This window comes from Melopsittacus undulatus, chromosome 1, assembly GCF_012275295.1.
Source record: "Melopsittacus undulatus isolate bMelUnd1 chromosome 1, bMelUnd1.mat.Z, whole genome shotgun sequence".
NCBI lineage: Eukaryota > Metazoa > Chordata > Aves > Psittaciformes > Psittaculidae > Melopsittacus > Melopsittacus undulatus.
The window spans coordinates 39,758,821-39,902,999 of NC_047527.1; the positions used below are offsets into that span (position 1 = coordinate 39,758,821).

At 40.8% G+C, this 144,179-nt stretch overlaps 5 protein-coding genes and 1 non-coding gene across 12 annotated transcripts in view; 4 read left to right on the forward strand and 2 right to left on the reverse strand.

The window, feature by feature from the left end:
- Positions 1-9,221: 9,221 nt before the first annotated feature.
- MOS (MOS proto-oncogene, serine/threonine kinase) lies at positions 9,222-10,268 on the forward strand. The gene has a single exon (XM_013129967.2). The coding sequence runs from the start codon at positions 9,222-9,224 to the stop codon at positions 10,266-10,268; it is 1,047 nt and encodes a 348-aa protein (XP_012985421.2).
- A 17,818-nt stretch (positions 10,269-28,086) lies between these two features.
- RPS20 (ribosomal protein S20) lies at positions 28,087-30,814 on the forward strand. Its single transcript, XM_005152536.3, has 4 exons — positions 28,087-28,246; positions 29,206-29,305; positions 30,134-30,207; positions 30,591-30,814. The coding sequence occupies exons 1-4, from the start codon at positions 28,244-28,246 to the stop codon at positions 30,771-30,773; spliced, it is 360 nt and encodes a 119-aa protein (XP_005152593.1). The 5' UTR covers positions 28,087-28,243; the 3' UTR covers positions 30,774-30,814.
- On the forward strand, positions 29,993-30,057 carry LOC115947118 (small nucleolar RNA U54). The gene has a single exon (XR_004081078.2). It is a non-coding gene; the product is annotated as a small nucleolar RNA U54 (small nucleolar RNA).
- Positions 30,815-32,741: 1,927 nt separating the features above from the next.
- LOC101881494 (kinesin-like protein KIF20A) lies at positions 32,742-54,273 on the forward strand. Its single transcript, XM_005152739.3, has 18 exons — positions 32,742-32,873; positions 34,063-34,137; positions 35,785-35,904; positions 36,829-36,967; positions 37,059-37,243; positions 40,647-40,743; positions 41,210-41,407; positions 41,487-41,598; positions 43,182-43,253; positions 44,517-44,663; positions 45,119-45,284; positions 46,302-46,472; positions 47,177-47,316; positions 49,003-49,168; positions 50,629-50,746; positions 50,828-50,895; positions 52,541-52,660; positions 53,857-54,273. The coding sequence occupies exons 1-18, from the start codon at positions 32,742-32,744 to the stop codon at positions 54,130-54,132; spliced, it is 2,502 nt and encodes an 833-aa protein (XP_005152796.3). The 3' UTR covers positions 54,133-54,273.
- Positions 54,274-56,151: 1,878 nt separating this feature from the next.
- LYN (LYN proto-oncogene, Src family tyrosine kinase) lies at positions 56,152-104,258 on the reverse strand. 6 transcript variants are annotated; one of them, XM_031052251.2, is made up of 14 exons: positions 101,809-101,886; positions 95,173-95,302; positions 81,035-81,171; positions 79,765-79,813; positions 79,567-79,672; positions 79,011-79,109; positions 78,814-78,917; positions 77,203-77,352; positions 75,777-75,929; positions 69,770-69,952; positions 68,750-68,826; positions 62,155-62,308; positions 60,256-60,387; positions 56,152-57,790 (listed from the first exon to the last, which is right to left on the reverse strand). In XM_031052251.2, the coding sequence occupies exons 3-14, from the start codon at positions 81,164-81,166 to the stop codon at positions 57,588-57,590; spliced, it is 1,542 nt and encodes a 513-aa protein (XP_030908111.1). In that variant the 5' UTR covers positions 81,167-81,171; positions 95,173-95,302; positions 101,809-101,886; the 3' UTR covers positions 56,152-57,587. The 6 variants fall into 6 exon arrangements, with proteins under 6 accessions (XP_030908111.1, XP_030908110.1, XP_012985385.1 ...); XM_031052250.2 differs by lacking the exon at positions 101,809-101,886 and adding an exon at positions 101,577-101,622; XM_013129931.3 differs by lacking the exons at positions 95,173-95,302; positions 101,809-101,886 and adding an exon at positions 104,240-104,258.
- Positions 104,259-133,670: 29,412 nt separating this feature from the next.
- The window catches only part of TGS1 (trimethylguanosine synthase 1), a 24,365-nt gene continuing 13,856 nt past the window's right edge, over positions 133,671-144,179 (reverse strand). For both annotated transcript variants that reach the window (XM_031052289.2, XM_034066187.1), the window contains exons 11-13: positions 142,991-143,207; positions 141,785-141,863; positions 133,671-133,956 (exon numbers count right to left, since the gene is read on the reverse strand). In XM_031052289.2, the coding sequence (XP_030908149.2) occupies positions 133,840-133,956; positions 141,785-141,863; positions 142,991-143,207 (413 nt within the window). In that variant the 3' untranslated portion in view covers positions 133,671-133,839. The remainder of the gene's footprint in view (positions 133,957-141,784; positions 141,864-142,990; positions 143,208-144,179) is intronic.

Consider the following 144,179-nt stretch of genomic DNA (forward strand, 5'->3'; position numbering starts at 1 on the left):
CCTTTGAATTTAGACAATAACTGGGGAAAGTATATTGGGGAATGATGACACACCCAAACCTGACTTGGATTGCTGAAATTATATTTTTAGCTAGTGGAAAAATGGTTTGGACTTTATGTTTTAATGAGAAAAGTTTTGAGTCAAAAATAGAGAAAGAAAAAAAAACACAGAAAACCCTGCATTCCAGACTGAATTTGTATATGTTTCTTGCATTTAAAATTTGCTATCCTGTGATATGGGAAATTGAGTTGCTTATCATGTATATGTACTTTAAAATGTATTCACAAACTACTGTTGTATTTGTATAAAATATAGACAAAAAGATTGCATATATATTTTTGTGTATAAGCTCTGTAAAATAGCAATCACATTATGAAGCTGCAGCAGAACTTCATTTTAAACATTCACATCCAAAGAAACAGACTATTTATTGTCCACATACCCTGATTATAAAATATACCTTGCTGCTATTAAACAATAGTGCTGCAGCTTCTTGTGGCCTACAGTGTTATGTTTGCTGTACAAAAATATGTGAACTCCACAAAATATATCAATAAAATTACAGAATGGTTTTAGTTAATGAATAACTTATGCCTGGCATTTCAATAGATAACCTTGGTCTGCACGTTTGGGATGACAGAATGTGTTCAGTTTTGCTTGGTGTAGTTATTCTGACTGTTCAAAGGTGTAATTGTCTTTCTTATTTACAGATGGTAAAATGTCATTTTTTCAGACAATCTTAAAGCAAAAGTATCTGTGTTTCATGATTCCACCAAGGAACAAACTGGATGATGCTACTGTGTCTGTGATGAGACACATCTGAACTGAAGGAAGCAAGTCAGCTTGCCGTCAAATTGCACTTTGAAATGCTGTTAAACACTGGAAGGTGAGTTTGGGGATTTTGTAGTGGGACCAGTTGTCTGAGAGATGTAGGTGAGTGATTCTCCATCATTTCCAGATTAGTGCAAGTCATTTACATTGACTATTATAGTTCGCAGGGTATACTGTAAGAGTGTGGCATGTGCTAGACCTAGTGTGTGGGTTGTCTCTCTGAGATGCTTTCAGGAGAAACTCTATTGCTTTGGTCCTATAGATCTCCCATCGGCCTATGACACTGCCAAAGAAGTACTGGGGGAAGAGGTGCTACACAGCCAGATGAGCAGAGTAATATGTGAAATGTGATTGCATGTATGTTATTATATAGTATCCAGAGACCTCTTGGTGCAGTCCCTCCAGAGCTCACCTTGTTAAATTCAGAGCCATGGTCATCTTCCCTTCTCTCATTCCTGTAACAATCCCTTTCCAAAACTTGCATAAAGAAGTACAGAAAAATAGTCCTTCAGTGTCCTCTATAGCTGGTCTTGCTGCCTTCCAGGAGCGGCAGAGAAAGACTATTCTGTTTTTCCCCTTCACTCTCCTTCTCCTTCCCACCTACAAGCATGCCCTAGGATAAAGGGGGAGGGGGGGGGGAGGGCGGTGACAGAGAAATACAAAACTGTGATGCTGAGCTCCTGCTGGACTAGCAAGAACTGAGCAGCTACATGCTCTTGGCTTCCCTGCTTTGCAAATCAAAACAATGTATTAAATCAGATAGCAGTTAGGTATCCCAAAGTAGCAGTTGGCACAGCAAGGGCCAGTGATCACAAACGGGCAGTAAGATAAGCTCTGTTGCAAAATTTAGTCTGTGCTTAAAAGTTTGAGAAGTGTATTGGAGGATTAGCTGCTGCTTATCATTATGAGCTGAGGCCTTTAGCAAATAAATAGCAGTCCTGTGTTTCTGTGTGTTTCGAATAACAGTGGAGGTAGTGGTGTTGAAAGTGACAGACCCCAGCAGTACTGTGAAGTTTCAAGTTCCTGCTGGGTGCTATATCCCAGGTAAATCAATACAAGCTTTATCTACTCCTAATAAAGATGTAACATCTTGCCTGGTGTTTTTATTTTTATAATATTTGTTGTAATGGTCTGAATGTCCTCAAGAAATGAACATTTTCAGAGAAATAAGTATTTAAAAAATATATAATTAACACTTGTGTTCTTCAGTGTCATCATCATTCCACAGCCTTGTCTCCTTCAAGGACATTTGTGTTGTAAAATCACCAGATACAAAGCTAGATTGTCTCAGAGGGGACTAAAGAAGCATCATCTGTCAGCTGAGCACTCACACTGAAAACAGGACTTTAGTATTGCACACTGTGGCTGGGTGGGAACCTTTAACTGATCCATAGTAGTTTGCCCTTGACACTGATTTTCACTGTTGTACTGAACTACAGTGTACAAAGAAGAAGAATGGTTTAGTGTCACTTTCATACAATCAGGCTGATCATAGAATAGTTTGGGTTGGAAAGGACTTTCAGTACTCATCTAGTCAAACCCCCTGCAGTGAGCAGGTACATGTTCAAGTAGATCAGGTTGCCCAGAACTGTAACATAGAATAGTTGGAGTAGGAAAGGACCTTAAGATCATCTAGTTCCAACCCCCCTGCTATGGGCAGGGACACCTCACACTAAACCATGTCACCCAAGGCTCTGTCCAACCTGGCCTTGAACACTGCCAGGGATGGAGCATTTACAACCTCCCTGGGCAACCCATTCCAGTACCTCACCACCCTCACAATAAAGAATTTTCTCCTTATATCCAATCTGAACTTCCCCCATTTCAGTTTTACCCACTACCCCTTGTCCTGTCACTACAGTCCCTAATGAAGAGTCCCTCTCCAGCATCCCTGTAGGCCCCTTCAGATACTGGCAGGCTGCTATGAGGTCTCCACGCAGCCTTCTCTTCTCCAGGCTGAACAGCCCCAACTTTCTCAGCCTGTCTTCATGTGGGAGGTGCTCCAGTCCCCTGATCATCCTCGTGGCCCTCCTCTGGACTTGTTCCAACAGTTCCATGTCCTTTTTATGTTGAGGACACCAGAACTGCACTCAACGCTCCAAGTGAGGTCTCATGAGAGCACAGTGGAGGGGCAGGATCACCTCTTTCGACCTGCTGGTCACGCTCCTTTTGATGCAGCCCAGGATACAGTTGGTTTCTGGGCTGTAAGTGCACACTGCCAGCTCATGTTAAGTTTCTCAATATCCTGCCTGTCCTTGTATGTCTCCGGGGGTGGCACATCTACCACCTCTCCGGGCAACCTGTGCCAGTGTTTCACCACCCTCCCTGTAAAGAATTTTTCTTTGTGTCCATCCTGAATGTCCCTCTTTTAGTTTGAAACCATTAATCCTCTTCCTATTGCTACAAGCCCTGCTAAAAAGTTTCTCCCTATCTTTCTTACAGGCCCCTTTCTCTGCTTGATGTGTGTGAATAATGCAGAGAACCCGAATACTCAGTTTCTGAAAATTAGTACATTGCTTAAACTTCTGTGTATGTGTGTATGTATGTATGTGTGTATGTATACGTGCATGGGAGGGTAGCAATCAAACCTGGAAAAGTTGAGACACTTGTTTCATTTCGGTTGACTTCAAAAAGGTTAAGTGTAAGGTGTTTGAGCTTTACAAGTCCAAAATGAATCATGCAGTTTGTAAAGCTATCTCCTAGTTAACACAGCGTGTGGTTTCTCAGGCAAGTTGGAAAAGCTGCTTCCAAATACATGATTAATCTATGGACGACAGCAATTTATCTCTAGAGGGCAGAGACTCCTGGGGGGAAGGTGTTTGTCAGATACCCTTGTGGAGTGTTAGATATCATTTCAGCAGAAAAGTTCTGTATGCTGTGCCTCTGAAATTAAGCTCCTCTCTGCCTTACTGCCATTGTGTTAAATTGCTATGCACGTGGTCACGGGTGAAGCCTTAAGTTCCTTCACAAATTATTACATTGAAAATACAGGCCCTGTATGGTTATATGCCACAAATGAGCAGCATCTGAGCTGTAGCATAATAGTATCAGATATTAAATGACAAACACAGACTAAACTCCCCAACCCACTGAAGTCTGCCCTCATCTGAGAATTGTCTCCTCTTACTTTGTCACTGCCTGGCTCCCTACGCCAATAAAGCATTAGAGGATTGCCCCATAGCTTATTTGCTCTGTTCAGCTTAGTTACTGCTTCTTCAGCAGTATTTTTACAAGAAGCTTCTGCTTATTCACTGATGCAAACCTTGTAACAACGTACTTAAACTGTACAACCCCTTTTAATCTGGGAGGTTTAAAACCCTGTAACTTAGGGCAACTTCTGATAATTGTCTGTGGTCCATCAGCATGCCCAGGCCATCATTTCAGATCCACCACATTTAGGTAATCTCTTGCGCCTCCGCAGCTCTCAGAAGGTTTGCTGTGTGCAGGGAGCCACTGCATCACTATGGCGATGTGTCTGACATAGAGTCACAGAGCTGGGCATGATGTGCATGCATGGGATTGTGCCAGCTGCTGGAAAAGACTGACCCTTTCATAATTCCGTCCTAGTCATCAGCATTAAATCTGCATACCTGGGAAAGCAGCTGTCTCCAGGCAGTAGAATCACACTAATGTCACCCCCTGGGCCCTTTGCTGTGGGCATTTCATTCTTCTCATTAGCATTGAAGCTGTTTTCTACTCCTTAAGTACAAGTCTCAAATTCTGCCATTACTTCTTGTCATCATCCTGTCATTCAGCAAAGTCAGTTTTGCCCCGGGGCAAGACTGCAAAACCAACACTATATAAGGTGCCTGCCATATGAAAACAGTAAATCTGCCGGGATAGGTACCGTCTTTGCATGGCCAGGAAGTATTGCTGTTGGTGAGAGCCTACATTTCACATTTATTACCTTTATCCCTAAGTTTAGATTCCCTTAGCTTGTCTCAAGGTGCTCTTATCCAATTGTGATATTAATCATGAGCAGCAAGTACCAGGTTGTTATCCCTGGTCCACCCTGGTCAGTCGTGGTCACCAAGGTCACAGTAAATACCTCACCTGCATTGCATATCACAATTGCCAATGCCTCCAGTTAGAACCTCATTCACTCAGGTAAGGAGAGCCTTCACTTCGTGCTCTTGAACCCATGAAGTAACCTTACTGGGAAGGAAAAAAGCATCAATCAGCTGCTTGGCAATGATGTGGGTTTGAAACTTACTATTTATAAACTAGGGATTAGCCTTTGTAAATTATTGTCTCTCATCAGTAAAATAGCATCACAGTTCTTGCAGATGTGTTTGTTCTTTGCATTTGGGTTTACTTGCTTTTATTTACTATTCCAAAGTGTCATTTGTCTCACCAAAACAACAAAACTGAAACATGAACTGGATTCTCTTTTGGCATGTGCTTGTAGTAAAAAAAAACTCATGTTAATCAGTGGTGTATCTTCAGAGCGAGCCTGCATGGACTGGCTTCAAATAATGGTATCACCTATATCTGTGCAACTGATCATATCAGAACTGCTTTCAGGCAACTCTGAATGTCATCTGAGGTAACTGAGGTGTGACTGGAATCAACATTTGGACAGTGAAACACTATATCCACAAGGAAGAATGTAGGTTCATCATCAGGTCCTAAACTGAGATCATAGGGACTGACAGTAAATGAAGAGAAAAAGAAAACTTGATTTGAAACTGGGAAGAAAACCTCTCAGAAATCACTAAGACACAGGCTAAGGGACAGTGTTGTTTGAGAGTAGGACTGTAATTTAAGTACTTAAATTTGACTCCTTTAGCAGGATTATAAAATCTAGTAGAAATACAGTGCCCTCTGTATATTTTACAATATAGGTAAAACAGTTCTTAGAAGCCACTGGAGAGTCATGCCTTCAAGGGTTTGTTACATGGTACACCAACCAAATGTACCAAGTAATGATTGTGATACACTCTTAGATTCTCTGAAACTGGTTCCAACCCCCAGCTCTGTTCTTCTCCTGTTTTAGACAGAACTTTTGCTGTTAAGAACCACAATAGTAATGCATTTTGATCAAATTGAAACTCTGGTGTTTAAGTTCTCTATTTGTGGTGGGTTACATCCACAATCCTTTAAGGCCCTTGCTGTTGGGGTTGACTTCTGCCCAGCAACTCAACAAACAGCAATAGTACCTAACAGTGATGGCAACCAAAGAGTTTCTATATTCCCAATATCCAAGTGAAATATAAATGGATGAACTGAGTGAGACTGATTCTTTCATCTGGAAGCACAGATTAGGCTGGGCAGCTATTGCAGCATCAGATGCACAAGCATGTTTTACTTGCCTGTGCAAGTACAATGTGACACACAAGCTTGGAACAAAACCATCACTGCCACAGGTTATGGTAGCTGTGACAAACTGCAGCCCTTGGCACACAGACTGTCACTTGTGAAAGTTCCTCCTGTTGCATTCTCTGCTGATGTCTTTTGGTTCATACAGCTTCCTTTTCCCTCATGGAAATATGCCATGGGAGCAGTGTGATTGGAGACTGCTGTGGGTTCCCTGGGGAAGGGTGGCCGGGAGGGAAGGGGCAGTTTGTCCCCAGCAGCCCTGTTTGCCTCTGAAAATGGCTTTCTGGACTGTGCTGTGACCACCTCCTCCAGCCACTGGTAATGCTGGAGCCAAACAGGGCTGTGCAGTGCGGCAAGGATGTCCAACAGCAGTTGTGTCTTGTGGGAGGTCACTGGGCCTGAGCCCATCAATGGGTTACAGAAAATCACATTTATTAAAAACCTACTTGCTTTTAAATCTGCTTTAATTGCATTCACACTGAAAGACGCTGGATGTCTCCCTGCTCCAGTCCTCAGCAGTCAGCTTGAGACAGGACAGTGAGTTACATTAAGGCTATTTAATCCCAAAACACGGTCCTCTTCCTGTTTAGAAATCCAGTGTATTCCCCAAGAGCAATACAACCTGCCTGCCATGACAGGGGCAAGCCAGAAAAGTTTCTAACCAAAAAGGGTAACAGGAAAATTACCAAAAAAGGGACATCTGGAAGAAGAGAGGAGAACATGGAGTTTAGAAAAAGCACCATAGAAGGTCTGCTCTATCCTTCCAAATGAGACTTCAACCAAAGGAGTTTGGGAACAGCCCTGTTTTATGAACACAGATTTTACAGCTGTGTTCTGTAGCCTTCAGAATCTATAGAAATGCTCCTGTAGTTGTCAGCTTAACAAGTCCACTCTCAGGCCCTTCATCCATGCATCCTTCTGCCTACTCCTCTCCCTCAACTAACTTTCCCTTTGAACTTCTCTGACACCATAACCTGGTGAAAACAGGTTGTAACCAGTGCACTCCCATGAGAAGGATGAGGTTCTTGGAGAATTTGCAGCAGAGATGTCTCCCTGCTGCTTTTATATACTATATGGCACTGATGTCCATGCTAGAATTGGAGCCCTAACAGCACTTGGAAAACAGGCATAAAATTCCTTACTCTCTCCCCTACAGCTTCTTCGGCTTACTGCAGCTTTTCATTTCCATCACAGCTGACCTGCCTGGAAAACACTATCTGCAAGGATCAGAAGTGAAGACTTCTGCATACAAGCATAAAATCATAGTGCTGCTCAGAAAAGGAGCATAAAATACCTGCTGTCTCCATGGCTTACTTCACTGCACATTTAAAACTACACTCACCCTCCTTTGGTCGTTCCCCCATCCCCAAAGCTTCCTTGCATGTCTGATGTCAAGTCCCTCCTGGAAGGGGCAAAGGAAGAAGAGCCTTTCGCTGTCAAGCAGTCCCATCTGCAGGGACTGTCTCACAGAAAGCCCTCTGCACCCCTAACTTCCTGCACTCTCACTTGTTAACTTCTAGAATGCGTATTAGCACCTATTTATCTAGCTCCTCCCCAGCCTACCTGTTTCACACTGGCAGGTGATAACCCAAATTCCCCATTCTCATTCACCTCTGGTCTAAGTTTGCTTCCCTGTGAATTGTGATGACAATTTTCTCCTGATCAAATTTTTCCTAAATCTCAGCACAAGGGAAGATCTCCATCACTGGTTCACTACAGTGATTCCTTCAAAACCCTCTGGCTGAGCTGATTTTGAATTCAGGTAGGGTCAGAAGATGTCTTTGGGACATTATATGTGTCTGTTGGGGTGAGCAGCCAAACCCATCTCAAAGTGGAGAACACTCCAGTTCTGCTTGCACATGTTCTGAGCACCCCTCATCTCATACAGAGAAGCAAACCAAAAAGAAGAGGAAATACCAGGAAAACTACTCAGGAACTGCCTGCAGAGCCAAGGCTGCCTGGAGATAAACTCTGGAGAAACAGGCACTGCTGATCTTTGATAACCCACACCAGGATCTGTACTGGTGAAGCTGACATCCAGAGGAAGATTCTGAAGGGAAATGGGGACCAAACTTTCCAAGATATTTCTCAACACATGCAGAAAGATACTTACTAAAATGCCCAAAAGCTCCATAGGTCCCACAATTGTGCTCTGATAGACAGCAGGTACAGCAGGTGCCAAACACAAAGCCAGATAGCATGAACACTATGAATATGTGAAAGCAGGGTGAAAAGAGCAAAACCTCCTTTGAAAGACTACTGGGACCAGCAAGGTGAAATCATGTTTGCTTGACTTCTGTCACAACAGCTCTGTGAATTTAGCAATAAGCTCACTAAGCAGGATCCAGGGATAAAATACACACCTGTAATAACTGGTGCAATGGGAAGATGACCAAATGTTTATGTATAATTCTAGCTGCTATATCTAATGGATTATACAAAGCAATCATTTGTGTTGATGCTGCTACTAAGGCTGCTGTCCTGCACAGGCAGAGCTGAGCAGCCAAACAGGATTCCCTATCCTAGTCAATTTAAGTTTCTGCAAACACACTTTTATAGTCAGTTATGCCTGCCACAGCCTCATCAAATGCTAGCAATCACAATTTCAGCTGCTTCCTCTGATATGACTTTGAGCTGTTTAATGTATCTGATGATCATTCGTGCCTGGAGCCATGGTGAAATGCATTCACCAATCATTGCATTATTTAATGTTGAGGCATTTATGCTAGAGGCACTCGAAAGGTAGAACATTTTTATTTTCTCTTGAGATTAAAAATGATGTGAAATACACATGAGTTAATACTTTTTTAGCTTTAAATCCATTTGTCTTGACTTCCTAGAGATTTGCTTCAGGGGTGGAGAATGTTTCCAGGTGAGCCTGATTGGGTTCAGCTAGTTGTGACAGATGCAGTTCACTTGGGGGTGGGTGGGATGGAGAATGGTGAAGAGAGGATAAAAGGCTTTGAAAGGCTCTCTGGAGTCCTTTCTGCTAGGGAAACTTCAGTCTTTTGTTTTAATAGGCAAAAACAGTTAGTGACAATCCGCCTGCCTGTTGTTTTCTCCACCTTATTATGCCATCACCCATTCCTCTTAATTGTTTTCTCCATTTTGAGTTTTCCCCATCTGCGGACTTGCGACCTTGCAGCAGCCCTTTAGTTATCCCTGGCAAAGACAGGAAGAGCTCCCTGGGAGGAACTCCATCTATCAGGAGCCGCCGCTTGCCTCCACGCTTGGCCTGGTGCTCCATTGACTGGGATCAGCTCTGCCTCCTACAGCCTCTTGGCTCTGGGGGCTTTGGTTCTGTCTACAAAGCCACCTACCATGGTGCCACTGTGGCTGTGAAGCAGGTGAAGAAGAACAGCAAAAACCGGCTGGCATCACGGCAGAGCTTCTGGGCTGAGCTGAATGTTGCCTGGCTACAGCATAATAATGTGGTACGTGTGATGGCTGCCAGCACCTGTGCCCCAGCCAGCCAGAACAGCCTGGGCACCATCATTATGGAGTACGTGGGCAACATCACCCTGCACCATGTAATCTATGGCACTGGAGGTGTGTGGGGACAGGGTGAAGATGATGAAGGATGTGGAGGGAAGGCCCTCAGCATGGCAGAGACTGTATGCTATTCTTGTGACATTGTGACTGGCTTAGCCTTTCTTCACGCACAGGGCATTGTGCACCTGGACCTGAAGCCTGCAAATGTCTTCATCACTGAGCAGGGAGTGTGCAAGATTGGAGACTTTGGGTGCTCCCAGAGGCTGGAGGAGGGCTTGTCCCAGAGCTCCCATGTTTGCCAGCAGGGGGGCACATACACACACCGTGCCCCTGAGCTCCTCAAGGGCGAGAGGGTCACTGCCAAAGCAGATATCTACTCGTTTGGCATCACCCTCTGGCAGATCGTCATGCGGGAGCAGCCCTACCTGGGCGAGCGGCAGTACGTGCTCTATGCTGTGGTAGCCTACAACTTGCGCCCTTCTCTGGCTGCTGCTGTGTTCCATGAGTCACCGGTGGGACAGAGACTGAAGAGCATTATCAGCTGCTGCTGGAAGGCTAATGTAGAGGAGCGCCTAAGTGCAGCCCAGCTGCTTCCCAGCCTCACGGCCCTTAAGCAGAGCCTCTAGGAAAACTAGGGACTGTTTCCTTTGCTGTTCCCTCTTCTTTCCCCCTGCCTTTTCTCTGAGTATGATGATTTAGCCTCTGTGTGATCTAAAGGCTTTGGTGCTGTGTTTTATACTTAAAAAAAACCAAAACTGTTTTGATGTTTTGCTGTAAGAAGATTCTAAATAAACATGTTTATCAAAACTGTGGGGTTTTAGCATGGAAGGGGATAGAGGCAAGGATCGAGACATTAGCAGCTCTGGCTTTCTCTGGTTGATCTGTTGTGTGCTTCTTTGCTCAGGGAGAATATGGGGAATGGGATGTGCAGGGAAACAGTTGTTTTCAAATAAGTATAAAAAAGGGGCTTCTTCTGGAAAGCTCTTTGTACTTAATGCCTTTTGGTATTTCCAAATGTCAGCTATGAGTAGTTCTTTGCTAGGTTTGTGTGTTTGAGCTTTTCCTCTGCCTTTACCAAGGAATGAGTATGCATTACAAATCAATGAATGCAGAAAAAGAAATATAGAATGTCAGTGGGCTTTCTTCTTGTTCTTGGATGTACTTAATCTCAGTGAGTATGCTCTTTCTGAAATGAAAGATACGAACTACCCATACACTTGTCTAAGCAAGGGACATTTTTGTCAATCTAAGGCTATTAAGAACAATCATTAACAGTTTGTGCTTTTGTGAGACCTCTGTGCTGCCAGGTGTATGAGTTGCAACTTGCTAGTTGGTATATTGTAAACTTTATTTAGTTTGAAGTATTATAAGAGTATCTTGTGTGGAATAGGAAGTTCCCAGGTTTTGGAGGTGCAGGAGGAGTAGAAAACCAAAAGTAATTGGGAAAGCATGAAGGGACATGTATAGATACAAAAACCTCCTAAACTGGGGTAAGGTGGGGTGCTACTCACCCTGTGTAATGCATGGGTCAGTATTAGATAAGATACTGGAAGTACTGAAAAGGGAAGCTGATTAAAGCAGTAATAACGATCCTCTGCCAGTGCTCAAAGCATACACTATTGAACTATACTCTGTACTGTTTGTCTTCTCTGCTGTCTTTCCTAACCTGGTTGTAATGTGTCTGAGAAAGGAAGTGCTGCAGGCAATGCTGGAGGCAAAAAGCTCTGATCCCTGATTTATCAGAACTGATAATTATACATCTGTTGAGGTCTGAACCCTTATCTGGAGCTAGGAATATCTGTCTGCTGTAGCTGATATTGCTGTTCAGTTCAAAGACTCCACTTCTTGACACAGGAGAGTGAGTGATGTTTCAGTCAAATTGTTTTACTTCTTTCCCCTTCCTCTCTCTTGCTTCCATTCTGGAGAAAAATCCCAGAGGAATTAAGCAAATTTCCTGATTTTTGACAAACATCTGTTCTTAGTCCTGTGAAATCCTGGAAATGAGCAGCTATGTGAATCTGAGATGATTCTGTAGGCCTTTATGGTATTTGGGTTGGCCATTGAAATTAATGGTTTATAAAGCATATCTAAGCTTAACTATTTCTTGCTCTTCTGTCCCCCTTAATTGGAACTGTAATCTGTGGGATCAAAAACCCAAGGTAAACTCTGGAATAGGTTTCCTGCATTCTTCTCTGTCAAAATAATTATGCTATAGGAAAAGAACTTATGTTTTTTAATGTTGCACAACAAGAAATCTCCTATAAAGCTTATCATAACAAGCCAGTTAACTTTTAAAATGATTAGCTGAGGGCATGTAAGATAAAATGTCAGATAAAGAGATTGGCATGCCTCACCTTAACATAAAGCCTTCGATAAAATGTTTCTCCAGTCTTCAAAATAATATAATATAGAAATGGAATTAAAGTGTTTTAGTAGTTCTAGATACTTATGTGTTGTATTTATTTTGCCAGTCTAGGTAGCTTGTTGCTTAAACTGCTAGGAACTTGCTATTGTGCTTGATGATACTTTAGTATCAGTAAGTGCTACTTGAGACTCTCTGAAAAATCAAGCACCCTTCAAATTCTCTGTTATACTTGACAGAAGAATACTGGATGGCCAAGACCTGCTCTTGAAGGTGAAATCAGCTCTGCAGGTGTGTGTCAGTTTTACCGGGCTCTCTTTTGAACAGGAGTAAGAACTCTGCACAGCTCTCAATATAGGCACAACATAACCTGCTGTCATAAAGATGTTTTCTATTCTTTAGCATCTGCAAAGATTTGATATGCTTCTTTTTGGTTGCTGATGAGCTTTGAGTTAATTCTAATCAAGAAACATCTCAGGCCAGATGGCTCAGAATCCATAGTTTTACGTGATAAAGAATCCATAGTTTTACGTGATAAAGATTATTTTGCCTGTTTGCCTCACTTTACATCAACCTACCTTGAATTTCCTCCTGCCAGTTTGTAGCTGGCCCTTGCACTCACATCCTAAATAAACAAATTTGCTGACGGTGGGGTTAAATTGTGGCTCACCCTCTTGCACTTCATTTGTGGATGTGCTGAGCCACACATGACCCTGTGAAACACCAGTGGGCACTTCTAGTAGAGAAAACTGCCACTTTTACACTCTGCTCCTACCTTTTGACTTATCCAGCCCAGGATTTTCTCTCCTAAACATGGCTGCTGAGTACCTTTAAAAGTTTTCAGTGAAGGAATTTTTGAGTACCTCTGGAAATCCAAAGGGAGCAAACATATCAGCATCTTATCTGCATGCTGTTTGTGCTCCTAAAGAATTCCAACACAATTCAACACAGCTCATCTCCTTCCAAGCAAAGCGGTATTAGCAATATATGTCAACCATGCAACTAGGAAAGAGTTTTTTTTAAAGAGCTTCATGGGCTATGGTCCTGGACAGAGAGAGCTTCAGGATACCTGGTTCACAGTCAAGGGCTACCTTCTAAAAGCTCGAGATAGGTACATCCCGATGAGCAGAAAATCAGGCAGAGGTGGCAGAATACTTGCAAGGATAAAAAATTTGCTCCTGGTTAAACTGAAGCATAACAAATAAACATGCAGGGGTTGAGAGACCAGTGGGAAGTCTGGAGCACGGAAGACTGACTGCTGGTAGTGAGGGTTAGGTTAGGGAACATCCAAACAAATGGCACATACCTAAGTTCATGGGATCTGATGGGATGCACTCATGAATACTGACAGAGGTTGCTGATGTCACTTTGAGGCCACTATTGATGAACTTTGGAAGGTCATGGTAGTCAGGAGAGATTCCTGAGGATTGGAAGAAATCAAATCTAACTGACGTCTGCAAGATGGCCAGAACAGAGGATTTAGAAAACTTCAAGCCATTCAACCTCACCTAAATCCCATGGGAAGTGGTGGGACAAATCATCCTGGAAACCATTGCCAAACATACAAATGACAAAAAGGTGACTGGGAGTAGTCAGGGCAGATTTGTGAAGAGGAAGTCGTGTTTGACCAACATGGTAGCCTTCTGTGATGAGATTACTGGTTGCTGGACAAGGGGAGAGAAATGGCTGTTGCTTATCTTGACCTTAGTGTGGCTTTTGGCACCATTCCCCATTGCATCTTTGTAGAGAAACTGATGAAGTACAGGGTAGACAGTGAAAACTGAGAACTTGCTGAGCTGCTGGACTCAGAGGGTTGTGACCAGTGTCATGAAGTCCAGTGGGAGACCAGTCACTAGTGGTGTACCCCAGAGATTGACAGTGGTCCCAGCACAAGTTAACATCTCCTTTAAGTGCCTGGATGGTGGGGCAGAGTGCACCCTGAGCAAGCTCACAGACAGTACGGACTTGGTTGGAGTGGTCAGTACCACAGATGGTTCTGCTGTGTTCATAGGGACCTGACCAAACTGGAGAAACCTGCTGATGGGAATCAGTGCAGGGAGCTGCAAAGCCTGGCACCTGATGGAGTGCCAGGTAACGCTATGCTGCGGCACGGGCTGGGGGCAGATCGGCTGGAAGGCAGCTTGGCAGGAAAGGACGGGGAGCTCCGGGCAGGCACCAAGTTGAACATGAGCCAGCAATGCGCCCTTGCGGCGAAGGTGGCCAACAGCATCCCGGGGTGCGCTACAAGGGGTGCTGCCAGCGCTGCCGGAAGAGATCGTTCCCCTCTTCCCACTCAGACCTGCTGAGGCACATCTGGAGCGCTGTGGCCACCTTGGGATTCTGCCGGAACAAGAAAGTCATGGATGTACTGGACCAGGAGTGCAGTGAAGGGCCATTAAGCTGATTGTGGGATGGAAACCTCTCCATGTGAGGAGAGGCTAAGAGATGGGACTGTTCAGCCTGGAAAGAGAAAGCTCCAGGGGATCTTATCAGTTTATATAAATACTGATAGAGGCAGTAACTATGGAGCCAGTATCTTCTCAGTAGTGCCCAGTGCCATGACAAGATGCAATGGAGACAAACTGAGACAGGAAACTCCATTTAAGTGCAAGAGAAAAAATGTTTACTCTGAGGATGGTCAAACACTGGTTGCCCAGAAAGACTGGGGTATCTTCATCCGTGGAGATACTCAGAACCCAGCTGCACACAGTACTGAGCAAGCTGCTCAGACCCTACTCTAACAGGAGCCTGGACTAGACAATCTCTAAGGGTCCCCTCCAACCACAAAAGTTCTGCAAATATAATAACATTTATAGATGCTTGAATTCCAGACCTCTCCTGAGTTCTCCCACAGAAGTGTTTCTAGCATGAGCCTTTTTTGTGTTTCCTCCAGGTACAATACACATGCAAGGAACACACTTTGATTCTTTGCAATGGCTTTGTTATTTATGGGGGGAACAAGTTTCAATGATTTGGTTTCGTTTTGGTTTTTTCTCTTTCAAAAACCTGACACTGGTGGATCCACCAGAGAGGGCTGACAGATTCCTTGTTCTTTATATTCTGAAAACTGTAAATCAGGGAGTTATTTTAGTTCCTTGAAGTTTTCTTCCATTTAGTTTTATATTTAATCCACCAGAGTTTTATCCTTTCCGTTTTCTTCATCTGGACTCAGCTTCAGGTTTTTAAAAGATGCCTTCTTGCTTCTAAAGCTGGCACAAAAGCTAATGAGTGTAGCAGCACGTTGCTCTTTGACTTCATCACACTTGCACCCCTCTAGATAAAAGGTTAGCAGAAGTACATGATGCTAACAGAGCACCTGCTGACAATTGCATTATATCTCTTACAGGATTCTGTTCACCCATATTTTCTCGCAACTCTATAAGCTAGTTTTGTTCTTTATCTCTCCTTCCCCACTCATATGTGTGCAGCACAGTTCCAGATGGTTAGCAAGATGTGGCTCTAAGTCAGGATAAACCTTAAGGGCTACTCATACCTAGTTTATTTATTCTCTTCATTCGTGGAACTGATCACAGGCAGCTTGATCAGCCTGAACAGAAGATGTACTGAAGACCTGGAGGAAGTGCCACAATCTGGTAATTGCAATTTATCAACATCTTGGTATGCTTTCTGAGCATGAAACTCTGTGAAGCCAGTGCTGAGGGTCCTTTGTATGGCTGCTCCAATCAGCCAGACAACCTAATATAAAAAGGGACATCACTTTTTCTTTCTCTGGACTAAATGCTTTGGCAGGGTATATATGAAAGCATAAGGAATTTGAAAAGCTGAACTAGCATTCATGTCCTTTTGGGCTCTGAAGGATCTAGCAAATTTGGAAGTATGAGATCTGGTATTGCACAGATTCATATGTTGCAGAATTAGTGTAAGTGTAGGCACAGTGGTATTGTAATAAATCTTTGGGCTGTGCCCTCCAGCCCTCTGCCATGCAGGTATGCTCTATTCAGAGCATGAGTTATGTGATGCTACGAAGAGGCTGAACCTCCTCAAATAAAAGCAACAGTGCACCTTGACTGTGTTCTTAGGAAGGAACAAAACCTCCTTTATCCCAGCTGGCAAATGTCAGATCTCTTGTGTCATCAACTAAGTTCCACAGCTTCATATTATTATTTTAATTGGAAATAAATAATTGCTGTATTTAGGTTTGTTTGGTGGCTTGGTTGTTTTTTTTATAGCAGGAACTTAAGTGCCATTTCATGTAGGATCCCATGTTCCAGGGGCCATGTTCTCAAGGTGAGTTAGTTTTCTGATTTCATGTTCTCTGTCCATAAGTAGCACAAGCTGCCTTTCAAACTTCCACCTCTGCAGCACTGACAACAGTTAACACTAATCATTGAAAACCGGGTTGAGCTCCTGCCTCATACCAGTCTGGGGTAACCATAGCCTGCATGAAAACTTCAGCTAGTTCTCATCAACCCAACTAACACATATGGCTGCATTTACTAGTTTCAGAAGGGGCAAATAAAGAAGATGCTGTAAAGTGCCTGCATTCTCATGTCTAGTCATGGACAGCAGTAGCTCTGGACATACTAACCATGTTAAAAGTGATATATTTTGTATTTTCTTGTTTACACATTGCCTACTAAGGGAAAGCATGGATTAAATGCTCTTATTCTAGGCTTTTTTTCTTTTTTTTGTAACAAATGGCATGCACCACCTCCAGGTCCCCCCACCTCCTTTTTTCCTTCAAATGGCAACTTGTGTAAAACTTGACAGGAAGCAGATAAGAAAGAGATTTTAGGTAATTTTATCTAATTCAAACTGAATCCCCCAAAAAGCCAAAACTGGTCAGTGCTGAAATGGATTTAGCTCAAGTATTGTTTTTCATACCTTTCTTCATGATGAAAAGCAGCATCCACGTGCTCAATTGAGTTCTGTGAAGTGCAGCAATTACTTTAGCAGTTAACTGATCAGAGGAAAGACAAGAATAGATGGCTAGGAGCATGGGAAGTACACAGTTGTAGTGTACAGCTTCTAGGAAGAATGAGAAAGAAGAAGAAAAAGCATGGAAGTGTAATTATATCAATCTATCTGTATTACTCCTCATTTACTATAGGTTTAGTGGCTTTGGTTCCCAAACAGAAATACCAACAGATTTTTCATAATAAGTTTTTAAGCATAAGCTACAATTCTTATGCTACTCTCTTTATTGGGGGAGGGGGGGAGGGTGGTGTTTCGAGCATTGTGGTTAAACATATTTGATAACTAAGCAAGGAAGTTATCTGTTCCTCCTTGACACAGCTTCTGGCTTTCCATCAACCAGGAGCCTCTGGAACCTTGCTCCTGGTTTGTTTCGATGTTTGCTTTTCTTTCCTCAGAGGTTTCTTCTGTGCTCACTTATTTCATACTTTTGTTATTATTTTTCCATTTATTTTTTTGTGCCATGCTTTATCTCACCCCAGAAAGAAAGAGGTACCACCACTACCTCAAATAATAAAAGTACTATGTGACTTGGAGGTGGGCACATCCATAACACAGAAGGGTAGGATGGGAAGCGTGAGGACGTAAGCACATATGGGTGTCTTCTATATCCTGTGGTAAGATATATCTACAGAATAGAAAACAAAACAGTGTTTTACAGAGTATACCACAAATATTTGTAAATTCACTGGGACTTCAGTGCATGCTTGATATTTGACTTGTATATCAACTTTTGCAGCTTTAGCATCTGTGCTTATGAATTCATCCATTAGAACAAGAATATAAATAGGACTAGAAAATTAATGGTTATTTTTTAAATTAACTGTACTTTGAACATTTTACTTAAACTGTATTTTAGCCATTTATCTGCTGGAAATACCTTAATGCAGTGCTCAAAGAGCCTCTTTCTATGCTTCAGTTAACCCAGCTGCCAAATATTTGTCTGCCTGTCAGATGAAAAGCCTTAAAACCAGTTAAAGGAGGAAAATGGAACAAAAAAAGACTACTGGCATCTCTCCCAGTCTGCCATCAGCTAAGAATGCCATGGGACAATCTGACAGTAGAGGCACCATCCGCCTCTGGACTTCTCTGAGCACAAGACTGAGTTTCGGTCTCTACCCAGCTTGAGGTTCAATAGCCTGAGTGTTCAGCAGAGCAGGGAGGTGATCGCATTTGCCTTTGCAGGGCACCTGGGATAATAGGGTAATTCATAACTTAATAAATATTCTACTGCATATGTGCCAGGCTACAAAGAGTGAAGTAGGCTGCAAACTGGAAACGTAAATGTCCAGCTCTTTTTAAAGTCCTCCCCCCAAAACAGGCAGAAGGAAAACCAGTTTTATTTTCAAGCCATGTATTTTTCTCAATCACTGACTTCAGAAACAGCAAGTGGGTTTTGATTCAGATATGGCAGAAGTGAAGCTGGCCCCAGAGACAAGTACTGAAAGCTGCTTCTGAATAGAGGTAGGAAAAACCTGACTGTAAATAAGAGAAGTGATAGGCCAGGGAGGCTGCATCTTTATTTTTTTTTAACAGTAGTAAATACTATATATGTATATATATGATACACTAAGTTTAGAGACCTATTGTTTACTGTGGCCACAACCTTGTTTTTCTCTTATCTAACAGTTCCATTAAAATGGCTTGCAGATAACATGAAAGCCACACGCAGTGTCTGAAGGACTGTATCAGTGCACTGACATGCCAGTATGTGAGTGCCACCTGAGCTTCTCTTTTCATAGAAAGCAAAAGAACTTCACCAGATCTCCCTTAAAGTTGTCAGTCCTTGTATAGCTTTTGGGAGTGAAATGATTGCTATTAGATGTTTTCTAATTTAAAGGGGAGAAAATGAGTATTGATAATAATGAATTAATGGTTCTTGTCAACAGCTGACTTCAGAGGAAATCAATTTCCTTTACATTTTTTAGTTTTCATGCACAGTTCTTTTAAAAAGTTGTGTACTAAATTGCAAACAGCATTTGGAAAAGGGTCCTAACCATAAAAATTAGCACTATCTGAGCAATCATAGCAAGGGTAGTAGGAAAGAGCCATTTGCACAGGGACACAAGGGAGGTGGCTGGAGGAGGCAATGAGAAAAGCCAGGAACATTGATAGAGGAGAAACCCCCAGAACCAAACCTGAATGCTACAAGCCTTTCAATCAGTGAAGCTCTCACTGAGAACAAAGTTAATGCTGGCACATGGATTTCTGTGCTCTATTCTAGAGCTAGAACTATCTGTTCACTGGGCTGTTGGCACCCAGGTGACTTTTAAGCTAAGGTCTTGAGCTAGTCTCAAAATTAGACAAGACCACTGGTTCAGTTCAGAGCAGTCACCCATTATCATTGGGGCATACCGGTCTTGTTTAGTTAAACAAGCATAGCCTTCCCCTCACTTCCAGCCTTCCCAAATCCCACCTGCCCATCAAAATGCAAAACTGGCTAATTTTAAGTGCTCTACAAACCATTACCTGCCCCCCAACTGTCTGTGAGATTCTTTTCTTTCTGTTCTTGATGATTGCACTATGTGCTAATCATGATGATGGTTACCTAGTGGTATACTTTAACACCACAAATGGTTTATCAATGTATACTAGTACACAAGTAATGATGGATTCTTCATTGGAAAAGATTTTTCTTCTATATATAGAAGATTTTAAGAGTACAAAGTTCAATTTCACATATCAAAGGTGTGGTGTTCTTTTTTCAGGAAAGAGAAGAATCAATCCCTAAGTATTAGCATGAGCCTTTGTGCCTGCCAGAACAAAGTGACTGGCTCTGTCTCACACCAGGAACATCTCTCAAGAGTATATGAGACACAAATCTACCTCTACATATGAAGGGACTCTCAAAAAGGAAATATACCTGCTGCTAAGGTGTGGGAAGGGGGCCATTGATAAAACCAAGTACCTGCTGGGTGCCCTCAGAAACATCTTCCAACAGTCCTAATTACTGAAAGATTACTTAGCAATATTAACATTTTGTATATATAAGAAAAGCATGAGATCATCATGCTGAAACAACTACAAGTATTAATATTTCTGGATTTTTTTCAGGGGACATAGCTCAATGCTCAAAACCACCTTCTATATATACCACAATAATTCATTTTATTTGCCTAAAAATTGAAGCAAATGCTAATACTACATTCTCCTCAGTTTTAAACCTGTAGACAGTACTGTTCCCCTTCATCTGTGTCTGGAAAACCTGATGCTAGTTTTCACTGTGTGTGGAGGTAGGAATGTTGGAAGTGCATTCATGTGCATCTACAGGTAGTTGCTCTTACAACATTTAAGTGATTGTTTTGGGGGGAAAAAGACTTTTCTGTTTTATATTATTTCCTGAGAGAATAATCAACCACATTCCATATTTGTAACAATGATGTTTTAGACACTGGTATGAAAGGACATGTACAAGCTCTGTTTTCATCACAAGTAGGAACTTCTGACATCTATTTAGGTGAAAGATGAGTTTAATAGATATGCTATTCACTCCTGTAAGTTGTTCTCCGTAACAGAAGTGCTGAGTCTCCTATGGAATGACACTACAGAATCTACAGTGGTTGTTCCTGCCCCCCTACTGCAACCTTATAATTGATGTGCAGTGAACTGCAGCTGCCACTTTGCCACATTAGCTTTCCAGAGAAGTCTGTGAGCCCTTTGAAACCAAAACTTCGTAATACTTGATGCCTCTTGGATCACTTTCATGTGACATTGTAGATCTGACCAGCTGTTCTGAACAATCACAGTGTAATGGTTTCCTCAGTGGCTACTAATTCCTGTTTCTAAAGCACATCTTTAACAGCACAGTAACTCCTTTAGTTCCAGGTCCTAACTTTTATGTTATTATTCCTCTTTCTATCAGGTTTTGAGTAATTTAACTTGGCTACTTCACAGAGGGTCAGGTCACAACAGCAGAAGCGTTACTGAATTGGCTTTAGCCTTTCTTTACAGATGCCAGTGTTGGGGAGGGGATTTTTTCACAAGTCCCACAGAAGTCAATCTGACACCTGGATGTAATCTAGACAAAACTGTGAGATGCAACTAATATCCTGCCCTAACAGTCCTGTTCCATCAAGACTGCGATCCCCCCTTGCTTTAAATCTCATCATCTATGGCAAGCCTTTGCTAAATTTTGTGTTTGGAAATGTTCATCATCTGAAAATCGGTTGGATCAAGAACACTGCAAAGAGGAAACTAATTTTGATGGGATGAAGAAAAACTTTTCGGAAAAAAAAACCCAACAAAACCATGATGCAGCAATGCTGCATCCAGAGAACTTCCTCCTTTAGCTGTAAAGTAGTGTCCGGTCAGGATCATTCCCTAAATTATCCCTGCTCCATGACAGAGAGGCAGCACAAGGACTGTGAAACAATTCCCTCCTACCCTGTCTCGACAAAGAATTAGATTAGATTAAACTGGTCTGTGGAAGAAAAAAACATGATCAGTGACTTCATAACTGGGATCTAAAACCCAAACAGAGCAGAGGGTCATGGGCAAAAATCCATGTGGAGTACGTGTATTGGTAAACATAATTGCTGTAAGATTAATCAGCATTTTCTTCCTCAAGGACAGACATCCAACCATGCCAAAATTCCACTGCTGGTAGCTTCCCACAGAGTCTTTGCAGGAGGCAGACATCAGGAGGAAAGACAACTCCAGAGTCTTTATTAGCACAGTACTGTGGGAGTTTGCACACACTGGCATTCACCCCTAGCTCCTAAACCCCCCAAGGACAAAGTGTTCACAGAGAAGCCAGCCAGGTAAGCGTAGCAAGCCAACCAGCATCCTGGAAGCCATTTCCAATGCAGCTGTTAGCACAGCTTGCTGTGTTCAAACAGTCTCACTGATATTACTGGAGTAGATGCAACTTTTCAACATGTGCTACAAACTATTGCAGTCTTCTTCGAGTGTCTGTTTTTGCAAAGTGAAACCGATCAGAACAAACAGTGCCAAGCAGTGCTGCCTCAAGTGGCCAAATCTGGACTGGAGAGAATCCAGTAGCTTGGAATTAATTTTTTATACTTCATTAAACTTTCCACACATGAAGCCTTCCAAGGTGATTCCCAAAATAAAAACTGGATGCAAAACCACAGGGTTTTTTTGTGTGTGTCCACTAGTTCTGCTTTCACTGGACTGATGCTGGTGTGAGTTTTGCACAGGAATTGTGTGCTCCCCTCTTGGTAACATAGCCTAGATAACAACAGATGGTACAGTAGGAATGTGAGGGTAAATAGTGTGTGCGAACAGAATACCCAAACCAGCATATTCTGAGAGGATGTTTGCCCCAAACCTGATAACACTAAGAGGATATTAACAATAACAAAGCTTGCTTAAGATTAAACAGTAACCAGGGGATTAGATTTCTGAGAGTCTTTAAAGGCTTGAAAAGCAGCATGAGAATTTGTGATTGTTGTTAGAAACCCTGGGGTGGGAGCAGCAGGTGTTTTTACTTCTAAAGCATGACAGCATCCTCACCATCCGACATGGTCTGGAGTTGCCCTGTACAGGCAAAGGGATGAGAGGATGAGATGCAGCAGTAGGAACTCGCTGCTCAAGAGTACATGTGAGAACATACAGGATACGCTTCCATTGGTGTGTGCATTAGCTGCACAGGTACGCATGCCCACGCCTCCAACAAAAAGGATGTAGGAACAGGGGAATCTGCACTCCCAAAAATGAAAGTGTGAATTTGTAACCCATGATTCTCACAGGAGAAAGGATGTGTATAAGAACTGTGTGAATAGGTGGGATCAGCTGTAGAAGGGTGTGTAAGAAATTTGTAGGTGCTTTTTAACACTTTGTAAGCATCTAGTACAGTGATTTCTGTTGTATTGCTGATATTGATCCACAATATATAGTTCACTGATTCCTGGCAAATTTCATGTCTCTAATCACTAAACTGCCCCAGTGCTGTCAAGACTCTGAGTTGCAGTTATTGTCTGCAAAAAGTTGCTGCTTCATTATTACAGATCTGACAGAAGCATCACATCTGCAGAGCAAGGAGTGGAGAAGCAACAAATATTCTCCCAGACAAGCATAGAAGACATAATTCATCCATTTGAAAAGATATCTTTACTGAACTAAGGCAGGACAAATTCAAATGACATCCTCCTCAACACAGTCCAGATGTACAATCCTGTTTCAATCCCAAATGTTCAAAGGCACACTGCAATGATCTATCACAGATTTGGTGTCACCAGAAATGCTCTAGCATATTAGCAACTATGTCTTTTTCTGTCACTGTGATTTGTGTCAGAAGAACAAGACAAAACAGATCAACAAAGGTGAATTTTTGCTCTAACCAGGTCAATTGCATTAGAAGCCAAGTGGACTATCCCTCAGGTATAAAGTACATATTTAGAAGTGTTGTGGTTTAAACTACTAAGAAGGAGAAAAATGACTGCTACTGCTGAACCCAGGACAAGAAGGAAAGAGTTTGTGGTGAAAACTATGAAGTTCATGCTGCCCACTTGAAAAAGTTACTGAACAATCAATATCTGCAACAACTTCTGTCAACAGTAAAGGACTCCATCAAAGCACAATTGCTCTTTTCCCGAGTTCATGTACTCCATGGTTACATGAGCAATTTTCAAGTTAAAGAGAGCTCAGCATTTTGATGGGGGTGTACATTTTTATATGGTAAGCTTTATGCCAGAATTGGCATGAAAATTGACAAAACTTAAGATGGACAGGCTAGGTGTGGAATGAGAACTCCAGCTGCAGACTGGTGCTCATGCAGTCTGCATTCTGTCCCGCTGCTACCTGCAGAGAACATTAGTTCCCAGTTACAACTACACAGCTACACAAATTGATCTTTGAAAAGGGGCTATTTTCAGTTCCAGTGGGTTTTCTTGAAGTTTCAACAGCTGAGGTACCTGTAGATGCAATAAATACAGATGTTCAGATCCTAGACGGGTCAAAGGGATATTAACAGGCAATACCTAACTACTGAACAAAGAACTTGGAGGAGAGTTCTGAGACATACTACAACTGTGTAACTTCAAGTTAACACAAGAGGATCATCAGATACCTACAATTAAGACCAACCAGATGCTGAAACCTTTCTTAAAAGGCTTGAGAATAGCCTTCATTGGATTGCTGCTAACCGGTTTAGATATTCCACCACCTACTGACTATTTCCTGAAAAGCCTTGAGTATGACCCTGCTTCACAGGTATTTTATGACCAGAAGTTCAAGCAAAACCTTTAGAAGTGTGCTGAGATCTCAAATACCTTGGAGAAGAAGTGATTTACAAGTAAACAGAAATATATTTTGGCAATATAATCACCATTGAAAGGAAAGCCTAGAGGCACGAAGCTGGCGTAACACAGCTCCAGGGAGCTGCCCACATCAAATAATTCCGATGACAAAGTAGATTTCAGGAAGGTACTGTGAGCCCTGCCAAAACCATCCACAAGCCACCTGCATGAAATAAGCAGAATAAATCTACTAAAACAAATAAATGGTGTTTACAAGCCAATTCGCAAAGCCAGGGTGAATACATCTGTCCTTCCTGAACCATCCAAAGGTATATCAGAGTTCAGCATTCAGCAGAAGACACTACAAGCCTATGTTTCGAGCTCTTGTGATACTGAGGTGCTGAGTGACAGCAGGTACGTGCTCATTCAGTAAACACTCCAGTCACATAGGTAGACTCATACCAGGATCTACTCTTAAATTATGACCACTCAAGCACTACAAAAACATCTGGCAGATCTCCTTAAATACCTTTTTTTGGCACACGAACAAAGGCAGACAAAAGGTTAACTGACATCTAGACTAAATGGGATAGATTTGTAGAACATTAATGACATTGTTTCTAGGTAAAACTATCATTTAGCCTGTCACAGAGGAGAAAACAAACAAAAACCAAAGCACTAAAGCTTCCCAGGCAAAACTTAGCAAGTTAAATGCAATGGCATCAAGTAGTTAAAGAATCAGGTGACCATTAATTTAGCACAAGTAAAGATGATCAGGCTAAAACTAAGCAAAGGACCAGAAACCTGACATGAACCTAATTCCCTACACTTACATTTTTTTAATTAATAGGAACTGAATTACTAATTTGGAATCATAAATTGAATCTAACTGGCTTTACTATAAGCTTGTGGAAAATATATGGAATAACAAAATACTCAGTTAATTACTCAGGACATTCTAAAGGATAAACTGGTCAAGGAAAGAATAAAAAAGCCAGTTACCTATAAAAACAAAACCAGAAGGTGTCACGAATGCACACAGAAGAATATTGTGCATGTTAAATCATGAAATTAGCTATTAAATTGTTTCTGCTACAGCCTAAGTCATGTTAAAAGCATGTCTTGCTTCTTAATAGTTTTTCTTCTTAATTACGTGTCATGAGGAAAACAGTCCCGGAAGCTTAATCTAAAAAGCATATGCCAACAGTGTATTGTAAATCCAAACTCACAAACTTGTAACTAAAGTTAGCATTAGCTGGGGAGCAAAACCTACATTAAAAACAATATGTAACCAAAGGAAAACCAGGCATAACACAAAATATGAATTGGAAGGCAAGAATGACAAAATACGCAAGAGGTCAAGGTATACACAATGAATGCTTACTCATATGACCAGCGTGAAGGACTGTTTACAGTGTATTTCATAGAAAGCAGGAAATTCAGACAAAACTTCTGTTCTGCATTTGTGGAGAAAACCAACATAGATCAGAAAATTCTAACAATAGCTAAGGAAAGCCTTAAGTGTAGGAACAGAAGTAACGCGGTTTTTAAATCAGCAGCTCCAGATAGCTTGCATCCAAGAATTTTAAGAGCTGGCAAAGGAGTGTTGTGTGCTGTTAATGTGGATTTTCCATAAGCTTTGAGAAATCTGGGGAAGCTCAGGAAAAAAAAAAAAAGAAATCTCCAAGAAAATTGAGGTGGTGCCAATACTAGAAAAATAAGAAAGAAAGGAACAAATTCAGGAACTTACTGTCAACCTTGCATTAATCTGAGGGGGAAAAAAACCCCAACAACCTGACTTTTAGATATAGGAACAAGAAATAAATGAGGAAATTCTGCTTAAATTACACAGTTTATATGTATGGAAAAGATATTTTCACATTGACTTTTCCTCATGCAATTACAGCATACATTTGATAGACAATAGGAACAGCGTTGATATAACACATCTGCACATTAACTTGTTCAGTAGGACACAAACTGACACTGTTGTGCACGTAGAGTTCGTAGTCAATAAATTAAAACTGAGATTACAGGTCTGTGTCGTCAGTGAGGACTCAGACATATTTTTAATTGAATCCCACAGGAATTAGTCCTTGGCAGCAAGCTGTTCAGTATTTTATCCAGAAATAAAGTTTACTAAGAACTTTCATAAAAACTCGAAGTAAATAATGTAGCAAGATGGCCATTGGGAACCATCAGGATTACTGGAAAATTAAGTGTTTCAGCATGATCAGTGTGATGTCATGTATAAATATATGTGATAAATATAAAACACTTATGGATGGGAAACTTCCTCAGGAAGTAGTTGGAATAGCTGAGAGAGCAAAAACAGGTTCATTATGCATAAGCAAGCTCAAAATTGTTAATATAATTGTTAAATGGCTCAGAAAACAAACCACCAGAACCAAATGCTGCTCTTATTGCAGGGAGGAAGAAGCTGGAGAAACAGGACTATCATCAGAACAGATGCTGAAGTACTGATCACCACTGGCAAAAGACATGGCTGAATTTCAGGAAGCAGCAACAGGATGACAACTTCTGCATCCATGTTTATTGGAACTGCTTTATCAGAACATAGCATCTAGTCCAAAGAAGTTATTAGTAAACCAGGTATTTCAAAGAGCAAGTACAAAGGATCCAAGAGCAAAACAAGCCTAAAATTTAGCATAAAATTGAGCATAAAATTGAATAATTGGCATTAGAAAGTTAACTGCATCACATGAGGCTTAAGGATCATATGACGACACATAACACATTTTGTAGGGAAAAAATAAAATACTAAGTGCAGCATGATAGCTCAAATTAAATTCCTACTACAACGCCAAGCAGGCTTTTCTGAATAACTGTAGTAAGTACAAAGCTTCCAAAGGTGGCAGTAGTTTTGGTAACATTACACATGTTATCGTTAATGGACAAACCTCCAAACTAGAATTAAAACATTATTTTTAAAAGAGAATCACCGTGACACTCCCATAGACCATCATTTTGTAACATGTAACATCTGTCTCTCCTGTTCAATAAACCTGTCAAGTAGTGATGTAACTAGGAACAGGCATGCTCTCAGCAGAACACTGGTTTTGGGTCTGACCGTTATCAGTGCCCAGGCCAAATCAATGACTGTTCTCATTAAAAATCATCTCTTCAATGCCTAATCTGAATCAATAAAGGGACTTCAATAAATAGGGGCGATGGCTTCAAACTGAAAGGGTAGTTTAGGTATTAGGAAGTTCTTTCCTTTGAGAGTGGTAAGGCACGGGCACAGGTTGTGCAGAGAAGCTGCAGCTGCTCCATCTCTGGCAGTGTTCGAGGGCAGGCTGGATGCGGCTTTGACCAACCTGGTCTAGTGAAAGGTGCCCCTGTCTGTAGCAGGGGGTCCTAACTGAACTTGCTTTAAGGTTCTTTTCAACCCAAACCATTCTGTGATTAAGGTCTTAAACATGAAACCAGCACTTTTACTTCAAGCTTTTGTACCCTCACCTCCACTTTCAGTAAAAATGATTGAAAGAAAACAAAAACAAATGAGAAAATAAAGGCTTAGATAGGGACGGACTCTCTACGACTGTAAGCACTGAAGACCGGCTGTATCAAATCCCGGTACTTCTCCCATAAGAAAGCCCAAACCTCCTGACAGAAGCAACCAGCCGCTCAGGATGCTGCGGCGAGGGACGGGACGGCGCTAGGACCCACGGAGTGCGGGCTGAGCCCAGTGTGGGTGGCGCGGCAGCAGCGCAGACGCCCCTGCTCACTCGGCACAAACCGCCATGGGGCCCGGAGAGGAGCTGAGCTCTGCCCCTCTCCGCCGCTCCAAGCCCTTCTCCTCTCACTGCCGACACTGCGACTGGCACCCCAAAACCCACTGCAGCCCGACACGAGAGACTGAGCTACCCCAACATCCCTCCCCCAGCGCTTCCGGGCCGCGGCTGGGCGGGTGAAAGGTCCCACAGCTCCCGGATGGAGGCGGGCCGCTCTCTATATAAGCGCCCCGCGTCCGCCTTGGCCTCCTCTCTCCGCGCCGCAGCTTCCTGGCTCACCGCTGTTCGCTGGGCCCGCACCACCCCTTGCCGCCCGGGAATAAGTCGGCCAGGAAGGCCCTGCTGCCGCTATGGTGAGGTGCTGGGGGTGCGGGGGAGCGGTAGAAGGGCCGCAGTCTCTCGCAGCCAGCAGGCCCGGGCCACCGCGTGTGCGCCCGCCGCTGCCGGCCCTCGGCCGCGCCCGAGCTTCGGCGCCAGGGCAGGACTCCGGAGCCTGGGAGGAATCCTCCACGGCGGAGGCGGCTCACGGAGCCTCTGGCGGGCGGGGGTCTGTGTAAGGATGGTGGGAGCCCGGGCCGGCCCTGAGCTTTACCTCCTATCCGGGAGCCGGGCGGCTGCCTGCGGGTGGAGAGGAGCGGCCGCAGCCCGGCGTGAGCGGTGGTGACGGGCCGCATGCGTTCGCCCTAAAACCTGGGCTCTGTTAGAGGAAGGTGTGTCAGTTAGTACTGCGGGCAGTACCTCGTCAGTGTGAGAAACAGCATAGTGCATCCACAGCTTTATAAAACTTATTTTCTCCGTATTTTCACTTCTATTCCCCTACCCTACATTAACACACTTGCAAAGGTTTAATTGTATAAGCTCCTCAAATCAGTTGCCTGTAGTGGCCAGGATTACTCTTTCCGGCAGATCCATTTGTTGCTGGTTTGTTTATGTCGTTGCTACTTAATTCGTGGCGAGGTGGAGTTGTAAGATATGTGAAATCTGAAATGTATGTTACTTATTCGTGACTGGGTAGCCGGCTGTATAGAGGCAAACCAGGGAGGGGTGTTCTTGCAGTTCCCACTGTGAGATGCAGTTAGACACTAAAACCACTGGTTTTCCTCAGAGCAGTAAGGACTTGGATCTTCCTTACTCTTCCCACTACTTCTTCCATGCCACCATGCTCCTCAGATATGCCATCTAGTTAGTGGAGTAGAATAGTCCCAGAGTGTACATTGTTCTTTGCATTCTGAAAGTCAGTTTTTAAGAGGCTGCAGGTAGTGTTGTTTGGCGTTGACTGTAGTGTCTGATGTTTGTAACTTCAATGTTTCAGGCGTTTAAAGATACTGGCAAAGCACCTGTGGAACAAGAGGTAGCGATTCATCGCATTAGGATTACTTTGACAAGTCGCAATGTAAAATCACTTGAGAAGGGTGAGTGATAGTTTTGGTTTTTAATTGGGGGAGCTTATTAAGCAATGAGTGATATGTATGGAATCATACAATGGTTTAGGTTGGAAAGGACTGTAAGATCATCTAGTTCTAACCTCTCTGCCATGGGCAGGGTATACAATGTGTTACAAAACAAGAGTGTATTTGCACCAGCTGTCTTTAGAGCTGTTGGTATTTGCCTGCTTGTAGGTGACTTGACTCACAAAGTCAACCCAGAGTGCTTCATACATTGATGAGAGATCCTTATTTAATTTTCAACAGAAGCTAGTGTTGGGGCTTTCATAATGCTGGAAACTAAATGTCACAATGACTAATATAATAGAGTGCAGCTTCTTCCTTTTATTTCTTGTGGGGGTTTCAGTTGTCACTGTTTGAATTTATTAGAACTGACAGGCACCAGTTTGTTGACTGGCATTTTGTCACTGTTGTTGAGAAGTTTAGTGTAGAAGTTAAGTACTCCTTAAGAAATTATTTAATCTTGTTTACGGTCTGGCTTTGCCAGTGTTGTAATCATGTAATGTAAGTCATTTTGTACACAAATGACTGTTTGGTGCAGGGTCTTCAGGCTGGTAATAGCTTAAGTACAGCTTAAATGTGTGGTAGTGGCTTTTGCCTACTGTTGTAATGTGACTGCTTTACCATGGTGTCACTCTTCTACTTGTATGTGGTTGGCTGTGAGGATGACCCTTCAATTGAATGCCAGTGATCACTTTATACGCTATTCTGAGCCAACATCTTCTTTGGAATCTTCACTTAAAAAAAACAGGGGAAAAATACACACCTGAGCTATTTTGTATTTTTTTTTCCCAGTCTGTGCTGACTTGATCAGAGGTGCTAAGGAAAAGAACCTGAAGGTGAAAGGACCTGTTCGCATGCCCACCAAGGTACTTGATGTTATTTTCCTGTCTTAAAAGTTTTGGGGTTTTCTGCAAGTATGCACATACAACATTAAAAATTGAGAGTGACTCCATGTAAACAGGTAATGACTTCACAAATTACTTTGACACTTGGGGCAACTGCTTAGTGCAAAACATGTTGAATATGGAAGGGGCTTTTCTGCTCTTCAATTTATTTTAATCAAGATTGGGTTTTGTTTTTTTTTTTTTAATGAAATTGAATATAGGGAAGGAGTGTTAACATGAGTAGAACATAAGTAACCTTACAATGACATTGATGTCAGATAGCATTATTAAGTGGATTGATTTGATTATAGATTAGTCTTCTGTATGCATCAACTCAGCACCCTGTACTTACGATTCTTCCTCAGACTCTGCGAATCACTACCAGGAAGACACCTTGTGGTGAAGGTTCCAAGACCTGGGATCGTTTCCAGATGCGTATCCATAAGCGGCTTATTGACTTACACAGCCCTTCTGAAATCGTGAAGCAGATCACTTCCATCAGCATCGAGCCAGGTGTAGAAGTTGAAGTTACTATTGCTGATGCCTAAATGATGGTCATCACTGAATAAAGTTGATTTACAAATTTTTATCACTGTTTGTTTTCGTGTGCGTGCCAAGAGTCTTGGGTAGCCCCATGATGATTTTCATGAAGAACAACAACAGGTCATAAAATGCTGTGTGAGGAAGAGTATACCAGTTGGAAACATCAGGAAGATGAAACTTTGACATCATTTTCTCTAAGCAGAGAAAAAATCTGTGTGTCCCTGAAGGCCAGTTTCTGTTAGTATAACTGTGACCTGCCTGATAAATGCTTCTATGCTTAGTTTTTAACTTCCTTGTATTTATGGGGTGCTCTGAAAAGCATGGGAAGAACCTGACTTTGTGACACCAGGCAGATTAAGGAGATAAGACGGCAAACAACACTATAAGTGTTGCTAGCTGAGGCTGGCTGACTTTTCTGTGTAAGCTATTGACTTTCACCCAAGTAGTCTTCCCTCTGCTTAACCCAGTGGCCTGTCTGAAAGTACTTGGAGGGATCTGAAGAGGGCTGGCTGATTTTAATACCCTTTCTGTCTTTGGTCTTTCCTGTTGATCAAAACCTATTGCTATGAAATAGGGTTTTGTTGGCTTATAGTTGGCTTTGGTTACAATTTACACAGTGTTCCTTAAACACATCTAATGACCTGAAGTCTCATTATGTTCTTGGAGCAGCTGTGCGTCTTTCAAAAGCAAGATTTCCTCAGTGTTTTGAGTATCTTTTTATCTGCCTCTATATTGCTCATAGAGATATCCAACTTTGCCTTTGTGTCTGGGTCTTGTGCAATGCAGAAATAAAACTCCCTACTCCCAGAATAGATAGTCTCATACATGAAGACTGCGTTCTACTGGAGCAGCAGGCCATTTGCTGGTTGAGGTGATAAGGCCCCCCCCGCCCCCGGAGTAAGCCCTTTGCTTGACCTGCCCCAGTTCTGCCTTCGTGTAATCTGAGCGTTTTGCAGTTTACTTGTTTTGTGCTTAAGCTCATGACAATACCGGGTGGTGTTGAAGCGGTTCCACAATGCATATAACTTTATATAACTATTTTGATGGAAATATTTATGTATCAGTGTCTTCCCCCACGGCACACGCTCAGTCAGGGGAGACGCTGCTCTGGATGCTAAGATGCTGCTGCCGCTGCTTTCCTTCGTTCAAACCCCTTTGTTTCCTGGTTCTGTTTTTTCACCCCTGTACCTTCATACAACCGCACAGATGAGCCCTGTGCCGGCAGCACACCCTGCAGAGCCCGTGTGCAGTGCAGTCCCGTCCACGTCCCCCGTTACCCCCCCGCCCACACCGATGCCAGCTGCTCCGCGGCTGCTTTGCGCTGTGCAGCGGCGCCCCCTGCCGGGCGTTCTGAGGAAGCGCGTTTTGTGCCTGCCCCCGCGTGTCCGTCACCGTCGCTCCACCCCGCCGCTCCCGTTCGGCCAATCAGCGCCCGCCTTCAGCCGCTCAAATGCTCCCGCGGCCGGCAGGGTAGTGGCTGTGGGAGCCGCGGGTCTCGCCGGGAGGCTCTGTGTGCTCGGCGCTGAGGCCAGGCCCGGTCCGGTACCGCTGCCACCGCGGGGCTGCCCGGCTGGGTTCTCCTCGTCTGTGCCGCTCCCGTGTGTAAGCGGCTCCCGGGCTGAGGCTCTGTGGCTCCCTGAGGAGGGGCACGGTGGCCCCGGGGCTGGGTCCCTGACGCCTTGGTGGCGTTGAGCCTTTCAGGGGTGAGGGTTACGGGCTGTGGCACAGCGCTTGCCGGTGGATGAGAGTGATGCCCACCTGAGGCTGTCAGCGTGCTTTCACTTGTGTGGTTTGCTGTCCGGTGTCAGTCGATTTTTAAGGTTCCTTACATCCAGACTTACTTTCTTCAGAAGCACTTGTTCATATGCAAGCCACCTTGATCTCTGCTTTGCTCCCTAAGTATTTTTGCCTGTTCTGTAAGAAAACGATGTTTGTTTTGGTCTGTCTTTTTTTCAAGTTCCTTTGCACAGAAAATGGATGTTGAAGGGAAAAGCTGTATTTCTGCAGAAGCACGTGATACAATGGAATCAGTTTCTTTCCTCAGTGTATCGGGTAATCCTTCACCTATGGAGTCAACTGTATTGCCTAATGCAGAGGAACAGCAGGTGTGGGTTGGTTTTTTAGTAGGTCTTCTGATTATAGGGTTTTTAAGCTCTCACTAAGGCAAATACTTCTTTGGTGATAACTCCTGTATTCACCTGTCCCCAGGATGTGTTTGGTTCTTCTGCTTGCTTCTCATTGCTACAAATAAATCATAGCTATTAGCCAATGCAGATGGTTAATGCCACATGATGTGTCTTTGCAATGCCTAAGCCTTTGAGAAGGAAGTAAAGGACTTCAGTAACTGCACTTTGAATGCAATGTGACTGTACCACTCCTTTTAGTAAGCCAAACAAGCATATATATCCTTGTTGAAAGCTTGCTAGGTGACTGGAAATACAGCTCTGTAATGTTGTGCTGAAGTGCACTTCTGCAGATTGCACTGTCATCCCTGACTTGTAGGTTTCCTGATTGGCTTACTTCCCTCAGGTGACTTAATTTTGTATGATTAGTAGAGTGCTGCTTATGGGAGGGATGGGGAGAATTCTGGTTGAGCCCTCTGCTGAATGAGCAGGTTGCCAAAGTAGGGACTATGAAGCTGTATGAGAAAAGAAGGAATGCTAGGATCCCTCTAAAAATCTCCCAGCTATTATTGCTTTACCTGGATGGGGAGACCTTTGTATAATGGTGCTGGATGGAAAAGCCCACCCTGGCAACTGAGAGCTGTTTCATGGTTGTTACTGTGAGGAAGATGAAGGGCTTGTGTCTAGGTAGCAGTAATGAAGCTGTCTCTGGAGACTAAGAATATGCCAATCCGTTAACATGCTCCATACACAGTGGAAGTGAAATACTATAGAGCAGCTATTAAAAAAATCCAGCTTGAATTCAATACAGAGTAACACCAGAAGGTGGAAGCAGTGCAATTTATGTCACTGTTAGCGTGCTCTTTTAAAATCAGGGTACCTGCTTTGTCCTAAAAGAAAACTAAAAGGGAAGGGAAGGGAAGGGGGGGGTGGGGAAGGGTGGTGATAAGGAAAGGCTACTTAAGGGCATTAGGAATAAAGAATCAAATGAAAGCTTACAGTCTGAACTTCCCAAGGAAAGGAAGAGGTGAGGCAGTGAGATAAAAAAAGGAAAGAGTGCATTTGAGATGTATGCCGATATGACTTGGGGGGTGTTCTATTTAGAAAGTGGCCATTATGACTGTGGATTGTTCTGTGTGTGTGTTGGTTTTGTTTTTGTTTTTATGAATAGGCATATCAGCCTTTGAAAGTCTTCTTGAGAGTGAGGCCCTTTTCTGTAGCGGAGCTTGAAAACCAAGAACCTCAGGTTAGTTGTAGAATTAAGAAATGAGTTTTTCTTTTCCCCCAAAGGGCACCTAGTATGGTAAGCTGGGACTTTTATAACAGTTGTGTACTGCTTCCAAATAGAATTAGTGGACACCTGGGTAAATGTAATGTTTTTATCACATGGTACACATATGCACACCTGTAGCTATGCAAAATTCCACTGGGTACTTTACTTAAATGGAAGAGATGATGCAGTTCCAGGAGTAGTTCAGAAATCTGACTCTTGGGTTTCTTTGGAGTGCTTGAACAGTCTACAGCCTCATCCTGTGAAGTTTATTTTTTCTGTAATGCCTGCAGTTTATACTGTCAGAGTCAGGTTTCAGTGTTTTACATACATACATGTACACATGCAAACACACAGAACACTCCTCCTTCCTACGCACTCTCAGTGCTTCCAGTTTGGTATCATTCATCAGTCTGAGCTGGCTGTAAATTGATTTACAAAATCAAATTGAGTTGTTATTCCCTTTTGGAGTGGGAAATTTCTGACTACCTGGATGAAATTCTGTACTCTTGATACAACTGTCAAGAGTCACCTGCTGGAGAGCAGGAAGTTGTGTTCTTTTGACATAAGCAAAGTGTACCTTGTCAGAAATAGCCTAACTCCCACCAGCTTATTTCTGGGATTGGTTGAGGGAGACAAGAGAGATGTTTTACTAGCTGGATTCCAGCTTTGCAGACCTTGACTGCTCATGAGCTTCTATAAAGCTGTTGGCACATGCTGCACATGTTGGATTCTTCTGTAGCCCTCTAGGATTTAGTACATCTGACCTGCATTCCTCTTTCTTGCAATGTGGGGTGAATATTAAAAAGCACACAAATTTAGACCCTGGCATAGTGAGCAATTGATTGGTCTAAATTCAGTACCCAGCTTCTTAGAGCCTCTATACCAGTTGATAATCAGACTTGTTAATTGGGACTCTAAGAGCTATACCTCCTGTGTACATGCCACACATGGATGATTAGTTTTACCAGCTCTGGCCAGCCTCTAAATGCAAATGTTAGATTTAGTTACAATCAGTCCTTGCAGCTGATGCTTCATGACACCGTTCCACTACACGAGTAGTTCAGTTTGTATTTTAGTACCCTGTCTGGTGTAAAATATTTTTTTCTGTGATACAGCATTCTGCATTTATCAAGTGAGTGGTAGGTAATTGTACCTCACCTATACTTGAAACTAATTTTCCTTAATTACTGATAACACCATCTATCAGTCGAAGGATAATGCTTCAAACTTAATTTTACTTATGCTGGTCATAGCTTGTTTCACACTGAAAATGATTGAAGTGGAAAGCCAGTAGATTTTTATGTTGCTTTGTTTTCACAGCTAGGATTGTGCAAGCCACACAATGTAAATCACAAAATTTTTACCTTACAGAAAACTCCAGACAATTGCCTTAACTTTGTATACACTATCTTTCATGTGAAGTGGGCATCTCTATAGTTGTGGCATGCTTAAAGAGAGATCATGTGTAAATTTTGCTTTTCTGTGTAGCTCTGGTAAATAGATGAAAACACTAGGCTTTTTGGGTTGGTTTGTTTGTTCTTGTTGGGTTGTTTTTTCAGATTTCTGTCTTTCTAAATAATTTTGTGTGGTGTTTTGGTTTACCTTGTCTTGTCTTTTAAGTGTTGTGTAACTATTGAAGATCACCAGACAGTAATTCTTAATGCACCCAAAGAATCTTCTGCAGTGAAGAACAGTGAAAAAGGAATTGGTCGTTCTGTGCGCAAGTTCACGTTTTCTCAGGTAGACAAACTTTATTCTAATTTTGAGTTATAGCTTATTTTTTTCACAATGATAATAACTGATTTTTCATAATGATAACTGATTTTTCTACTATACCCTGCAATGTGATTTTTCTCCTTGGAATTACATGTGGTGGTATTTTCCTTAACCACCCCCTCTCTTCCCCAGATGCTTATTACTTACTGTTAGGTTGCCAAGAAAGCTATATTACAATGGAGATGCCTATTAAATGAGACAAGGAAGGTTCTTTGGTAGCTCTGTTGTTCTCTTTGATTAGATACTACAGAAGCTTCTTGTAGGCACAAACTCTTGTGCAGTTCTGCTGTTCCTCAAGATGGCCTTATCTGGGAGTGTTACAGGAAATCACATGTTTAAAGGGACTGTGTTTAGGAACTTATTTTTGAAAGAATAGCAGCCTAACTGCTGGAACGTCCTACACTGGAAGTAAATTTCTTAACTGTATTACCTACTGCAAGAAACTCTCTTCTTGGAGTATCAAAATGCAGCTCCAGACCATTGAGTCATTCAGACCACTGTAAAGCTGATTGTCTAATCAGTGGTGGGTGACTGATGCAGAGTGAGGAGGGGAGCTGTGCATCACCAGCTGAGCTGTTGAAAGTACCCACTGAACAGTATGTGCTCAGTAGCACTGAGCAGTTTGTTTTAGGAGTAGGAAAATATTCAAAAATAAGGCCAAGCCTGAGTGCCTCTCTGAATTAAACAGGCACCCTATGAAAACCCAACAGAAGATGTTGAATCAGCCAGGGTTCAGGCAAGACAGGAAATGAAGCTTGGTATTGCCTCCTCAGCTTGCTCTGAAAAAGTAGTCACAACTAATTAGTGCTAATATTTTGATATATTAAACTACTTTGTGCCATTTATCACTTTTTTATAATTTTGTTTGTTTTTTTCCCCTTCTCCAAGGTCTTTGGACCAGAAACTACTCAGAGTGAATTTTTCAAAGGTTCAATGAAAGAGATAGTAAGGGCATATGTTAATGGAGTGAATGGACTGGTGTTTACTTATGGGGTTACAAACGCAGGCAAGACATTCACTATCCAAGGTATTTCACTTCTATTTGCCAAAAAAGCAAGTGAAAAATCCAATGAGAAGTTTATATGAGCATCTACTTTTTATCTTGTGTTATTTTTAAGGGACTTCAAAGGATTTTGGTATTTTACCTCGCTCACTTGATGTGGTTTTTAACCACATCAGGGGAAGACATTATCTGAAGATGAACTTCAAGCCATATTTGAGTAATGATGTTAAGAAACTAGAAGATGCACAAGTTAAGCAAGAAGAAGCCATTAAAATGGCTGTTCTCGCATCACTGAAAGAGGTCAGTGATCAAATACTTCCTTGTTAATGGAGCTTTTTAAAAGCTTCCTGTCTAACAGATTATCTTTAAAAATCTCTGTTTCCCTATTGATTCCTTGGGTAAATAAAGAATCTATCTTTAACTCTGCTCTATGGATACTTGGTGAACCTTGGAATAAGGCAACTGGCTGGTTTTGGAGCCCAGAAGAACTTTCTGCAGCAGGCAGCACACAGTTCAAACAAAAAACCATTGCAAAGCCAAAGCCTGGATTTCTATAGGGGAGCAGTTCTGATGCTGTGGTGACACTAGCCTTTGAAAAGTTTGAGAGCTGACCAATCTGAAACCCACTTAAACTAATCTTTTGGGTCAGGTTCCCAGGCTGGATCCCAGGACAGATTTTCAAATTCCACTACTATTTTAGGAGGGATGATGGCAAAATCTTAGCAGGATTATTGAAGAAGGCAGAAGTGTCCATTCTGGTTGAGGACAGCCATAAGGCAGATTTAAAAGTTTGTAAACATGTGATTTATGTAACTTCATAAAGGAGCTTTTCTGATAGAGCAAGTGAAGTGAGATTGCACAAAAGAAATTTCCCAGGAGTACAGCCTGCTTTAGAAGAGTGTATGTGTCTTTAACTCTGGTCTCTGAAGGCTGTGAGTGTAATAGGGGAGTCTACTGTTCCAGCCTCCTGTTCTCATTATCTAGTCATTTCTGTTTCCAGTGTAAGAAATAGGTCTCACTAGAAAATGGGCAGCTTTATGTTGTGTGTCTGTTCTATATTTCTAAGCCCAGTTGTAAGTTGTCACAACTTGTTTGCTTTTCAGAACATTTTAATCTGAAATGTGGTTCTGTGCATTTAATCCCAAAATGCAGTAGGCTCAGCTGATTTTTATTTAAAGCAACTCAGAACGAATTCTGGAAAGTACAGAAGCAGTGATTGACTAGGTTTTCTTTTTTGTGGTCTTTAATAGCAACACAGTTAAAGTACTCCAGTTAGCTCTGAAAGAATATCCCTCTGTGAATAAAATTCATATGTAAAGTTTGACTCTAAATTCTATTGCTTGATATAAACTCTAAACAAAACTTTGTTTAGTCTGAGTCTGGTTAACTTTTGAGGAAATATCTCAGTCAAAAAATCTTAAAGATGCTAAAGATTACTTATCTTAGAGTTTCTAAAGAGCTCACTTGCACTGTGTGTGTATGTGCATGCACAGGGGTGAGGGTCTTTACACTGAGATGGTCAGAAGGGTAGTAGGTAAATATTAAAAATAACTTTATGGAACTTATAAGCTTTCAAGAAGGAAGATGCAGGCCTTTGGGATCTAGAAAGGGAGGTCAAATATCTTATTTTGATGATAACTTGGTATTTTACAAATATTCCTTCCTGTTAAATCACAGTCTGACTTCACTAATAGTTTAGTTACTGAATGTTGCAGTAGGTGTGATCTAGATGCTGATGCACTACAGTGAAAAGCAAGACCACCATCAGGAAGGAAAGGTAAAAATACATCTAGAAAATAATACATGACAAGACCTTATGTATTACAATGCTTCCATAGTGATAGCTCAGCTATCCCCATGCCTGCTTGATAGCTTAGGAATGAATAGTATCTCTGTTCAGATGTTCACTGAAGCTTGTAATCCGAGAGCAGATATGGTTTGGTGGGCTTGGTTTTGGTTTACGTGGACTTCTATAGGCCCTTTTCCCAGGCTCAGTTTACATGTCATGCAGAAAGAGCTTGCTATTCCTTTCATTCTCTCAGTTTAAACTGCTCTGAGTTACTGCAGTATCCTTGTATTTAATGTTCTACTGTTTGTTCTCTGTGCACTACTGATGCAAAGACTCTTGCTTGTCATGGTTCACACCCTCTTTTTCTTTCCCTTTACTTGTTCTATTCATGGGATTAAATATTGTCTTTTCCTGGATTAAATGCTGCTTTACTTGCATTCCTATTCCCACCTGTCCTTGTATTTCATATTAAATGTCAGCTTCTGTCACTGGCAAACAATGTCAGTTCCTGTTCCCACTTGTTTTCAGGCAGTCATCTCCATGTTCTTTTCTGCATTTGGTCTTATGATTTGAAGAACAGTATAGCAGCATAGCTAGTTCGGTTTTGTTGAAACACCTTTACAAAAATTTATCACATGCACAGGTACTGTGGCACTGGGTGTTTTACATTCTGGTTTTGCCATGCATAGTTATGCCATGTGTGTCAGTCCCATACCCTGCTATAGAACTCGGCTTTGTACTTCACAAACAGAATTAATAGAATCCATATTTGTGGTTATACTTGTAATTACTCAAGAAACATGGCCACCTACAAATGACAATGAAATCATGTATTATTTATCTTTAAAATGAAAGATCTAAAATTATGGCTTCATAATTTTCAAAATTTCAAAAAATTCCATTTTGGATATACCAAGTGAGTACCACAGGCAGCAGCAGTCAGTCCATAATGAACTTAGCACTGCATTAAAATAGCTAGAACATTAAGGTTTACTTCTGTGAATCTATTCCCCTCTTCTACTGTCACTAGGATGATGTTCTATCAAGACTGGGTTTTGGGAAATTGGGGTGAATGTCTTGATGAAAATTTGTATTGGTTTATAAAAATGGGGAGGGAGGTAGTATGTGGATATGTTGGAATATCTAAATAGTGGGCGTTGCTTTGTTACACTGGTTTTCCTATGGGTAAAGTGACAAGTCTTGGCAGGTTTTTAAATAATTTTGTTGATGTAAAGAAATTCATCAAATGTGTGTACTTAAGGAGACTGTGCTGTTCTCTGTATAAGATTTTTAGTGGCTCTTCAGTAATTCAGTATTAATTAAACCAACTTAGGCTGTTGCTTTGTCAGCTCTTTAAGGTCTTTATGAAGTTATTTCACTTTTTCTGAGGTTTCAGAGTAAGCTTGACTCATGCTCTCACAGACCTGGCACAAGCCAGTGATTTGCAGAAGTGATTTGTAACAAGCAGGCAAATTAAGAATCATTGCTGCTTTATTCTCTCTGTTGCTCACCACCCTGCCATCTGCCCCTGAGAGAAATTTACTTCTTCAGTTCTCTTGGCTGACTGAAGTACTGTTCAGATTTGCCCAATAGTTCATAAAGGCATTCTGGGCTGTCGCAACAGTGTGACAGAGGATCTTGTTTCTCCCAGAACTATGAAGTAAAGCCTCCTAAGCTAGCAGCAGTTGGCTTCCAAAACAGGTTGCTGAGATATCGGAGAGGGATTATTCTTGTGAGGAAACGAGCATTTATTGATTTAGTTCAGTATTATTAAAAACACTTCATCTGCAGTCAGAGTAAGGGTAGCTTAACACTTCATATTGTTTTGATATTTTAATACTGGAATTGCTGTCATTTTTAACTTCTGCTGTTCTCAGTCTGTTCATATGGATGTAATGGTCTTATTTTCTCAAGGAGACAGAAAGCAGCTCAAATACTATAACAAATACGTGTGATGTGGAGTCGAGTTCCTCCAGCTGTACCTCAGAAAGTCTTCCTTCTGATTCACTAGGTAAAATACAGTGGAAAATTATGAGATGAAGGGGACTATAAAAATTGAGTAATATACATAGGTTACTGTTGATGGATTAAAAAAATCTCTGTATACATATATTTATACTTTGTAGTATAGTAGTTGAACAAAATTTTAGTGGCTCTATTCTGGAGGAAGAGTATGTGGAAAATATTCTGATACCTTTTCTCCTTTTGGCCAAAGAGGGAAGCTTAGTTCTGCAAAGTGAATGTATAAACTTCTGGAAGCTTATGGGGTGGGACAATAGTTTAGAATTTGGGCACATCCTCAGTACAGGTGACTGTTGAGAAATGTAAATGTTCTTGAGTAAACTCAAAATTATGCAGTACTGTATATCTAATTGTACAACACATATACAAGCCTCCTCCTTTTAGAAGGTTCTATATAGTATAAAATTTATCAATATGTTGTTTGATCATTGAACTTTTCCTTTGTTTCGGGTTAGCAGAGAAGAAATTTGTACCACTTGATACATACAGGACTAATACACACCAAAAGACACAAGCATCTGTGTGGATTTCCTTCTGTGAAATTTATAATGAATATGTGTATGACCTATTAAATGTATTATCTACATCAAAAACTCAGAAGCGCAGAGTCTTAAGAATTTGTGAGGATCAAGGAGGAAATTCTTATATTAAAGGTAATACAGTTTTATAACCTTAGTAGTTTCACAGAATATCTTTGATCATCAGAAATGTATGTAAATGGTCTCTTCACAGACTTAAAGTGGATTAACATTCAGAGCACTGAAGAAGCCTGCAAAATACTAAAAATAGGAAACAAGAACCGAAGCTTTGCTTGTACTAGAATGAATGAGCAATCAAGTAGGAGGTTAGTTTCTCTAATTGTAAGTGTACTCTATTCCTTTTAAGGGGAGAAAGGAAGGGGGAAGGGAGGAGAAGACTCTAGAATATGTTTCAAATTAACCACTCTTAATAGTAGTTTAAGACTTCACTTGATTTTTCTAGGTTTATTATGAAATTCTTTCTGGAAGAAACTCTAACAGTAGCTGGACTTGGGTTGCTATTCATGGATCTGAGTAGCCAAAAAGATCAAATCACATTCATTTTTGAGTGCCAAGAGAGCTATACATCTTGGTAAATGCTAATGATGCTGAGTGGGAATGGCTGTGAAAAGGATGTTGAAGGAAAACATGGTTAGTTCTTCATCTCTGTCAACACATTTCCTGGAAACCTGGGGCCTGTCAGTAGGGGGTTAGGGTTAGGGTAGGAAGGAGTCGTGCAGTACTTTGCAGTGCTGCTAGACTACCTAGATGCTTGCTGTGTTCTAGCTGACCTTACTTGGTATATTAAGAAATAAGCTCCTAGCTTTTACCCAGATCTGGAGAGGGCTCAGGGAGAATCTGGCTTGATGGAGCAGGAGGAAATAGAGAAGGTGGTATGCTTCCTGTTGAAAATGCCTTTTTACTTGATTTTAATGTCCTCTTCTTTATTTGTTCTTTAACTGTGGAAGGGCCATGTTGTATATTTATCTAATATAATCATAGTGTTACTAAGCCTGCTTTTTCTATAAAAAGCAAGAAGCTGTATTGTTCTGTGTTAGCTAAAGAAAGCTGCCATTGAATTTCATGCTATGATTCTGAGTTTCACTCTTGCTTGCAATAGTGCAGAAAAGAACTGTGTGGGTTTTTTTTTTGATAGAGTTTTGTGCCCAGAATGTCCTCTTTTTTGCTCCAGAGGATATGCTGACTTCCACCTGGTTTGTTTCTAAGTTGGGGTGGGTTGTTTGTTTTAAGAAACTCCAGTTCCTAAATTGTGGGTTGGTTCTAGGGGAGAAGCACTGCTTTAAATATATACTAGAATAGTTTGCTTTCTGTGCTTCCTGATTTGCTGGGTAAACTGAGGACAGGGCACTTCTGGTTCTTCTTTGTAGCTTGATGTCTAGAACAGAATAACTGGTTTTTCAAAGGTTACAAATTCAACCTTTCTAGAAAACAGAATCATTTCAAAATGGAACAAATAACTGTAGGCAAAATTACAGGGCTGTCCAACATTAACTTATTCCCTTCCCCAGTACCTATTCCTGATCAGTTCTTCAGACCTACTGAGTTCACATCCTGCCTGAAGCTTGTATATGAAGTGGCTACCTGAGCACTCATCCTCTGACCAGCTGACTTAAGTGAACTGGCTTGTTTATTGTCCAAGACAGTTGTAGGTTTCATGTAACATATTTCCCTTCCTGTATTAAAAGAAATGGAAAGTCAAATATAACTTTTATTGCTGCTTTTTGCTGCCAAATGAATGCATTGCAAAGGTAACTAATGTAAATTGGTAAATTAATTCTTGTTCTTTCTTCAGCACTGAACTTTCTGTAGCATAAAAATTTTACTTTGCTTCAGTGACTGCTTAATTTTCATAATTGTGCTTATTAAAAAGAACTTCTTTTCATTCCAGTCACAGTATATTTTCAATCAGGCTACTAAAGCTAACTGATGAGCATCAGCCGCGTGTTCTTGGAGTTTCAGAGTAAGTGAATGCTTCAGCTGATTACCAGAATGTAAATACTTCAGAAAAGTTGGTAAGGTGTAAGTGTTCTAAACTGGTGAACTTTCTTTTAATAAACAACTCCTCCAAGAGCTGTGAAGGAAATTGGAATTCCACTGGCTGCATAAAACTGACTGGAAATTGGATAGGGACAGGTGTGGAAGTGTTTCCCTGTCTCTTACTCTGTTTAGGGTTGGCTGAAAGCCTGTTAAAACTCTCAGTAGTACAAAAATTGAGGGAAATATATGTATATTGTCTAACACCACAAGAAGGTGGGGACAGAGTAGTACTATGTAATATCACGCTGTATTCATAGCCTTTCACATAGTTGGAATATGTGCCTTAATAATGTGTATAGTTTTAGTATGTACTTATGTCAGCTGTGTGAAAGTCTCTAATCTTACAAAGGTTTTATTTTGTGTAAATAAATTTGTATAAGTGAATGAATAGTTTGATTACGTGAATTATCTAACTGCCAGAGTATTTCAAGGGCTTTCTTAATCTGAAGTGAAAATGATGAAATTCCTTGATTATGCAGGATAGTTGCGTCTGATTGTAACCTGCTGTATCATTAGGGGCTGTTCAGTGGCCTGAATTCAGTAGCATATAATTGCTAGAGGGAAACAAAGAGCTCTATAGTGATCTTGAGAGGACTTCTGTCTTCTTACTTGGAATAGTGAACAAATAATTCTGTAACCAAAGGAGGCTTCATCCTTAGGGGGAGTGTCTGCTGCATACTATCCTGCAATCTTCTCAGTGCTGCTACTGGTGACAGTGACTGTAAAATGTTCCTTAGCCATCGTCCCAGTGTGCAAAACTGTCTCAGAAATTCCTCTTATCTCGCCTGGGAATACTTTAGGATTGTAACAAAATGTAGGTTCCCAAACTGAATTCTTTATGTAAGAATGCCTATGGAGTTTTAGATGGATGCTACCAGCAGAGTTATTTGGATATGCTGAATAGACTGTTTTAGGAGAAGCAGTCTTGTTCATGTATCTTCATATACAATGGGAAGATAAGTTAGTGCTGTTACCCCAAATACAGCATAGCGCCTTGCATACCTTGCATAGTGCCTCCTGTACAAAACATCAACATTAAAGTAAAACTTATTCTGTAATCTAGATAGGCTGAAATGAGTCACTCATTTACCCTTTAGACACATAAAGAATTAAAGACATGCAGTTCTGTTCTCATACTGTTTAAAACCAAGTTTATATGCATGCTCTGGGTAATTCTTTCATGCAGGCTGTCTTTCTGTGACTTGGCTGGGTCAGAGAGGTGTAATAAAACACAAGCCTTTGGAGATAGACTCAAAGAAGCAGGAAATATTAATAATTCTCTTCATATCCTTGGAAAATGCATTGCAGCATTGAAGCAGAATCAAAATCCAAAGTAAGTGACAAGTTGTAAACAACATGGTAAGTTTTAGGCTGACACTGCAGAGAATAAAAAAGGGCAATTAGCAGTAAACTACAAAGACTTTTTAGTGTGTGTATGAGCAAAACAAAGCTTCTGTTTTGTTCTCTTCCATCTCCAAATTATACAGGTAAATTTGTTCAGACATCTGACACATCCTGTACTTAGCTTTTGGCTTGTTCCAGTATCTGTAACACTAGGAAACTGTGGCACAGACACTATTACTACTGTTTTACTTTTAAATAGTTTAACTTGTTGAAGACCTTATGAGATCCAGGAAAGACCTTGCTTGTTGGTATGAAATAGTTAAGGCTTAAATATGAGCATACTGGATGTATTTCCTGATAACAAGAATGAAGCTTAGTTACAGTTTCATGTAACTTTGCAATTTCTTTTTTGTTTCACGCTTTTATTGCTCTTCTCCCCCTAAGGATGAAGCCAAGCTATATTCCATTCAGAGAGAGCAAGTTGACTCGTCTGTTTCAGCCATTCTTCTGCGGAAAAGGCACAGCTTGTATGATTGTAAACATTAATCAGCATGCCTCCACATATGATGAAACACTACATGTAATGAAATTTGCAGCTATAGCCAAACAGGTAAGAGTTCATCTACTCCTTCTGCTAATCTGCATTCTTTGTTACCCATGGTTTGTGAAATTACCAGGTTGTATGGACTCAAGTGTGATTTTGACTTTTGATGCATCATACTAATTCTTCTGTCTGTGGCTTCTCTCTAAAAGGCTTCTGATAGTCTTGCCAGTCCTTACCACCTTCTTGTGGTAATAAGTAAAGATAGATGCAGCTCTCTGGCTTATTCAGTTCTACACACCAACATTCTGTGAAAAAGCAGTCCAGGTGCTTTTAGATATGTCTGGTTAAACTATATATGAGCAAATGTAAGATTATGATTCAAGCTTTTGATGAGTTGTTTAACCTATGTTCATTTAAGCATCTGTTGCACGAGGTGGCAATAGCTCAAAACTTCTTGGACAGCTTGTGGTGGCAGTAAAAGAAGTAGAAGCTGCTTCTTGTAGGGATGGGAAGGTGGGCTATGTTGCATTTTTTATCAGAAACAGTCTTTTTCTAGTCTGGAACCATGGATGGGTTCTGACACTTCCCAAGCCTGTAATGGCATGTTTAGTGTGAGCTTGGAGAGAAAAAATTCCCCAATTCTTTTCAGCTGCAACTTTCATAAGATAAGTGTGCACTGAGGAGACAAGCTTCTCTGATGTGTTGTCATATGCCATAAAATCTTTAACTAGCATGAACTGCTGAATCCTAGTTGCAGTATTTCAGGAAGGAACAAATGTTTTGGGGATTTGCTGCTTTTCATTACCTTCCCAGGAGACTACAGAAAGGCCTTGTATTTTAGGAGAAAACACCTTTCTAGACAAGCATACTTGTACTTTGTTAGAGTATTGAAGTCTCCTATTCATATTGATATAGATCTTTGTCTGGTAAGCAACATGTAAAATTATGCTAACATTTATGTAATCAATAAATATAGTTTAAATACAACAATACCTTAATGACACTTCTTCCCAGTATTCTGATATTGACATATTCATATTGACAGCATTGATAGATCAGTGCTTTCAATTCTGGCTTTTTCAGGTAATCCAGACAATCCTACCAAAAAGTTTAGATGGTTTTTCACCCAAGCTTGTTGGAGGTTGTGGCAAACCTATCATGCAGTTTGATGCTGGTACATCTGTAGATGACTTTCCTGACAGTACTGAAACCTATGCAGAAGAGGAAGTGGACATCACCATTCTGAGTCATGAAGTAGGTGCACATCTACTAAAAATTGTATCCAAGAAAGCCAACACTATCAGCTGTAATATTAAAAGCTTTTAACTTCAGAGATGTGCTTCTGCTTGGGGTCAGGCAGACCTAATCTAAAAGTGTTCTAGTTCTGAGGGATCAAGCATAGCTGTGGAAGACTGCCTGTGGCTTTCTAATTAAGTCAAGTGCTAGATTTGGAATTCAACTGATTGCTTCATGCTTAGAGTAAAGAAGCAGCATGTGTATTTCAAACAACTTTTACCTGTTCGTGCTCTTTTGGGTATAGCAGGAACAAGCAAAGATGCAGCATTTCAAAACCAAATCTATGCATTCTAACAATAATGAATTGCAAAGATTAATTAGGTTTTATACTAAATGGTTGTACAAATTAATATTCTAATGTCAAAAGAGTAATAAACCTTTTGATAGCAGAAACCATCAAGATAGAGAAAGTTTGTATTTGCAGTAGGAATTCAGGGGTTTGGACTGGATGACCTTTGAAGGTCTTTTCCAACCCAAACTATTTTATTATTCTATTTAACTCCTTCTGCAGCCCCCCTGAAAATAGAGGTTTGTAGAAATGCCCTCTGTGCATAGCTGTGTGTATGAATATTTAATTTGACATGCATATCATGTGTTTCATGTGATGTGTTGCAAATGTGTGTTTCTAGCTTGTTTTTTGAAAGGAAATATGTTGAATTTAGGATCTCTTGAGAACTACAGAGGACCTAAAGGAGAAGCTAGTTGCAGAAAGGCAAAGTAAACTCCTACTGGAGGTGAAGATACGTAGAGAGATGGCAGAAGCAATGTTCCGGCAGCTGATGGAAACAGAGGAAGCTTGGAGGCAAGTCATGTTGCAGTTCTCTTCAAGACTGAAAGGATTACATATATTACATGCATGCATTTATATACACATGTGTATATATATACATATATATATATGCAAGAGATGTTTACTTATGTTACTTAGGGAAGTTAGTTCTGGACAGTTTCAAAGCTTCTGATGTAAAGCAAAGAAGGACCATGAAGATCAAGTTGTACAGATCATCCTCTTCCCATGTACAATGGAAAATTAATGCTGTTTTTTGTTTAACTTTGTTTAATTTGTAATTACTGGAGATTTTCTGACTTGTTATGAGTATTAGGCAGATGTGGAAAATTGTTACAGATGCCCCATTGGGGCTTGTAATAGTTCCAAAACTTATACTTCGTCATGTTAATATGCATGCATGTACTTGAGGGAGTTTAAATTGTATCTCTTTAAGCTCTCCTGGATTCTTGCTCCTGGATGATTTGTGAACTGTTCTTAGTTTACAATCACTTAAATTGCTGTGGCTACATGCACTGATATTACTAATTTGAAGACTTTTTTCAAGTGTGTCCAAGTTGCTCAAACTGAACTTACTTCCTCTTAACTCTTCTCTTCTTGAAATCAGTTTCCTGCTGTTTGAATTGCTAACTGAGACTGTCCCCGAGTTGACAGCTGAACACATGGTGGTTTAACACCTGCGCTGACTTTAAAATTGTTTGGGTGCTTTTTTTGGCTGAACATGTGAAGCAGCAGTGATGCCTTTTCTCTGTTGAGGTGATGTTCTGTGTCACTGCTGGGGCAGTAGAATCATAGAATAGTTAGGGCTGGAAAGAACCTTAAGATCATCAAGTTCCAACCCCCCTTCCATGGGCAGGAACACCTCACACTGAACCATGCCACCCAAAGCTCTGTTCAACCTGGCCTTGAACACCGCCAGGGATGGAGCATTCACAACTTCCCTGGGCAACCCATTCCAGTGCCTCACCACCCTCAGAGTAAAGAGCTTCCTCCTTATATCCAATCTAAACTTCCCCTGTTTAAGTTTGAACCCATTATCCCTTGTTCTGTCACTACAGTCCCTAATGAAGAGTCTCTCCCCAGCATCCTTATAGGCCCCCTTCAGATCCTGGAAGGCTGCTATGAGGTCTCCATGCGGCCTTCTCTTCTCCAGGCTGAGCAGCCCCAACTTTCTCAGCCTGTCTTCATATGGGAGGTGCTTTGGTCCCCTGATCATCCTCATGGCCCTCCTCTGGACTTATTCCAACAGTTCCATGTCCTTTTTATGTTGAGGACACCAGAACTGCACACAATACTCCAAGTGAGGTCTCACAAGAGCAGAGTGATGTTTAATGTCTTGAAATAATAAGGTGAAATGAATTTAGCATTTATCTTTAAGGGAAGAAATAAAAACTCAGTCCCAAAACAACAATGTGAAGGCCACTGCCCTGGAAATATGCCTCAAATATCAGGCCTAATTTGGTGTAGTTGTATCTATCACATGTTGGTGGTTGTTTTTTGTGTATGTCATGTAGAAGTTATGCCTTGCTGCAAGTCTGTAGGATTATTGAGAATAAAAAGGAGAAAAGTATTTTCTTGGTCTCTTAACTTCACTATTTATGAGTAGATGAATACCTTTGATATTGCCAATTGAACACACATAATCAAATTGTAATAGTTAGAATGCTAATGTTTTAAATAAAGCTAATATGTTCTCCTTAGCAACCGTTTGGAAGATCTGAAAGACAGTTATGAAGAAAAACTGGAGAGCAAATTTGAAATGTATAAAGAGGCCATCAAGAAACATGCATATATGTGTGCAATGGAACAAATTGAAGACCAGTATGTTCCCATAGAAGAATTTCTAGCTGAACAAGAGAAAGTTGAGGTATGACGTACTCTCTATATACTCATATATACTGCTAAAAATTGTGCTAGCCTCTTAACTGTAAATTTTGCTTTTCCTTAACAGAATAATTCAGGAATCCCAAATATAACACTGAATAGTCAAAATAACTAGCAGTTCAGCTTAGCTGTTCTGGTGTCCAGTGCTAACCATAGGATTTTACACTACCTGTGGTGTATACTTAATGTTTCCAATCTTTGAGAACCCAGAAAAATTAAATACAAGTAATCTTCATCTCTGTAATGTTATGATTGGAGCACCTAGATGGGTGGTGTATACAGCAGTCTGGCTTTGTGGAGATCCTTGGGAATGTAGGGTGTGGAGTGAAAAAGCTAGCCTGAAAGGGTAGTGAGGAATTGAATACAGGATAGGCGTTTTTTAGGTATAATGTATTTCTGCCCTGAAAGACTACATGGAGGATTGTAGGATAAGAAACTGTGATAAGAAATTAAATTTTATGCAGGGTTGAACTTAATCTCTTGAAGGCACTTATACCTAGAACTGGTTGGAGTTGGCATCAGTAAGTTGCTGTTCCTTTTGCAACTGAGTCACGCTAACCATGTGCAACATCAGTCTTTACTTCCAGCTTCTGTGTTGATGGCTAAGTGTATCCAGGCAACAGACTGGGATCTGTGGGTCTCAGTCTTTTCAGGAGGTCTGTAGTGGAAGTATAGAACTGTGGTGTACACCAGAGGTGCTTTCTTACAGCACTTTCCTGTTCAGGAGCTAAGATATCTCTTACTCCAACAGTAGGCAGGTTCCTTTCAAGAGATGAGGGAAGTGGGTTTCTGTTATAGATTGTGATGTATAAACATTTCTGCTTTTACAGCTCTCCATTCAGGTGCTGACAAGCAACAGTGTTGTGTAATTTCCTCTGTTTTTTCAGCTCCTTCACACTTGTCTTTTTGTTCAGACTCTGGTTTTATTTTCACTTAAGCCCCAGCTGTTCATCATGTAAGGGTAGAGGAAGAGTTTTAATAGTGCTGTCTTCACTTATAGCTGTCTTGTACACTGGCCACAAGACTGCATAAGGAAAGAAACAGAGAATAAGATGGTCTTGGTAGCAAGTCAAATAACAAACTGATGAAATATCTAAGATGTAAAAGTCTTAACTGGAGCACAACATAAAATCTGAGAACCAGAATCGGATGAATAACTTTTCTTGATGGTGACTCTTAGTTAATTTCCCACTCTGACATACTGTTCTAGCAATCTAGCAGGTACTGAAAAAGAGATCAAGATTGAAGCTTGGTTCTATGAAAAATGTTCTTCCTATCTAGCAAGCTATCTGGCAACAGTGTTTAACGCAGATGCACTAAAACTTCCTTTCTGCCATGTGGTTACTTTTAATACAACTTGGAAATCTTCAGAGTGGAAGAGTTGACTCCTGTGTAAAGTAACTTCCTCCTTTAGACAAATTTCACCATGTGCCTTTCTTTTAGGACAGAGAGAATAAAATACTCCAATTGGAAAAGCAACTTGATGAACAGTCAGGAAGGCTGTTGGCTCTGGGAAGTCCAAATTCAGATATACCAACTACTGAAAATAACATGGAACTAGGTAGGAATGTAATCTGGATATTTGAAGTTCTGTTTACTTTTTATACTGTGTATGAACAAGAACTTTTCTTTTTGCCTATAGAACTTCTCACCAAGATGATGAAGAGAGCCAATGAGGGACTGCAGAAACAATGCCAAGAGAAAGAAGAGGTAGCTTTGCTTAGTATTTGACAAATCTAGGCATAACTGTCCTAAACTCTTGCATGGTTCAATGCTTAAAGATCTGAGATCTGCACTCTAGACAAAAACATGAAGATTCTTGCAAATGGGCATCAAGTTCACAAAAAAGTGCTTGCCCATTGTAGGTGATTTTTTTCCAGAGATTGGCTGTGTTCTGGTTTTAGTCTGTAAAAGCATCTACTACTGTAACAAGGTACATGGTGAACATGATGTGAGTTGGAACTATGTAGCCTTGTATTGGAATTTGTTGTAAACATTGCTGTCATGGCCTCCGTGCTTTCCTTCCTGAAATGCTGCCTGCTCATGCACAGGGGAACAATTAGAGAATGTGGTAACAGTCTAGATCTAGAGCCAAAATAGTACCATAAACCAACAGCTTCTGCAAATACTGAACTCTGCTATCCATTTAAACTGAAGTAAAGGGTAACATCTCTGTTTCTCAAACAAGTAAGATCTCAGTGTTCTGAATAGCGTATAGAGGTGGAAATTATAAGCTTCAGCCTGTGTTATGGTGAAAAAAACAAATCTTTTAAAGTATTTGTTTTTGGTTGTTACATTGAATGAACTTGTAAAGCTACAGTTACTTTCCTGTGTTTAAAGAGGATGGAGAGGAGGGAAGAGACAAGCCTTGCTCCTTTTACTTGTAACAAATGGAGTTGGGGTTGGAGAAATAGTTACAGCTGGTTCTAATAAACCATGTAAATGGAAAGTGAACTTAAATCCCTTTCTATTGAGAAAGTGTTCTCCAAAAATACCTTTTCCTTACAGAGTTTAATGTCTCATGTTATGGCCCTGGCGTTTGTTTTCCACTCATGTTCATGAGAGCTCACATCATTTTCCATTTCCTTTGTCAAATCTGGATTTTGATGAAAGTTTGGCTCTTATGCTTGATGTGGGGATACTGTATTGACTGTGTGGCTAGAAAGTGCTATAATGATGGGTTTGCTTCCTGGCAATAACTGAAGGGAGAGCATTTTAAAGCAGTTGGTTCCATCATTGCCCTTCTGCTTCTTTGCCTTATGTACCTGCGAATATGTGATTAGTAATTCACTACTTCTTTTTCTTGCCATTCAGCCTTTAAACATGAGCAAAGGGAATGGTTTGGGTTTGTTTTAGCAATCTATAGATATTTTCCCTCCAACCTTGAGCAAGTAAATTAATACTATAACTTTAGTTTTGCTGGTTCAGAGTTTCTTTTCCCTCTCAGGACTTAATCCATCAATATTCCCTTCAGAAAGGTGATGTCTTTTGTTGCAACTGTGCTTCAGTTCATTATATTAACAGCTTTAATAAGATGAGTGTTCTTTTTAACTACTCTTACTGAAAAGGAGCAGACTGTTCCAGAAATAGGTTAGTCTGTGCTGCTGGTCTTTAATTGACAGATCTGTGTAAACCCAGTAGCTTAAGCACAATAGCCCTTTAATGCTCCAGCTGTATTTTGTCACCAGAAATGATAGGTTGAGACATAGGAGGTTGAGAGAAGCAGATTTTATCCTCATTGCTTTAATCTTGCAGTTTGTACTGCTCAGTATTAATCAGAGATTCTTACAGTGTCTGTATGAGTTCTAGTCATAACACAGTCTTGAACTGCAGTGTGTGTGTGTTTTATTTTCAGCTTATAAAATCTCTGAAGTTAAAAATACAGAAATTAAATGAAACTCTGCTGGAAGCTAATGCAGGCTACAGAAAAATGGCAGAAGAGAACAGTCAACTGAAGCATACAATCATGCTCAAGGTTTGTCAGCAATTTAAAATCTTTAATATTACTTGTATCTATAGTTGTACTGGATGCTTCTCATCTTTATGTAAAACCACCATTCACCTTAGTAATTTCTTTTGATGTTATAATTTTTTTTCTGCCCCTGACTTCCTGAGTGATGAGGTCAGAGCCCTTGTGTTTCACTCCTTGACTTTGTATCTTGTAAGACAAGACTTGCTTTTCAGCTTAAAAGATAGACAGACAATAGGGTAACTTTGTGCCAACAATTCCTGCTAATCTAAAGGTGCCACAAATAACTGCTAAGCAAAGAAAATGCTTGGAACTGTAGCTGAGAAGTGTTTTGCTGATGGCAAGCAAGGTGTCAGTGGTTAAGTGCTTGTGCAACAAGACCTAAGGACTAGAGGTTCAAAGCTATAAAGCTAGCCACCTGCAGAGGTGGCTGAGCTGGATAAGAGATAATGGGCAGGTAAACTACTTAATACTGAAAAAGAAGAAATTTTTCTTTCAAAAGTAGGGACTTCATAAACCTGACAGTGTCTGACCTCAGATATCAACTAGATTCCTAAATAAAAAAGGTGAACATTTTTGAACTCTTGACACTATGTACTTACGTAAGTCTGCAAATGAAGCAAGGCAAGTATAAGGCTGCTTAGTGTTGTTTTCCTTTTGAACATTAAATTAACTTCTTTGTGATTTTTAGTCTGAGGCTGAAAATTATTCATCTTGAACTTTGTTTCTTAGTTGGTTCTAAGACATAGGAAGGTGACCTTTTGTTAACTGCAAGGATTAAAGAACATGTTTGAGACTTTGTTCTGCCCACTCAAAGCATTTATTCAGATCTGGTTGGTAGACTTATGACTGATAAGAGTTTTGATTTGATCAGTTTTGCTTTCAGCAATAGCAGGGTAAGCTAGGAAAGCCTCGTTTATTTGGTTCTTATAACAACAGCAAATCTTTGCATAGTGTGGCCAAGCATTTTATCACCAGGGTCTTAGCCAGACTTGGTCTCTAACTATATACGATGGCCCTGTAGTTTGTTTTTTCTCTAAATTACATAAAAGGAATTCAGAAGAAATGGGTACTGAGTAGCTATTTGGAATAGTAACAACAAGTGTGTTTATTGGTATAATAAAATAATCTGAAATAGAAAATTAACCTCATGAAAAAGACTCTGGAGTGTTCATATACCTAACACAGCCTTATCCTCATAGGATCAAGAAATGAGTAGTCTTCAGAACTGGGCTAAACGTGTTCTTGAGCTGGAAGAAACAGTGTCTTCCCTGCAAAAAGAACTTGACGAACGGAAAAAGCATTTCTCTAAGGAGGAGCCAAAACAGCAAAAGCCCAGGAAAGGTTTGTTGGCTAACCTGAAATCCACAGTAGCAGCCACTGCTATTACACCTCTTGGTAAAGGCTGGGGGAAGCATGAAGGTGTCTCATCCTCTTCAGGAAAACAAGTACTGTTGGCTCATAAAGCAAAGGACTAATATTTGATTAATCAAAGTGTGCAGTTACTGGGCTTCTTAAACTGTTGGTAGCTTTTTCTCACATGTGGACGCCATCTTCACTGTTGTGTTAACTGATGGAAAAACATTAATACAGAACTCTTTCAATTGAATCAGTGTTGAATTTAGAGCTATGTAAGCTTAGATCTTAACTTGTGTTTTTTATGTTGATACAGGGATGCAATTTGGGAAATAAATATGTAATTTTAATTCTTGAGCTGCTTGAATTTCTATCATGGTCTTCTATACTGTGTGATTTATGCAGAGTGGGATGTTCATCTTCTGCTTGTTGCCATTTTAAACTATGTATCTCCTTTCATTGTTGATTCCTAGAAATCAGAGGGCTTGTAAACTTAATCTCAAGTAGTTAAAATAGCTGGGGTTTTTCGGTTAATTTTCGGGGTTTGACCTGGAGAATGCCATCTTGGGACCAAACTGAGCAAACTGCTAGAAGAGGCAACAAGGTGAGGTTTATCTGACTCCTTGCTGTTTTTCGGCTAATTCAGCATTGTAAAGGAACTTGTTTTAATATAACTTGAATTTGAGTAAGAATAAGCACCAAATTTTGAAAAAAATATTTATAATAAATTTTTACATTGCTAAATTCAGCTCTGACTCTGTTCATTTTGTGAAGGTGAGAAAATCAGTGAAATCAAGGTAAGGAAAAGATAAATTTTGAGGCCGAATGATCATAGTGATTGACATGCTCTCGAGTTGAAAGAATCATAGCCCTGGTTAAATGACTTATCTAGTACCTCAAGGAAGGAAGACTGGAGCATGATAAAACTTCAAGTACCTTTCTTAAAGCTACTTCAGTTCAGTGAATGTGAGAGTTTTTCTTAACTATGATGAAAGTACCATGCCTGTTGGTGCTGGAGGATTGCTTTAGAACAAGACAGAATCCATAAGTAAATGGGATTGATCAATTCCCGTAAAGCTGTTCCTCGTAGTGGAAGGGGACCCAGTTCAGAGCAAGAACCTCACCTCCCTGTGAAGACGCTAGGTGGTGCACTATTCCTGCGCAACGCTGAGAACAGCCTTTCCCTGGTGTGACTGCCCTTCCTAGGACTTCTGAGTTTGGGCTGGTTTGTGTAAATGCAGTGATCACTCTGACATGTCTTTAACCAGGCTGGAGATGTAGCACTTGAGCCAGTGCTGTTCTCATGTTTTGAATGGTTTCTGTTAAATACAACTTATCTGGCTTCAGCAGTTCTACAGGCCTATAATCCCTCCAGGGTAGAATGTCTAAAGCAATATTCTGCTCCCACCCAAAGTATTCCAACTGTTAATATTTTGGTGTAGTTATACAATACAGTGAGTGGAGATCCCTTGAACAACAAAGCTTTTTTTTTTTTTTTTCCAGCAATTTGCACACAGAACAGCAATATTCAAACAAATTAAAAACCCCTAAATCGGAACAGGCTAAGGCTGGAAACCTTCTGCAACACCATTTCAGATATTCTGCTGCTACACCTTGACAGTCTGACAATCATCTCAGACAAGTGAATGTTAGCAACTTTATGTAACACTAACTGTAAACTCTTATTCTCAGAACAACTGTTCCACCCTACTTCCCAGAGCTTTTGATTAGCTATAGGGAATGGCTTGAAAGACAAGGTTATGGTAGTTTAAGCTGTGTCTTATTTCCCCCTGAAATAAAGCCTTTAATGAAGGACTGAACAATTCTTAACTAATGTTTTGCAGAGCATTGCTGTGGACTGTGTTGGTATTACATCAAAGACTTTTGAGAAGCTCTTTTAAAAGATGGCTGAGGACTGACTTCTGCTCTTCCTGCCCTCCAGACCAAGCAGAAATTCTAACAAGGATGCAGAAATAGGTGGTTTGGTTCTTTTCAGCTTCTCAAAGCTGAATAGGCATAAGGAAAGCAGAATCCCTTAATCTCGTTAGTGGTGATGAACAGATGTTCATCCTTCCATATGAAGCTACCATTCTGGGTGAAACATCAGCAATTTGTTTAATTTCAAACTACTACCATACAACTTGCTTCATATTGTTTATTAAAATTAAAAATCACCATACAATAGAAACTATTTACATATTTAACTGATAGTCTGCTTAAACTGCACAGTTTGACTGAATGAAACCAATGGAAAAGAAAAGCAAGGAATATTTATACTGCTCATTGTAGGCACACTGAGGCTCAAAACGGTTTTAAGCTTCTGCAAAGTACCATTTGCCTAAATAATTGGGTAGAGGGGTGGCAAAAATGTACTGGGTTTTAGTTGTAAGAACCTGTGGCACTTGGGGAACAAAAAAGTAAGCTATGCAATAGTTACATTGCAATTGCACTAACTCAGCTGTTTTGGAACGTAATTTGATAGAAAACTCCTATAGGTAGAGCGTAGCAAACCGCATTCACTTTTAGGAACTGTATTTAGATAGTGAGCAACACACCTATATTGTCACTGCAATGTAACTTGACATCCTATTGTGTATTTTCACAAGTTGTTTCTGATAGGACTAGAGCTAGTTTTAGCTTTAAAACACATTTTGAAGTTAGTTGATTAAAGCAGCAAAAATAATAGGAATAGTCTTGAATAACCACAGAGGATTAAAATTAGGATTACAATATTTTCACTGGTAACAGTCATAGTGACTGCAATGAAAGTATCAACTTCCTTCAAAATCCTGTGATTTTTGCCATGGACTTTGGATGATGACTTTCAACACAGTCCTAGGTGTGCTGCCGCTCCTACCGTCTTATGTGTTCATGTTGCACTTCTGCAGCTGTGATGGCTGTGTGATGCTTTGAGAATGATTTTAAACTTCGTATGAGTAATACAGCAGTAAAACAGAATCATCTTCAGTGTAAAGAATTACATACATCACCCTTCCTTAAAGGAAACCATGATACCGTTCAGAAAGTCTTACAAGAGGTGACAGTACTCCAGATATTAATGTGAAATAACAATGATAACAAAGATATAAAAATAATTTTCACAAGATGCTGCATTTCAAAAAAAGATGATTTAAGAATATCACCATGTCTTAAATCTCCAAGTTCTCCTTCATGGCTTTTTCTTTTGAAAACAGCTGTTCAGGCTTCTTCTTGCCCCATTTATAGAGGTCTCTTAGTAAAGTATTGCGTAACTTAGATCCTAAGAAGGCACTGGCAAACTGTACCAGTGCATGATGGCTTTCCTTCCTTCTCCCTCCCCACCCCGAAAAGCCTGCTTGTTTTGGGATGATTCTGCAGATGCCAAACACAGAGCATTTAAGGAGAACCTCAAGCTTTAGAGGAACTGTTTTAACCAAATAAAAACTAGTATTTCTCTGCAGAATTACTCTTCCCTTCCGTATTTCAATTTCCACACTCAGTTAAGACATCCAAACTTGTGAAGTAATTGGTTTGAGCAGTCTGTCCGAATGGTAGTCTGTGCCTATGATCCATGTCAATAGAAAAAGTGTTCTTTGCTCTATGGCTGTTGTTGATACTGCCCTTCTGTTGCTGTGTAGAAGTCACCAAGCACACTCTGTAGATAATCAAATGTTGGCCTCTCTTCTGCTTTATCTTTCCAGCATGTTTTCATGATATCGTAAAGCTCAGCTGGACAGGTTTCCATGCGTGGCATTCGGTACCCACGCTGAAGAGCAACCATCACGTCTGAATTGCTCATACCTTCAACAAAAAAAAAAGCTTTCATTAAATCATCTCAATTCCTAAAGAAATTATTTTTTTCTTTTTTATCTACTTCATTCTAAAGATCTTCACCATAATACAAGACTATTGCTACTTATTAAAGGTAGTTACTAATACAAGTTCAATAAACAGAGCTGAGGTGTGCACTGGTACTGAGGAACTTGCTCTGAAAATCATGGGGGGAAGATTTCTATTTCCCCAGTTGAGTGCAGTGACCTCTTTAGTGCCAAGACTAACATGACTGTGGGAGAGATAGTAATTCTTGTCTCCAGAACCAGCTGCATTCTGTTCCTGTGACCAGTCCTGTCACTGCTTGTTCTGTTTCCAGTGGTGGTGAGATTCACAGCAACAGCCCACCCTGGCATCGACCTTTGTCTCTACCTGCAGAGCTTCTAACCTGCTTGCTGCAGACTCTACCTGCACTGAGACAGAGTTACTCTTGCCATGACTGGGTAATTTGCCCAAGCCTGTCACATGTCTTCAGGTAAGGTAAATTCATCACCCATTTATTCTGCTGTTCTGATTCTTCAGTATCAACTTTCAGCCTACTAGGCTGTTCCAATTTATACTTCTATTTAAAACAGACATATATCCTCTTCCAGTTTAATGCAAGCAATGCCGACAAACTATTAAAATTTTCCAGGATGCAGTCAAGAGGCTTGAACTTCTAATTGCTGATTGACGAATCCCCAGTGTCTGGACTATTTATGGTGCTCATAAAAATGCTCTCATACTTACAAAAAGTACTGCCCAGACTTCCTTTAGAAGAGGTATTTTCCCACAGTAGTACAGCAATAACATGTCTGCTGTACTGACTGATTTTGTACTTAAAATGAAAATACGGTGTTGGAGTTTGTGGTTTGTAGTGCTGGTTTCCAGGTGAGCTCATAGGTTTGCTCAGGGAAGGACAACATTCAAGGCACCCAGAAATAACCTTGTGAGCCTAGCTCAGCATAGGCAGCTGTCTGGGTACACAGGCACATACTAATGGGAAAAAAGGTATCCCACTCGTGGAAAGAACCTTGCGTTACTTGGCACAATTGGTACAATTCCCATTTGATCCTTCCTGGGGACATGAGCAGTGTTTAGAACACTTTGGGAGGACCTACTACTCAGTCACATATTTTGTAGCCCTTACCTAAAAGCCAGCCCAGAGCTTGGACACTTCACTTTCCAAGCAGCCCTATCACCTCTTGAAGTCAAAACGAGCTACTCTTGAGCTTAAGTGCTTTCCTGGACTAGAACCTTATTGAGCAATGAGGATGTCTGGTTTGGCTCTACCTCTTGTATGGGAAGTTGATATGTTCTTCCATAACATAAAGTTGGCCACCATCACCTTTTCTCCCCTGCCTGAGTCTCTTGTCTCCCTGTACCCAAGGGGGTGAGCCTGCTGTCTATTCAGGGACTCAGATCCGCCCCTCTGCTGTCTCTGGCTGTTCAGGATGCAGAATTCCAGATGCTCATGAAGTGGCAGTGAAAATGTTTTCACTGTTTAAATAGCAAGAGCTGCTGCACTGGAAGTGCTGGGAGAGCTTTGCCTAGAGGAAGTATCTGCTCTCCCTTTACTGCCTGTAAATTGCAGGATCCTAAGGGCTCTTCTCAGAAGTACAGGTGAACATGGCTGTACTTGCCCCACTTGCTCACAAGATAAAATAACTTAGGTCAATTTTCCATAACCTCAGTAAGTGTAAAGGAATACAGTCTGCTGCACAGAGTTAATCAGCTATGCCTGAGATGTGACAATTTTGTGTCCATAAAAATACCCTTCATACAAGCTAGCTGTATGCTGGAAACACTATGTATTATGTTTAACAGATGTGTTAAAGAAATGAAGACATGGAAGAAACATGAAGGAAGAAAAATAAAACATGAAGCACATAACCACTTCCCAGCTACCTAATGCAGCAGCCACAGATGGTGTACTCAGCTGTGCTCTCATACCTGAACCATATAGAGCAACGAAGAGTAAATATTCCAAGCAGTACAGCAACACAACTTTAGGGTCTGCCCTTATATTTGTTTGGTTAGCTAACAGCCTATTTGCTTGTGAAAACATGCTCTCTTAGTATTTTCATGTACTACAATATTTAAAACCCCAGCAGCTTACACAGCACCATTATAACCTGTAGCACTGCATCCTTGCTGTGGGACTGTGTTGCAGACAGTAAAGGTGGGATCTGAGACAATGCTGTATTCACTGTGGTTTTAACCCCTTTTGAATATATAAAAACAGCTACATGTTCATGGTGCCTTTAGTCTGTTTGCTAACATTGCACACATATGGTGACTGTAAGCTTTCAAAGCAAAGTTCTTCAAACCAGCAAGACAATTTCCAGATCACTGCTGTTGCTACTGTCAGCTGCCAGCTCTTTCCTTTTATATCTTCTTTGCTTTTTAACACCAAAGTATACATACAGAGTAATGGTATAAATACATGCCCATACCTGGATAAGGAATCTTCCCATATGTAATGATTTCATACAGGAGGATCCCAAATGACCACACATCTGATTTAATAGTGAAAGATCCATAGTTAATTGCCTCTGGTGCTGTCCATTTAATAGGGAATTTTGCACCTAAAAAAAGGAAAGAGTACAGTCTCCATCAGTCAAAGGCAAATGTAAACACTCCATATCAAGTCCCTAAAAGGTCTTAAATGACTTGCCTATGATACCCCTAAATTAGCAAAGTTCCCACCAACTCTTTCTATCCAAGAGTTACCAGCAGAGATGTGTTGCAGGATACATGGTGCCACACCGTATGTCCTGCGTCAGAGATGCAAATAAAACACTGAATGTTACGTAGCACCTTTTAACTCTTAGGTATGGTGAATTTATGCTAAAATTAGTCACCATTTTCCATTCTGACCAGTGGTCAGACAACAATCTTACAATTCCCATCACCTGGAACTTCGTAAGACTTTAGCCACCTTTGCCTGTTTTAAAGAAAGTCAGTCTAGCTTCCACATACCCCAACACATTTCACATTCAGCCTTAGGTGAAAAGGCAATGGCAGGTGATATCTTAAGAAGTCATACCTTAAAATACTGTCCTTCATGTCTAATTAACTGATTCCAGAAAATCGCATATAAAAGCAAACTCCTTACAGTTAAATAAGAAAAGTTCAGGCAACCTTCACTAGGAAATATAATGTTAGCTCTTCAGACCATGAAAAGTAATACAAGCAGATTGTCTCTCTGCCTTTTTTAGTTTGCTTTATCATTCTGATGCAAAATACCAGGTAAGCTAGGAAACTTTTCTGAACGGCAGAAAACACATCAAAGAAACTTGGCATAAAGAATTTATAACCTGAAGGGTTCATTTAATCAATACAGAATGTCCACATCTAGCTAAAACACACAGATGTGAGTTCTCTACCTCTGAAAACTGCTTTATGAGACCCGTCCCTCTGTTCTATTGAACTACTGTTACTCAGTGACTGCTGAATAGCTCACCTTCCTTTAATCTCAGTGTAATGCACTGCTCACTTTCTTCCTCATACCCTAGTTCTTCCCCTTTCGTCCTACATTACCACAGTTTCCATCCAGACTGTGTGAAAATATGAGGTAGCGTCTTCAAAACAAAAGGGGGAAAGCCAGCAACAAACCTGCTCTGCAACATTACCAGAGGGAAGTCTGTGTGTGCATGGAAGCATAAACAAAAACTTTTCACTACAAGTTGCCTACTCACTTCTTAAAAGGATCCTTGACCAAATTAGCAAAACACACCTGGCAAAATCTGGACAAATACCTTTCATATCACAACATCCCCTCTTGCCAGTTCTGACCCTGCTGAGATGTTACCTCCCATCCATGTGCTGAGCACGACTCAGGTTTCCAGTGTCCTTACAGTGCTCATTGCTGCTGAACATGCAAATCAATGCTGCAGCTACTACAGCAGCTTCAAAAGATAACCAGATATGCTAAAGGTTTCCTTGTTACCAGCAACCACACCTGCTAGGGCTTCTGCCTTTCTCCAAGTGAAAGGAGGTGCGTATGGCACATTAGGATGTGATGAGAAAACATGAACATATTTTCTTGGCATTTAATTCAGAGGGATTGAAGCTGTGGCTGTGCAAATAACTTGTGCAATTTAGAGAAAACTGATTGCAGTTAAGTACTCTCAATGTTCTTTGTTCTTCACATTCATTTCAAACAAACTTCTCAAAAAGCCTGGGGAGCACAGGTTGGTTGTTTCCTTATTCTTTTCAAAAGTTGTTGGCGTTAGAATGCTGCCTCCAGGAAGTTACAGCATTTTCTGTCCTTGGTGACCATATTATTGTTGGATCCATCCCCACTGCCTCCCAGAAGCTTAAGTTTTAAAGGCGAAAACAAAAGTACACACCTTCCCTTGCTGTATATTCATTGTCTTCAATGACTCTTGCTAGCCCAAAATCAGCAATTTTGCACATCAGTAAATCTGAAACCAGAACATTCGCTGCTCTCAAATCTCGATGGATATAATTTTTTCTTTCGATGTATGCCATCCCTTCTGCAATCTGTAACCAAAAAACAAGTATTTTGATATTTTAACACCACACAACACCATCAGCAGGTCTCTGTTCTTTCAAGGTATCAGCAAAGCCACATCCACTTATTCATTACCTCGGTCTTTGGAGCATTTTTCAGATGGAAGCAAGGAATGGGTGATTGCCATGGAAAACCTACATATAGATCCAGTCCTGCAACACTATACTTACAGTAGCAGCTTCAAAAGAATTGTTTGGGAGAATAACAGCTGGCAAGATCAGAGATAAGTGCTAGACATGTTTCCTGACACAAAAAAAATTAAAATATTCCTAAGATTTCTACTAAAATATTTTCTTTTCCAAATTATTGAGTTTGTTTTCCAATTTCTAAGGCAATGTAAGGAATTAATAAGCCAAACAAGACACAGATGTTTTTTTAAGGATTGATGAAACAACAGTGCAGATAAGGTATTTACCCAGACTAGGCCTGGACAATTGGGAAACAATTACTAAGATAGGTCAAACAACTTTATTTTCTTCTACAACAACATGTTTAACAGCCAGCTCTCAGATACTATCATAAGTAAATTTAATTTGTATTCCAGCAGCCCAAACTGATTTCCAAACCAAATTAAAGATCATAGAATCATAGAATAGTTAGGGTTGGAAAGTACCTTAAGATCATCTAGTTCCAACCCCCCTGCCATGGGCAGGGACACCTCACACTAAACCATGTCACCTAAGGCTTCATCCAACCTGGCCTTGAACACTGCCAGGGATGGTGCATTCACACCCTCCCTGGGCAACCCCTTCCAGTACCTCACCACCCTCACAGTAAAGAATTTCTTCCTTATATCCAGTCTAAACCTCTGCTGTTTAAGTTTCAACCAGTTACCCCTTGTCCTATCACTGCAGTCCCTAATGAATAGTCCCACATCAGCTGATTAATGTCCTCAAAATATGAACTAGGGATGGTCTTTTTCCCAGTATTTGCTCAGGCAGCTATTTGACTTTTCAGAAAAAAAAGAAACTGAAATCATAGTTTCTAAACTCAGAGCAATAAAACTGATGTGTAGATGGTGTTATGTCCAAAAGAGGAGCTAGGAAAAAGGGAAAATAAACCCAGTGTTTGTGAGCTGCCAGTTTTTCTCTTCCTTGTGAGACTGGTGATGGGTCACTCCCAGGCAGGGCCATGGTACAACCTGTGCCACAGGTACCTCTCCAGGATGTCTGTGGGTGACAGAGAGCTCACTCACGGCCTCATGTTTTGGGGAATGCACGTGCTCTCAGGTTTGCTAACAAAGCACCACTACAGCAGGAAGGGTCCTTCTCTAGTGCCAGTCCCTGGCACACTCATACCCTGGCTCTCCCCACCTCAGGAGAAGGCAAGTGCATGGACACCTTCTCAGCACCAGAGGTGCTTGTTTCAGCCATGCAGTAAAGCAAGCAGGAGCACCTGGCTGAACCATAAGAGAACATTAACATCACTTCTGCTTACCCATTTTAAAAGGTCCCTGAGGAAGGTCCCCTGTGAAGGCACACACTGCCACCACTTACAACACAAACCACACGTTTGTGTGTGAGGTCTTCGTTCCTCTTTTTTGGTTTAGGCAATGGAAAAATAGAGCCACTTGCCCTCCCACCTCCTTCACTGCAAACCTCTTCTTACAAACCGATATATTCTTCAGAGCAGACTGCTACACAGCCCTTATACAATGTGGGGTGTGGGGGGTGTCTCACACTAAATCAAAAAGCAACCCTGATGATGAAGAGAATGAAGAACATCTGCATTTCACTTTTTCTAGAAATAAGACTTTTCATAATGAAGGAAGCAGCTGCTACTGAATAATTGCCACATAGGGTCTTACTAGAGACTTACAGACAAAATAGAAGAGTAGTATTTGATTCAGAGTCTGCTTTAGCTTCTCTCTCCTCCCTGTGCCACTACTTGGGTTTGGGAAGGAATAAGAGATGAAAGAGAAGGTTTTGCTGCAAGATCGGTGCTGAGATTGAACTAACCAGCTTGGCAGATACGACCAAAATGCAGACAGGTCCACTAATATCACCAAAAACACATCAACCATCACAAAGAAATCAACTTTCCTCCTACTTCCCTGCATGGATTTAGCATTTGGGCAAACTGCTGTCTGGGGAGACATTCATTTCACAAAAGAGACATTTGTGATGGCAGCATTTAGTTTCCAAGCCCAACCAAGCAAAGCCATAGGAAAGACCATTTTATTTCCTCTTACTTGTGCCAGACTCTCTGAAGTCACAGAATCACACAGAATCACAGAATCCCAAGGGTTGGAAGGGACCTCAAAAGATCATCTAGTCCAACCCCCCCTGCAAGAGCAGGGTAACCTAGAGTACATCACACAGGAACTTGTCCAGGCAGGCCTTGAATATCTCCAGCGTAGGAGACTCCACAACCTCCCTGGGCAACCTGTTCCAGTGTTCTGTCACTCTTACAGTAAAGAAGTTCTTCTGAAGTTATTATCTGATTAGTCACAAATGCAGAATGCGACATCAAACAATCAGTAAGTTTTCAGCAAATACAGACTACATTTCCATGAAATGCCAGGACAATGGCTTTGACTGCACGGAAACAGAGAAATTCAAAGAAGCCACATACGTGCCAGCATCTGGGCATGCAAAAAATTCCCAAGCAGGAAAAGAATAACAGGCAAGGAATTTTGAATGGGAGAAGGAGGGGAAACACAGCAACTGAACAACTCAATTCACACATATGGTCACATTAAACCTTAGCTTGTGGGAAAAGAAAAAAAGAAAAGAAGAATTTTTTTTATCAAGGGAATTGGTGCCAAAGCCCATGTGATAACTCTTGGTAATAATTGTTGGGTTTTCATTGCCAAATGATATGTTAAAGGTAGAGAAATTCATGGGAACAAAAGAAAGCCTTTTCCCACTTCTGTTAATGATCATTGGTACCTGTCAAGACTGTTCGGCTACCTGTAACTACTACTCAGGAACAGGATGGGAAAGGTAATTTGGGTTGCTGGAATCTGTTCTGTGTCCTTTAAGAGAGGATTCTGCCTACACTACACAAGTCTTACGACCGAGAAGGGAGCAGTTTCCCCTTCACCTTTAATGAAGTACTGGCATGCTTCCAGAGATACCCAAGTTAAATGCTTTTAAAAACAACCAACCACCAAATCTCTGAATACTGGAAACGGTAAGAACGCAACAAAAGTCTTCTGGAAGAAATAAATGACTCCACAAGTTAGCTTTCATACTGCAAAGCTTCATATGAAAGTCACATTCCAAGTGAATGATGACTTGGAGCAGTGCTGCATGCAGCTCTGTCACCCATTTGGGGCATGGTTTCAGCTGGCAATGCTCCTTCCTCTCTGTTTCTGTTCTTCCTATCTATAAAACAGGGCAATTACTTAACTTTCCGGAATACTTGTGGGTCATTTCACAAACAGGTATAAAAATCTTGCAAAGTCCTGAAAGAAAATGGTAACAAAATCACGGAGCAAGCAGTGCTGCTTTGAAAACATGCATTCCCTACTTTCAGACCCATTTTTTGTAGCTTCTGTAGATGTTTGGAGGCAGCAGCAAAGGACTCTGAAGCAGGGAGGGGAGAACTTAATAAACCACCATTTCAGAAAAGGACTGCCTAAGGACAAAGAAGAGCTACACCCTCTGAAAAGCAAGAGTACTTGGTCCCAAGTCACAGATGTCCTTGGTGAAACACCACAGCTAACGTTGAACAGCACACAGAGGGATAGGCAGTCCTGTGCTTCTCTCTATTTCAGAAGGTGACATTCAGTTTTTGTTTTGATTTGGGTTTGCTTTTTTTTTGGTACAAAACCAGAGAACTTCTGGCTTCCTTCATAGCTCCATTTTTAAACTCAAAAAGGTGCTTGATTTCAACTTCCATTCCAAGGTCTGTGATCCTCTTTTACAAGAGTTATCACAAACCAACCCTGTTTTACAGACAGTTTGCATTGCTGTTCCTCCATGTACAAAGAAGTTTACAGCAACAGGTGTAACTTATTCCACTGTGCATTTCTAGGCTGTGTGCAAAAATGTGGCAGAAAAAGAAAGGCAGATGGGTTTGCTTAAGGTCAACTTAATAGGATATTTCTACATCATGCTGAGAACATATGTTAAGAAGAAAAACTAAATGACAAGGATCATGAAAAAGAGTGGAATGAAAATGAAAGGAAATGAAATTATGACAAAATATGACGTTTTCTTGTTATGCTTGGTTGTTTGCTTGTTTTAAGGAAAGCAAGTTTTAAACAACCTGAAGGGCTGACAAGTGCAACTTCATGGGCTAAGAGTCTCAGGAACAAGCACACCACCAATACCGCACAATTATTAAGTGCAAGGGCAATCACACTTACCATAAAGACAGTGCTTCATGAGAAAAACGTGGCCAAATCATACCTGGCCAGAAACACTCCAGTACAACAAAGACAAGTTACGAGACATAAAACCAATATCCCAATATGACAGAAACCGTAAGAGCTCACCCACAAAAAAGTGCTACAAATTTTAAGTGGGGATTCATTAGTAGCAGCACAAGACCAAGGGAAACATTCACAGAAAACAGATGGAGAAGACTACACGCAAATACGACAGTGCCTGCCTTTGCTTCTGTCTCCACTGAAAGGGCCAAGGATGCACATGTGGTTAATATGAACGACAAAGGCGCAAAAACAGAGTGGGAAAGGGAAAGAAGTGGGGTAGGACAGTTCAAGTGCATATGAGTGGTTTATGAGACACCTGAAAACTGGCAGTAAATCCAAATCCACACATCCAGACTCGCCTGCAGAGCAGGAAAGCAAAATGAGGTAAAAATATAAGTGCTGAATCAGTATTTAAGTTGTGCCTAGTTTTCATTTGGTTACAAATGAAGTGCACTCTGGGGAAAGAACAACAGGGTGTGACCTACAATTCCCGAAATATTGAGAAACAACTAGGCTAAGAAGCTCTCCAATACCCTCCTGCCCTATTTTAAACCAAAATCCTGTAAAAATGATTACTTAGAGATGATTTGAAAGTTATGAGTATGCTCAGCAACAACTCATACCATTTTCCTACCCATAACCACCAGGCGTGCGTGTGCTACATGGTAGATGTAGATAATGAATTTGCAGAAGAAGCAGGAAGAGTTTATACATGCAAAAGGTTCACCGAATTTACACCATACTTTTTCAGCAGATGTCATCAAACAGAAGCAAATATGATTTTAAGAACTGTGAAAAAAAGAATTGGGAGCTCTTTGGCCCAATATTCCATAGAACAGAAGAGTTTCAGTTGGAAAGAACCTCCAACAATCATCTAGTCCAACTCCTTGACCGCTTCAAGCCACTTCAACTAAAAGTTAAACCGCTTCAAGCCACTTCAACTAAAAGTTAAAGCATGCTGTTAATAACATTGTCCAAATGCCTCTTAAACAGTGACAGGTTTGGGACATCAATTACCTCTCTAGGAAGCCTATTCCAGTGTTTCACCCTCTCTCTGTAAAGAAATGCTTCCTAACATCTAATCTTCCATCCATTTATATAGCAATAGTTATATTAAACAACTACATAATATAGTGATTTTTTTCTTTTTTTTTTTATAAATTCGTAATGTTTTTTTACATGTTTTTAGTTTTCTCGTCTTTTGCCATGGATTATAACAAGTTAGCTATAGGGTACAACAGTCCGTAAACTCTAATGCATAATAAAAACCCAAGAAAGGTTGGTGAGACAATAACCTACCAGAAATTTTTTCATTGCCTATTAGTAACATGAACTACAACTTGCAAAAGTTGCTTAATTCTTACTCTATTTTCTTATAGGCCTCACTGGACATTTAATGCTGGCAACTGTATGAGGTGGAACACTGGGCTCCAGGCACTTTTGATTCAGACTTTGACACACACAAATCAGTCTGAGGTTTCTCTACGTATTTCATTTATGACATGGAGTGACCAGTATATTTTGAAACAATCTTCTTGGTTCATAAATCAGATTCTGAAACATCATTTGACTAGATCTCATTTATTTCATGGCAATTTACATAAGAGTTTGAAACCCAACTATAGTTCTCTGAGCTTAAGAGGAGTTTCACAAATTGACCTAAGAAGTAAAAAATGATGCGTTTTTTAACACTGAAGGAATCTCATGAGCAGAAACTCACAAACGTGTACTTACACTTCCAACTCACAGCCATGTGAACTGAAAGCATCCTTTCCACCCCCATCTAAGCAAGGTGCCACTGGCATCTTTAGCAGGTCACCAGCAGCGAGTTAAAGCCTAATTTCACATATTTTGTTTGAAACCTATTTTATCTATTCCCTCCTTTCAAGCAACCTCATTTTCTCAGAGCAAAACTTATCTGAAAATTAAAATCTTTTTTAATGCAAAAACCCCAAAGTTGCCCAGCCAGAGTTTTAGACTCAGAGAGGAATAAACCCCATTAATTTTGAGCATATTTCTTAAAATTTACCTGAGCAGAGAAGTCAATCAGCTTTGGAAGCAACAATTTACTGCCTTCATCACTCTTCAGAAAATCCAGCAAACTTCCTGTTAAAACAGAGAAAGACCAAGTCAGTGCAGCTTATTACTGAAGTCCCTGCCCATGGCAGGGGGGTTGGACCTAGATGATCTTAAGGTCCTTTCCAACCCTAACTATTCTATGATTCTATGAAATAAAGTTCACGCCAGGTCCCTGATTTTCTTGATCACAAAATTTTTGCAGGGAAATGTTTTGATGTATTTTCAAGTTGACTATAGTAAGGCAGTCACTTTACATGGTTTAACAACGGTAGCATCCAAGTCAGCATGTCAGGCATCCAAGTTTTGCCATTTTCCTGGATGTAGAAAACTCATCAGACCTCACCTTAGTTCAGTGGTATTGACTCTGATAAGTAACCTAGTCTATGGACTATCAGGAAAGCTGTGTAGGAGAATCCCACATATCAATCCTTTCCAAGTCATAAAAAGTGGCTCAACACTTGTTTATGAAGTTAGCAGCAGAATTTCTTGAAAACAGAACTGACCAGGAAAATATAGCACCCAAGAAAACCTGAGAAGGAAACTTCACTTACTTTGTGTAGTAATGCTCTAATAAAGGTTGTCCTTTTCTAGTAGTGCAACCATCCTGGCAGGACCACCCATCACTCACCTTATTACCTACTCATCTATCAACTCAAGGGCCACGTAACGCCATTTCTAAGGTTTGTTTTAATTGCCTTGCTATGACTCCAGGTATAGAAGTGAGGTAGGGAGCCCAAAGGAACCAGAGCTATTTTGGGGTTATGCTCTGCATCTGAAGCAATTACAACCACAGCAATGAATCATAAAATTAAAGCTTCACCCCTCCTTTAGGACAGGTGCTCTTTCACTTTATATTGAAGTGTTCAAAAGAATAATACTAAAATCCTAAGTTTTCTTTTTTTATATCTTCCTTTTTAAAGAACTGGGACTATTTACTAAAGCATGCTCACAGATCCAACACTGTTCTCACCTTTTGCCATGAATTCTGTTATAATATAAATAGGCTCTTCTTTGGTCACTACAGCGTAAAGCCTGACGAGTTTATCGTGCTGAAGTGTTTTCATGAGGTTGGCTTCCTCCAGGAAGGCTTGAACAGACATCGTTCCAGGCTTCAGAGTCTTCACAGCCACTTTTGTACTATTATTATAGTAACCTGAAAGGAGGGAATACGGTCAGCGCAGTTCAAGTCTGTGCCACACAGCACCCAGACTACTAGGAATTTATAAAGCAGCTCAGGTTGGATTCCAGTAATAGCTAAGAGGCTGAGAGCAAGCGCCAGATGTAGCACAAATATTTATGCTAGAATTCCTTTTTATTTTGCAACTGATACAAGACTGCAGTGCAAAATAATCCATTCCCCATTTTCAGAAATCATTTATCTGAAAAAAACCCAAAACAAATAAAACAAGCAAATCATCTTCATACAAAGTTTTCATGTACAAGTAGCCCCTAAAATATTCAGTCAAAAGATGTTGTAATGAAGGTTCACTAAACTTGTCTCAGAATCTAATGGAGTCCACAGATTACTTGCAAGATCCTGGAGTGTCTTTAAATTCTGTGATTATAACCATTTTATGCATGTCAGTCTCATGCTTATAATCCTCTCTGTAACCCTCAGTGCTCAAAAAGAAGCATTACAGGAAAGTGCAATCAAATAAGTGTTCTTATGACCAACAAAGATATGCTGCCAGGACTGCAATCCTGCAGTGCTCAGGGCAAGATTTAAACAGAGATAATTTCTTATCACGTAGCCCATGCCAAGAGTGGAAAAGACTGTGGCTCTTTCATTTCTCTGTTTATCGAACCTGCTAATGTAATATTCTAATTATATAAAAAACACCTACCAGTAAAAAGCAGTGAATTACGTTCTGATTTAATGTTTTCCAAATATTAAATAAATGTTAAATAGCATAAAAAAAGGAGTAGCAAGAACTGATTGTTAAGTTTATATTGTGAAGTCACTTAATTTAAAAAATAAAACAAAGAAGAGAGAGGGATATAAATGCAATTTTTTCCCCCACCATGCCCATTGAAAATTGCAAAATTATTTCTCAGAAGAGGCAAAACTTTTCATGACTCATTTCCTTATTCAGCAACAATCCAAAGGATACACATCTAAATGTCCACAATTCCTTTATACTATTTATTAACCTAACAAATGAAATCAGCGGGAAAGCAAGGAACTAATTTTCCCAAATCTTCAGGGATGGCTCTGACCACTGCAATCTTCTACCACCTTTTTTAAAGGAAGGTTATCACCTGAGAAAAGCCACTATGTCTATCACAATGCATTCACCTGCATGATTATTAAAACTATTTTGTCAAATGTGGTCAGGTCAAAGCTCAACAAAGATATGCCTCAAAATGACCTGATAGTAAGAAATGACAACTACAGGTCAAATGTGCTGTTAAAGCTCAGGTATATAGTTTATATCTATCAGAAAAAGAGACGTTAAATGCATTTCTTTTAGCTTAAGAAGAAATCTTATTTGTATCATTACTACTATTCCATTCTATACCCTAAAGCATAGCATGAGTTCTACTCCCAATTTGTTGAATACTCTACTGAACCTAGCAATTTCTGCGAAACAATTACAACCAGGACTCTTAACACTATGTAACAGTATTTTACATTCACAAAAGAAATCAACTAGGGTGCTACTCATAGAAAGGTTTTTTTTTACTGCAACAGCAATACTGAGGTTTCCTTTGGTGATTACACGCAAAGCAAATGAGCTAATGACAGCACTAGAGATAATTGATCTTGACCTCTCTCGTGTTCATTTATTTCACCAGGTATTGGGAGGGATGAGACACCAAATCACTGAGGAAAGGTGGTCACGAACTCTAACAGCAGCTACAAAGGCATCTGTAAAAAACCTGACCCTTGTCGGTTTGGCAGAACTGGTATTTGCCCCCTCTCTCTCCCACCCATTACCAGCAAAACTAATGTATAGCTTGATTTGGGCTGAGATTCACATCAGACCTGGGGCTGTCAGTGTCTTTCTAGTATGCATTTGTACCACCCTAGCTTAACAAAGTCCTTGTCCTCATGCCACGTCACTTATCATTACCATGAGAACCTCTGTGGTAGATTCATTCCATAACGACCATCTGCTTTGCAGGCACACTCTCACAGTACAGGTAAGAAACAGCAGCTTTTGTGCAGGTGGAGCAAAAGCTGGTGACCTCAAAGTGCTTCACCAGCAGCAAATGTAAGGTTCAGTCTGCATCACAGAAGGGTTCCAGTGACAGGCGGGGAGCTGTGGGAAGGGATGGCCACAGCACTGCATCATCTCTGTTTCACACAGTATCTGAGGCTTGCAGCCCATTGCTAATATCTTTCTTGGCTGAACTGAACCTGGCTCTGGGTGTAAACCTACCACTTTTGTCACAGTGCTCCTTCTGTATGATATGAACACATGGTTAGTTTACTACCTAGACATGAATTTTAATAGATAGATAAGCAATGAAATTCTTGCTTACATCTAGAATTTCTGACATTAAATTCAGATTCTTTGCAACTGGCATTCAGCTCACGTATGTACTATAAAAATCAATTTCTGATACTGATGAGAAGTACCAGTAAGTTTCCTTGGTTCATTTTAGATCTCTTTTATTTTCATAGAAGTATTTCTGTGTTACTATTTTCTCTATTTTTTTCTAACAGCTGGATAAGAACGCACAACTCCAAAATGTGTATTTGTTATATTATAATTTGGAGTTTGCCAGAAGAGAGAATCTTTTACACATGAGATGCAAGCAAGACGTGCCTCATTAATAAAATACATCATAATGGCTCTGTTTGGCTTGTTAACTTTTAGCCCTGCTTGAGAATTCTCTTCATGGATTATTAATACCAGAGAGCATTATGGTTCATATTGTATCAGTGCACACTAGGAACAAAAATGCATAAAACATGGACCCTGTGCTTGCAGTGCTACTCTGGTTCATCTTACCACCAAATGAGCTGCCCAGATGCACTGAACTCCATGGTCAAAACCCCTGTCATACCATGGCAAGAAGCAAGACTCTCTGCAATTAAGACTTCTGTTAAAAATTAAATGTGATGCAAGCAATAGGACCCAAGTCTGAGGAATAGAATGTGACCATGTCTCACAGAGAAAACCATTTTCTCCATATTCTACGTGTTAGAATAGAAATCCCCCCAAAATTGTTGGTGTTTCAGGTATTTATTTTGGAGTTGTTTATGATTATCTCACCAGAGTAATATCTTGGACAACCAGGTTGCCCCCCAGATTCTTTCAGGGGCTTAATCAGGCCAAGATGTGACATGAATTTATAACAATGATGAGGCTGAGCCTATAATTTCTGAAAAGACCTCCAGAATTGAAGATGAACAACTTTGTGAACAAGCCTACAAGATGCAGCCTTCTTCTTCCCCTGCTTCTGAAGTAATTTCCTGCAAAGTTACCCTGGGAACAATTTTTTTGAGCCACAGAGGAATGACACTGTTAGAGGCCAGATAAATGTCTCAGGCCATTACAATTTCAGGAGGTGCTGGGGAAGAGACTGAGGAACAGCAGCTTCTGTACATCCTCTTGCATGTTAGCACATCACTCCTTTACAAACTACAGCCATCACACACCACTGACTGTCTCTGTACTATGCACCCTCCCTTCTGGTATTTACATACATTGATGAAATCTCCTCAAGCATTCTCTTATCCAGGCTGCACAGTCCCTTTCCTCACAGGAGAGATGCTCCAGTCCCTTAACCATCCTTGTGACTCTTTGCTGGATTCTCTCCAGTAGGTCCATATCTCTCTTTACTGGGGAGCCCAGTTCCTCTGTGTGCGACACTGAAACCACAATTCTAAGTACCCTTTATCAAGAAGAAATTTATGTAGTAATTGAGCCATGGAGCAATATTTCTAATTCACACTATGGCTCAAAAATAACTTTGTTCTGTATGAAGACAACATGTAACAACTAGCTCTCTCATCAGAAGAGCATAACAACTAGGCTATTTCTTAGTATCTCCACATAACTTCTGATGCTGCTGGTTGATCATTGCAATACACAGTGTTTGCTGACACCCTGCACTGCACAGCTGACCTAATATGTCTTTTCCAGCTTGAACTTCCTTGGTTCTAAGATTAACCATGTTCCTGATTCGAGAGGACCTATGCCATGCAAATCAGCTTGTCTTGCTTCAGAAAGGAAGCAGAGAAGAGGAAACACAGCAATTGCTTTCACAGTACATTAATTTTTCTCACAGTGCAGCAATTCAGATGCAGGGGTTAGGCCCAATTTAGATGTTAAAATAATGACACAAACAAGAGGAAACATCTTGAAACAGAAACGCCCTTTTAAAGTTTTATGTCTCTGCGTGCATGTGTGTGCAGAAGTAGTTACTTCCCAAAATGATCTACATTTCAAGCAGGTTATCACCTCCTGCCACAAAGTGTCAGCGACAGTTAAACCTCTCTTGCCCCCGGTTTATTAGGCAGAAAATAACCTACACAATGGCTGACACTCAACTAGCATGTAAATTGTCACTCATGTATATCTTAGCTAGAAGGTTTCTTAACCCTTTTCTCATGAAGGCAAATAAAGAAGCTGAATTTGGCTTATTTGGAACAATGATAATAATTGGAATAATTATATTTGGAGTAATATAGAGTGGCGTTGCTTGAATTTTTTACATGATTACATCAAATGATTGTACCTATGACTGAATTAGAGCTTTCTGATTCAAGCTGTAGTTGTGTGTGGAATTTGCCACTCAAACAGCATCACTCTGTGATTTACTTTTCTAAATGAGGGCATCTCTTCAAAGCAATGACATTCCCATCAGACTACTGCACTCCTGTGGGTCATAGCTTTGCGCCTTCTAATAAACTTTGGGTTTCACTTTTAAGTTAACTCCCTGCCTATAGTATCTTGCTTAATAGTAATAATAACACCACCAATAATACAATCCACTATTATCATAACTGTAACAATTTTATTACTATTTAAATATAATACCCCAAAAAACAAGATACAGGGAAGGGCTAAAAATTATTTGGCCTGAAAAAACATCCTAATGAAGACTTTGAGAGGAAGGTATAGTTTACCTCAAATAAGATGGTAACTGGTAACAAATCTGTAAGTGATGAATAGTGCAAAGAACTTGCAATATAGAACAAAAGAAACACCTCAGATACCAGAATAGGAAGCATTGCAAAGCAAGAGGATTATATAATATTTACAGAATGTGATTAGATACTGATCGTAGTCTCTTGCCACAGGAAGTCACTGAGGCTGAGAAAATACTGTTTATAAGCAAACAAAGCTAATTCTGTTTATAATCATCAGTTCTATCATTTCTTGCTTAAAACTTGTCTTATGACAATTCCATAATTGGGGACTTGTATGATAACTCAAGGCAGAGGGTGATCAATCTCTAATTTTCTCACTACATACGTCACCTACTTTTTGAGCAGCAAATTGGCACACAATAATCTTGAATTAAGTGTCCCCATTTTTCACCCAGTATGGCAGTCCCATGCATTACCTTGCATTGTCTTCTTTACCAAAAGGCATTGAAAACTCAATATGTAGTTAAGTAAAAGACACGACTTATTTTTATCTCATGTCCTTTACCACTTTCTGATTTGAACCAAGTTCTGAGAGGCCCATCAATTTTGAGAATCAGGAGTCACATCTTACTATAACCTTCTACTTCCCCCACAAAACACAACAAAATCCCCATTGTCTTTCACCTTCTAAATTACAGTCCTTACTATTTTTTTCCTTTTAAAAAAGCCACTACAGGATTTGTTCCATGTCTCTGTCAGGTATGCTCCCCCTCATGAACACTTTTCTCCTCACAGAAGGCGTATTTTGGATGTATTTTTGCTGTTTTACAAGTATATCAGACCAGGTTCATATCCACTGTTTTTCTGAATGTCTCTGAAATGATACTTCTTTCAGCAGATTTAAATACTTATTTCAAATGAATAAACTTACCCATCCAGACTTCTCCAAACTGACCAGCTCCAAGTTTCTTCACTAATTTAATTGACTCCCGTGGAATTTCCCATGCATCTTTATCCCATGGCTTTTGAGGCTTGGGACTAATACAAGCTTTTTCCAACTTTCTGCACAAGCCATCTGATTGTTCTGGTTTTCAAAGTAAAAATAAAATATAAAATCTGTTACACTTGTGCGCCTCACAACTTGAAGCAATCATTACTTCATTGCAGGGGTGCAGTAACCAGCTGAAAATAATGTTCACATTAGTAAGGTGCTCAGATGAAAACAGAACATTTCTGGTGCTTTCACATAGCTTTAAGAGCCTCTGAACTGAAATTTAGTATTCAGAGACAAATTTAATAAAGAAGCATCACATGAATCTGGTTACAGATTATTAATTTGTACAAAATAAATACAGTATAAGATCTGATTACTGACAGTATGTGAAGGAAGACACCCACTGGAGTCAGGCTTGGGACCTGTACTCTGAATTTGTCATTAGATTTTCTTGCAGCATGGTTTTAGACACATGTGCATGCAAGCAGAAGTAGGTCACCATTATTTTTGTCTCCAGACACTAACTAGCTATAACTTTAATACAGATTTTGAATAATTCTCAAGCTTTTCCAGCTGTGCCAAAGAATCACCACATCTGTCTAAGAACTTAGAGAAACCTCATGGCCAAGCCCTCAGCGTGGATTTCATACATCACTATGTAATTTTCTATCCTATTTTTTTTCTGTCCAATTTTCTGTTTTCTCTCTCTTTCCAGCTACAGGACTAAACCCCACCACATTTTAGAGCTATCAACCAGGAGGTTATGCAGGATGACAAGTCACTTTTGTAACTAAGACATAGGTAGAAATTTGTCTCTCTTCTTCCCTTTATCCCTTTTTTAAATAATAAACACACACATTTCATGAGGTGCAATTTTTGTTCTTTAAAGTTAATGGAATTTTATTTCCTTCAAAATTCTATTTAAAAAAATAAATGAATAATAAGTGTCTATGAAAATAAAAACAATTCCACACTCAACACCAGATAAAAGATGATATTCACAAATGTATACGTATTTCTGTTAATTGTGAGTACAAATTTACTCTCAAATGAAGAATTAATCTATTTACAATGCAGGCAATTCCTACGATAGCTTCATATCGTCATAAATTTGCTGAGGCATTTTATAAAGCTATTCTTGATTTCACAAGAGCATGCCACAGAGTAAGCAGCATTAGGTCTGATTATGATAACAACATTACTTGGGTTCCAGTTTTACTTTATCTTTGGTAACATGCATGCCAAGTTTATTTAGACAGAAAAAGATGAAAAGGTTTGAAATAAAACAAGAAAGCATTTTTTTTCCCTCACAGGAAACAATGACCATACTCTATTAAGTAATTCACTAGCTGATTTAACTTACTTTGATAATGTTTAATCATATCATTGATGCTGGGAAAAGTTATTCTTGGAGAGATGTAAAATCCTCCATTGTCTAGACTCCTAATTTTGTAGTGCTTAATCACATCGCCCTGCTGTGGATCATAGTCTCTTATGGAGAGAGAATAGCTGCCTGTGGATAAAGAAAGGATGATCATGAACAGATAGCAAAAGTCTACAGTGCCCATGCATATACAGTCAATCCTAACAAAGCCACTTTTTTGCCTGGATTGTTTTTTCACTCCTTTATTTCCTCAAAAAGCATTTTGCAAGCAACAGGAGGAAGTTACCCAACAGCCTGTCCTGAACTGGTCACCAAAATGCTTACAGTCACACTTTCTTTTTCGATCTTATTCAACAAGCTTGGGAGTTCCATAATCCAGGCAGCTTCATGTCCAACGGCTGCTTCTGCAGGAATTCCCCCCAGCTCGAGAAGAACTGGCTGGCAAAGCAAGGCTGGGGCTGTCACAGGCCTCAGGCAGAGGCTGAAATTCAGGAAGATCAGTGTTTCAGAATAGGAACATGGTGGACATCATGGGCCAAGTAGGAAAAGGACAATTTGGAGATGGCTTGACGTATACAGGAGGGAGAGCAGACCTCTTCGTCCCAGGGAGCCTAACTCCAGCTGGAATTTAAGATGGGGCATCTACCCATAACACAAAGCTCTTTGTTTCTTCTACTCATACAATTCTTGTCCACTTTCAAAGGATAAGAAACCATCTCACTACCTTCTCTCTCACCACACACAGATCCAGTGACAGAAGGGGTTAGAAAGAAGTATTCTGGGGGTACTTTGTCTTACTCTCAGCAGCCTATGCTGAATTCAGAAGTCTTCCTTTGAGAATTTTATTCAGGAATCTGAATGAAATCTGAGCAGAGAAACAATGATATGGGTTCATCACAGACAGCTACCTAGTCAAGGATCTGCAGTGTTAGTGCCAGAAAAGCTACACTATGGAGGGGACAGACATATGACCCACTGAAGGGATTCATGCATCTTCCTCTGGAGGATGCAGTTAGGGTAACCAGCTGGAGAACCTAATCTGGCTGCTGTCAGAGTCCAAGTGCTGGGGCAGAACCTCCTATGCTCTTCTCAAGGTCCCAGCTGAAGAGTCTGGAGGCTCCGCTAAGTTTTCCAGTACAAAGAGCTCTGTCTTCAGCACAAACCTTTACCAAAGTGCTTCCTGAAAAATACCACACTGCAGTGCAGTAAATCCTCACTACACACTAGCTGCATTGTAAAACTTGTAGCAATGGATATATATCCAATAATAGAAGATTATGAAATGCAGCATCTACTGTTTACAGTGCAGTGTCCTTCAACAAAGGAATCACAACCTGTTAGGAAAAGATCTCTCACTTCATTCATTCCTGCTTCTTGTCAGTGTAATCACATACAGTTTTTTTTCCCTACCTCAGCTTTGGGTGTTAACCTGTAACTCTCTTCTCTCTTTTCCTGGTGGTTTTCTCAGCCTTCCCACTCCTATAGAACTGCAGACAATTCACACAATAGGGCTACTCCACACCCAGTGCCACCTAATACCTTCTTTTTAACTCTACTACAAACTCCAAAGTAACTCACCCCAAAGCCTACCTTTTAATGTTTCACTTTCTCTGATAAGGAAAGCTCCAGGACTATTTCCAGGAGCCAGGAGTTGTCTTTCAGCATCTTTTCTGGTTATGTCTTTGAAGAACCACCTGAGAAGTATTTCAGACAGTTAGAGGCATTTCTCCTCGCCACCCACAAAGAATATATCACCATGAGGAAGATGTTTGCCTGGGAGAACTTACTCTTCTGTTTCCAGGGTGTTTACTTTTGCTACATAGTTGCTGGGGATGAAGCCTTCCTTCTTTGTTGTGAGAGATTTTGCTCTCCACCATTCTCCCAGCCTGAAAAATGGAAACAAGGGTAGTTTTGTCAGGAAGGAAAAATGCTAAAGTGTTATTTGGGTTCTACTGTCTGAGAGCTTTGCCCTCACTGGAGGGAGAAGAGGTATCTTTCCTCTGAACTTAAGCCCCCTGAGCAGCCATTGGCTTCTTTAGGTCAATGTTCAGTTGCTGTTACCAAGGGCAGCTGCCAAGTTATAGAAAGCTTTGGGTTGGAGGGACCTAAAAGATCATCTGGTTCCAACCCCCTGCCATGGGCAGGGACAACTTCTACCACAGCAGACTGCTCAAAGCCCCATCCAGCCTGGAACAGCTCCATGTGCATTTGTATTTTCACATACAAGGGAGTTCTGTTACCATTCATACACTTGTGATGAGCAGGATAACAAAACATTATAAAGTGAATTAGATAGATGACCCCAAAGAAAAACTACAATAGAATCAGTACTATCATACTTACTCCTCAATAACTTTCAATTTTTCTCCTTTTCTGAAAGACAAGTCATCTTCATGAAGGCCATCATAGGGATACAAAGCTATCACAATGACTCCACGCTCCTCTGTTTCTACAAAGGCAGAAAGCCAAAGGCATGTTCAGATTATTTCACAAGCTGACATAGGCATCGCACACAGCAGTAACATTCCTATGAAAACTTACCTTCACTGACAAATCTCTGTCCTGGTAAGAGCTGTGCTTCTGCATTTGCCTACAATAAAATGTATCTTTAATTAAGCAGCTTTAGATCTTTGTGACAATCTTACATTACAATTACGTATTACTCAGTTGCTTTGGTATCATCTTCTATGTCTTAAATGAAAATGCTCCAATCTTTTCCCACCATTCTTCAAAAGCAAATTACAACATAAAAATATAGTAAACTCCACTAGAGGTTGACTTGAGCAGCTCAACCCTTGGGAAGGTGTGACACAGGCTGTTGGGAGGATGTGAACAGCTTTGTGACTTCTGCTGAAGAGGCATTAGGCAGGGCAATTTAATGGGACAGTTATTCACGCATAGGTGCCACACTAAAGAGCTACAAGCACAGTTAAGTAGCTAACACCGTGCAAGAATAAAGAGTGATTAAAAAAGAAGCAATGGTAGTTTGTGACGTGTGTACACTGACTGGAGAGCACACTGAATCGTGTGTCAGCGGGTGAGATGCATGAGAAAGGCATCATTCACACCTGCAGACAGCACAGACCCTGAGTAAGCACAGTCAGGAAATACGGTTTCCTCAGCACAGTATAGAGGCTGGGAGAAAAGGGTAACAGGCAATCTGCAAAACAGCAAACCCCCTTGGTACCCAACAGGATTGCCCTTCCTGGCACCCTTTCTTTTCTAGCGCCAGGCAGCACACACTGAACTGCATTGGCTTGTTTCTCCCGCAGCACAGCACTGCTCCCTTTACAACTGCATCCTCTGCTCTCCTCCCATCCTTACCTACACACCCAGTATAAGGGCAAGTAGTGGCCTTCGGCAAGTAAAAGGGAAGCTGACTGGAGCTGGTAAAGAGTCACCCATGATTAATTTATCCTTTTTAACCAGAATAGTCAACACTCGGATCCCATAGCTATTAAAACCCCAACAGCACTGCTTCTAAAAACAGTTCTAACTACTCCACATTTTCTGAAGTCACCTAGCATTCTTCTACAGTCATACCTATGCCTACATTAAGTGTTGCGAAGGATTATTGTTTTCATGCAGAAAATTATGACAAACAAAGCAATTAAGTAGCAAATCACAATTTTTTACTTTTATTTTTTTAAGTATTTATTCATTGAGGGTGAACTGCACAACACTAAAAGCCCAAGCGTGGACTAATGATCAGCTGAATTTTTTCATGCATGTGCTTTGGATTGAACTTTAAGTAATGCCACTCATGCTTTGATCTTGCTACTGGAATTCTCCCCTGAGACTATCTACTTACTGGCCTTTGCTGCTTATTGGACGTTGGATCCCTCACATAAATAGTTCGTTCAGTTTTACGTACTGGTTGATTCTTCAAATCTAGCCCATCTCCATCCTGATTCTCTTTCCTTTTTGATTTTATACATCCCATATTTCCTGTTGGAATAAAAAAGGTATTAAATAAAAACATTACACCATAAACCAAGCTGTTTCCCATGCAATCATCTGGGCTATGCAGCAAAAACATGCTTCCTTTTCATACACAATAGTTCAAGGGGAGAACAACTGCAGTTTAAGAACATGTGCAAAAAGCTCTTTTCTGCTGCAAAGGAAAGAAATGACTTCTTGTCTCAATCCACAGATGAAGTGAATATTTCAAAATAGTTATTTACCATTTCAACTATTTCAGAGTTATCATTTTCCCACCCCAATCTGCTGGGCCTGCTGAAACAACTCTCTGATATTCCTGTGAGCTTCAGAATAGATATAAGAAAAATATAATTACTCTAGTGACAACTTATTTCTGTATTTCTTATTTCTTGTAGAGAAAAGGTTGCTTTGCAAGATGTAGAAAAAATCCCGGTTCAAATGATGGGAACTGCAGCTGCTGTCAGCAACGCCTGTATCTCCTCACTTCACTTTGCTTATGCCGGTAATCAAGGAGCCCCATTTGATTCAAATCCCTGTCTCACACAAGGCTGATGACTTGTGCAGCTCCTTGGCAGATATGCTGCTACTGTGACCTGCAGTGACAAATCTCCTTGTTCAAACAGGCCTGTTACAGCAGTCTAAAATAGCCGATGTGTGTATCAGTGATGGCAAATCCCCACATAAGTATTTCTTCTTCGATATGATTTAGAAGGATGATCCTTCTTTCCGGATGGCATCCATGCTAAATCAGATGAGATACAGCTGTTAACATCTACATGGCTGAAACCTGATTATGGCTAATCCTATAATCTAATTATATAGTCCATCAGCATGCATATATACAACATTATATTTGTTCATCTGAGGATTTATATTTACATTTACAATTATACTTACTCTTGAAAAAGTCCACTATGAATGCTGTTCAAACCTCTCCTTCCCTACTCTCTCCCTGCTTTCAGGTCAGTGCTCTAATGCTAGGTTCAGTCACATTCTCCCTTGCAGGCACACACTCTCACTCCCCTCTGCCCTAATTAATCTTTAAATCCAGTTCTTTGAAGAACAATATAAAACCTAAAATAAGAGCTCAGTGCATATATAGCTCAAGTAAACCAGCCCTGACTAAAATGCAGCTGGAGAAGCTAAAACAGGTTTTAACTCCCTATACTGCATCTCACTTTAACCATCATCTCAAGGACAGATAAAGTTATCATTGTAAACAGTTAAAGTAGTAGAAGTTTCCATGGGCAGACACAACTCTTTCAGTGGGACAGTGCCTTATGCACCCTACCCCTGCAGACAGGAAAATTAGCCAGATTGCCATGGGTTCATATTAAGACATAGTTTTGTAACAATACTGTTAATAATTATAATCCTAACTGACTGTAACAATAAACCAAGGCTATAAGCACTCCCACCTGGCAGGTCTCGATTTCCCATGTCACCTTCATTTAATCTCCCATCCTGCCCTTGAGGAAGCACCACATGATGATGTATTCACTGTCGTCAGGTTGGATGCTGTCTTCTAAACATTAGAGAAGGGTACCTCCTCTCCTACAGTTTCTGCAAATTATCTGTCAACTATTGCCAACAAATCTTGGATGTCCATAAGATTTCTGCAATGATGCAGTGAATTGTGATACTGGTTTAAAAGCAGCATGAGAACCCATCGCTCCCCTTCTTGCTTTCTCTTGAAATAAAAATAAAAGGAATCATACAGAAAATCAATAGGCACTGACCAGCCACCATCATCCCACAGAGGCAGAAAATAGTTTGCTCTTCTTGTGTGCTAGCATTTCACAATTATTTGAAGGCACTGGGGGGCACCTTCAGCCAGGATCTCCCCTTAGAAGCAAACATCTTTCACAAACATATTTTAGTTTGTGAAAACACCCAGTGTGAGGCTTTTCCAAATTCTCAACTCTTCATGGGTTACATGTAGAGCTGTAACTACACTGCTTTTCTGAAACACTGAAAAGGATGTTTTTATTTTCATAATTGGATTGATTTGTAATTGTGGATATATATATATGACACTTCTGTAGTTAATGTTTCATGGGAAACTTCTGTACACCCACAGTCAGGCTGGTGTTTGCACACTCAGCCTGGACATCAGGAAGCCCAGTGTTTAATTACCTGCTGTATCTGCAAGATTGGGTATTTAGCCACCTAAGTGCTAACCTTCTTGCTCTTGAATAGTTCTGCTTCTACAGAACAAACAGCTAAAGTAGAGGGCATAGGTAATTTGATCTAAGTTGTCAGCCAAAACCCCCTTCTCCTATTGCTGTAAGAAAGCTGGAGATATCTTTAGGGACTGCAGCTTGCCAGTGCCAGTGTAAACTCAGAGAAAGGCATTTTAACTCAGATTTTTTTTTTTGCACTTTAAAGCACATGAACAGCTGTAACTTAAGCCTGCTGTGAGGCCATGCTGGTACCTCAAGGTTAGCATTTGCTCATGACAGTAGCAACAACAGATCAGTGATACCTATGTGCAGGTGCTCTGTAATTCCCACAGAAGTCTACTTGATATTGTGTGAAATCACATGAATAGTGTATGTGAGATAACACATGTGATAGTAACCAAACAAAGAGAAGATCCTGAGCCTCATCATGAAACACTGTTTTATGGGTTTTTTCTGCACAGAGATGAAAGCCGATGGTCCTTATGGGAAATAGCTAGGTCTACATTAGCAAATAGCCCCAACAGCTGGAGCAAAAGCCCATACCTGCTTGAAGAGGGGTTATTGTCCTCTTCACTCCAATATAGCACTAAGTAAGAGCAAGACCATAGCAAGGGTTTACCTGAAGGTAAGCCCCACATTGCACCTTCCTAAAACAGTCCTGTTCTTGCACTCCAACTCTGCTTCACAACACAAATTACAGCCTAGCAAGTGGGGGCAACTCCTTCAGGGAGATTAGGGATCCCAATCCAAATAAAATTCTAACATAGACACATCCTGAGACTTTTAAATTCTTTATAAAACAAGCCTCTCAAATCTTGCAAAAGAAACATATGGAAAATATGTAATAACATGAAACAAAGGTTTAGCACTTAATATATATCAATAACTATCAATATAGTTAAGTACATTACGTATAATTTAATATTTAATTTTCTGACCTTATGTTATTTCTATATAGGCAGACAATGGAGACAAAGCATAAAAAAGTTGAAGAATAGTTTTTAAGTAGTAGAAACTGGATAAATGATCCACGATCTTTTGGTAGTGTGAAATGAAAGACTTGTGAGCTCTTCAAAGGCCACAAGACCTTACATTTCTGTACATGCTACCCCTCTGTAAAGCTGTGTGCACTGGGTTCTGGACTGCACATTGAAAACTCCCTAAGATCAGACCAGTGTCCAAAGCAAACGTAACTGTCTCAGTTTCAAAAGATTTCTTCTCAGTGACTGCACAGTCCACCTGCAATGCCAGTTTCCAGTATAGTATTACACATTTTTACTGAAACCTGATCCTGGTTTTTCCCACAGTTTCAAGACTGGTATCCAAGTAAAATTCATAGGGCCAGTATAAACAGCAGGCACTGACGGGAGAGTTTCAATCAGCAAATTGTAATGGATTTCAGAATACAAACTGCTCTATCATTATCAAAGTTAACTTTGCACACATTTGACCCTAGCAACCTATCCATACGAATAAAGAAGCCATGAAGTACAAAATGTGTATGCTGTGCACATTTTTCTTAGTTTATACAGTAGTTGTAAGGAAAATCTGAAGGGGGAAGTTCATTCATGCATAAATAAAATACTTAACTTGGTGTAAAATGTTTATTTGCATAGCTCTCTGTTGCCGTATCACAAGGAGCACCAAGGAAGCATTTTGTGCAGATATAAAGAGAAAGAGATGATGGTAAGCAAAGAGAAATCCGGAGAACAGAGCATAGTTACAAATGAAACTATGTTTTTGTTCATCAGAGATAAAAATAATCTAGACATCAGAGGGAATGCTGTCAGTCCCTACTCTGATGTTTCCCATTCCAACAGTTTTGCAATACAGGAGACTACTTTTCATTCATTGTCCTGCCCACACCTCTAGACACGAAAGAAAAATATGTCATTAAAAGAAATTATATAACATACCTGTTAACTTTCATAAATGGATGTCCTAAAAGTAAAAACTTCTCTTTTAACAAAAAGCACACTGTATTCCATGGCTAAAAGGTAAACACATCTACTTGGGTTAACATCTGCACCATGGTGACAAAAATCTAGTATCAGGCACCCTTTGAAAAGCCACAGGAGTATCCATAAGAGCCATCACACTGAGCCTTTGCAGCAGGTTGTTCCAGTCACCAGTTTTGATCCTACACAGGCATTTGTCTTGATTTTTCCCTCTGAATCCCCTGTTTTCTTTTGCTACAGCAGCACGTAGGTTCTAATTCCAAAATGGATTGGGGGAGTGGGGGTCAGAAACTACTGCAACATTTTTCAAGAGTTAAAAGCTGCTGTGTATCCCCAAACTACTATTGCTTTATCTGCCTTTTGCCACATTACCAGCAGAGTGATGTGTCTAAAGCCACAATACTTCCTACTGCAAGCAGTCGAGGTTTGTGTGACCATCACCTGTCCATCCACCATCAGCAGCATTTGAGGTTTCATTTCCTCTCAGTGCTTACACTTTTGCATCACCTACAAAGCCAATCTCATTTTTCATATTGTTCATAGTCACAACTATTCTCCTCTTTTCTATTCTCTTACATACAATATTTATGGTGCATACTAGAAAACATTTCCTAAAAGTCTACCTGATATGTCTGGGCATATCAAAGGCAGGTCTTTGTGAAAATGATTCTCAAATCCACACAGATTGTTCAACAGCTTAGAGTGGCTTCATTTTAATCTTTGCACAAAATGCAAACTTAAAAAAAGTAACTCAAATAGATGATACGGTGGCTTTTCCAACAATAGAGTAACTTTTAAAAGAATTAGAATTATAACATTGAGTAGACAAACAACTCTATTTCATCAAATAAATATCTGCTGTTCAGAAGGTCAGTAACTGTATATAAACACAAATTCTGTCGGTGGCTTACGCTTTTAATAAAAACATATACATGTATTTTAACAGGTACATAAATGAAATAAACTTGTATTCAATTACAGGCTTTATAAGCAGTAGACTCTTCATTTAAGCCACAAAATTTCTATGGGTATATATATATATATATACACATATATAAAAGATGCTCCTTAGCAGTATGAATAAAAGAGAAAAATAAAAAAAATAAAAATAAAGGCCCAGATTATTCTGAGTCTTAAACATTTGTCTTTATTTAAGCTTCTGCATTAAAGCAGCTTAGACAGTAGAGGTATAAATTCTATTTTTACCACCTTTTTCAAAAATTGAAAAGAATATCTTTTTCTCTCCTCTGTTTAAGATGTTTCATTCTGGCTTTTATTGACAACTGGTTTGCTGCTACTTCACAAGTTATAAAGCCAGAAGTAACAGCGATGCCTTCATCAGATCTGCTGAATGAATGAGAATGTGAGACTTCCCTACATTATCCCCAAGGTCAAGGCAGAAGTGTGTCAAAAAACAAACTCAGATTGATCAGCTTTGATCTAAAACTGCTTGGGAGGAAGAGCCATAAGCCCACTCTGCCCAAATACACAAAGTGCCACAACCAACTTTCTACGTCACTTCAATCAACTGCTCAACTTTCCCATTTCATGGAAAAAAAAAAAAAGAAAAATCTTAAATTTAAGGCACTAATTTATCTTAACCTTTACTTCTGACTTCCACTTCATGTTGATCTGTTTCCACATCATCTGTGGTACTTGAGTGTTGCAAGGATGTTTCATATCTTTGTTACTGCGACTTTGAGGACAACTATCTTTGAGAAGCCTGGGAAATCTGTGTTCACTTCTGATCCATCATCACATGGGGCAGAATGGCAAAGCAACCTCCAAAGAACAGAGAGGAGGAGTTTAATTTGAGGAAGCAGAGCTCAGCAAAGCCTCATCAGTACTGCTTTATACATATTTGTAGTAGTGAAGATGTGCTACTAGCCCAGAGTCAGAATAAGGATAACAAAAATGAATTATCTGTGGTTGGAAGTAATATGAAAGAACTGAACTGGAGAGTAACTGAGGAGAAGTGAAATCCTATCCCTTGCCTGTCTCAAAAATGATTAGGTCTGGGTTTGTTCAGCCTTGTTCTGAAATATGTATGTATGTATATTTAATAACACATGTAAAGGATGAAGCCTTGGGTGATATGGTTTAATGTGAGGTGTCCCTGCCCATGGCAGGGGGGTTGGAACTAGATGATCTTAAGGTCCTTTCCAACCCTAACTATTCTATGATTCTATGATATATATACGCACATTTAAATTTTACTGTCAGTCTTGACTGCCTAGCATCTTTCATCAAACTAGACCCTTGCAAACACAGAAATCCTGGGTCAGCTTTCATCCTGGGCTTGTTTCACTTCCTATATCTTGTTTTTGCATTGGGGACCAACTAGGGGAACTTAAGCAGTTCCTCCCTTGCCTTTCTGCTGAAACAGTTATCTATGTCTCAGCCACTGCTAGCCTCATGTATCTTAATCTCTTTTAAAATTTATGTTATTTCTGTAGGTCTGAATAACAGCACCTCTATGCCACCCAGATTGAATTTATCCTTTTTATGATACACATTTACATGTGCATATATATATATATATACACAGACAGGGTCACAAATCATCATGTGTTACCTGCAATGCATATAAAAAGGAGCATGGATAGCTTAATCTACTAACTGTTTAACTATGACAGACTTGCCCAGTGCAGGCTCCTGCTGTTCCTGTGATGTGAGAAGCAATAGTCCAGTTGACAGCATTTTTTTAAAAAATGAGAAAATTTGGGCAATTCTTTAACTGCTTAATTCTTTTTTTGGTGAAGAGATGAGATCAAGCTAAAGTAATATTTTGGCATACATATCTGCATAAACAAGCAAAGAAGAGAAACAAGCGAATCCCCAGCGTAACAATCAAGACTCAAATACTGCTGTAATGGAAAAGTATGCAACAAACATTTTACTGTGAGACTTCATAGATCATGGAATCCTAGGATAGTTTGGATTGGAAAGGACTTCAAAGACAGCCAATTCCAACCCACTGCCATTAGCAGGGACATCTTCCACTAGAAGATCCAGCCTGGCCTTGAACACTGGGTTAGGGATGTCCCAAACTTATTTAAATCAAACCCTCATATTGTCCAAGTATGCACTTGTATCACAACAAGATAACAGATCTATCTAGTTTATCACCCCTGATTAGAGCACAAGACTAAAAACTACTTTCTGGGAAAGGAAGACCCATTCTAAGCAGCATGATCACATCATACAAGCTGAGGATGAAGTTTGCCATGCTTTTTTCCTAGAAAGCTTAATGGGTGCTTGAGGGGTAGAACAAAATACTGTTGCTGAAGAGTTTCAGAACTTCACTTGGCTTAGAAGCTATCTCATAATTCTGAGTCTTAAGTGCTTTAAGGGGCCAGTAATGGCATTTAGCCCTTCATCCTCACAAGCAATTAGGAAGAAGTCACATCTTTTTCAGCCTCTTTTCTAGCCTTTAAAGCCCAAGCTGTCTCAGGCTTTCCATTTTCACTGGTTACCCTAGTAGCCCTTCACATCTGTTTCAGCTTGAACTCATCCCTCTTAAGAACAGAAGGATGGAGTTGGTCAAGAGTTCCAAGATGACTTTGAGTAATGCCTTGCAGCAAATAATATTCTTCCACCTACAGAAATATGTTGCCCAATAAATTCCAGAAATTAATTTCTCATTTTCCCACTTCCATCGCACTAGCCTTTTATACTCATCTTGCAATCTGCTAAGACATTAAAGTTTGTCTCATTTTCATAACGGCAAACTTGTCACAGAAGATTTTCATATCTCCAGCAGCATGACGTTACACCCCAGTATTAAATTTCTCCTCATTATTTGGACAGATCATCCTTTCTGCATGATATTCTCAGCCACCTGTGTTTCCAATCCCTCCTAACATCACAAAGGAACTCCTATTTTTTAATTGCAAATGAAACTACTACAGAAAAAAGTCTCAATGTAACGCTATGTAACATTAGGCAACAGACAGAGCTCTTGCCAAGAGTTTGGGGAAGCACAGCAGACAGTCACCACTACCCTGTTCAGCTTCTTTCACAAGTCCTTCCTTAGCAGTCGTGATCAAGACAAATTCTACTTTGTCCATGCTATCTCAGCTGATTTTTTGTTTCCCTTTATCAACTACATAAAGTATCACCCTATCACCTTCATGCTCTCCAACACTGGCATTCCTGTGATGGTTATAAATCCTTCACATTTCTACTTCCTCTGCAACATTCAGTTTTAAGCCCTGCACCAGTATTTCTACTCCTCCTCTTCAGAGCCCAGATTCCCAATGTCAGCACACCAGTATCTCCATCCAACTAAACCAATCTGGATTGGCAGATACCTTTCTAGAGCTCATTACCAAGCTGACCACTGCCCTCATAGACATTCTCGACACCCATTCTTCCATTCTTTGGTGCCCTGTTTTCCTTTCCCACATTGGCCTGCATATTGAAACCACAGGTAGGACTCTGCAGTATTCATAACTCAAGTCCAATTCCTAATGTAAACTCTTTTAAAAATAAAAAAAAATAGGTTGGAACAGGGAAAAAAGTGTGCTGCCATCTGACTATAGTAGAAGTGGACCATGTAATACATCATACAGCAAAAACCTCCCAAGACCTGGCATAAGAAAAGGAGGCTGCTGCTCAGAAAAAAAAAACACCTGGAGTTGCTATACTGATGCCTTATTGATGTGTTTCTGGGAAGGGCAAACCCATTCTGAACAGCACAATTGCATCATACAAGGAAAAACCTTTTTTTTCTATATCACTCCCATTGTTCCCATTGTTTTTCTGCTTACTAGACCCAGCATTTCAGCTGTGCAATACCAACATCAATTAACACACTGATATACTAAATGGAAAATAAGTGACTGAAGTTATCATATCTCAGACTTCCAAGTATGAAGTCATCCAACAGAGCTATACAGAAATCAGGTGAGGTTCCAGGCTTATGTACTTCCCTCTGCAACTTTTAAAACAGCAGTGCTTTGGAAAAACTAACTGTATCAGTTCAGGTAAACAGTTTTCTATATTCAAATTATTCTAATCCACAGCCAAACCTTTGCCTGCTTTGCCTTTAAGTCTGTGGGGAGAGGATTAGTTTATTCAGTGCTCAGTTAAGTGACCCACAAACTTTGTTGGAACTCATATATGATAACATAACATGTGTAATACATATCACCATAATTGATAACGTGAAAGGTAGCTCTAAGAGGGGTGGGGGGCCTTGACCAAGAAAGAAGCATCTTTTATTTTTCTGTAAATCCACCACAACGGTAAAAGCTTGGTTTCCAGCAGGAATTTTGGCAGTGGTGAAAAAAATTAAATAAAAAAAAAATAAAAAAGAAACACTGAAAATGACAAATGTCACTGTCGCATTACAATAATGCTATAATGCCTGCAAAGGGATGAAACTAAAATCGTGAAACATTACACTGAAATGAAGCAGAATATAATTTACACAAACTACTAATCCTTGTTTATTCAATTGAAGAAAAACACCAAAACACAAGAAAGTCAAACCACACAAGATTGTAATTTTGTTAACACTGCATAATAGACTTTATATCTTATGACAGTGTTCCAGATTCACGTAGTCAGTATTCTTGGCACTAATTTTAAACCATGTCTTACATTAAGCTAACATCTGTTTTCTGACCTTGCAACACTCCATTTTATTACAATCATTTGCCTCAACTGCATCCTCCAGAATTTTGAATCAAAATCAACAACGAGTTAGTTCACTTTGCCAGCCCTCAGGCAACCACATCTTCCATTTCCTCAACTTTTTTCCACTGCACTATATCTTTTGAAGATAGGGGGAAAGGTCAAATAACATCTTAATTTGACATAACAGAATAAATACTTCTCTCAAATTCTTCAAAAGGATCACATGAAATGGAAAAGAGAGAAACTGTACCAACATGTTAACTAATTTAAAGGGAAGGTTCCCAAAATAATTCACAGACTTAAAAGTGTCATGCAAACTGTAAGTAAAAACGTAATTTTCTTCACTGGTAAAAAACTTCAGTAATGACAAACAGCGGCTCCATATAACCAAATCCTCATTTCCAGAGGAAATTTGGCCAAACCACTACACTGAAGAGGATCAACGTTTTCCTAAGTATTAGGAAGTGTCTCACTCCAGCTAGCAAATCCCAAGGACATCAGTCTGAACAGTCTAGTTCATACATATGGTGGTATTACACAGGTGTTAATTACAACCTACCCATCAATGTACTTGAAACCAAAGGCACAGCCACTCAAACAAAAAAAGCGGCCCTGCATGAGCTAGTGTGTAATACCCAATGACTGCATTTACTATGTGATACATGAAAGAGAAATGAGAGCTAGCTTCTCCTTGCATCACTGAGCCTCAAAAGACAACATGGCATGAAATGAGTGGGTTACTAACGTTCACTGAGTTTGGGGAAAACTAATGTGTCTCTTCAATATCATCACCAGACTATACCCCAACTAGGTCATCAACTGAAATTTATCACTCTTTCCACCTCCTCCAGAAAATCAATAGGAATGTCTGCTTGCAGGGTAGCAGCTGATACTTGAAACCTTCATCTCATTCAAGTAATGCAGCCTAATGTTCAACCTCCACATGCCAAGATGAATATGTTAACAGGACATCTGTTAGGAGGAATCATTAATAGCTACTATAGCTAAGGGTAGATGCTCATTTATTAACATCTTCGACTAGTTAAAGATGTTGCTGGCAATAGAGTCTTTTGCAGATGTGCTCTCTTGCTTTGAGATGTGCCTGTAATTAAAACCCACTCAAAACCCATGAAAGTATCGCAACATGCCTTATTAAAACATAAGAGGTCAGAAAACTCACAGCCAACAAGCCCTGATGAAGGTTTTAAGGCTGACCTCGTAGAAAGTATAATGCTTCTCCTTTAGGTTTATCTTCTGCTTTCAGTGTGTTTAATAAAAGGGGAAAAGAGGGAACAGATCATTAGTACGTATTAGCTTTTGTTTCCTCAAATTCAGCTAACCGTATGCCCGTGGAATAAATAATTATTATAAACCTTACATGGGCTATATACCATCCAGTTCCATTGGTCAGAGGGATTCTTCCTCTTCAGTCACCTCTCATTTAAACACTGACACATACTCATGACCAAGCTTGCAACTTATACATAGTATTCTTGTTATAACAGCATCATAGTATGCCTTGGGCACCTGTGTAAAACACTGAATTTCACAAATGAAAACTAGATTTTTTCCATCCTCTTGAAATACCAGCATTTAATTCAGTTGCAGAAAAAGAGTTACTTCTTCAGCAGACTATTCTATGTTTCATTACCGGTACACAGGCCACTGTACTGGGCTATGCAATATGGATTTGAGAATGAATCTAAGCTCAGATGAATATTCGGGGTTACATCAATCATGCTGAGTGGGCTAACACTCACTCAGAGCCTAGTTCCTCCTGGAAGTTTGCAAACCTTGGACAAGCTTACTTAAGTTGCAAGAGGAAGTTGCAAGAGTTCTCAACAAAAAAAAAAAATATAAATCAGAGTGCTGAGCCCATTGCCAATAAATAACACCAGCAGAAATGAAGTTCTGTGATAATTAATCTTACAGGGATACTAGAAGAACACTAAGCACTAATCATGTAAGTATTCCTGTGAGGAACCACCTTGTTCTCACTGATGTAAGTAGCAGAACCTCCCTTAACTTCAAGGGTGTAAGACTGTACTCCAGGTTCTGCAGCTTTCAGCTTCCACTTGATTTCCCACCCAGCTTAGTGAATTGTTCAAAGCAACTGCTGCAATTTGGGGTACATGTGGGGCACCAAAAGGTACTGTTGCTGCAAATCTGACAAATAGAACTAAACCAGCTATAGCATTAGCAATTTTTGGAGGTTTTTAGATTAAATCTTTAAGATCAGGGGGGAGAGGGGGGTAATTGATGTAAGTACACTCTGTATAAACTTACCTAACATATCCTAAAGGACTGCAAATTGCTACTGGTTCAGGTGTGAAAGGCTGACATGTAAAAACAGAAATACCCTTTAACTATAGCCTTGTGCAACTACATGCTCAAGCTGTGGTGACACTAGGAGTGTAAAAGGAAATTTGTCACTGAATGAACACAGAGTAAGAATTAACACCCAAGTTTCTAAGCACGCTTTTCACATTTGTTTCACACATGAATATGAAGTTTCTCTGCAGTTAACCAAAATCAAAAATATTTTACATTCTATTTTTAGAGAGGAGTCAGAGTGGGAACCTGGAAACTCTCTTTTGAGAGAGGGTTATGAATAGCTGGTGTGATGGCTCACTTGATTGTTCCTGCTTTAAATCCTCTAAGGAAGAACTATAAACCTTGCATTTTAAATGTGTCTTTGCAAACGTTCTTTTTCAAGGCCAAGGATGAACACAGTTCCCCAAATCACCAGAACTGCGGCTATGCAAGAGTATTAACTTGACTGAAGTTCTTTTATATTTGACAGAAGTCATGCCACAGTAAACAGAAGTTCTGAGTAGAGGATTGACTTGTTGCATTTGCTCAATATGCTAATTTATTTCATTTTCAGAAACTGATTAACACTTTGACCACTGCTACTATTTTGACTTTTCCTTGGCATCTCTTGCTTTCTGTTTCTAATGACAACCAACATTACTGTATTCACAATGTATCATAACTAGATTGCACAGTATTTAGTACTTGCTGTTTTTGTAGTCCTACTTAATGGTCAAAAGCCATTCAGTTGATAGCAGATGAAGACTAGCAGTTACAACCATAGCCAGTTCCACTGAAGTAGGCTCTGGTCTTGTAAGTGACTGCACACAACTTTCAGGAGCTCTACAGGCTTCGAGAGACTCATATCAGGCCTTTCTACATATGATACAGGACGCAGTCCTTAAAGAGTAGGGCACCATGCTTGGTAATTTTGGCAGATATAGACTCAAGCAGTATTTTAACATTCATACTGCAAACTGCAAGAATTTCATAGCATGATTACTACAATCATACTGGCTGCTCATTAAAGTTTATAACCTTTGTAACTTTAAATATCAAACCTCTAGCTCATAGGCAAACCATGTGATTACACTGTACCTAACCAAAACGTCATAAACTGTGCTCAAGCCCCACAATTTATATGTGACTTTGGCACTCATGGTGCATGCAGCTAACTTCCCAAGCAAGAACTAAGAATAAATAAATCAGTGTTCACAATGGTTACCCGAGTTTGTTTCATAACTGTAATGAGTCCACAATGAACTTACAATTGAATTTCACAAAATTCAGCATTGTGCACAGAAGATGTTTTAAAAATCCATGCGACTGCTTCATTGTTGGCCATGCAATCAAGTTCTCAGGACCATATGAAAGCCATATGAGAAAAGGTATAGGAGAGGAGGCTGAAATCCCTGCTAAGTCAGAAATTGGGTTGATGATGAGAAATGAATGAAGAGGGAAGGTTGCAGAAGCAGAGAGATGAAAGGAGGAAAAAAACAATCAAATAAGAACGTAAAGGATGATAAGTAATGGAGTAGAGACAATTATGGTCCCTAGGAAAGCACATTTTCTCAATCAGTATGACAAGATACAGAACATGTAACAAAATATATAGTCACATCACTGAAACTGCATTCTCTGCTCAGATGAGAAATTGCTTTTCTGCATCATACCATGCCAAGCATACTGATATTTTTGCTTTCATTACAAGAGCAAGTGAAAGGACTTTTTACCCATCTAACCCCAGCAAGAAAAGACTGACACTGTACATACACACATTACAGAAGAGAATACTGTTCTGACCTTGGATTCAAATAACCTATTCAAATGCTGAATTTTGCATTTCTGACACTTGTACCCAATGCCCTCAGCCCTACTTAAATGCCCCATCAAGAGCAAAACCATCTCACCTGAAGCACCTTTCTCTCACTTGTTCACTTCACCAGCCAAATCTCTTTTCTGCTGGTGCTGGCTCTCCTCAAGTTGGTTCTTCAAAACTTGCACAGCCTTCTGAAAGCTAAATTTCTTAAGTTTCACTTTCTGTGGGGACAGAGCATATGGGGCATGTCAGTGCTGAGGAGCACAGCATTGAAATCCTGGAATAAGAGCTGTTGCCTTAGCTCTGCACCTTCACAGTACCAAGCCTTGGTTTCTTCTTCACAGGCCACCACACATGCTTCACTGAACCAGGTGTATTTACAAGGAGAGTCAACGCTGGTTCAAAAACCTTTTACATGTGCCACTACAAAGCACAGGAAGATCTCCCACATACAACAGAAATGAAACTTGACCAGAGAAGGTTGATGCAACATTGCAGAATAGCAGACAAAGGGGTAGCAGACAATCCACACTGACCATTTTCAAGATAGAAACTAACCTGCTTCAAGCCAGGTTGAGGTCACCATTTAAAATCAACCACCAAGAGTGGTTGTCTCTGAAGAGAGATTATACCTACATATAATACATACTCTAGGTAGAACAGTCTTGCTGCCCATCTATAAAAGTACAAAGCTGCCCCTTAAGGAGCCATAGGCTTCTTAAAACACTGTGAATACCATGTCAGTATTGCCAGGTTGGTACTCCATTGGACTTCACACCTCCTTAAGAGGCTGTGAGTACATATTTCTAGGCACATATTCCCTGATAAGGTAGCACAAGTAGACTGCAAATTGTAGGTTAGGAAAGGTGCTGATGCTCATTTTTCTGGAAGGAGAAAAAGAACCATTGCAGCACAGACATCTAGGTCCAGAGATGAAATAAACAGCTTATACCACTGACAGTCCTGAAGACAAAGCTGGAGAGAAAGAAACAACAGAATTTGTTGGAGAAGAAAGCAGCCGCAGGGTGTATTGCTACAGCAGGATAAAGACTGAAACATGGCTTTTTCCTGAAAATTGGGAAGAAACAGCCACAAACAACCAGCACATTATTACTAATAAAGATATTTGAAGCAGTATGGTTGTAAGACTCAGACACACTGGGAAGCATCATGGGCAGAAGGATGGGAACTGTTATCAAGGAAATTTAGTGGGAGATTTTCAGAAGAGATAAGCTCTCCTGGTCAGGCCTACCAGCAGTACTGCTGTGCACAGCCTGCCTAGCAGAAACCGTCTACATACCAAGAGAAATGGGCTTAGCATTCACCTCAACATGCCCTGGTGCTTCTCCACTGGTGCCAGCACAGCTGCTGCCATCTCTCTCACAGCCATTGCAGACACAGCTGGAAATCAGTGACAGAGCAAAGACCTCACAATATAGAAAAAGGAAGACAAAGTGCCACACCAGCAATACAGCTGGAGAGTTGCTTAAAAGGCAACTTTTCCCACACCCCTCACTTGCTGCAATGCTTTCCTCTAGCCTTTGCATAGTTTAGCAGATCTTTTGCAACAGTAGGTCTGTAGTTACACAAGTGTACTTTGAAAACCATTTACATGTTCTGCTACACCATAATGGCACATTCAAATGAACTCCGCAATGTATTTTGAACAAGTTGAACCCAGGATATCCAACATAGGATTTCCTCTTTCTCCTGCCCATCCCCTTCCTGTGTGTTTACCGAAAACTTTCATTTCCTCAGTGGCACTGACAGTAGCTCTGGCGATCACTTAACCCTGTATTCCAGCTCTCATTCATTCATACCTGAATCACAGCCACCCCAAGGCACTTACTGAAGGGTTTTAGAGATCCCATCAAGATACATGGTAAAGATAAGACTGCCCTAGAGAAAACCATTTTCTGTCCACTGGATTTAATGTCTGTAAACCTCATGTTGCTGGCAAGGGATACTCAAGCAGGCAATTTCAATAAATACACTAGAAGCACTATTATCCACATCTTTTCTTACTCAGTTGATACTACCAGGAAATTATTATCTGAATAGAGTAAAACTTGGTCTAGTTTGAACCTGCTGATTTATAAATACATTTTCATTAGGCAGGAATTCACTTAAGCATACTCTTTATTTTTTAATACTAATTTTGCTCCAAGTCCCTAGCACAGTCATAAATGGAAAGAACAAACCTGCTTAGCAGCCAAACATACTTCTGCACTAAATCCTGTAACACCATACTGTTTCAGTTTATGCCCAAGAACAAGCTTGAATAAGATTTCATTTAAAAAATGATCAAAAAGGTCCGTACACATGTATCTGTAAAAAGTAATGAAGCAAACATGAAAGGCAAAGCAATATATTACAGATGTCACATCAGAAAACCCACTTAACAGACTACATTTTTGTTGATGAACTTCCTGCAGTGGCTTTCTGCTAAGCCAACAAAGGAGTAGTTAAGAACATATCCCAGAGGGAGTCCATTCCCTCCAAACTTTATCATGTCCAGAATTCCAGTAGCCCTCTAAAACAGAGAAAGCTGTGGAAAACACCATTCCAGAAGTACAGCTGCATCCCGTACTTCAACCCCTGCGGTAAGCCATCACATTTTCCAGTTTAAGATCACACAACTTGCTATCACAGGCACTTTCAAGAAATAGCCTGGTCACAAGAACATGCACAGTAAAAAGTAAGCATTTGAAAACTGAAGTAGCAAATTCTACAACATATCAACCACAATTTAGACAGGAAGAAGTAGCCTCATGTTACATGCAGCAGAGACCATAGAGGAAGAAGGACACATTGTTCAGACTGTTTATCATTTGAGTCCTTTGAACTGAAGCAGTAAGATAGTATGCTGCGCAAACACAGGAACCAATTGTAGATACTTAAGATGCCAGGAGTTTTAAAAAGACAGACAATGCTGACCTAAGGGATGGCAAATACTGGCCTGAATGGTGCTAGTCTATCCTTTTTCCCCCAGAGAAATGTGATGTACCAATTTTCCCCCTTTGCCGTCTCCTGGTTTCCTCCTCTCCCCCGAAAAGTGTTATTGTCAATATGCCATCTCTCTTCTGATGTTCAGCTGACAAAAATAACTGATCTATTTGCCTCTATGGGTAGTTCTTTAGGGCACATAACAAATGCAAGTAACTTATAAATATCTGGAGGAAATGATTCCAACACAAGGTGCATTCTGCCTTTGCATTTTGTTTTGTGAATCCACATTTTCAGGAAAGATGCCGAACATGACCATGAGTGATTCAGCCTCGGAAATTACAGCAGTTAATGACAATGTCAACAGGAAATGTATTTGAATCAGGCAAAAATAAATATAAAAGCACAGACCTTTCCCTCCTTCCCTAAAGGACAATTAAGTTTAAACTAGGAACAGTCACACTAAAGACAGTTACACTGTATTTGCCTTTTATTAGTAGAAACTGATTTCTTTGAGAAGGTACCAGTACTGTACACAGTATGGCAGTCCCCTTCTCCTTTTATGCTTCACTGAAGACTGTCTCCGTATGAATGCAACTTCACAATTTTATCCACATTGTTTCCTGTGGCATGTCTCGTCAAGTCTGGAAGCCTTTCTCTCTATACCACCTCTAGCACTCCTACACTCTCATGAAAGTGTGGACACTAACAAATGGGAGAAATAGGAAGCAGGAATACAATCAACAGGAGAAAAATCCTAATTTTCAGCAGGGCACTGGTTCTTCATCAGAATGAGGGTGTTCTTAGCAACAGAAATCCTATAGGAGTAAAATAACAATAAATATTACTTAACAGAGTCATGTGGTTTGGTGCAATTATTTACACACTCGGCTCCATAGTCTCAGAAGGAAATAACACCTACTGCACATGAAGCTCTCCAAACTCTCAGGGTCCCCATCCAACAGATTCTCCTCCCATTCCTTGGATTACTGTGTGACAGCTCACATCCTTCAGGATTCACTGGTGCTGTAGAAATCCAACTCTGTACAAGCCATGCTATTAAGACCAAAGCACTGGGATTCCTAGTCTACAACTGATGCCCACTCCATGCCTTTATTTAATCAGTTACTCCTCATCTGCTTGTTTTCTGTGTTCATTCAGTTTTCCAAAGGGCCCCCTGAGCCCTGAGAGTAAACATGGCTCTACAATTCCCTGGACACAAGAAATAAAGTCAAGCAGCATATGCATATAATGGAAGGGAGGAAAGATCTCACCACCTAGCACTCCACAAAAAATGAGAATTGCTTCACAGTCAATATCTTTCCATTCAAAAACCTTGAAGATGCCCATTAAGATTCCAAATATCATGCTAAGTACAAATGGGAAAACATCTAATTTCTGTGACAGAAATGGAATCACATCTTGGATTAAATACTGCAGTTCATAAACTTCTCTGAATAGCTGCAGAGGCCAAATGCTGCTCTGATGTGCAGCACAAGACAGGCTTGTGAGCCACCCCACTGAAGATCTGGTACTAAGCTGAGCCAGGAGGATCTTAGGCTTTTTTCACTGCCTGTTTTAGGAATTTCCCTGCAACACTTGCTGTTCTGTGATGCCACTTATCTTGCAAGAGCCACCAAGGCCAAAGGAAGAGAGCTCACTTCCATTAGAGACAAAATGGGGGTAAAAAGTATTATGAAAGAGTTACTTAAACATTTATTATTTTTTTTATTTTCATAAATACATACAAGAAAGAATTACACATTTATGGAAACTCTCTTGAATGTGTAACATTAAAGCCAGGAATATTAAACATCATAAAGGCAATGGGGTTTGTATGCAAAAATTTCATAATTCATTGCATTGTCAGCAGAAGTCATTGTGCAACTCCATTGCCCAAGGAACTTACAAGAAAAGCTCTAAGCCTTACCGTGTCATTTATATATTTATATAGGAAACAAAACCCCTCAACTTATTTACTCAAATAAAACAAACAAACAAAACCCAACCAAACAAACAAAAAAAAAAAACCACTCCAAAACCCAAGAAAGAAGCAGAATAACTCCAAGTTACAAACGAGGTTCTACACTGATCCACACCATTATGGTTAAGAAAAAATACGCATCTCAATAACACACAGGATATTTATGTTATTAAATCAAGAACTCTACCTAGTCTGTAGCTCACCAAGTTGAAATGGAGAAAGCAAAAAGCTATGCATCTCAGAAGGGATCCATAGAATGAGACATCTGTTGATCTCAGAGTTCATTAATTTTAACCTTGCTCAAGATTTCATCACACCCTATAACATTATCTGATTTCTAGCCTGTTGCTGCTTTTTCAGAGAAAGCTATTAGGTTTATTTTCTCATCCATACTTTCAGTGCTATTGTAGGGATACGAAGTCCCACCATAGAAATGGTAAGTAGCACTTACTCCATATTCAATATTGGGTTGGAATCAATTCACCCAAGCACAATTTGACTATCCCTTCTGAAAAACTGAGCTACGTTTTCCAGTGTAACTTTGTAATTTCCCAACAAATATCTTTCTCCTTTTTTGTTTGTTTGGTTGTGTGGTTAGTTTTTTAATAACCCTTTAGTGCTACTACGACTTACCTACATGGCACTCATACTTTACAAATACTTGCAACTAGCATTAAGACTCCAAAATTACTAAAGTCTCCCAAGTACTTTATAGCATCAAGATAAGAAAATGCAATTTCTAATTTGTATTACGATGGGCTAAAATGTGGTAAGATTGGTCAGACTGCTTCCTTTTTTTCAAAGGTGGGAATGAAAAGCAAGAGATGGGATATTAAGTTGGGGTTTCATCTGAAACAATACAGTAAGTATTTTAAGTAACCTTCGTGCTCCCTGTGTGGATCAGCAGTAATATGATCTGGCTAAGCAAGTTTTAAGTGTTAATCAATTTGGTCTTCAGTGCCAACAGAGGGGAGTGAAGCAGCAAGATGAGTTCTTGCAAACCCATTCCCTACAAACACATAAAAGATGTAATTTCAAGGGGAACTCCTAACTGCTTTACTAAAGGTACAACATCAGCTAGAGACCTAACCTGATTTTCAGATCCTAAATTAAAACTGGAAGAAGAAAACGCCTTAAGACCGTTCCTCAGACATACAGTACTGTTACAACAGCAGTCAGCAAGCAACACCATGCATCAAACATCGCAAGACCATTTTCTCCTTTTTCTTTTAAGCTAAGGCACTTTTGAACACACAGTCCAGTCAAGAGGAAGCAGCTCCAGGAATTACTCTCCTAGAAAAAAACGGTGTAAGAAGGAATACCCAGAGGCCACATTGTTTCTCCTAAGTCAAGGCTACTGCCTTGGCTTGAGGCACCGAGTGCAGTCTTTGATAGGCTAATATTACATGCTTTCCGGCAACAAGCAGCCAGAAGGCATCCGAGCCCTGAAGATCACGGCAGAAGCCAACAGAAGCGGCAAGAGGTAAATCATGCTTCTGAGAACGATTTCTCTGTTTTGCTCCCCAGATACCGTATATTCCCTTTAAAACCCCATCCATTCCTACCGGGAGGGTCAGACGGCAGCAGCACCTCCTCTGGGCGGCAGAAGCGAGGGCAAGCCGCCCCGGAAAGCACTTTGTACCCACCGTGCCGGGGCGGGGGCACGGGCACTGCCCGACCGGACACCCTCCGCTCCCTCCCAGTGCACACCCGTGGGAGAAAGCCGAGAGCGGTGGGGCTTACGCCCCCCTCCGCCGCCGCCCTCTCCCGGCGCTGCCACCAGGTGAAGGCACTTACTTGCCCGGGTGCGAAAGTTGAGCCGGCGGCGAATGAGCTCCACGGTTACCGCCGGGGCTCGGAGAGAAAGGGGTGTCCCGGGTGGGGGCTCGGCGGGGCCGGACGGGCTCGATGTGCGTGCGGGGCGCGGCGCTGCTCCCCGCCGGCCGCAGAGGAGGGCAGCCGGCGGAGGAAGCTCGCCTGAGCTCGGCAGTTGGCTCGCAGCCGCTCCGCTTACTTCCTGGTGCTGGGCTCGATTTGCATGCGGGGCTGCTAGGGGAGAGAAGGGTGAGCACAGCGGAGAGGCTGGCTGAGGGCGGCGGGCGGCTGTCGGCACACGGCACGACGGCGGCGGGGCGCAGCTCCACAGCCTGAGCCGCGGAGCGAGGGAGGCTGTAACGGGGCGAAGTGACACGGGAGCTGCGGCCGGTATGGGGGGACTGTGCCTCTGCCGGGCTGTGCTCGGGCCCGCAGAGCTGCTGCGGTCAAAGTGCCCCAGAGCAAGCTTCATGAGGAGAACCAGCACCCATTAAAAGTTAGGACCAAATAAAATAGTCTGGGAGGAAAGGCAGAAAAGGCTGACTTCTTCCACCAACAGCCTAACAGTCATTAACTTCTCCAAAACTCGCCTATAGCAACTTCTAAGGTCCGTGAGAGGCTGGGTTGCAGGAAGAGGAAGAACAAGTAAGGTTATCTCTTTTTCTTTTTTTTCTTCTTCTTTTTTCCCCTTCTCTTTTATATTGTAGGTTTTTTTTATTTTCCTCTTTTTTACTTTTCTCTTTTTATCTGTTCTCTTTTTTCTTTTTGCCTTTTTCCTTTCTTTTTTTTTTCTTTTCTTTTTGTTTATTTTTTGTTGGGGTTTTTGTTGGTTTTGCCTTTTTTTTTTAAGTAGTGATTTGCTAGCCTCACAGGTCAGCAAAACAGGAAACGTGAAAGTGTGGACATAACACCCAGAGGATGCAGCTGAAAAGCTCTGCAAGAGCTGGAGTGGAGGTGTCGTGTGTGGGCTGCCAAACCACCTGTATGAGTTTGGGTCACAGGGATTTCAGAGACAGAATTCCAGTAGAAAAGCATTCTGGATTTCCATATAAAGTGTTGAAAAGAGTGGAATGAGTTTGGGGAACAGTCAAAGTCATGCTAGGTACAAGATCTTTGGCACTGATGGAAAGGCTTGCCACTCACTGTGGTATGCAGCTGATACAACCCTTTCACTCTAGTATAGGCTGCAGTCGTGTCTCAAGGCTGGGACTCCAGCACACAAGTGACTACTTCTATCCCATGTAAGATTCAGCCCATAGAAGGAGTCAGACCATAATGTGTCACATCTAAATCAGTCTTAGATGTCCCTGTACATATGCAGAGCTTTGAAAAACAGTGGGCAATAGTTGTTTGTCTTAGAATCATAGAATAGTTAGGGTTGGAAAGGACCTTGAGATCATCTAAGTTCCAACCCCCCTGCCATGGGCAGGGACACCTCACACTAAACCATGTCACCAAAGGCTTTGTCCAGCTTGGCCTTGAACACTTCCAGGGATGGAGCATTCACAACTTCCCTGAGCAACCCATTCCAGTACCTCACCACCCTAACAGTAAAGAATTTCTTCCTTATATTCCATCTAAACCTCCTCTGTTTAAGTTTTAACCCATTACCCCTTGTCCTGTTACTACAGTCCCTGATGAATAGTCCCTCACCAGCATCCCTGTAGGCCCCCTTCAGATACTGGAAGGCTGCTATGAGGTCTCCAAGCAGCCTTCTCCAGGCTGAACAGCCCCAGGTTTCTCAGCCTGTCTTCATATGGGAGGTGCTCCAGTCCCCTGATCATCCTCATGGCCCTCCTCTGGACTTGTTCTAACAGTTCCATGTTCTTTTTATGTTGAGGACACCAGAACTGCACACAATACTCCAAGTGAGGCTTCACGAAAGCAGAGTAGAAGGGGATCACCTCCTTTGACCTGCTGGTCACGCTCCTTTTGATGCAGCCCAGGATATGTTCATTTTCTCATCAACCAACACCCCCAAGTCCTTCTCCACAGGGCTGCTTTCTTTGAATTACAATTCTTCTTTGAATTACATAATTGATTAAAATAATGACCTGTAAATGCTTACTGTAAGACCAGCTTCTAAAAATATTATAAGGAATTCCTTCAAGTTTGATTAATAAAATGTTGGTAAATATTTTCTCCCTTCCCCAGAATTATGTCAAGATGTTTAAAAAGAAAAAAAAAAAACAAAAAACCCACACAAAACAACCTTTCTCTGTATGAAATGCTTATACAAAAAGGAAAGATCTCATTAGTTACATTGTCTTGGGCTTGGTGGGCTTTTTTGTTTGGAAATTTGAATTCCAAAAACTTATGTAAAATGAGATATTTCTGTTTGGAAGTACTATCACAGAGGCTCAGGAAAATACACTGTGACTCATGTTTCCATTTTCCTCGACAGGGTAAGTACCTGCATCTTGTGTCTTTCTTCTCAGAGAGGAGGAATGGTGCACAGGTCCCACATCTGTCTTGGCCTCTCTCCTCCCTATTTCTTCTTTCATTATCGGTTGTTTTGCTGGATTTAAAATTCTCCTCCTGTCAAAGCATTAGTGAAAATAAAACAAAATTTAGTTTTTATAAATGCAGTCCAGTAAAATACAATCTTACCTATAATGTGAGTAATTTGGAAAAATCAAAGAAGTACTGAATTGCCCTTAATAGGATGCTGTGCAATAGTAGGTGGAAGAGGTGCAGGACAAAGTCACCAGTTGTGCCTCAGAAGAACTGATATGAAGAAGGGTTGCAGCAGAATCACAGAATCCCAAGGATTGGAAGGGACCTCAAAAGGTCATCTAGTCCACCCCCCCTGCAAGAACAAGGTACATCACACGGGAACTTGTCCAGGCAGGCCTTGACTATCTCCAACGCAGGAGACTCCACAACCTCCCTGGGCAACCTGTTCCAGTGCTCTGTCACTCTTACAGTAAAGAAGTTCTTCCTGATGTTAACGTGGAACCTCCTATGCTCCAGTTTACACCCACTGTCCCTTGTCCTATCACTGGATGTGACTGAAAAAAGCCTAGCTCCATCATCCTGACACCCACCCTTTACATATTTGTAAACACTGATGAGGTCACCCCTCAGTCTCCTCTTCTCCAAGCTAAAGAGACCCAGCTCCCTCAGCCTCTCCTCCTAAGGGAGGTGTTGCACTCCCTTCATCATCTTTGTGGCTCTGCGCTGGACTCTTTCAAGCAATTCCCTGCCCTTCTTGAACTGAAGGGCCCAGAACTGGATGCAATATTCCAGATGTGGCCTCACCAAGGCAGAGTAGAGGGGGAGGAGAACCTCTCTTGCCCTACTAACCACACCCTTTCTAATGCACCCTAGGATGCCATTTGCCTTCTTGGCCACAATAAATACACCCTCCTTTATAAGAAAAAACAGAGGTTGTTAACATCATTTGAAATAAGTCACTTTTTTATGCATCTTCACCCCCACTGATAAAAGGAATACGTACAAAATGTAGCTTAGAAAGGGTAAGCAGGAAAGGAGTTCTCTCCCTCAGTATATATTCACCAAAAGGGAAAAATAAGCTGTTTCCAGCCTCCCTACAGCTGCAGATCTGCTGTTAGGGGTGGTGTAAAACAGGGCAAGACAGACACTTCAAGCCTGTCACTGCAGTGGAAGTCCTTGTACGAAGGACCATGAGTTACATTAGCCAGCTAGTGTTCACACTCAGCAATTGATTTTTCACTTTGGGCAGACCTGACTCTCATATTATGTCTCTATGGCTGAATTAAGCATGACTCCAAGACAGTGCTCTGGTACTAAGGCTAGCTGGTACTGGGAAAGTCCAAGTCCATGCTTTTGGCATCCAGAGCACATAGAGTACACCAAACTGGTAGTTGAATAGTCGCTGGCCCAAGTTAACTTCCAGATCAGCTCTGGAAATCTTTTGAGAGTGCTAAGTGGTCTAGACGAGGGATCAGTCCAGCAATTTGGCAGTAGATCCAAAGGAGCATCCAGCAGTATTTCCTTTGGAACCATTTGCTTTGGAACTGGCCTGTGTGTGGCCGTGTAGACTCCAGACCAATCCAGCTACACACCAATCTAGCTAGGTAGCTTCTGATCATTGGATTGCATCCAGGAGCACAAAGTGGCACAAACTGTAGGGGACAGTGGCTCTGAGAAGTAAATCAAACTTTGTCACAGGCAATGAAACCACAAATTTCACCTTATGTTTTTATGTTTCTTAAAGTCATGGTTGCTGAGCACTTTCTATGAACCCAGAAGCAGAGCAGTAATGGAAGAATAGTACTGAAGCCAAAAGCAGAGCAGTAATGGAAGAATAGTATCTAGTGATGAAAGCATAAATGGCACAGCCAGAGCAGTAGTTTGACAAAGAGCCTCAGGAAGACCTGGGTTCATTCAATTAAATAAAAGCAGGGACAAAATCACCTTGTTCAAAAATAGGTTTAAAAGAATTTAAATTTATGGAAGAACAGGGAAAGAGAGAGCAAAGATAGGTGTAAAATTAAAGCATTGAGGCATCTGGCTTTTTTGAATGAGCCAGTTTCGGAAACTCATTCGCAGTTTGTTGACATATTAAAGTGTCTCTTCTCTGAAAATCCCAGCATTTTCATGGTCACTGCTTGCATAATTTTTGTGTATTTTATTTCTTCCTTGAGGGATTATAATGAAGTAGTTAAAGTTGCTATATATTGTTAATTACGTTGTAATAATGTAGTAGTTTCAAAAGGAGTAGTGAAGGGTGGATTATAACAAAAGAGATTGAAATCACACAGACATTCTTCACACAACGTCACTGGAGAGAAAGCAAACAACAAAACCCCAGAAAATAAAAGCAGTACGTTGTGGCGTTCATTTTGCATCATTTCCTTTCCTATTGTAACCCTTGATTTCAGAGAAAGCCATATTGATCTGTGTAAGAATATTTACAAATTTTAATCTAAGAAATGTGCTCCTCATGTGATAAAGCCAGTTTGCTTCTGTTTGTTTGTTCAGGGAAGAAATCATATAGGAAATAAACATTACTGTCAAGCATGAAGCAAATTAATGCACTGTCATGTGTGGATATTCATCAGTTCCTCTTCTTGTTTCCAGTTTGGAACCTGGGAATAAAAGTTTTCAACACTAAAGAGAAATGAAAACAAAAGAAAAAAAATCTGAATTTTTACGAGTAGTTCCATTGTGATTACTTAAAATGTGTCACACATGAATTTACAACCTCGACTAATTTTATGGCTAAAATTTTGGAAATTATTTGAAAACACTTCGGGGAATAATGCACCGATGCCTACACAGACTCAGCCTGCATCTGACTTGTTCAGGCTAACACTACGCATACTCAGGTTAAATTCAGGATATCTGGCATCTTGCTTGCAGACAGTTGTCTGTGTACTGTACAGTGGCTTGTGTTTTATTAAACAGATACTTTTGGCCACACATATTAAATTCACCCTCTTTTATTTCATCTTATTAATTCTGATTCCCATGAACACCCATAAAAATAAAGTACATAGAAAAGATGCCTCCCTTGAGGTACTTTAATTCTGAAAGTTAACAAAAGCTGCTTCTTCTGTGTCTTTGCTGATTTCCAATATTTTATTCACCTGCCATTACCCTTTTTAAACAGAATTGCTAGTTAGCAAATCAAATATATCCAACACTGGAAGCTAATTTGAGAACCAGTTGCAACAAGCTAGGTTGTGTTTGTTGCACAACATTGATGAATATCCTGATGGAAATTGAAAGTGGTCTATGTGTGCTCTACAGAGTATCCCAATTGCCCTTCTGTAAAAATGACAGCTCAAATAAAGGGTTGTCTTGGTTCTCATGAATATCATCTTACTCACAGAGGCAAGGAAAGCAGCTGAACAGATGGGTTCTTCACAGCTCATTCAGGTAAGCAATGATAAGTACACACTAACACCAAGTGGCTCCATGAACCCTCTGCCTTTAGAGGTTTGTGGCATTTGCAGATATTATTTGTTGGTCTGAGGAGGCTGCCCACACTATTAAGGAATGTGTTTAATTCATGCTTAATTTAGTATGCAGTTCTGTGATCACTAATATTTGATTACCTGAAAGAACAGATTTGAGCTCATTGGGGAGCAGGTGTATGATCATTTCAAATTAGCAAGTGGTGATATTTTGGTATGCTTGTTTGTTTGCTGCCTTGTACTCTGGGCATTACGCCCAGTATCACCAGCCTGGATGGATGCCCAGGCTGCATCTTGCCTGTCCTGCACTACATGAATTGCTAGTTCAGAAGCAACACAGTGTTTCTGGAAGCAGCTTCCAGAGTGGGCTGCTATCGAAGTGTAGCATTCCTTTCCCAAGATCAGCCAGTCGCTGTAGAAAGTTTCCTCATGGAGAGGTACTGAACCATCATTAGCATTGCTGCTGTCAAGAACAGCACAGTAAAGCTGCTCTTGAACAGCTGCAGTAGCAGTAGGAAGGCATGTTCCTGGTCACAGCCATATGAGGCATCCCTGTACCAAGTGCAGCTTTTGTTTTCCTCTGGAATGGCACAAAGCATCAGACAACATATGCGAATGCTGAGTAAATGAAGTCAGAGCTGATAGCACTGATGAAAACATTTGGTACTGATTGAAGTTATCAAGCCCTTCCCCTTGTTGCACAGGGTTTATGAGAAGTAGCTCTTATCTGGGACCAAAGAAGGTTACCACCAAGAGGTTTGCCTGGGTTATGTGAAATCTGGAAACACCTAACTTTTCAGCCTGGGCTTGGGAAAGTGACAGCTACCTGTGTGAGATAGGAGGTGACACTTCCCACCCATGAAGTTCTTAGCCTACATCCTCTGTGGGTACAGAGGACGTTTTGGAAAGCTGTGCTATCTGTAATGGCAACAGAGTAAGGTGATCTTACTGCTTATTTCCTGATGTTTTCCATCAGCAGAAATGCCAAGAGTAGCCATTGTGGGTCATTACAGATACTTTATTGCTGTCATTTCAGGCTAGCTGGTCTGGCAAGGCACAGGCACTCACATCTGCCCATCTGATGCTATGCAGCCATGCCAAGTACAGACCTGCTCCTGAGCCCATTTGGAGTTACTCAATCACCCTCATACTGGATGAACCTGCTTACCTCTTCTTGCATTTAGCAGGAATTTAGCTGTTCCTAGAACTTCTTGCATTACCACCTCAGGTTAGGTCTTCAAAAGGCTGTGTGTGCTATGTCTAAAAGCATACTGCAAGGCTACTGGACCCCCTTCCAAACCAGGCTCCTGTTTACATGCTGTGTCCTTCACAAAAACTCGGAAAGCAGGAAGAGCAGATGGTGGAGGGGTAGATGTGTAACAAGTGGAACTACAGCCAGTGCCTCCACCAGCTGCAACTCACTAATTTCCTGTGAAAACTGGGAGGTTCACATTGTCAGGGACAACCTGACTAATTGTTTTCGGCCCAGTGGTTGACAGCTGTTTGCTGTAACATGAAATCACACGTATGTCGGACATGAGCAGTAAAACAGCTTTTCTCTGACTTTCCTGTTCCCAGTTGCTGCTTCCCCCTGAAGCCGTTTGTATCCCATTCTTGGATCCAGGCCCTAATGGCTTTGAAATCCCAGCTGTGCCATCACATCCATTGCATCTCTGTAGCTCTTTGCCTCAGGCTTTGAAATGTTTGAAGTTTCAACCCTTAACATCTCTGATGCCATCCAGCCCTGCTGTGAAAGCCCCCAAATAATGCTCTCAGCTGGAAAAAAAAATGGAAAGTAGGAATTAATTGAAAAACAAAGGCAAAAAGAAATTAAAATCTTGAATAAAACTGGACATAGCAACTATTTCCAGACATACTTGAAGTGTGGAAGATGGGCACTGTTCAGTTCTTGTGCGGGATCAGGCTGAAGCAAGAATCGCGTACAGTGGCTTCTACAGGCAATGCCTGCTCTATTAGAAGTTGTTCCCCAGCAGCCCTGTGTAAGTTGTCTGGTGTGGAGGTGTTTAGGACAGTATATTAAGGGGTCAGGAAAGCTAAGTCTGAGTTAAAAGATTTTGAGGGAGTAGGAATTACTGATGTTCATTGTAGTCAATACCAACCTACTGTGAGGAACTGGTTCAGTAAGTAAATAAAAGTAATCCTTGTTCTTTTCTTAGCTAGACAGGTCATTAACCTTTCCAAACATTATTTGAAGGTCTACACCAGCAACTTCTGCCCCGCCTGCACCAGCTCAACTGTTGGCAGATTCCATGTGTATAGTCTTTGTATAGGCTGCCCCTAAGCCATGAAGGACTGAGGATTAGAGTCAGTGAGCGGTGGCAAACCTATGCTGATATTAGGCTTGAGGAAAAGAAGACCTCCTAGTGTGAGTGGAAGCATATACATTTCTGAAGGATGCCCAGCATGATCTGCTGCCTTTGAGACAGAAAATAAGTGAACTTGCAACAAGGTGGAGGGCATTAAAAGCAGATTGCTCCTCTGGTAATAACTCTTATCCTTTACAGACAAGCCTAACTCTAAATAAAAAGTGTCTCTTTCCAAGGCTGGGAGCTGCTGGGGATAAGAGATCAGAACTGGGACATACTGGGATCACAGACCTGAAAGGCTTGCAGGAGTATGACATGCAGTTCAACCTGACACAAAGTATGACAGTGTAGGGGGCAAAGGGACACGCTGGGTAGTGACGGGAAGGTATCATATGGTACAAGCCTGGGACAAACCAGGCCAGAAGCCTCTGGCACTGACTTAGGGACATGCAAGAACTGAGGAACAGCATTCTTCATGTACTAATTAGTTTGTTAGTCAAGTACTTAGGATGAGAATGAATACTTAAAAATCCCAACATAACGCAGTTTTTGTTACAGTTTGATTCCTCCTTGGCTGTCTTTTCCATGTGGGCATGTTTTTCTGCTCAAGTTTGTCCTCTACCTTAAAGTGAGTGACCTCAAGTATAATAAAAGCATACCCTAGATTCTTTGCCATGGATTCCCCTTTCTTCTCTGAAAGTATGTGATTGTCTCTGCTCAGGATGTGGTCCACCACCATAAGGACAGCAAACCTGTCAGCACCCATTTCACACATCCTTTCATTTCCATTGCCTTTAACTTTCACAAGTCCTTTTGGTGTACCCAGTGAAGTGACTGTGGCAAATGGTGAAATATATCTTGATATGTATTGTCCACAAAGGTCAATAAGCTGCATAGTGCAGCCTAAGGAGGGGTTTCTGAGGAACACCGACTATATTTATAGCTTGCATAGATTTATGGCTTGACTTTAGTCAGTGTCAGTGACAGTGCTGTATTGGCAGACTGGTTGTGCCAACACTGAGGTTAAGGAAAACATCTGATACAGAGATCTGATGCAAGGCAAAAGTCTAAGATAAAATCTATGACAAAGAAGCCTGACTGGTGACTGTCCATTGGAGATAGCCAACACATGTAATATTGGATGCCTGGATGTGTTCCTGTGTGACCTGCTTTCTGTGGCCCTGCCTCAGCAGGAGGGCTGGACTAGATGATCTCCAGAGGTCCCTTCCAGTCCTAATGATTCTGCAGTTCTGTGGTTGCAAGCTTGTAGGTGACATCTAAGGATCATTGTCTTTGAACAGAATGATCAGGGCAGAGGCAAGAGTCATTGGGGTAGACTCTTGGGATGGAACTAGCCGCTGAATTTGTACTACAGCAAAGCCAGCTTAAAAGTCATTGATACTGAATTAATCCATCAAAACTTTCTACTGTATGTATCAGGGCAGTGTTTTTTATTAGACCCCTACTGTAATTTTGGTGCAGTAGTATTTAAAATGAGGTTTACTGCTGTATTGGACCACAGCCTTAGAGGAAAGGATGGCACTGTATTTACAGCTCAAATGTCAAAAGCAATTTAAAATTGAGCTCTTGAGGGAATCAGGCTAATCTTGTAGATGGCATGCATGTTAGGAGATGTCTGATGAAATAACTTAATTTTCATCCTTATGAAGTAAAATGGCAAGCGTGGATTTTCTTTTTTTCCTGTGGTCTGTACTGTAACATGAGATTTTATTTAACAGCTTCCATGAACAAGTCAAACAGTTCACACTTCTAACACGAGGTTATTAGCAAAACCTGCAACTAGGTTCCACACATGTGCACACACTGCTGTCACTAAGGCAGCCCTCTTGCTGATAAAGGGTTAAATTTAAGCTAGCTGGCACTCAGAAGTAAATCAAATTTGCTCACAAAAAGAAACACAGAGATGCACCGTGTAGTCACCCAACAAATAGAAATGCATACATACATTAGGCATGCAAATTGCCTAATGATAAGTGTGGATAATTTGCTGTTTGTGTGTATATATATCAGCATTTCTTCAGGTGCAGCTGTGAGTGTGCTTGTGGAATGTGCAAGCTCAGAGATAAACTGGATAAAGCCCATCTTTAACATTCTTAACTAAAGTATGTGATACACAGTAGATTCTAATCTAATTTTAATCTACTAAATTACTGTAGAGACAGTTTTTTCCAACCTTATAATTTGTGCTAAATAAAGCTGGTGAAAGTAATAGAAAAAAAACCCCACATTGTATCGGGCCTGAGAAATCAGACGGGTGATACATCTTCTCCAAGTCCTTCACCTCCCAGGAAGGCCACCAAATAGGGTGCCACAAGGAGAGTGGAGGTTGTCAGAACCACCCAGAAGTGTAGCTGCTAAGGGGCTCTCAAGCACCTTGGCTGTTATTGCCAAAATTGCCAACCAGGATTCCATCTCTTTCAGGCCTTTAAATGATCTCAGATGGGACACAGCTGACATCTGACTCTGCATGTTCTCCTGCTTCTCTGACTTCTGATTTCCTCTTCAATTTGGCATTTAGACTTAATAAGAGCATATAGGTCTATGAAGATTTTAGCTCTTTCTGTAAATTGTCTAATGCTTTTTATTGATAACACTATTATTTCAGTATAGATCATAGGTTTGGATAACTGTTGACATTTATGTAAATGATTAAGCAGATTTATTAATCATAAAAAGATTTTTAAAGTGGAAAAACCCCACCCACAGCAGAGAAGTATATGCTTCAAAATTTGCAGGCATAGCTGAAAATGTAAGATACTTGACCTAATAATGCAGTAAATGAGAGAAAACTATCAGACAGTCCCTAAAACCACATATTGGATTAGATTTGTAGATAATGTTTTCTTTAAAAAGGCAAACGTGCACACTTTTTAAACATGGTAGCTGTTGTCCCATTGCTCAGTGACATTACTTAAAATGCTGCTCTGTAAGAACGTAGTACATTGTCAGGGACTGGCATTACCTAGACTCCAGAGTAGCTGCCTGCCCTGATGTGTCAAATGTCTGTCAATGATGATGACGGGGTCATCAAGCAGCAGCCAGTTATCTGTCAAGCTCATGATCAGAGGAATGGTTCTCAGCACTCCCAAAGCAGCAGAAGAAACTCACATTAGTGACAGCTACAGCCCTGATGACCATGCTGAGAAAAATCCACCACGTGGCTCTCGTGCCACTAAGCTGGAGAGAGGCTTCCAGAAGACAGCGATGCTTCAAAACAAATGGGAATGTGGCTGCACAAGCTCATGGCCACACCTGCTGTTACAAAGAAAATAAAGGAATCAGAGCCTGGGCATCACTATCTGCTATCCCTGTATATGTGTCTCAGGGTTTTCTGTCTTAGACATCTGTGCTTGTGAGAGAATAAGTCTAATGCAAAAAGAGCAGCGTCACTCACTTTCTGGATAGCAATCTTCTGAGAGCTTCCAGTCTCATACTCTCCATAATTTATGCACGCTACTGCAAAATTAACTAGGTTTTTAGGAAGCTATTTTTGAAGGAAATCCACGTCAAGTCTAACCTTCAAAATTAATCAGTGGAACAGCAGCTCTCTCAGATAAAAGCTTTTGGGCCGAGTTCTTGAGTTGCTCTAGGAGCAGATCTACTACAGGGCAAAGCTGCAACTATGTGGCCACACTCCTGCTATTTTTTTGCCTTCCTGCCTTCCCTTTTCTTTTTGATACAGTATCCTAATTATTCTGGGCTTTGTTTTTTTTTAAGGTTTTGCTCCTCATTCTGTTTTGTCTCCTACCTTTTCTCCTATCCTATTATCTTTAATTAAGATGCATTTGTTCTTATCCAAGTATATCACTAAGGCAAAGCATATGAAACAAAAAGAAGAATTAATTGCTTAAGTAAATTTAACCTTGCCTGCCAGAGCAAAAATTCTGTGCTCCATTTAAAAACTAAATGGCATTTAAAAATCAAAAATCAAAGTAGCAAATATCTGAGAACTGCATGGTAGCTGTAGTCAGTAATATATTGTTTCTTGAAAGCACATTTCATGAATAGCATTTTTGGCAACATGCTAGTTTTGACAACCAGCAATAGTATTAACTTGCTATTATGGTACCAGGGACAAACTTAAGGCTACTTGCTAATTATACACACACAGAGAAACCTAACAAGCTGACACTTCCTGAAGGAATTAGCCCAAAACTGAAACTGCTTAGAATGACAGGAATATTAAATTATAGAACTTAATGACATAAGAAATGTCATTGGCCAGACAGATCCTTCAGGTATGGAGACAGTGTTCTCACAGGAGAATGGATATTTGGTACATGAGCTCTGAATAACTCCGAGGGATACAGCAAGGCTGTGGGAGGCCCGAGGAAGCCTAAGCAAGCAAGATAAGAAGAAGCTGTAATTCACTGAGTTATGAGAACTGTGGACTGTTGGCAAGCGTTTGAGGTCAAGTTCTCACACCTGTGCTTAACCAATTATATGTTAGTCACTAAGGGTCTTCAAGACAAGTATCCAATCATGATATGCCACATTGCTGTAGGTGTGTGTAAGCAATAGTATATAAGGAGTTAATGCTTCGCAATAAATGGCTTCTTGTCTGATCATATTGGTCTCTGACTGAGTCCGTTCCTCGTCACTTCAGGCATGGGAGATAAAGTCTGCAAGGCCTAAGCAACCCATTTACTTTTGACTTCCTGGCTTCCCCCTCATCCATGCAGTGGAAAATACAAACAAAGATAAATAGGGACCAGCATGGCTACTTCTTTAAAAAGAGAAACACTGAAAGTCTCTGTGAAGAAGTCCCCTGGGATTCCCACTGCTCAAAGTAACTGTCAGGTTGAACGAAACAGCCAGAGGAAAGAGGGAATTGGTGACATAGAGGACTTCTCCATTGAGCAGCCACACTTTGGCAGCATAGAATCATAGAATAGTTAGGATTGGAAAGGACCTCAAGATCATCTAGTTCCAACCCCCTGTCATGGGCAGGGACACCTCACACTAAACCATATCACCCAAGGCTTCATCCAACCTGGTCTTGAACACTGCCAGGGATGGAGCATTCACTACCTCCCTGGGCAACCCATTCCAGTACCTCACCATCCCTAACAGTAAAGAATATCTTCCTTATATCAAGTCTAAACCTCTGCTGTTTAAGTTTCAACCAGTTACTCCTTGTCCTATCACTACAGTCCCTAATGAATAGTCCCTCCCCAGCATCCCTGTAGGCCCCCTTCAGATACTGGAAGGCTGCTATGAGATCTCCATGCAGCCTTCTCTTCTCCAGGCTGAACAGCCCCAACTTTCTCAGCCTGTCTTCATATGGAAGGTGCTCCAGTCCCCTGATCATCCTCGTGGCCCTCCTCTGGACATGTTCTAACAGCATGTACCATGGGAGAGCTGACAAGGAACTCCCAAGACTTTGTGAATCCTCAAATAGCGAGCACATGAATGTGATGGGATCTCACGGGGGAAGCTTTAGCCAGGTTCCCAGGACAGATTTGCAGGGTGTCACACTCAGGACATGAAGGCAAAGAAAGGCAGAGGCAGATGTTTGTGAGGCACAGAGACATTGGTAGGGCAGTCTGATGATTATCATTCAGCTGGCTGCGTGGGTGAGGAAAGGCTATGCAGAGGAGGGGCATTTGACCCAGCCTCAGCTCTGAGGTGGTCAGGAAGCACCTGCACAAGACAGCCACACTGTGAACCTACCTCTGCCAGCAGCTGCCAACAGCCTTCCGAGGCTGAGCGGGATCAAGCTCCTGTGCACAGGAGTTGCTCAGTGTCTGCCAGAGCCACATGCAGCTGCAGGCACAGCCCACAGCTTCTGGGGGGCAACAGAGCATCACCCCCCTGGACACCGCTGCTCTGCAGGTACAGGCTCCATCAGTGAGTCTGGCTACCCCCAGGAGACTGCGGTGAAACCAAGCCATGAAAGGACAGTTTCCTTTGTTTCCTTATTATTCTCCTTCATTGCTGCAGACAATGATGTGAACCCTGAGGGTGGTTTGTGCTGTATTTAAGGAAAGGGATAGTAGTATCTCAACATAAGCCATCCACCAGTTCTCTGGCAGAGGTGCATTTTGGCTACACTGAAGTAGGCTAGATACCAACAGCAGGTAGAGGATTACCTACTCTCTCATGCAAAAGCCAACAATGCTGCTTCTGAGCATGCTGCTGCGTATGCTTTGTGAGTGTTACACTTCTTGACAATACACAGTGCCTGGGTTATGTTGAAACAGGCTTTATAAAAATAAACAAACACAATAAGAATGTAAAAACTAACAGCAGCCTAACACCAGTTCTTCTTCCCGTCCCAGCTTAACTATTTATTTTCTGTGACAATATAAAAAACCTTTTCAATTAACTTCTCAGAAAATACTGTTTCTGTGAACTGGCTTAACTGTGACAGTCATTGAGTATAAAGGAAACAAGAACAACCTTAAACTGGTGTATTGGGTGTGCTCTGAAATACAACAAGAAATAAAGAATTACAGTGATTACACAAGACTAGGTGATGAGAACATAATAGAAAAGTGATACTGCAATCACCAACAACTAACACTGGAAGCAGGTTAGTAAGTTAACTAAAAAGAGTTCCCAGCTATTACAGGAATTAAAATACCACCTGGAACAAAGCAACTCTCTTCTGTGGGGATTTTCATAGCATGGTTTACTAAGCCAGCTAAATCAAAGGTTTTAGAAAACAATAGTGTGGGAACAATTAGGAGAGTCTGATAAGATTCAGCTAATATTTGAAGAAAAGCAGGGGAAAACCCTAATTATTTAGGAAGGCTATTTCAATTAAAAGGGAAAAAAGAAAAGACTGCACTACTGATGCTGAACAGTCTCAGCAGAGGCTGCAGAGCTGGATGAAAGAGGAGCCCACAGATTAAGCGGGCCATGAAGAAATTGATAGTAAACTTTACTTTTGGTCAAGGCTAGAAAGTAGCGGTTAGAGTGGTTCCTGGAATTAATAGGTTAGAGCTTTTTCAGCCACACCAGCATTAGTTACTGTAATAGGACTCTGGGGGTTGGAGCTGGGGCTTTTTGAGGATAAGTAAACATACGTATATGTCAACCTAGAGACACTGGCTGCCCCAGAGACTTCCCGGTCTAGACTTAGGATATGAATCTGATGTGGAAAGCAGATAGGGACTAGAAGATATTTTGTTGACAAAAACTGTTATGGAATAGATGGCACCGGAAGAGGACAGGAGAGTCAGTGATTGAAAAGTGGAGGAAAAAAAAGTTTGCCAATATAAAGAACAAAATTCCTGCTGCCAGCATACCTGTGACCAGATCAAGGAAAAACTCAAACAATGAAGAAATGTGAGAAGTGCAGATGAGAGGTGTGTAAAACAACTACAGGGAACTTCTCACCCTGGAGAAAATGTTGATGTAAATAGTAAATGAAGCCAAGGAGCCTCTCCTCCATAGGCCTGCTGAGGCTGTGTGTGTATGGGAGAGAGAGAAGGAACAGTGCCATGATTAAGCATGCTTTGATAGCAGTTAGACACTGACTTTATCTCATTTCACTGTCAGCCCATGAAGTTATGAGACTTATTTATTAACAGATTTGGTTCCTGGTACTCATTTATGAGGTTTATTGAAACCACGACCACAGCTAAAGACCACTGCGCTACATACAGTGTAAACATAGAGAGGCATTTCCTGACACTAAGTAAAGGCAATTTGTAATAAGTGGTAGTGAAAAATGGAATAAACCCCTCTGTACCTCAGTAACACGTGACCATTCCAGTTTCATCAGCTTCTAAGTGTCACAGTAGAGACAAGTCTGGAAAAGGGATTTTGACGAAGAAGATGAATTTCAGGAGAGTCCAGTTATTTCATGTGAAGTCATGCCGCTGAAACTCTGTCAGAAGTTATTACAGGAAGTTAGGCTTTATTCAGTTGTTATCTCTACACTAATTCCCCTTCACTTGGTCTGTCAGCATAAAGGTGTCTGTTTAATTTTTGCTGGTTATTTATGTATATACACGCACATACATATGCATCTGTCTCTTAGGCTTACTCTGAGATTTCCAGCTGATGTTTATCTACTTGATATCAGGTAGATCTTTTTTCCAAGGCCCTTAGGCAAGATCAGATCAACTTTTGATAGTTCTAATATTCAAATCTCTGTTTGTACTTGCAGATAAAATAAAAAGGAGAAAGAAGATTTACTCTTTTTTCCAGTTTTTCAACTTTTCCTTCTTTCCCTGTTATCATTAATTCTGCTGAGTCTATGACCAGAATGACTGTGTTCTGTTTTGTTGTTTTGTTTTGTTGGGAGCAGGATTTGTTTGACTTCAGTTACACTTCTTATACTGGTATTCTGATCAGCTGTATCCCTTTATCAGAACAGCAAAGAAGAAAAGAAATCTCTTAGAAATTCTTCTGCTGGCATGCAAGACCTAAAAAATGGTTGGGGGTAGATAAGTCTTGAGAAAGGACTCGTGGCATAGACACTCCCCTTCCAGGTCTTTTCCAGGAAAGCTCCAGCAAAGACTCAATTCCTATGCTCCCCCTCTCATGGTAGAAACTCCTCCACGAGGCAAAAAGCTCAGGGAAATTACATCAGAGTTTCTAACCTCCCTCAGGCTGCTCTGCCTTTGAATTCCCTGCCACTGGTCAGGAGGAGATCGCAATCCATCTGTGTATCTCAGCACCAAGGTGGGTAGTCACCCCAAGAAGTGACTGACTTCCCTCTCCTAATGTGGAAGAGAATCCAAGTGCAAAAGAGTGCTCAGACAGGATTCCACTGCCACTTTCTTCCCTACTTCACTATTTATGTTGTAGGGAAGAAAAAAATGTAGAAGTTAAAGAAACTGCACAACGGTTACAGGATGTCCTGTTGCATTTATCTAGCGATGCAGGCGAATGACTCACCCAGAATATTTGATGATCGGAAACTATTGTGTTTTTCTTTCTTTCTCACATTTCTTCCCCAAAATATCAAACATTCGAACTCTGAAAGGCTAAAGGCAACATCTTAAGGCTATGTGATTTTAAGGGAAGAATAAGGAAACCAAGTCTCTCTTTGAAGCTTATCATAGTCCAAAAAACCTCATGTGACAAGAATGTGCCTGCCCATTTCTGAAAGCCATGTTGCAAGAAAGCAAACAATATCATCCAGCTGACTGGGAAAAGTCCTGTGCAGAGCACATTCTTTGACATGGATCATATCCTGAATTTAGTAATATGATTATTTTTTGTTCGTTTGTTTTTAATTAAAAAATGTCCATGAATTGTTAATCATGGCAGATGTAATTCACACTGTCATTAACAACTTTACATTGTTCCAGGTTCATGTTTTATGGAACACAATGCAATGTTACTTACCTCTGAGTGTCCAGGCTGCACATCATTGGCACGTGCCTGTGCACAGCTGTGGGGACACTTGGTGTGTGCTTCCTCCCTTTGTCATATCTCCTCTGGATGAGCCTGGGAGGGGAGGAAGCCTGAATCCCAGTCCCTGCTCCAAGGGACATATAAATTAAACAGAAATCAATTATAAAGCCTGATTGGGTTTGGCCCTGTACTACCTGTATACCTGTTGAGTATACCTGTGCTAAGAAATTTCTACAGTCCAAAACAGACCAGGAAAGGAAATGCAATTATTCTCATTTCATACTGAAGCTATAGAGAGAGCAAGCTATGTGCAAGTCATGAGAATATCCAACATACACTGCTGTAGGCTGTCAGCACATGCTTTTGGAGGGAAAAAAATCATAGAGGTGGGTGACTGGGGTGATAGCGAAGACTGTCACAGGATATCTCCCAATGAACCTAATTTTTGTGTGGTCCTGTCTAAGAAGCAGCCAAGAAACTTTAGGCACGTTAACACAGGAGGAGTGAACAAAAGGCCAGTATGACCATCAGCTGATTTTATTTATCTTCAAGATCCAAGACTGCATTGCTTCATATTTTCTCAGCAATCACAAAGCTAGAAATTTACATGTGATTTTTTTATTGCGTTAATGTAGTCAAGGTGGTCATGTGGTTCCTCGATTACCATCAACTGGAGAATTAAGAAAACGTCAGATCCCATGACATTCACAAGATCGTGAGAGTTGATAGGGCTGGCTCTAAGCACACAGAATTATCTCTTACATGCTATGCTTATTTTTGGTACTGAGCACTCAGCTATTTCTGGGTAAACTTTCTACCTCTCTCTTTTGTTTATAAGAAGGAATTTTTTCAGTGCTATGCAAGAGAGTCAGATAGGAAATGGCAGTTCCTGTCCCAGGGATAGGCAAAAAAAAAAAAGTGGGAGGCAGAACAAGAACAATCTAAGCAATCCAGTGGCTTAGCCAGACACCAAGCTCTGTTCTGACTTGCAAGTCAGAGCCTTGGACCCCAGCACCATTTACATACAAGATACTGTTTCGTAAAAGTTCTCTGGATTACACAAAATAAGGCATACCTAAAGGCAGTCTAAGAATCTAATGTTTAAGACTCACAAAGTCCATGTCTTAAAAAGTCCCTTTATGGGCTTTTCCAAAATAATAGCTCCCTTAGGCTCAAATGTCTCATATGCAAGTAAAGATTTTGTTTTAATTCATAAAGAAGTTGATTTGTCTGCTAGATTGTTTCCCATGGATCAGCCTGTTTGCAAACATAAAACATACTGGCATCCAGCTGGGTGTTACTGCTGCCAATTTCAAGACAATAAATGGTTCAGTCCAGAGCAAAATTCAAAACTCTTATTCCACAGAACAATAAAAGCAGTAGACATTGCCTACTGACACACTGCCAGAGTAAATATGACCTACTGTATATGTGTCCATTTAGAGCTTTCATCAGGTCAAAGTACAATCACAGACATTATCAAGCTTTATACTGCATTAAAAGAGTTTTCATGAATGATTGTAAAACATGTTAATTACATTTTCAAACATATTACTCATTGCATCTTAAGGAGCTACTCGACAGCAGTGTATAATGGGTTGGTGCTGTTTTCCTGAAGACAGCAGAGGTATCTGGGGATGAAGTCTTCAGGGAAGAGTTAAATGGCTTCCATGGCATTTCTGGTACCCCAACACAGGTGTCCCCAGCACATAAAAAACAAAGGGAAGTGTCTGAGTTCAGCACATCTACAGTGTGGCCCCTGGCAGCAGCCAAGCCAGGAGCAGGGATTTGAGCTTATCTTTATTATTTGATTTGCTTTACTAATGCACCAATTACCATAAAAAGAAGGATGTGTTGGTTGTACTCAGTAAAAGATCATTGCTAGGTTAGGTTAGGCAGTTTTCTCCAAATGGAAAGCTGGTGTAAACACTTGCTACAAACAATCTGCTAGAAAACAAATAAATGTGCTGGAAATAGAAGCATTTGCATATATTTCCCCTAAAAATAAACCCACTATGTTCTAACCTTGTCATGTTTAACAAAAAGTCAGTTTAGTTCTTTCTGCACCTTTAGTAAGTCTGCGTACCTATTTGCAGCTTTCTCTGGCAGTCAGAGCAAGATGTCCTGTGTGCGAATGCACCCAGGCAACGATCAACAGACCTGGTTCTGTCCTGAGCTCAAATATGGCCATTTCATCTCTCACCATGTTGGCAGACAAATTTGCTATTTGAGCAACTTGAGCTATTGCACAGGTAGAAACCCCTTTATCAGTGATTAGAAAGGCTTTGCAATAGGTCTGGAAGGTGAAGGGACTTGATAGATGGCAAACCCAAATTGTAAAATGAGCTTCAAACGTAATAACTTGTCATAATGAATACCTGCCAGCAGATCCTTCGCTTTCATATTATAAGAAAACCAGCCAAGATACTTCATCTGGCATTAGCAGAGCAGCAAACTTCTGGTAACAAGATTAACAGGCTTTAATTTTTGAATGATAGGCAAGTGTACACCAGTGAGGAGGACAACTGTGCCACAGTTTCAGGGCTCTAGGTATATCCTGGTCATTAAAATGGCAGATTTTGAGTCTTTCTGAGAAAACTATATTGCACAGACAGGATGTGGACCATTAAATGCATAAGCACCCTCCTAACAAGGCTTTTAGGAAAAATTAGTCACTTCTGTTAGATAACCTAGTCTCTTTTCCTCAGTTTAATGCAAGTGCTTGTGGACCATCTTCCAGGGTTTCATCTGGTCTGAATTCTTTTCTTTCTTTCTTTGTTTTCTTCTTCCTTTGAAATGCCCCTTTAGAGCTTTCCCAGTGAAATACCAGAAGTTTTTCAGGAAAACATCTTTCTGATTTAATACCATGCCTTAAGGTGTCATCACATCCAGCAGTGCCACACTATCAAATTCTTCTCTCTGCTCTTACTGATTTACTCTGCTACTTTGCTTCTTTTTAGGTCAAACTCAGATTCATTTCTTTTAAGGCAGTTTTAAAAGCAAGATTTTTCTCTGCTTACCAGCTTTGCTTTCAGCTAGATGGGCACACATGGCATTTTCAGGCTGCTCCAGGCTGTAGCCTGGCAATGGTCAGAAGTGTCCCCTCCCAGGGCTGGGGAATGCATACAAAATTGGTAGGAAACATAAGTGCATCCCAGGAGAGGATATTATCAAAGCTATTCATTTGGGACGCTTCGAGTAAATGTGCTCAACAGAAACATGCCAAGGGATGGGAACTGCTTGGGGACTGCAATTCTACTGTGGTCAAAATGAGGCACTTCTTTGCAAGATGCATCATTTGGTGGGAGAGAGACTGAAGAAATTACAGGAATAAGCTACAGAAAAGCCAGAGGCAGCAAGGATGGTCTCTAGGACATCAAGAGTTAAAACTAGGAAGTTGTAATCTATTTACTGAAAAGAGCTAAGAGCTTTGTGTATGTGGTTACCAGTCCCAGCTCTTGGAGCCATCGAGGTGGCAGAATCAAACTCAGAATGCTAATTACTGTAACTGAAGAATGAGTATACTTATTATCTGATAAAAAGCAGTTTTAGAAACACCTGCAATTTTAAAATAATAGTAATAACAGTAATTGAAAACATGAACTGACAAGTCACTAACAACCTGTTGTATCGCAGTAGTGCATAAGAGCCTCATACCTTTACAAAGCACCCTTCTGTCAATCCTTGACAAATACATATACGCTGATGTGCCCTCAAGAGCTGCTGCACAGAAGATGTTAAAATATATCACAGACCAACACCTAAATCATGGTGTTTCTGCTAGGTCTTTTTGTTGCTGGAGTAAGGTGGAACTCAGAAAAGCTTATTAGTAGTTGGCTGCAAAACCACATACCAGTTTGTCTAAACATGTCTGTCCCTTGGTATAAATCAAATCAACTGTTCTGAGCTACCTCATTTCACTTGGACCCAGGCAGGTTTCTCAGGCTTATCTTATTTGGGCTCATATGGGATAAGGATAAAACTAAAGGACATCAGAAGCTAAAAGACTGGCCCTATTTATCACACAGAAGAGCGATTCAGAATGTGTGTTGCACAGAGACTTGTCGTTTGAGCCAGAGGCACCTTTTCCCCAGGAGCTACAGCTCACCCTTGCCCACCTGTGTCCTGAAGCAAGGGAGGAGGACACGGGTGTGAGTCCCATGTTGCTCCCTGTTTCCTCAGCCTCCTTGAAAGAGAAAGAAAACAAAATGCTTTGCAAAGAATCAAGACCCTTGGTCAAATACAGATGACTCAGTATGGGGGGAAAGAAAAAAACCAAGAAAAGCTTTCCTTTTATTTTTTCCAGCCATTCTTGTCTTCATTTCATAGAATTATTTTTTTAAAGTAGTAGCATAACACAACTGAGAAAACAGCTGCATACAAATTTCCCCTCTCTCTTCCACATTGGCATTCAGCAGCTCTAGGATACCTTATCCTGTGTGCTGCCCATGGAGACTGACAAGCAAAGGAAGCAGGAGGAGGAAGAGGGAATGTATTTGCAATCCTTGTGCTTTCTGATTTTGGAATTTTATTCTGATCTAATCTATGGGATGATCTAGTCTCTACGGATCCCCAGAGCTAATGAGATGCAAGAGCACTCACTAAGTCAATTTGTCTTCCTACAATCCTGTGTGCCTGGTACAAAGAGCAGCTCAGCCATGTACAGGCTTGCCATTTCCACCAAATTTGTGAAAACTTAAGAGATGAGATCGATCCAGACCCTCATCCTGATTTTTCAGCCATGCAAAGAAGGACAAGGAATTGCAGTCTGTGTCAGCTTTTTCCCATGAGCTAGCACCAGGGCTGTGATTTTCAAGTTCCCATCTGTGGACAGGCCCAGCATTCTTACTGCCATGTACAATGCGGTTACGCTTTGCTCTCTCCTTGTGTCTTTCCGGATGTCTGCCATCTGGCAGACCCCACTCACATTTACAGCACTTTCTGAACAGGGTGACGGATTTGCTTGCCACCAACCACACAAACACACACATTGTATGTGGGACTGGCTGCATGCCTGGTTTTTCCCAGCTACAGCATAACCCGCCCATTTGGTATGTCTCAACCTGGATGCATAATCAGCTTAGGATACAATAATAACTCGTTCTTACTTCAAAACAGTCTTGCCCTGCTTGCTATCACTTCATTAATTTCTTTGATGGAGTTGCATCATTTCTGAGTTATACCCAGCTCCAACTTGGCATTGCAACTCCAGAGCTGCACTGTCCCAGGCACCCATGGGTGTAAAGATGGCTAACATCCATGTACACTTGGTGCCTCACAAGATGGAGACAAATAGGAAGAAAGGTGGATAACCTATCTAGAGAACTGGTGTTTACACAGAGCATCTGATATTTTAGGAGAGCCCATGGTAGATATATAATTAACAGAGTAATATTTATTAGTAACTGATCTCTGATTCAACACCTGTAAGGGTGGTGCATATCTGCAACTCTCATGTGAGGTGACATATAGCTTTAGTTCATAGAAAATGCCATGGAAGGCATTTTGGAAGATAATTTTGGAGAGGAAGACAGTATTTAGGCATTCCCTGCCCTGTGCTATGCCAGCGATACTCCAGTTCCCTGCTGCCTTCCGTTGCCTCAAGCCAGTCTTCATGGCTTGAAGCATGCGCTGTGTTCATGTGGACCTTGCCTGCAGCTGGTGGGCCCTGCTTTCATAGTCTCATCTGGGACTGCTGGTCCCTAGAGAACGAGATACTGGTAGTTTGCCAGCCAGCCTGAAATCATTCAAGTCAAACTGAAATGAATTTTAAGTGAAGGCAAAGTGAAGTTATACTGACATGCAAAGTAGAAGCATGCAGTTGCTGTCTGTAGAGACAGACAGACATACAAGTAGAAGAAGTGCAGATGGCTAGCAGTGATTTTCAATTCTTTTTAAGCTCCAGTTGTCCCACCAGTTCTTCTAGCAAGAGAGCGTCAGGCTTCTGAGCTGGGGTTCAGTCCCTGGGTAAGGCACCCATTATCTCTAGGGATGTCTAGTCTGGTAGTTTAATTTGGACCAACAACGCATTAATTTTGTGGTTACCCCCCTTACATTGCTCACATTGCTCACAATGGAGTGTGCAAGCTGGATTTCTGCCAGAAGAAGCTTAGCCAGAAGATCACTTCAACCACCCATGCATGCTCAGTTTACAGGACCAGATTAGAGCTAGTCTGCAATAAAATCCCAGTGATACACACTGCATGGGGCCTCTGCACTGGCTGCTTTCCTCTGCAGCTCCCTTCCCAGGCTGCTGTATGACTTGCTTACGTGGGCCTAGCTGTAGTAATCTCTCCTGCATGGATGGACACTGATTCTGGAATATGGGTTGCCCTGGTGGGAAGGCAGTGTGACATAAAGAAAATTGGGAATGTCCCCTTGGCTACAAGGAAGAGTTTGGGCCTCACTCTGTTTGAGGTACCAAGTGAGTGTTCAGCTGGCATAACCAGGCAATAGCAAGAAGTTATAACTTCAACTACATACTCTTACACAGATTGTTTATTCACAGCTCTTTGTATTAACCCCCAGTGATCTTAGCTCATTTTATAGTGCAAGCAGCAAACTGCAGCACTGCTATTTTCTCTTAGGACCAGAAATCTAACAGTTACTACACCTTAGCAGCTAAGTGTCACTGCCTCAGGCCACTGACTTATTTCCACCAGTTTTCAATGAAAATCTAACCAGGACAAGGACAGTGCAGGTGCTAGCCTGCATAGATATGAGCTAGACACTGCCTCCTTCACCCGGTTTTCTTCAGTCTTATGGGGAGCTTGAAGTGTTTTAGATGCTGTGAAAAGGCTAACTTGTACCACCCTGCTGCCCATTCAGGTCACACTGGCCAGTTATTCTTTACCCCCAGGACAGGACAGCTGGCTCCCAGCCCTACCAGCTGAAGCATCTCTGGTATTTTATATCAACACACGGTTTGCCTGGTGTGCCACAGCTCTTGGGAGTACTGCTGTGGACAGCACGGAGCAGCTCATGCATTTACATTCTCTGTCATGAACTATGGAAAAGAACATGTCATGAACACTGCTGGTGGGGATTCTAGCTTTGCTGCTTGGATATGTAGTCTCAACAACATGACTTGATACCTGTCACTAAAGATATCTAATCACTTTTCTCATGTAAATGAAAAATAAATTTTCCTGGATGGCCTGAAAGGCAATGCAAGACTCATACTGCAGACAAAGAGAGGAAAGGAAGAGGCAGTGTTTGCTTAACACAATCTGAACTTCAGCAGGAATTTGATCTTTCCTTATTAGTCCTTTATCTAAGTTATTGCAAATTGCCATGGATATTGCCATTCCTCTTTGCTTACTGATGATCCAAGGTAGCAGCATCTTTAGCATCAGCAAATCTGAGCAGTAACCCAGCTCTGCTCCCAGGTATTCCCTCAAACATCTACACCAGCCTGGGCAGGACAATCGGCTTTTTTATTGTCTCTTAAAACTCATGAACTTTTTGCAAGACCAGATATCTATAAACTGTGATCTATAAATTCCAGCTTTCTTTGTTTCTCACCCCAGCAGCTGATTTTCAGGCTGGGACCCATTTGCTCCTTGGAATTTCTCCTCTTGGCAGTTTTCCGAGGACCATAATCCCCACCCTTTATCATGTCTGTCTACATGCTCTAAGCTGGCCAAATACTCAGGTTCACTTCTCTCATGGCTCATAGCTATCACAGCTGCTCCTCGCTGGTTCCTCCTTTGGGCTGAGTTGAGATCATGAATTTTCTAGTGGCTTTTGAGACTTCTGTGCTGGTATGGCTTATTTGTGTTTTAGCTAACGGGACAGTTCTTATATTGCCAAAGCAGTCAAATTTCTTCTTGGCAGACCTTGATTCTGCAGCCTCTCCATCCATTTGTGAACTGGTTTTCTGCTTGCAAAGCGATTAAGTGATTTCTACACTTTGAATTTTTCTAACAAGTGACAATAACTTTGGATTAGGTCATTCTTCTCACTAACAGGGAAAATAAACATGCAAGAAGTCAACTTGTTTCCTACTTTAACTTATTTATAATAAATGCCCCCAGTTCTCTAAACAAAGCTGATTAATCAGACTGGCAGCAGATACAAGCAGCATGGTCTATTCCAAAAGCTGAAAAATCGTGTCAGCCTCTCTCCAGCTCTGTATTTCAGGCCAAAACATGAGGTGCCTATGAAACAGTTGCAAAATAGTTACATTTTGGACATTCTTCCCTGATTTCTGAACTATTATAATGCATCCAGGTCTTGTTTTTTTTTTCTGTCAGCCATTTTTGTTTGGTTTTGTTGGATTGTTTGGTTTTTTTTGAGTGAAAGAACTATAGATTTATTTTTAGATTAAAGCTCTTATTTTTGTTTGTTTTTTTCAGACAATGCGCTTTACAAGCTGCAGTAAAAATCAAAAGACTGTTGGTAAAGTCACTAAACTTGGCAGCAAGAAGCAAAAGAGGACACAAGTAGTATCTCCTGCAGAAGCTTCAATGCAGGCATTCAGCTCTGTAGCCTGAACGTCTTCTTCCTCCTGGTGTTCTCTCCTGCTTCCAGTATTCAGCTTGCTCCTGAGTCACCAAAACCCCTTACTTGTAGATGACATCTGAGTCACCAAGAGCCCTTACTTGTAGATGACATCCCACTCTACATTATATGACCACGAAGTCTGCACTCAAACCTGACTCTTAACAGCATTTCTTCTAGACAGGCTTATTACTGGTATAATACTTAATACAGGTATATGACCTGGTAGGTCATTTCTGTATTAGGAGAAGAACCTCAGTGAGCCTAGCTTTCCTTGGGAGAACTGGGCTTTTTGGTGTCAAAATGGGCAATCCCAGGCACAGCTAAAGGCTGGGCAGAGAAGTGATTCAGAGCATCCCTGCAGAGAAGGACTTGGGGCTGTTTTTCGATGAGAAAATGAACATGAGCCAGCTTCAGTGTACCCTCGCAGCCCAGAAAGCCAACCATATCCTGGGCTGCATCAAAAGGAGTGTGATCAGAAGGTCGAAGGAGGTGGTCCTGCCTCTTTACTTTGCTCTCATGAGACCTCACTTGGGGTATTGTGTGCAGTTCTGGTGTCCTCAACATAAAAAGGACATGGAACTGTTAGAACAAGTCCAGAGGAGGCCACGAGAATGATCAGGGGACTGGAGCACCTCCTGTATGAAGACAGGCTGAGAAAGTTGGGGCTGTTCAGCCTGGAGAAGAGAAGGCTGCGTGGAGACCTCATAGCAGCCTTCCAGTATCTGAAGGGAGCCTACAGGGATGCTGGGGAGGGACTATTCATTAGGGACTGTAGTGACAGGGCAAGGAGTAATGGTTTGAAACTTAAACAGCAGAGGTTTAGACTGGATCTAAGGAAGAAATTCTTTACTGTTAGGGTGGTGAGGCACTGGAATGGGTTGCCCAGGGAAGTTGTGAATGCTCCATCCCTGGCAGTGTTCAAGACCAGGTTGGATGAAGCCTTGGGTGATATGGTTTAGTGTGAGGTGTCCCTGCCCATGGCAGGGGGGTTGGAACTAGATGATCTTGAGGTCCTTTCCAACCCTAACTGTTCTATGATTCTATGATTCTAAAAGTGCTTCCCACAAGGCGGTTTATCCCGTAGCCTGGGGTTCCTCACACAACTGCTCCCTGGGGAACTCCAGCTTCCATTTTGGGAACTGTTGCTCTCCAGATGTACAAGCCTGAGCCTAAGCAGACAAGTCTGTCCCAGCAGACAGCATTGCTAGGAGCATCCGAATGTTCTGATGTCAAAGGGAATCTCTTTGATTAACCCAGCTGAAACCTGCATCCACAGAAATAATAATGCCACGTACTGGCATGGACATTTGGCATGGCAGTCCCCCGAGTGACCCTCCAGGGTGATGGGCTCTGCCGCTTTGGAGTTCTGGGCAAAGCTCAAATCAGTGTTTAACCTTCCTAGGCAGACTTTCAGACTAAGTTCGCGTATACTGGGAAAGCACAGCATACAATTTGCTCCCGTTTGACATAATCATAGGCTGTCCTGGCACCTGGGACAATTTAATGAATGCCTTAGGAGGGGCTTTGCTGTCAGATCATAATACTGCCTTTCACAAAAGCTCTTGGCGCTGTCACCATGGCTGTGTCTGACACTGTGACAAGGTGAACAACCTCCAGAGCTCTAGGTAGCAGTGCACTGATATGATAAATGTATTTATTCAACCTGCATCAACTCTGCAGAGGAATATCCCCTCTGATGCCCATTCCTTGGCACATTTTTAGGATAAAAGATTGGGGAAATGTATTTCATCACTTCCAATACACCAAAGGTGCACTGTGAGCCTCCTTAATCATGTTTTATGCAATGCCAAAGCTCTAGTGATGCCATTGCACTCCTCTAATAAACCACAGGGGTTTCACAGAAAGGTTGCAGCACAGCCTTGGGAAAAAGGAAGAAAATGAGTTGAGGAAGGATCATGTTGCATCAAACCCAGATTGTCTCCAATAGCACTTTCTTTTCCTCAAGGGTCTGAGAACCCAGAAACCCAGAGAGACATTTGGTGTCTTTAGTGGAGCCTGTGCTGCTGGGAAGTGCTTCAAAACTCCCTCCAGTTTTGGAATGCTGTGAGGTGATGGGTCAGAGACCTGCCGAAAGGACAAGCCCAGAAAATTCATTTGCATGTGACTTGAAGAAGGGTACACAAGGGGCTGGTGGCAAAAGCATGCTTCCTGACACTCAGAGTTACCCCTGTCATGACGTGTGCTGAAAAGAAACCAGTCCTTGAGCCTTTATATGGAGAAATCCATATTGATATGGGCTGACTCCTACGTTGCATGGCGTTTTGCAGAGCTACGTGCGCAGCCCAGCTAGGGAATTCCTCTGCACAGGGAAACCCTCAAGCAGAACCCAGCACTGTCAGGGCTCCCAGGCAGGCTGCAGCCCACCTGCAGCATCCCTTAGGCACTACCTCGGGCAGCTTTAAGGGACACCACAGGACCACGCTGAGTAGAGACGGAAACCATCCCCTGGGGTTGACAAGCACTGTTGGCAGACTCAGCCTTTTCTCCTGCCTCCTCCCTGCATGGCTGCAGCTAGGATTTTCACTGCTTGGGTAAACCTCCAGCCTCACTATGTTCAATCACTCCAACTGGTTTCAGCCAGTCTTGTTTCTACCTTTTAGCTAGTGATGACTTCATAGAATGTTTTGGGTTGGAAGTGACCTTAAGAACATCTACTTCCAACCTCCTGTCACGGGCAGGGAAACCTTTCACTAGACCAGGTTGCTCAAAGCCCTGTCCAACCTGGCCTTAGAATCATAAAGTCATAGAATAGAATAATAGAATACATAGATACTCTGTCCTGATGGAGCAGGCTGGAATGCTTGCCAGCTCCACTGTGTGATGGCTGAAACAGAAGAGGGTCTGAATCAAATTCAAACCTGGGTTTAGAGAGTTTAGTCCTTTGCCATTGCACCACATACTGGCAAAAATATCTCTGTTCTGTTTTCATACAGAAATCTAAAACTTCCTCACCAACGAAAATCAACCTTTTTTAAGTCCTCTGGACTGCACTAGGATATCCCAGTGGCAGGAATACTAACATACCTGTGACGGAAAGACTGTATTACCACCAATAGCAAATTAGTTCACACTACATGTTAGGATTACCCTCCTTCGTTGGTATTTGGAGTTGGGAAGATTTGCATGTGAGGGGAGGACAGTAAATGCAAACAGTGAGTATGAGGCGTATGAAAGCAGGGAGAGTAAACCAAGTGAAAATGACCCAATTTTCTACTGATTTGTTCAACGAGCTACTGCAAGCAATTTTTTCCTTCTGCTATTTATGGGGTTTCCCTCTTCTAAATGTTACCACAGCCACTGTGGTGTAACATTAATTTGTTTACATAACCCCTGGGTTGCACATAGAGCCCCAGATGTTATTTCAGAACTACTACACTTGGGAAAAGATTTTCTAAAACCTGTCCATTAAAGCTTCATGGAACAGTGATTTTTTTTACCATAACACTACCGGTGCCTCCTCCAGAGAAAGGCACAGTACTAACTGTCCTACCATGAAGAGATGGTTGCTCAAACCCACTGATGCTCTGCTCTGGTCCCCTTGAACCCTAATTAGTCTTCAGCCTTGTAACACACTAGTTTTAACAGCATGTTCTGATTGCTTCTGTTCATACCATGCACCAGAAAAAGGAACTCAAGGACTTGGTTTAATACTGGATTTAATTAAGATAAACCTACGAGATTAGGAGCTCAAGAGCACAGTGGAAAGTATACACCAGTATGTATTTATTACATTTAGTCCAAATATTAGTTAACTTCCAAACCCAAAATCTGCATTTTTTTGTACAGCTTATTTTGTGGCTTAAAATTGGTAGAAGATCAAATTTCTATGAGTATTTATTTTACAGTAGTAATGTAACTTCTTTGTAGCCTAAACTATCATATACAAAATGCTACTTGAGCCCCAAAAGGGTATCACGACTCTGGGCATGAGAAATGCAGAAATTTAACTATGTCCCAGCCCATGTTAACTTTTTTCCTACAACATAAGCAGAATGAAGTTTTACAGAAACTTGTATTACAAACGAAGCTGTCCTCCAGGAAGCATTTGTTGGTTCAAATTGCTAACAAAGAAAAATACAGATAGATGTATTTTAGGCTTAACAAATAGTCTGATTCACAGCCCTTGGAACCTCACTTGTCCTGTGCAAGTGGGAAGTTGATGGCAAGTATTTATCGCAACCCAGCAGAGTATATTCTGACTTCAAGTTTTTTTGTTGGTTACAGAAAGAACAGCCACCAACAAGAGTATTCTTCTGCTTTTGGTGCTTCACGTGCTTGCAAAGCTCAGCAGAAACTTTGATAAACTGTTCCTTTTTACCAGCCAGTTCATTATACTGGAAGTAAACCTTAAACCAGTAAATATTGTACCTCTGATGCCATGTTTCAGCTTCCAGATTTTGCACAATGGGCACTGAACAAAAGTGACTACTTTTCTGAAGGCAAAAGTAAATTCACTGGTATTTTCCCCAAAGAGTTTCCTTCTACAGGAACACCATCAGTGAGATCTCAAAATACTTCTAAAACTACTCCCTAACTTTAGGGAAGAAGACCAAAGAATAAAACAGTTTTTCTGTAAGCAGCAATAAGCCAAACGCAGTCAAATTTTAGTGTATGGAGTAATGTGACAAATACAGTATAGATTATTTTATTCTTCACTGGTCCTAATGACTCTTCTTTGGGATTGCTTTTATAGCTTGTAGTGAAAATTGAACATCATTACATTCGCATGCCACTGCTACAGTTGGTTTGGACCTCCTGTAATACTAGCATTCCTACCACCCTCCCCTGCCTCCTATCTTTCCAATTCCTTCTCAATATTGTCCAGAGGCTGGCACTACCACTTTTAGTGGTTTGCTGCTTAGTTCTGCTGCCTTCATTGTCCTGCTGTACTCCAAACAGAAGAGGAGCAGCATTAATTTAATGTCTTAGAAACCATATTCCTACCCTATTACCTCAAAACCAGGCCCAAAACTGATCTTGGATACTTCCAGAAGCACATTTCAGTGAGAGCACCACATCGGTGCTCTAGACACTTCTTACTTGCCTCATTTTCTACTTGGTGAAGTGCCTGAAAGCCACTCTTCCCCTTGCAAAACCCCAAGTAGGAGCAAAAAGCCCTCACCAGGGAGAGCTGGGTTCCCTCTGCCCTCCCTAAAACTTGTGCAAGGATCCAAAAGTTATCAAAAAGAGGAGAGACAAATACCCCTCTGCTTATTGAGACAACCCCTCAGTTAGAAGGTTTCTTCAAAGCATCTTTGTAATGAAGAGGCTGGGGAAGGAGGAAAAAAATTAAGTAACAAAAACCAGACGGTAGAGCTATGCACAAACATGCCCTGCTCTTCCCCTGTGCTGCAACAACCTGGAGTACCCACTGTAAGAAACATGTCGACCTTCATCCTACACAGAAAACCTGAAAAGGTTTCCCAGTGAGCATGCAGCCAGAGAACTGAACTGGGGCTAAACCCTAGCAGCGTATTGGACCACCTAGTTGCACCTGATGTTCAGATACTTCTGTTTCTCAAGCACAGGCAGCAGTTCTTGATGCACAACAGCTTTCAGGATACTCTTTTTGACCCTCTTAACACTCAGAAACAGAGCAAGTACAGAAGTAGCACATATGAGAGTTGCAAAGAAATCCTGAACTCCCCTTCAACTGGTTGGACCTGAACCTTGCAAGACCGCATCTCACAGAGATCTTCTCTTCCCCCCCCCCCACATATTCACAGCTCCTCTACATTTTCAGTTCTGTCACAATTATTATAAAACATTTATTGACAGTAGCAATAAACAGAACACTTTCTGTAAACAGAAATTAAAGTGGAAAATAGCTCCAAGTCATTTTTGACCAGCCAGCTGTACAAAAAGCTTAAGCAAAGCAGCAGTCAGGAAGGTTGGGTTTGGAAGAATCCACACTGAGTTCACGAGATGTCATGCCTTATCAGATCACCAAAATAAGCTGTTATTGCCTTCAGTTTGTTATTGAGAAAATTTTGCTCTATTTCAACTTTGCCTCCTGGTCCTGCTAAGGAAGCCACCTGAAAAACAAAGAACAAGAAACAAATCAATCAATGCACAGAAGAACCAAAACCCCAAACCTTTTATTCACATGAAATACCACATAAACCACATCTTTGCTGTGTTAACACGAGTGACAGTGTTCCTTGGCACCTAATGCCTTTGGTCCTCTTTCTGTGTCTTGTTTTACTTACAGAAGTGGTTTGTGGCTAAAACATCCCCCTCGCCCTAAGCCATGAAAATAAGAGGACTACAGAACTAAAATACCTATTGCTTTGCACGCAGTGCTGAGGTGAGAGATGCTAGACTGCAGTTTGCAGGGTACTTGCTGTTGACACACAGCTACAGCAAAAAAACAAGCTTTTTGGAAACCTGTGCTTTGCAGGTGTCAAAATCCCAAGTTTGGGGGGAAGAGTAAAACCAAATCCTAGAATTAGGAGGAAGCATGAAGGTTGCACTGAAGAGCGTGTGTGCGCATGGGGAACAACCCAATCACAACCAACCCCCAAACCCCAAACAGGCAGGGAAGCTCATAAACGACAGCTGCAGTATTTTGTTGTTGCTATTGCAAAGCTGTTGTGTGCATTGGAGTCTTACGCAGTGTTGAGGGCAAGGCTGCAGCCAGCATGGAGAGCTCATCAGGCAGTGCTGGTCCCAACTCTCATGTTTACAATCACTGGAGTGAGAATTTCACTGTTCATGCTCTACTGACTGAGGCCAGTGCACACCTTTAATGCTTCATGATTACAGACAGACAGCGCTCTGCAGTGAACTTTGTATTTTGGACCAAAGCATGTAATAGTCTGTCCTCTCCTGTTCCTACTCGTGATGCCTCAGTACAACCCCTTAGAGGCATGACAGCCATAAAGGCTACCAATTTGTCACCAGGACAGACTGCACAGACAGAAGGAAGAGAACACTACTAAAACTGAGCAGTGACTGCTTTACCATCACACCATCACAGACCCCAAGGGCCTGTGCTGCAGTGGGGTCCCTGCTCCCCAGCCAGTTCTGCTCTGTGCTGCTGTTTTCCCTGCCTGCTGTAGGAAAACTATTTCTATATTCCCCATGCAGGGAAACTTCCTGGGCAGACAAAGCAATCAAGGTCTAAAAGGCTGCAGTAGATTGTAACTGATCTTTAAACCAAGAAGTCTGTGATGGTAGCAGCTGGAACTAAAAGTTCAGGCTGCATTAACAAGTCTGAACTCCTTTGAGATTTGACCCTGTAGTACAGGTTTAAATATAAACATGCTGAACTTCCTCTATTTTATTGTAAGTAAAAAACCAGCCTACCATCATGAAGAAATAACAGATTTATCTAAATTATATTTCAAGCCTTTATTGACTTGCCCAAAAAATTACCACCATCTAAACCAAGCATTGACTTTTCTGTTTTGTTTGGGTTCTTTTTTCCTCACTTTTCAGTCTTTTGTTTCTGCAGCCAAAAACGAAAGTGTGAGTGGTTTTTTTCCTCCTTCAATTCAACAGTAATAGGAAAAAAATATCCAGGTTCTTGTTAAAGAGGAACCTGCCAATTAAGTAAAAAAGCAGAGGCAGGCTGACTTATAAATAGCACAAGAACCTGAAATTGGCAAGTGATCAGGAATGTTAATTTTACAACTTATCTTTTCTTTCTTGAAATCTGAAAAGCAGTTAATGTTGTGGGGCAACATGTTTTTTTTTTCCAGAAGACATTAAGTTTGTACTTTTAATTTATTAAAATAATAAATTAAATAAAGCTGGAATGTCCCTTCTAGAAACCATTAAAGGGTTTGCATTTTATAGTTAAAGTTGTTTAATTATTCTAAAATATTAATTGTATTAGTCAGTTTAATACAAGAACATTGAGATTACTGTCTTGAAGTTACGTGCTCCCGCTTTCAGGGCACAACTTGTATCACTAGCACACCTAGGTATGACTAATGCATTGATATCTCAATAGACACAAGCGTTTACTAAACATTTCTCTTAGAAGACAATGTAAAGCAAAATCCTCCATCAGTAACACAGTACTAACTACCTAACTAACACATAACTAACAACTAATACAGTACTAACTAACATATAACTAACACAGCAGTAAACTGCTCCTCTGTGGAGGGGCAGCATCCACTGAGAACACCTGAGAAGTACATACACTGTCCCTATGTGTTAAATCCAGGATAACTAAGACTAATTTCAAACAACTACTAAAAGTTTTTGATAAACCCAAAGGTGACAAAAATCTAAATAAACACAGGGGTGTAAGCCCCGCAGGGGTGGATCCGGCTCTGCACACCCCTCAACACAAACGTAAATCCTCTGCGACGATGCTTATTTGTGAATTGCTGGAGGGTGCAAATCTAATTATGTAGCAGTTGCCAAGTTTTCCTTGGAAGGGCTCAGTCAATGCTGATGGCGTAATGAGTGAAAACTGGCACACACTGAGCTTCAGAAAGGTGCCAGCTTGGCAGAGGGATGCCCTCTAAAAATAACAGCAGATTGAGGAACGATGCTTTGAGAAAAGCAAAGGTGCTTACCTATTTTTGGAAATACCAACAGTGGTTTTGCAGTGAACTACAATGGTGAATAGTAAAAGGCTTCTTAATTTCTTTTAAAAAACAGACTAGTCCAAAATTTGGTTATTCTGCATTTTCCTGTACAAATACAACAATTCCCTGATGGCAACTCTCGCATCCTGGTTTGATCGTTAGCCCAAACTCATGTACTCAAGCAGACAGATATTGCCTCCTTTGTTGTGCGGTGTTATTTCTACATGTGCCACACTTCTCCGCAGGCAAAGGCAAAGGATGCAGCTTCAGTTAAGGCCTCCCTGCATTCATCTCACCTTGATGCTTCATCCTTCAGTTCAGAAACTGCTGATGGAAATAGTCCACAGCTACAGAAACAGCCATGGAGCATTAAGAATATAGCCAGCAAATTTGGTCTCACGTTTAAAATAGGAGATATCAGAAAAGAAATATGAAAAGAGAGATGGCCACGGAAGATTACTTCAGGAGGACAAGCTGCTTGAGGTGCAAACTTGCCTTATATTATTTAGGTGTATTTTTGATCTCAAAAGTTTTCCTGCTAGCCTTACAGGCTCTTATCTATCATAGTGAATTTCCTTCAGTAAAGTAACTTACCAGCTGTTCCAGCCACCAACTAGGATAAACTTTTTATCCACAGTTATCATTATTCACTTTTCTGGATATGAGAAAAACAAGCTTTCTTTTTTGTGTATGGAAAGCAACAAACCAAAATGTTCTCAGATAGCATTCTTCAAAATGCACAGGTCTGCAGGTGAATTTCTGCCACTACCATGGTGGTGCTGCCACCCTCTGAGAGACCAGAAAATATTTATTTATTTATTTATTAAACTTGAAGTAGGCAAATTACAATTCAGTATTCAAGTGCTATGAGATTTAGGAAAATTGAAGTCCAGAAGTGCCGCTCAGCCTCGATGTAATCTGGGATGTCTTCTGGCTTTCTCTTTTATCAAGGACAGGGAACAGATGCGAGTTTAAAACAGGCTGCTTAAAAGCTGCCATTATGAACATGACAGTCATAGCTGAAGTGTACTCAATTATGTTCACTTAGAAATGATCAGCCTGCAAAACACGTCAACCCAGAGTAGACCTGCCAACTCTCCTAATACCCAAGCATCTTAAAAATACAATAAAATTAATCTGAGTTCATCTCCTGGTCACTCACTCCCTGCTTTGCTCATTGTTATATTTACTCCTAAACCAGATATGACATTGCCTGGCAGGTCCCATTTGGCTAGGCAACCAGTCTAAAATCATAGCTAAATGAATGGGCCCAGTGGCAGTTCGACTAGTCAGCCTGCCATTAAATGTCTTAATTCAGAGAGGTTATCATATACTCATTTATTAAGCTGACCTCTCTGGTATGATTTTCTGTTCTCTGAATGACACCAAACAGAATTAAAATAAGTGAGTTTTACCCATCTTCACACCCCCTTCACTGACCAGTCATTTGTAACAACTGGACTTTCAAAGCCAGAAACACAGCAAACATCTTCCCATATAGGCACCAGACTTGATGACAGAACAAGTCTTCAGTGTCTAACTCTAGATTTTCTCCAAATGGATGACAAATATGAGGTGGGAACAAAGACAAGAAACTAAGAAAAGTGCCTGCATGGTGTGTATTCTTTGTGTAACTATCAAGGTCGAGAGCACTTTGCTTAATGCTGGACTCAGGGAGTCACTCTATACACTTGACAAGGAACAAAATGTAACTAGTATCTTCTGGCAGTATATGGAATATAAACCAGGTCTGATACACCAACATTTAGGACAGCAAAAGCTCCAACAGTGAAATTTCACTAAATCAGACATAGCTAAACAACAACAAAAAAACTACCTCCGAATCTCCAAAACCTCCAGGAATTTACCCAATTTATAGTTTTGCACCAGTCATCAAATTTTCAAGTAGTAAAGATGCTCACAAAGTTTTCAATACAGAAACAGAATAGCTTTTCTAACTCAAAAAAGATATCTTTCAAACTGAATAATAATCAGCCATTTCATTCTCAGAATAATCTTCAATTAGCAAAGTCACTTGTATCCTGTCTTAAGAGTAGACCAATATTCTTCCAATAGATTTGCTTGCTCTGCTATAAAGGTCATAAAGATTGAAATGTTAGCTGAAAATTATCCTGTTGTTTTGACAGACTAATATGCAACCCAAAATCAATACTGTATGCTCAAGATATTATGCAACATTTCCAGCAGCTTAAAATAAGAAAGACTTAAAGATAATCCCATGCTAAGTAGATATATGTATAAAATTGTCTTTTAGCAAAAAGAGAAAAATGTGTTTCTGAATTAAGCCACCCTCTGTAAATCTGTACAATGTGACTGTCTGCAAAGAACGGTGAAGCACTTCAGGATAATCACTAAGGCACAATACAGTATGCAGGCAGTTAATCGTCCATGGTCAGGATAAGTAATAAACGCCAGATTCCTCATTGCTGTTTCGCTGCTCCCTCTCGAGGCAGAAGTACAGAAGTTCACTTCTTTTCCACCTTAAGAGAATTTTGTATGGAATTCAAAGAACCCCATCTCTCTCTCCAAGATTAACCCTACACAGAAAAGGCCAAGCCTGCAGACATAATAAGCACTGTTTTTAGAATAAAACCATGTAGGACAATGAGGCAGTGAACAAGTCCTCTGGCACAGCTAGGTCAAGGTCAGCTACCACCTGCTTTCACAGCGGTAGCAGGATCCCTATTCTGTGAGTTATCTAACTGTAAAAAGAAGAACATATTTCCCACTGAATTTGCACCACTTTAACTAAAGGTTAAACAGCATTTTTACTGTAAGGTTGCTTCTAACTCGCTGGGCATTTATTTCCATTTCTGCCCAAGATCCACTGTCAGACAAGCAGATTTGCACTGAAGCACTGGCTTACAGTCAGTATAAGCATCTTCACAGAGGTTTGCAAGGGCAACTAAGTCAGCTTCTAAATCAGTTTTAATTGACAAAGCACACGACCATAGCTCGGTTTTAGGTTCAAGCCAATCAATGAAAGACTAGAGGCAAAGCACTTAAGTTTTAACTACCACCTTACAAATTAAATGTCTCACCAGCTATTCTAGGAGCTAAGCAACCTCTGAAAGCCTTACATATGGGTACAAGCACACACAGTTTCTGAGGACACAAAAGAGACAAATCTTACATTCCTCAGCTATATTATCACAAATCAAACTTAGGTTTTTAACTTTCCATTTAAATCTGAGGCATCATATAATTTGCTCAACAAACACTGCTTTATCCAAATTATTTACTTTCTAGGTATTAATCTCCTGCAAAATAAAGACTTACTTCATCAAGCTTTTTTAGGCCCCTCAAGTTTATGGACTACATTCATAAACTGAGTGACAATACTACACCCTAGCAGCTGTGTCCATAGGCCTTTGCCAAAGTCAGCTGTTGCAGCACAAGTACCCCGTGCGGTCCATGAGAAAACGACAATGGAAGAGAACTGTGGGCAAAACCATGAGCAGACTGAGAAGACAACTGTCTACACTAACCACTAAGGAACTCTGATGATAAATCTTTTCCAGAGATTCACAGCCCTGGAAGTGTAATGGCAGTAACTTCAGAAACTAGTCAGAGATGAAGGCAGCCAAATCCACAAATATGGACCAGACTATCCATTAAAGTCATGTTTGGGATGGCCATGTTTAACACACCTCTGTACACACAGGATCAAGATGACATTTCCTAAACAGTGGGCTAGATTCTTATTCTCTTTCCCCACTCAGATCATCAACCTATAAGTTTTTGTCCTTACGCTGGCATAATCTCTAGAAATAACATGATTTCTCTTCCTGAGAGTAACCCATAGCACGGACGATTGAACTGAACCCAGGCCTCCAACCATGTGCTTTTAACAACTAAGCCATAATTACAAAGCTGGTTTTGAGCAACAGTAATTACTATTCAGACATCTTTATAAAGGCAAACCTGTGGATGTACATTAAGGAACACTCAGAGCACAACAAAAGCATTCAGAGCCAACCAGACCAAGATGCGAGGTGGCAAAACACCTAACCCAACCACACAGAGATGTCAAGCTCTTCTATAGGAATAGGCACAGGCCTGTGGGTAATACTCTTGGATGTGCATGTGAGAATGTAAGTGAAATGTAGATACCTTTGCCCATTTATAAATCCAGTAAAAGAATGCTCATGAGCACAGCAGAAACCTGCAAAGTCATTCTTCACCGTGGGAATGAAACATTTGATAAAATGCAGCAGTTAGAAGTTGAAACTAGAGAAACCCTTGCTAGAATTAAGGTCCCTATTCAAAGATTCATAACCTACTTGGCTTTTCACCAGCCTGAAACCAAAAAAATGAATCATCACCCGCCATTCAAATGGTGCTGTGCATAGCATGGGCTCATGGTGTGCTAATGCTCAGGCCATGTGAAATTCAGTTTGTTTCTAAAGCCAGCTGTTTGCCACCAATGATTCTGCAAGCCACCAAGTGGCTGGAGACACTGCCTGCTTGAAGTCAGACACAGCTGTTGGGAAGGCAGGAAATAACCCTGCAAAGCTATGTGGCATGTTGCATGCGAGACGAACATCGCTGTTCCCTTCTCTGGAAACAACTACAAGACGTAATTAACAGGAAGTACACAGAAAGAACTAAACCAGACACTCACTGGCATTGTAACAGTCATCTAATCACTTTCTTAAAAGTTTAAACCAAAAATACCTTATACAAAAAAAAAAGCAAAATCAAACCCCACACCAGTGAAACAAATTGTGAGTTTATCAAGTCAGTTTATCTAATCACTGCAATGCAAACAGCTCATATGGAACCACATGCTTGTCTGGACAGCATCAGTACCACCTCTGGTGGCATGACCATTGCCTTCGATCTACTGATCAGCGATAGTAGGGACTACAGGCTGTGCAGTGATTTCCTGTAACTCCTTCAGAAACTGAAAGCCATGAAAGTTTAGGACTCAGGAGCTTACCAGATAGTAAGGGCTGGTTACAAAGTTAAAATATCCTTTTACTTTTTTTAATTTGTTTTTTATAATGATGTATCTGTCTGACACTAAAGAACTCTACTCACTTTGGATCTTCTATAAGAACCTCCAATCTGTTGCTCTATGAAGGAACAGTATCAAAACCATGGAAATAATCTACTACTCCCACTTCTAAATGTATCAGAAGTACTGCAAATGCAGAAATAACTCAAGGTTTGAACTTAAAGACAAAACCCCAACACATGCAGCTAAATAGACTTTAAAGTCTTTTTGTGCTTATAATACCTATTAAGCCAGCTGAGCTTTTTCTAATTACCAAGCCCTCATCCAGTAACACACCTGGTCAATATCAGCATTCCGAGGTAGAAAGTACACAATATTGTTGGTGATCTTCTTGGAGAGCCTGAAAATTTCAAATGTAGAAGCCAGTAAAGGAAAAACCAAGAACAGGGAAGGAGAAATTGGTTTATATTAATTCATATCAAAAGTATGTTCTAAACACAATTATTATGGGATTAAATTATAGCTAGTCTTCTGAGTATGTCTTAGTTACTCTTCTGAAATGCATAAACTCGTCTAAATGCAGAAAATCTGTTTCATCATTATTGCCCTAGAAAACAGAAAAAAAGCCAACCTCACTTTTAAAGTTAACTGAGTTATAGATGTATTTGAGAAATCTGAATGTAGTTTATAGCTAATACATTGGTTTGCTATTTTTTCCTAACCCATTTAATGGAATATCTGCCACACATACATACAAAGAGTTTCTTACTCTTACAAACATGGCTACATTTTAGACAAAAAGGGAACAGCTAAGATTATTTTTGGGGGAAAAACCCACCACACTTCATATTTGATGACACTATCATGCTAATGCTTTCCCAGATGAATGAGTACTCAATACCACTGTTAATAAGTCTGGAATTTTATACATTAATTGAAAGGGTTAGTATTTGCTTGCACTCTTCTGTGATTTCCCAAGTCAGGCGCTATGATTGAGAAGTTTGAGTAAGACATGTAAAATAAGATATACCTTTCATAAATCAATTAAAAAGTGGTATTAATGACAATAGACCATATGACTAATTATTACCTATATATACATACCACATGGCTATTTAATGACTTTAGGGTATTTTAATAAAATAATATAAAAGAGTTAAAACTGATGAATTAATGCTTTAAGTTAAGAAACTACTACAATTCTTTATGCGATTTTTTTACTTTTAAGAACTCTTCATGACTTTTTTAAAATAAAAACTTATAATAAAAATACTAAATTTTAGGTGGTCAGTCACAGAATCACAGAATAGCTTGGGTTGGAGGGGACCTTCAAAGGTCATTTATTCCAACCCCCAGTCATATAGCTCCAGTTAGGGCAGGACTAAACAAATGCAGCACATCTGAGACTTCAGCTGCTGGTCAAATCATTTCCAGTCAGTCAACCAGATGTGCAAAGCCCATGTCAAGAGAGGGAGGGGAAGAAAGAGAAAACTGCTCGTAAACAACTGAAAATCATCCCAGCATGTAACTCTGAAAGGATATCCATCTGGGCAAATCATGGTCTTGATATCGAAGATTTCAGCTGTGGCGTAGTCAGGTCCTCCCCAGGGTGGGCTGAGGAACACAACATCTGCTTTCAGGTCAGCAGCCAGCACCATGAAGTCTCCACACACAAATTCTATCTGATCCGCCACGCCATATACCTCAGCATTGTTGCGCGCAAGATTGAGCTTCTCAGGATCAATATCAATAGCAATCACTGCAAACCAAAGAGAGCAAACACAGAGGTTAACTTGAACTGCTAATGCCAAATGACCACCAAAAGGATGTTTTCACAAGAAAGGTGTTCCTCTGCAGCCACCAGATACAAGTCATGCCTATAACCAACTATTGTGCAGTGAGTGACTACTTCAGTTTTGTTGGTCATAGTAGACATGAAGCAACAGCTCCGTAGAAGGGAATGACCTGCCCTTGCATGGCAGCAGCAGATGTTCTACCAAGAGCACAACTGCTGCATTTACAAAACAACAAGGGAAGTCACACAGCAAAGGCTGGGAAGGCTCAGCTACTGCTGCAAAGCTGAGAAGCTTTAGCTGTTGGCTGTCATACATCTACTAACATGACAATCCTCCATCTCAGCTCAAGTAGCAGACAAGTTGTCCACTTCGTCTTAGGCTGTCTGCCTAAGAGAGGAAATTGTCCTTGCTTCAATCTTTGCAGGAGCCTGACAATGGTGTCAATTAGAAACTTACTCTTCCCCTTTGTTGAACATTTATCAGTGGCAGGTAACACTGTACTGAAAATTGAGTTTAAAAACCCCAAACAACACAGCACAAGACAGGTGATACAAGGGCAGTGCATAATCACAGAAATAAAAATTTGGCCAGGAAATATGAAAAGTAAAATTTGGAAAACATTTATAGAATGGATCATAGCCTACCAAATTGAATGCAGTAGAAACTGCCATTTGTCTTGCTTAGAAATTGCCCAGAAACATTAAATGAGCTGATTTTTTCCCCAGAGTGTTTGATGAATATCAAGTAGTCAGTGTTTTTACAGAAGCACTCTCAATCTTTCACAGCAATTTCAATAGCTGGCAACAGGAACTTAGACTAATACTAAGTTGTTATTATCACTTTTCTGTATTTGCTTCTGCTGCACCTGCACATGATCCCATTCAAGTGTTTTAAGCACTGCTCTCACATAACCTGTTTTGGAGTACACAGACTTG

Bases quoted from the DNA above. Each gene is read 5' to 3' on its own strand.
- MOS (XM_013129967.2), top strand. From the start codon at position 9,222: ATGCCATCACCCATTCCTCTTAATTGTTTTCTCCATTTTGAGTTTTCC.
- RPS20 (XM_005152536.3), top strand. The intron at 29,306-30,133 runs GTGAGTGATAGT...TTTTTTTCCCAG, and splicing joins TGTAAAATCACTTGAGAAGG to TCTGTGCTGACTTGATCAGA. The intron at 30,208-30,590 runs GTACTTGATGTT...ATTCTTCCTCAG, and splicing joins CTGTTCGCATGCCCACCAAG to ACTCTGCGAATCACTACCAG.
- LOC101881494 (XM_005152739.3), top strand. From the start codon at position 32,742: ATGGATGTTGAAGGGAAAAGCTGTATTTCTGCAGAAGCACGTGATACA. The intron at 46,473-47,176 runs GTAGGTGCACAT...TGTTGAATTTAG, and splicing joins TCACCATTCTGAGTCATGAA to GATCTCTTGAGAACTACAGA. The intron at 49,169-50,628 runs GTATGACGTACT...CCTTTCTTTTAG, and splicing joins CTGAACAAGAGAAAGTTGAG to GACAGAGAGAATAAAATACT.
- LYN (XM_013129931.3), bottom strand. From the start codon at position 81,166: ATGGGATGTATAAAATCAAAAAGGAAAGAGAATCAGGATGGAGATGGG. The intron at 77,353-78,813 runs GTAGGCTTTGGG...CTTTATCCACAG, and splicing joins AGAAAGTGAAACATTAAAAG to GCAGCTATTCTCTCTCCATA. The intron at 69,953-75,776 runs GTAAGTTTATTC...CCCTCCTTTCAG, and splicing joins GTTTGGAGAAGTCTGGATGG to GTTACTATAATAATAGTACA.